The sequence below is a fragment of the Zalophus californianus genome, chromosome 9 (assembly GCF_009762305.2).
Source record: "Zalophus californianus isolate mZalCal1 chromosome 9, mZalCal1.pri.v2, whole genome shotgun sequence".
Taxonomy (NCBI): Eukaryota; Metazoa; Chordata; class Mammalia; order Carnivora; family Otariidae; genus Zalophus; species Zalophus californianus.
Window position 1 is genome coordinate 70,051,140 of NC_045603.1, and position 144,179 is coordinate 70,195,318.

General features: G+C 41.1%; 2 pseudogenes; one reads left to right on the plus strand and one right to left on the minus strand.

The window, feature by feature from the left end:
• Positions 1–13,786: 13,786 nt before the first annotated feature.
• Positions 13,787–100,110, minus strand: LOC113922312 (annotated as a pseudogene).
• Positions 100,111–106,295: 6,185 nt separating this feature from the next.
• On the plus strand, positions 106,296–108,797 carry LOC113922311 (annotated as a pseudogene).
• Positions 108,798–144,179: the final 35,382 nt, after the last annotated feature.

Here is a 144,179-nt window from a genome sequence, read left to right on the forward strand (position 1 = left end):
AGACATTGGCAGTGGCCAGTTGAAACAATGCTCTGAGAAATACATGTGCCATTTTTTGCCACTGCAGAACTGAACATAGGGCTCTCCTCAACCCACACAATCCTTGAATCCAGAATTCAAGGTAGCATCTTGACCCCACTGGGCAGAAGGAAACTTCTAGGCCCCATAGTCTCACTTCTTGGCCTATATATTCCCTGTTTATCTTTTAAGACCCAATCCAGACCCCAACTTCCTCTCAAGCACCCCCCTGACAATTCCAACCCCCACACATTATTCTCTCCTCAGAACCTTTATTACATGTACAGTATATGTGACATAAGTTAGCATTTTATTACATATTGTAATGTTTTCTAGCAAAAGCCTAACTTCAGTAAAACTACAAGGGCTTGTATTTCTTTCATTATACATCACAGGGTCTAATACCCTGTTAGTCACACAATATGTGCTTTGTAAATGCTTGATCTTGTGTTAAAAGTAAGGTCATGAATGCCAAGCTGTTGGCAAGCTGCTCTCAGAATTATCAAGATCATTTGTCTTCATATGGTCATTCATAGAGCAACCTACAGACAAGGAGCAATAAAAAGAAAACGTGGCTTTTCTTCTCAAAGGGGTTGATTTGGCAAAGTAATGATAAAGCAAAGTAATCTCAGTTTTAAGTTAGGCCCACATTTTCCAAATGACATCAAAGGCTCTTCTTTTTTCTCCAACTACTTCTGGTGTCACTGAGACCCATGGCCTGCTGATCACTTCCCTTGTGAAAGGCTGAATGTTCCCTGCTGTTATTGAGGGATGAAAACAAGACTTGCCTTAGGGATCGCGGAATCCAGATATTAGGGCTAAAGTTTATCTCTTCAACAGTGAGAGGGCAAGTCCTCCTCAGGCCTGGGATTTCATGGACAATGTGGGTAATAATGCTCATGCCATAGGGCTGCCTTACCCATGCTCCTGGGCAGTGATGGGCCCCTCGTTGGACTCCTAACACCATCAGGTAGGCACTCAATAAATGGGGAGTGCATTGCTGTTGTTGTTAAATTCTTGATTTATTTATCCCTCTCCGACTTCAGCATGATGTTTTTGAAATCCAGTTTGTTCCGTTGGTTCTCATCATTTTTTAGTCAGGAACTTTTCTTGTCCTTGCCATTCCCCACCCCCTATAAGTCCCTGTCCAGGTGATGTGGCATCCATCCTATCTGTTGTCCAAGACTAAAATAGTGGTAATGTAATTACCGTGATTGACCTTTTCCCAGTAAGCTGGTTCACACCTACCAGTGGCAACTCTCAGATAATGTAAAATTTTCACATTCTTATTTGTCCCTCTTTCTGGCAAACTGCTTTTGGGTCTCCTTGTACCTTCTAAAAACCACATCACTTTGGGGGGGAGAAAAAGAACTAAAAATCAAAACAGTGTTCATGAGCTGTTTGTTGCAATTCTGGGAAAAGATCAGACGGGATGTGGGCAGAGATTCAAATGAATGGATGAAATGAAGTAACGAGGCTCGGAAAGTATCTGTCACTATCAATTATCTACCTTCTTTCATGCTCTCCTCCCCACTCATTCTCCTTCCCCCATTACCATGGGCAATTGAGAAAATGAAATACGCAAATTAAGTGTTATCGAATTTGGAAAAGAAAAGAAGAGTTGTACTAAGGAGCTATATTATGACAAGGAGGGAAAATGTAGTGAAGGCATTATTTGCTCATTCTAGAATATCATCATTTCTTATCCAGAACTCTGTCAGGAAAGATAGTTTTCCTTGTGTCTGACTTTCGTATCAAACCGTGTGCCACTTAGGATGCAGGGACATTTACTTAAGGTCCAGTTCATGTCTAATTTTAAGAGCAAGAGCAACTTTTTCTGAAGCCAAATAAAGAACAGAACTTCAACCTAAAACAAATGAAAATTTCCTATCTTGACAATTAAGTCCAGTAGAATTTTAATTCTCATACTCTGTTCTACTTCCTAAGACTTGTGTGGTCCTTACATAATTTCCTGGATTGTCCTACTTTATCTCTTCTTGCTCTTTTTATTTACCTAATAATCTAAGGAATGCAATATTCTGAATTGCAATTAAATACAAGATATCCTCTGGATAAATGGGTTTTTTATTTTTTATTTTTATTTTTTTAAGATGTTATTTATTTATTTGAGAGAGAGAGATCAAGAGAGAGAGAGCACAAGCCGGGGGGGGGAGGGAGAAGCAGGCTCCCAGCTGAGCAGGGAGCCCAACTCAGTGCTCGATCCCAGGACCCTGGGATCATGACCTGAGCTGAAGGCAGATGCTTAACCAACTGAGCCACCCAGGCACCCCTGGATAAATGGGGTTTTTAAAAATTATATTAAATTTGGCCTTCTCCAACAAAGAAACACAATTGGTAAGTTGGAATTTACTTCATTTATACTTGCTTTATGATTTCTCCTTTCCCCTTTCACCATTCAGCTGCATTCAGCAAGAGTTAGTTGAGCATCTACTCTGTACCTCAACCTACATAAAGGAAAAGTAATACATAATTCCTAACGACAGGAGCAGATAGATAGTCTAGTTGGGATTTATTTAGTTCCTGATATGTGTGAAGTGCTACGCTAAGGCATGTTCACATTATATTAACAATTACATAACGTTACACAACAGAATACTAGGGTTTATGAAAAATGGGATTCAGTCCTATATTTGCTCAGTTCAGTCCTATCTATGCACGCACGCTCTCTCTCTCTTGCTCTCTTTCTCTCACCCATTTTTGAAGTAAGAGCTAAAGAGACTACAGTCAAGAACTTAAGTCACTTACAGATAAGGCAAAGCCAAGTGTGAGGAGGAGTAAAGAAAGAATGAGCATTGTAGTAGTTCAGAAGAGTGGCGGGATTCTTATTCCCATAGGCAGGCACATTTGCAATGTGACTTTGTAGCTCCTCACATCAAGGTGAGGTTCATTTCTCCATACTTTGAATCTAGACTTGGTCATGTGGCTTGCTTTTGCCATGTGACACAAACAGAAGCTTTGAAAAGTGCTTCTGCACTGGGGTTTGCCCTCTCCTTTCCTGTTCTTTGGAACCTTGAGACCACCATGTAAAGAAGCCCGGCCAGCCTACTGGAGGATGAGCGGCCATGGAGAGCAGAGATGTGCTGCTCAGCTGAAGACTCTCCCCCAATACCTTCGTGCCAACTGCCAGGCATGTGAATGAGACCATCCCACATCATCCAGGCCAGCTGAGCCACCAGCTGTCTACAGATATCAACAGAGCTAACCCAAACCCCAAAACCTCCCAGATGACCCACAAAAATCAGGAGAAATAATAAAGTTGGTTTTTTTAAGTCATTTAGTTCGGGGGTATTTTTTGTCTGTCTGTTTGTTTCACTAAGATTATGTGGCATGGATACTTTTTGACACCTTAGTATTTTTTTTTTTATTTGGGAATGATGCTACTTCTCTGCGGGGGGACCTGTCAATCGCATGACTCCCACTTTCCCACCATAAGGGTGCACATGGCATTTTATCACCAAAGTTTACAGGACTCAGTCTCTATTGCTTGCTCTATAGAGAATGTTGTAGCAGAACAGGACGACTCTCCACCAAGGATCTTTGTTACCCTCCCACAAGTTGTTTCTGGTAGACACTGCCAGGACTCCATTCCCAAGGACCCTGCTATCCTTGCCTGTTCATGTGACTAGTTCTCATTTATAGACTATGAAGGGCAATGTTGTGTGTCATCTCCATACCCAGTGGTTAAGAAGTAGGGGTGACTTCTGCACCCTTTCTTCCTGTGTGGATAAAGGAAATATTGACACCCAGGGAAACCTTGGATGTCACACATTGAAAATGGTAGATCCTCCATCAGCTTGGGTCCCTGTGGACCAGAGTACCACCTCCTCCCCCCTTCCACATGACCTTTACTTCCACCACCTCTTGGCCTTTATGAGAAACTACTATTGTGGTAAGCCATGGAGATTTCAAATGTTATCTAGGACAGCAACTGGCAGTACTCTAACTAATACAAGCCCAGGCAATACAAATTAAAATGTAAAAGTATTTTTATTAGCATTTTGAAGATTCTGAAACAATTGGGGAAAGCCTACTTGGTAGGGGCAAGAGTCATCCGATACTTCTCCCAATAATCCAGCTGTCAGGATGCCAAACACTGACCTTCTCACTCTCCCTGCCCCTACTCAGTTATCTCCTTACCAGCAGAAAATGACATCTTTCTCTCTCCTCAGCCAGAAGCTGCTTGATATGTTTGCTCTCCAAGATGAATTCAGTTCCGAGGTCAGTGTTGACTTATTAATGACATCATGGGGATATCTCAACACTTCTGCCTTCTTAGCACTTTCAAAGCTTTCAAAGGGACCCTGAGCCAGAAAGATGCAAGTTGGACAGATCCAAATAAAGACGCCAGTAATATGTCCTCTGAGAGAAAGAGCTTGGAAAGAAGATGGAGACCTATGGTTTCCATTAGTGTGTATAATCATACTTGAACAAGACTAAAATCTTTGAGATATAGTCTTCAAAAGTTCTAAATTTTCCACACCTGACTATATTAATGTGAGGTAATGTTTGTCCTCAGTTTTGTTTTGTTTTTGCCTATAGTCTTTCAATAATAATATATTACCATATATTAACTTGTGGCTTTGTGGGGTGTGTGTGTGTGTGTGTGTAAAGGCTCAAAATGAATAGATATACTTATCTAAAGACTTCTGAGTGTTGTCTAGGCACCTGGTCAGTAGCCCTCCCTGAGCCTGATCCTCAGGTCCTGGGCCCCACCACTTGCATTCTTTGGAGGATATCTGTTTGAGGTAAGGGAGTGGGACCTGGGTTAGCACAATCCCATTCAAACCATGGGTCAGCCATCAGCCATATATAAATCCAGAACCTCACTATGAGCTCTTCCCTCATTGAAAAATAGAGCTGTGATATTTTCCTGGCCTCCCCAAACAGAGACTGGAAGAGAAGACAGCAAAATGCAGAAGTGAAAACTCATACTGCTCTGGAAGTCAGGGCTCAGAGTCGGGGTGCTCCAGTGCCTCTCAATTCGTGTGGCCCTGTAGTCGTTGCCCTAAGCTTCTGTCCTCTAACCGACTTTTAGCTGGAGAAGGAGTCAAAGAGTAAATCTATTTCTCCCAGTTTCTTCAACTATAAAGCAACGAAAATAATACACCCCTGGCTGGTTTGTTGTGCCCACTGGATCTGAGGAGCTCAGTGCAGTGCCAGGAAATCTCCACAGTGAACCATCAGTACTGGAACAGTTGTAAATATTATGCTTTGCCGAAGTCAAGCAACATCTCCATGAAGTCTTAATGCAGAGGATGTCCACACTTCTGACAAGGATTTTCCCTGACTTACGTACTCCAATTTCATCTATTGACCCTCATACCCCAAGGTTTTGTGGGGTCTTTTAGAACTCAGCTGGGGGGGAGAGGGAACACAGCCCCATTCTCTTCCCTCCAGAGACTACCCTGAAAAGTACTCTCTTTGAAGCCCAAATTAACCAACTCAGTTACCCTTGGATCACTGGAATAACCACTTCATGATCATAATTATTCTCTTTCAAGTGTTTTTTACCTTTACAAAGTTCTTTGCAAATATCTTTCTCTTCAGAGTAATGTATATCTTTATATACAGAGATCTTTATCTTTATTATACATATCTTTATATATGTTTATATGTATAGATATCTTTATAGATATAGTTATCTTTATATCTATGTGTGTATATATATATAAAATTTCCATTTCTACAGTGTGGAAATGGTATTTGCAAAATTCTTTCTTGTAAGCTTGATATTTAGAGTTAAGACATTTTGGGGGAAGATTGCTAACGACATAAAAAAGTAAAGTGACTTACATTAACTATGTGTGATCACATGTTTGATTTTGTATAGATCTTAAGATACCAGGTTCTTAAAAGAGCCTAAGAAATATTATCCGATGATAACTTTGATGGTTTTGAGGCAAATTACACATTCTAAGAACAAGATATAAATTCTTGTCCCCTGCATGCCATAATGTCTCCTTTAAGCCACCTTGTCAAGACCCATTTACAACCTTCTTACTAGGTTCATAACTCTTTGTTCTTACTTAGAGATTTCCTACCCATTAGAGACCATAAATTAAAGCACACCAAGATAACCATTTGAGGACTAAGCTTTCATTATGAAAGCTTCTTGGATAATACCCAGTATCCTTGTTTCCAATTCCCAGGAAAACTTTTCTTTCTCCAAAACCTCAAAGCCCCAATTCACGTAAATGATCAATGCCCCGTACATCTTCTATTTGCTAACACAAATCTCCTTTGAAGAGATAAGATTACAAATCACATATACCTTTCCTCCTTCAATCTAAAAAGTTTCAGTTCTGTTTTAATATTATATAAGGTTTTAACACAAATCATCACCAAGCTGTGAAATCAATACCTTGAAAGAACCAAGATTTAGCCCTAAGGAATTTACTTTGAATTACAGTTACAGATTTCAAAAGGTAAACACCTTGGAAGACTACTGGAACATATATACCCCATTTTGTCTGACCATTTGATCTCTATCAGCAGTATGTGGAGAAGTGCCTAGAGGAAGGAAGAAGCAAGGAAGAGGGAGGAAGATGAAGATCATTGTCTAAGTTGTCAGGAAGTTGACTTGCTTCATCTTTCAGTAAGTGATGAGGCAAGCTCCTTTCCACTTCCCATTTCCCAGAGCTTCTCAGGAGAAATTTCTGCAAAACAAATTTCCCAACAGCAGAACAGTTGCTTCTGAATCTTCACATTTTGGAGAGGAAAATTTGAAACTCTTTTGTTCTGTAAGGAAAAAAATATGCTGTGGGAGTCTACAAGTCTATTTTTCCCCTCTGTGTATATGAAATATGATTCTCTCAGCCCAGATTGGAGATTTTAGCTGCTCTGATTCAACAATATAAAATGTAAAAAAACTAGCTGTATTATACTCTGGAGTTGAACAATCAAAATTCTGCCATTTTTGTGTTTTTGTCCACATACACAATCTAGCTTTAAATTACACTCACAGAGTAGAATTCAGTTAAACAAAATCTTCATTTGTCTGGGTTGTGATAACGATGTAATAAGCTCAATTTACATAAACCAGGAAAGAAAATGAATCTTGTAACTTAGTCATTCTATTACATGTAAATGTCACGTAAGTAGTTCAGCTGTTTTTCGCTTCTGTGCTTGTAACACAGCCCTTATAATTCTGCCTGGAGTACCTTAGTGACAGTGCATAAACATAGGGAAGATATTTACATTTCTTCGCAGAAAAGACTACATATTTGCTACACCACCGACTTCCATCTCTCCACCTCCCCAGATGAAAGGGGAGGAGAGGCCCTGAAAACCTGCTGATACTGGTTATTAGGGTGTGTAAAAAAGGATTTGTCAAGAGGTCACTGACTTTCTCTTTCCTACCTGCCAGACTAACTAAAGCAATGAATTCTTCTCCTTCGAATGCATTCTTTGGGCTGCATGGACTTTGAAGAGTCACTGAATATTAATATGTTTGGCTCTTTTTTCTGGCAAAGGAGGCTTTCTGAGCTCAACTCCAGAAGAAACCTTCTCTTCTTGCCTTCTGGCAGTCTGTAAATAGGTTAAATCAACTCGTACATTTTTTAAAAGTCAATGTTCAATTGATATACTGAGATTCTGATTTTCAGAGCCTCAGTGGAACATATACTGATTTTTCCATTTTAAAAAAAAGGTACTTTTGTTTTGCATTCTAAAAGAATTTTTTTTTAAATACAGTTCACATGTAACTTCGTTATGCTACTTTAGCTCTTGGCTACATTGCTTTAATGAGAAATAAAGTTTAAGAGCCTCACTGAAGCAGAGAGTTAATTTTTAAATAGGATGGAAAAGAGTACAGTAATCTGAGCATATACATAGATTCTGTATACATAAATAATTGTAAATAACATAAAACCAAGTATTCTTTCCATGACTAAAGAAGAGATATTCATGCAAAATCTTCAAAATTATTGACCCTTTTCCTTCCCCATGTATAGCCCAGCATCACATCTACTCCTTTCCTTCCAGTGCATATTTTCTCTGTTCCCTGGGTTATGGATGTCAATCTCTTCCCACAGAGGCAACTACATCTTCAACCTGATGAAGTATTAATAGAGCCTTGCCTCCAAGCTGGGCAGAGAATTCAGAGAGTGTGAGCCACAGTGGCTCAGGTTAGGTCATGATAGGCATCACTGGGGCTGGAACAGAAAATTCAGTGATAAAATATTGTTAGGTGCACAATTAACCATCCCCCCATGGACTTTTCAATCTAAAACCATTATAGCCCTTGGGCCAAAGGGGCCAGAGGTGATGCTTATCCCCTCTCCTCCCTGGGGAGAAAAAGACAAAAGAAACGACAACTCAAGGAGAAAGAGACGTAAGGCTCACTTTGCCCTTCTTGCCTACATTCTGAGAGGCTCTAAGAGCATTTTTCCACATTGGGAGGTGCTTTTTTGCCCTAAATCAGCTGCCCAATTTCATGAGTAGGCTTGAAATTCTTTGCCTACCCTCAATACCCCACCCCCATTTCATCTGGTTTCTCCTTTGCTTTCCCTAAGTCTCAATCTTGATGTCACTTTCTCTAAAAAGCCTTCCTGATTTTCCAAAGCTAGACTAGGTACCCCACCCAGGGCTCCCAAGGCCCTTCTCCCACTGTTTTTTCAGCTGTCTGCCTGGAGTATCCCTGACGACTGAGACCTGGGCTGGTATTGGGAGGAGAGAGCAGAGGAAGAGCACATGATATACAGTTGCTGAGTGAATAAGTCACAATTCTACCTCCCCATTTTCTCCACCCCCCCCCCCCGTTCTCTCATCATCTATTCCTTGTCTTTCCCAACTACCTTCATGATAGCAAAGATAAGAGAGTTGTAGAGAGGGGCGCCTGGGTGGCTCAGTCAGTTAAGCATCCGCTTCTGGCTCAGGTCATGATCTCAGAGTCCTGGGATGGAGCCCTGCATTGAGCTCCCTGCTCAGTGTGGCATCTGTTTCTCCTTCTCCCTTTGCCCCTCCCCTCTGTTCATGTGCTCTCTCTCTCTTAAATAAAGAAAATCTTTTTAAAAAGAGAGAGAGAAAGAGAGAATTGTACAGAAAAAACGCTATATTTGGCTTCAGGAGCCTTAGAAGTCCTACCTCATTTATTGTACTATCTGTGCTAACTTGGACTCAGTTTCCCCTTTAGTATCTTCCAGATTTCTTGTGAAGATAAAAACATAACACACTAAAAAACAGCTTGTAAACTTTAAATTGTCATTCAAATGTAAAATACTGTTTGAAGTCTTATTTTCCCATACCCACCATTTGACTAGAACAGCTGGTATGGTTGGATAAAAGTTATCTCTAAAATCTTTTATAGCTATAACATTCATCCTACTGAATGTATTGGTCAAAAACATAGGAACAGATGGAAGACAACATGAGTTGGTGCCACAAATATCTGGATATCTAAAATCCAATTCAGGAATCAAGAATATGGCTCACCTCCACTGGGCCCAAGGCCATGTTCCTTGGCCCTATACTGAAAGCCTTCTGGATGCTAAACCTGCCTGTTAGCCAGCCTTATCCCGTTATTTTTCCCCCCACATAAACACCTTGCCTTCTCTGGCCCATACTTACTGCTCCTGTGGCCCTCCACGTAGACTGCTCTTCCCCTTACCTTTATCAATATCATTAATCCCCAGTACACATATTCCTTTGTAATAAGCTTCTTCCACTAAGTCACACATGAAGTCCATTCATTGCGGAGAGTCTATTCATATAATCATTCAATCATTACATAAGCATTTACTGGCCTCTTACCATGTGCAAAGCACTGCTCTGGATGTGGTGAGGAATACCAAAATGAACGACACCTACTCCTTCCTCAGAGGAGCTTACACCCAAGCAGGGAAGACATAGACTAAATGAACTGTTATCTGATGTTGGAGGAAGAAAGAAGGACAAAAGCCCTCTAAAGAGGTTCAGTTAATGCATTATGGCAGCATGAGGGAAGGAGTGATAGTTTCTAATCAGGGCAACCAGGGAAGGCTTCACAGAGCACATTTATTTGAGCTAGGCCTCAAAGAAGAGAAGCAAACAGAGATTAAATTATTCTGGGAAAAGGGAAAATATGAGTAAAGGAACAGAGCCCATTTGGAGAACTATGAGTGGCCTGCATAGGGCAGGTTGAGGGATGTAATAGGACTTTAACCTGGAAAAGTTAAATTGAAGTCAAACAGAAGTATCTTATGGCCATGAGATATATATGTCGTTTTATTCAGATGGGATAAACATAGCCCTAAAGTAAGCTGAAGGGATAGTAAATGAGCATCCAATAAGTATATAGGGAGCAACCTTAGTTGGGATTGTGCCAGGGGCTGGAAATAGAGCAGGAAACACGGAAGAGGCTCTACCCTTAAGGAGGTTAACTGACTGATAAACAGGTAATTCCCAGACAGTGCAGAGGTGGAAATTCAGAGTGCTAGCCATTAGAGAGGTTAGTGGGACAGGAGAGGTATGGTCCACATACCCATGAGAGAGGAGTTGGTGTCTTGTTCACCCTCCGTCTCTAGTGATAGGAAAGGGTCTGGTTCATAGTAGATATATGGTAAATATGTTGACTGAATACGAAGTGAATATGAAGTTCCACCTAATCTCCACCATAAGAATAAATAGAGATAGCCTGTTGAGGTATTGCAAGAAGGTAGCCTATCTAAAACTTTCAGAAATATGGATGAGTGACTTTTTCATCCCAAGTTTCTTTAATTTTCAATTTATCCACACAAATTTACCCTTGTAGTTTGCTAAACTTCCACTGTTGCCAATGCGTCCTAGCACAGGACTTGATACAAAGTAGGTACTCAATAAAAATGTATAGATGAATGGTTGGGTAGGTGGATTAATGAATGGATAAATGAGTGGATAGATAAAGGACTGAGTGAACTATTCATATACAAGAAGCTAGATATATTGAAGAACCTTTACATAATGTTACCTCATTACACACATTTTTCTGGTCCATTGAGATGATGGGGAAAAGTCAACAAAATTTAAACACTATTTTAAAAAAAAGATATGTAAATGTTAATAATGTAGACTCTTTGTCCAATAATTACTGCTCTCATCAAGAGAAAAGAGCAAAAATGCAAATTCTATAACTAAAATACAGCCTAATATATCATAAAGGAAGAGGGTTAAATAATTCAAGCACCATTAGGGAAGAATACCCTGCTAAAAATTAACTACGGAAACCATGTGAGGAATTCTTTTCTTTAAATATATGCTTCTTTATTAAAAACATCACATATTCTCAAAGATATTAGTCTTATCCTCATGGCTCAACATTCAAATGCAAAACTTAACTGTTATCGATATAAAGCATCTGCTTTCCACATATGCCAATTTTTTTAGAAGTTCTTCAAATATCCTATTTTAATGGAAAGTGTCTAAAGTGTCAAATCTGAGCTTGCACATGTTCAGGACTTAGAAAGTCATGAATTTGCATGACATTCAATTAGACCTCTAAAAAGTCCTGATTTCAATGATAATAATTATATTCATAATAATATATGCCATGTATTGACCTCTACGATATTTTACTCTAAGCTACCCACACAACAAACATTAGTTCTAATATTCTTGATTTGTAGCGCAATCACAGTTGGCACGAAAAATACTTCCTCAGACCTTCCAAACTAACCATGGCCCGTATATACCAAAAATTACGGTGCAAATTGGGAGTAAACTGGAGAGCATTACAGACTGTTTCAAAGGTCTCCAAATCTGCATTTGCTTTCATCCAGGAAATTATAAAAATTTTAGGACCTTAACCTAAAAAAAATAATTAAGGATAAGTTCAAAGTTTTCCTAAAAGGAAAAGTTTTTCCAGAGTTTTTAGAGTAGCAAAATATCGAAAACAATTTTAAATGTCCAACTACATCCATGGGAAATTATGCTATGTAAAAAAGAGTTATGGGTGTTAATATCATAGTCATGGTTTACAGTTAAGTAGAAAAAGTATGTTCTAAAATTTTAGGTCAAATAGTCCAAATATGTGCATGCCTTTATGTGACACATGGACAAGGGGGACCTATAAGGACATACTCCAGGGTATTAACAGTGGCTCTTCTAGGTGGTAGGACTGTGAAGGACTCCTAGTTCTTCCTGTTCACTTACCTGCATTTTCCATAATGAGCAACTTTTTGTTTTTTTTTTTAAGATTTTATTTATTTATTTATTTGACAGAGAGAGACACAGCGGAGAGAGGGAACACAAGCAGGGGGGAGGGGGAGAGGGAGAAGCAGGCTTCCCACAGAGCAGGGAGCCCGATGCGGGGCTCGATCCCAGGACCCTGAGATCATGACCTGAGCCAAAGGCAGACGCTTAACGACTGAGTCACCCAGGCGCCCCAACACAATGATCAACTTTTATAACTTAAAAAAAGCTACTTTAATTTTTTTAAAGTATAGTTTTACTTTTAAGAAATTTTCTCACACCTCAAAAAGATTAGTCTACAGTTTAGGTCTGCTCTCAGAGGTGGTGGGATGCTTTAGCCATCTTGTCTTAAGAAAGACACCCCAGGGTTATCACCTCAACATTTTATATCCCTGCAAATTCATAATGTGAGCTATTTTAAAAGTTCAAAATATTCATATATCTTGAAAAATTACAATACGCCCTTTCCATTCTTTCCATTTTTTCTTGCTCCTCTCCCTCTTGTATTTGTAGCTGATTTGGTGAGATTGGGTTAACTGAACTCTGAAATCTACAATGCTCCAAAGCTTCACATACACACACACACACACACACACACACACACACACACACACATGATTTTTCCTATTCATTATTTAATAAAATCATTTCTAACTATAATTTTAACTCAATTTACAATATTTATCAGTCTCCAAATTGACATTTTGCCACCTAAAACAAAAGAAAATCTAAAACTTAAGTTGTACCTTTTTTTTAGGCTCCACTCAAGAAATAATGCACCAAACACTTTTGCATTCCTTTTTCCTGTATTTTTTTAAGTAAATAACAAAGACTTTACTTTTTTTTTACCAGCTTTACTTTTTTTTAAGATTTTACTTACTTATTTGACAGAGAGAGAGCATGAGCAGGGGTTCCCTGCTGAGGGGCAGGGGGAGGGCTTGATCCCAGGGTCCTGGGATCATGACCTGAGCCCAAGGCAGATGCTTAACCAACTGAGCCACCCAGGCACCCCCAGCTTTACTTTTTTAAACCTAAGCTTAACATTTAAACAATTGTCAAAAGTTACTAAGAAGCCAATATTCATGCACAACTAGAAAACATCCTCAATTTATATCAAATGAGAAACATATTACCATTAATGCATTAATATCTCTCAAAATTAAATACCAGAAAAAATTGAAATTATTTTTGGAGAAGATTCATCCTGACACTGTTAACTTCACAGCAGGTTGACTCTACTTGGCTCATGTTTCAAACACAATGGAAAAGCAGGTCCACACTGGTGTGAGCATACAAGAGTCAGGTCACTTTGGATAACATTTAATAAAAAAGCAAAGTGCATACAGAGATTTACAACAATTTTAAAAACAAAAAAAAAAATTAGCTCTATTATGGGGTCCCAACCATAAACTCAAAAGTCTATGATAAATAGGGCTTCGATGAGTTGTGTATAAATAATACTGCAGTTACAGTTATACTGAAAGTTCAATTATTTGAAATCTTCAAATAAATAAATAAATAAAATGTTCCTGCTAATCCTTAAATGGGCTGGATATAGTCAACATTTCTGTTACATACGCAGATTTAATCATTTGTTGTCCAATCATAGCAGCTGCTCCTTATCATTTATCACAAGGACTTTAACTGATGGTCTTCTTCAACTTCTACTCTTTCTGGACCATCCTCGACAATTCCCTTTCTAGTGATTTTTCTGCCATTAACAATTTTAGTTGTTAGTAGAAGGTGATATAGATTTGAAGTTACACATCTCACTACCACCAAAGGCCATGGAAGAAAATGAAATGAGTCCCCCTTGACCTGGTGAACCAAAGGAAGTAAATCGATTTCTGTATCAATGAAGAAAATCCTCCACCGAAAGATGTAAATCCACTGAAGGCAAAGAAAAACAACCCGTGCCTCAGCACCTGCTTCTGCAAGAACCCCTTTGATTGCCCCCCACCAAGAAGTCCTCCAATGGGTCTTTGAAGAAGCCGAATGAAAACGGGTCCCTTCCACTTCCACCAAAAAATGCCCTGAAGACGTGGTCTGGGTTGCGGAAGGTGAAGCCAAACTCAAAGGGACTGTCAAAATGACCCACCTCCACCTCCACCTCCATTTAATCCTTCTTTGACATATTTATCATAGATATCCCGTTTTTTGGCATCTGATTACACCTCATACGCCTCAGCTACTTGTCTGGGTTTTCTCTCCACTTCTCGTTTATTCTCAGGATGCCACTTCAGTGCCAGTTTCTGATATGCCTTTTTAACATGCTCCACTGAGGCATGTCGCTGCCCGCGTAGAACTTCAGAGTGATCCAGCTGATTTAACAGGCTGTGGACTGAGTCTGTGGACAGAGCCGTGGGGGGCAAGAGCTGCTGGGGGGCAGGGGCTGCAGGGGAGTTTGGGCGCAGGGGGAAGGAGGGGTGGAGAGAGGACTAGGAACCTCGAGTGGGGGGAGGGGCGGGCTCGGAGACGCGGCCGACTTGTCCCCCTCGGCTTCCGCACGGGGGCGCTGGCGGCGGTGGCGGCGGCTTCTCAGGCTCTCCATTCCCTCCCTTCTCCAACAAGCAGAAAAGTTGTAACTTTCTTATTCATCCCATTCCAAAGAAATAGATGCTTCTCCAATGAACCCACATATAGCTCCATTTATAGGAACAAACTTTTCAAGTAAAAACTTTTGTACACGTCTATTCCATCATCTTTTTTAGTTTGCTGGGTCATGTTTTCCAGAAAATGAAGAATATTGGAAGAAGTCCCAGAAAGACTGGGGCAGGGCCACTATACGTCATGAATTTTCACGTAGAATTCTACTTTCAAATAGTTTTATTTTCAGCTTTTTAGTTTGGAAAACGTTCTTTTCGGAGGGGTGTAACTAAGATCTCCAAACGACACCACAATGGGAGATGCATCTTTAATCTGTTTGCAGGTAGGACAATTAACCTCACTGTTAAAAAATATAAATATAGGGGCGCCTTTGTGGCTCAGTAGTTAAGCATCTGCCTTGGGCTCAGGTCATGATCCCAGGGTCCTGGGATCGAGCCCCACATTGGGCTCCCTGCTCAGCGGGGAAGCCTGGTTGTCCCTCTCCCACTCCCCCTGCTTGTGTTCCCTCTCTCACTCTGTCAAATAAATAAAATAAAATCTTTAAAAATATATATATATTATAAAATATATAAAATTATATAAAAGTCAGATCACTTACCTAAGGCTGGGATGAAAATTATACCCACACAAAATTTTACTCTGTAAATAATTGAAATAACAGAAGTGTGGGGGGAAAGGTCAGTATGAGTGTATAGGAATTTTTTGTAGCATAGTGGCCTCTGAGTCCTACAAAACTGGGTTCATAACTCTTAGTTGGCCATTTTCTAGCTGTGTCAACTTGGGCTAGGTACTTAACCCCTGAAAAGCCTCAACATCCTCATCAGTAAAAAGGGCTATAAATTAACCTACCCGGCAAGGCCCTCAGGAGGATTAAATGAGATAATCCATGTACAACACTTCACAGTGTGCCTGACACATAGGAAGCACTCTATAAACACATGTCATCATCATTTCTGAGACATGGCAATCTGTTCTATAGGCTGCTTGTTACGAATATGTACCCAATGGAGATCATAAGACACCAAAAAGATGGCAACTCCTATGAATTGCATAATGATTTTCAGTGGCAAATCAAGTGCTAATCTGCCCTCTATATACCAGAGTCTGACCTTGAAAGTGTTTTCCAGACTCTGGTGAAAGTCATAGGAGCTCAGGTCTGCAGTCACAAAAGGAATGTGGCTCTTAAAAGCTTACGACAGACCACAGATATGGGGCAGTTAACTTATCAAGAGGAAATGGGCTCTGGTTTTCTTTGCAGGCCTCAGATCCAGGAGCTGCAAAGTTGAGTCACCAGCTTGCTATCTGACCCCAGGCCAGCCACTTAACCTCTCCCTGACCCCATTTCCTTACTTAAAATCAACTCTCTGCTCATGTTCCGTTCAAGTCATTATCTCTACCCACAAAAATTGGTTGTGACTAAGGTGTCCCGAAGATTTTGAAAATTAATTATTCAGTGAGTTGGGTTTACAAAATAGAACGGTGAAAGGTTGGGAAATGAATAAGTCCAGCTCTGCTTTTTGGTGTTTTGGTATTATTTTAAGAGTTCTCTTCCTGGAACAAAATCAACCCAGACAATAAGCTTTGTCTGACACTGTGACCCTAGTTGCTGATGAAGTTTTCTTGTGTTGGTATTTCTGGGAGTGACAGAATGGAAGAGAACAGGAGCCCCTTTGTCAGAGGGTAGTCAAGAGGGAAATAAATTTTTGTTATTTAAAGAGAATTTAGGACAAGCGAGGCAGTGTCATTTGTTAAAGAACTAGACCAGCAGCTTGGATTATTGGGTTTTACATTCAGCCTCTGTCTCTCTACTTAACCTAGGACAATTTAAACAACTATGGATAACCATAGGAGTAGTGCCTGAACTAAGAAGCTCTCCCAACTACCAATTTACACAAAATAAATGTACATCCACACCCCTCAGTACTCACTGAGACAAATGTCTCACCTTCCTGGGGTCTACCGTGAACACCTTGAACACAAAAGTATATTGTGTCTGTTTTTTGTCCTCACTCACACAATGACTAGCTCCAGAAATATTGCGCACAAAAGAAGTGATGAGGAAGTGTCTAAAGTGTTACATCTAAAAGTAACTGAAGTTTACTCTCTTTGTCAGAGTTTTTTAAACATCAACCATCTTCCAAAAAAAAAAAAAATGTCTGAAATATTCTACACCTTTTCCTGCTTTCTTGCTGACTTGACGTCAGCCATATCACCATTAATTGACTTCCTGGCCTGCAATAATTTTTGGTTTCCTTACTTGCTAACAGAAGCAGCCCTTCCTGCTTCTAATTTAGTCCTTTTAAGCTACTGAGAAATCAAATTAACAAGGCGTATCAGTTCAAGTTAGGTTCAGCTATGAGTAACAGAAAACCGACTGTAGTAGCTTAAATGCAAGAGGCATATTTGTTTGTGTAAAGAAGCTAGAGGGAAGCAGGGCGCCTAGGTGGCTCAGTCCGGTAGGCATCTGACTCTTGATTTAGGCTCAGGTCATGATCTCAGGGTCATGAGACTGAGCCCCATCTCGGGCTCCACACTGAGTGTGGAGCCTGCTTAAGATTCTCTCTCCCTCTGCCCCCCCCTCCCCCACTTGCTCGCACTCTGTCAATCTCTCTCTCAAAAAAAAAAAAAAAAAAAGTGTAGATGTAAGCAATACGGGTAGGAGGACTCCAGACCACCTTCTGAGGCCTTCTGTCTTTACTCTGTTCTATGTGACTTGTCATAGTCTAGGAAAGCTTTTGGAGCTCTAACCATTACAGCTCCCTTGCAAGCAGCAGAAAGAAGGAAGGAAATAATAACAAAAAGGTACAACTCTCCTCTTTTTACTGAACTGTTCTGAAAGTCCTACCAACATTTGTATGACATTTTATGCACCAAAACTTAGCCACACTGACTCCACCTAGCTGAAAAGGAAGCACGATTCTCCAAACCAGTATATTACATATATATATTCAAAGGCTCTAAAGCCTGTTTACTTTATTATTTCCCTGTTCTCAAGATGTAAAGATTGCTAGAAATCTTGCCTTTTGATAGGCAGCAATTGTCCTGAATTATCAGGAATGGAGCATTACATGTAGGGTGTTATCACATGTGCCAGTGCTGGGTGACATTTGGAAAGCAGACAAGATCTCATCTTCTTTGTAAATTCTAAGGCCATGTTTTACAATCTCTTAAAATCCATGCCTTCCTTTAAAAACATAAAAATCATATGCCTTCTTTTATTGTTATTTGAAAAAATTAAATTAGATATTATGATTCAAACTTTGCAAACACTCACATACACCAGTGGAGATCCTGAATTCACACCCACCACACTACCACCACCTGCTTTGAGACTCACTGTTCCAAGGCAATGTCAAGCAAAGGATAGACACAAAGTGTTGGTAGATGGTCTCACAAGAGGCTTGGGATGAAGGCAGTCATGTCTCTGGATTCAGGTCTGATTATTTGGCCTGCTGATTTACTGGACACCAAATTGGAGAGGTTAACTGGAGATCTGATCCAAATTAACTGTAGTACTTTATGGACTAAAACAGAGACATGAAGGCTAATGAGACCACTAAGTAGATAATGCACTTCAACCAAATGCAAGGAGATGTCATATTTAATGGAGAAGAGGATTGTGAGAAAGCATATGTAGAGCTTCCGAGTACATGGAGATGGCTTCTTGCATTTTGAGGACCCAGTAACTCATTGAATGAGTGAATGAATGGGCATCGTACACTGGTAGGCACAGACCAGGAGATGAGGAGAGTGGGATGGTCAGATGAAAGGAACATCAAATAGTTTGGTGGTTTCCAACCGGTAAACAGAAGATCCCAGAGGGGGCCTAGTAACTATTGCAAATGTCTTCAACCCCTTATGTGCAATAAGCAATAAGCACATTTCTGTAGATTGAAAAAGAAAAGTACAATCACCTTGGTGATGGGGTGGTACAGTGTGTCAGAATATACCCTAGAGTCCACAAAGCTACTACAAGATTTCACGAAAGAAAATCTTCTCAATCTCCCAAATGCTCAGAATCTGGTAGGGAAAGGACAGCTTCAGGTTTCTAGCTCTGAGGAGCATCTCCTATGTATAATGCTTTCTGAAGATTTCCACCAAAGTAGCCCTTGAAGGCTGAGAGTTTACCAGAGCCTGAAAGGCTTCCTAGCACATCCCAAAGAAGTGCCCAGCATGAAGCTTGGAACTTCTTTGAAGTTGTCCTTTAAACATGCATGTAAATTGTATTCGATCCAATAGATAGTATTTGTTTTCATTTTATAATTTTCGCCAACATTAAAGCATGATTGCCATATTCTCCATCTTATACATAGCTCATTACACATAGCTCATTTTAAAAAACTGAAAATCTGACCTGCAAATAACCCAGGGGGTTACTGTGCTTAACCTTGCCTGAATGTTTTCATCTGCCACTTAGATAATTTTTAATGGGGTTAAAAAATACTCAGCCCTTGGGTATTTCTAAATTATATTCTGCCATCACATTTAGCTGGGTCTCCCCTCACTTTACCAGCTGAGGATGGAGAAAGGGAAGATTGTAAGCTGTCAGATGATAGTAATCACCCACAAAGGGAATGGAGAAACGGATTTTATGGAATAGCATTTCTGAAAGATCACTGACATGAAATCAGAACTATGTTTTTCAAACACAAGTAATGTAGGAACTTCTTTCAGATGAAAACTACCCATAATTTTAAGTGCAGACCTAACCATTATGACTTAAATGGCCTGTATCAGAAAGCCACCAAATGTAAATAATAATAGCATAAAACTTGGTAGTATTTCTGTGTATGTTCTTACCCAACTACATAACCAAAACAAATTTACATATTAAATAAAGGCAGAACCAACAAATTAATAGTTTTAATTTTTTTTAAGATTTTTATTTATTTATTTAACAGAGAGAGAGAGAGAGAGAGAGAGAGAGAGCACAAGTAGGCAGAGCGGCAGGCAGAGGGAGAGGGAGAAGCAGGCTCTCCGCCGAGCAGGGAGCCCAATGCGGGGCTCGATCCCAGGACCCTGGGATCATGACCTGAGCCGAAGGCAGGCGCCCCACAAATTAAGTTTTAATTTTATGTAACCTACAATGTTGTATAGAAAATAAATCTTTCAGTGTGAATAAGATTACATTTGATTTTTTTATGTAATAAAAACTTGAGCATAGAAGTTGCAGAATGTTAGTTATAAATTAGTCATCCAGATGACCAAGAATATGCTTAAAATTTTTTAATTATCATCAAGGTGAATGAAAAATATATTTTTTAAAGAATTCTGCATTCTTTTTTTGAAAAAGATTTTATTTATTTATTTGACAGACAGAGAGAGAGCACAAGCAGAGGGAGAAGAAGGAAGAGGGAGAGGGAGAAGCAGGCTCCCCACTGAGCAGGGAGCCCAATGTGGGGCTGGATCCCAGGACCCCAGGATCATAACCTGAGCCAAAGGCCGACGCTTACCCAACTGAGCCCCCCAGGCACCTGAATGGAAAATATTTTAATTATCGTAGAAAATACGCAGCCTTCTAAGAGTACATCCATACTCCTCCATGCCAAGTTTAGATGCATTCATTTAGCGGAAAGAATAAAGAAATATAAATATAATGAGAGTTCTTAGCATGCTGCATTGTTCTATCTGTTTCTGTGCCTGTCTCCAGCACTAAAGAGAGTGTTGCAAAAAGAAATGCACAGTCTGGCTCATTAGTATCTTCCTAAGTCCTAGTACAGTGCCTGACACATAGAAGGCCCTAAAAATATATTTATTGAGTGAATGAATACCTTTCCTAGAATTTCCTAGAATTCTACAGAAGGGTTTCAATCTAGCTGCTGATCAACAGAGTAAGGAAAAACTGCCCTAAAAGTCAGTGGAAGGTGTGCATTGATAAAACTTTGGATATCATTAATAGACTTCTCTCTCCCCGGGAGGATGGTCACAGCAGCTGGTGGGATGTAGAGGTCTGGGAAATGACGGGAGTTAATAGTGTTGCCAAAAGCTTTGGAGGAAATTGTGGTTCCTGAAGCCTGAGGCTAGAAACCTGTGGTTCCTGAAGCCTGAGGTGATGAGATTGGTTTATATTTTACTTTCTTAAAAAGCTCTTTCTGGAACCCAAGGAGATAAATAGGTATATCTGCTAAATAATTTTCAATTTATGTCAATGTTAAACTCAAAAGGGAGGTGGAACCAGTCATTTTAACCCATCTTTAGGGGCGCCTGGGTGGCTCAGTTGTTAAATCATCTGCCTTCGGCTCAAGTCATGATCCCAGGGTCCTGGGATCGAGCCCCGCATTGGGCTCCCTGTTCGGCAGGGAGCCTGCTTCTCCCTCTCCCACTCCCCCTGCCTGTGTTCCCTCTCTCGCTGTGTCTCTCTCTGTCAAATAAATGAATAAAATTTTTAAAAATACATAAATAAATCCATCCTTAAGTAGTAATAACATAATTGTGAAATATGATGATCACATGATACTAATTTCATTTTCCTGCCACTTGAAGAGAAGCTGAGAAAGGCATTCATTAACCAAGATAGCCAAATTTCTTTTCTTTCTTTCTTCTTTTTTTTGAGGGGGGGAGGAGGTGGGTTAAATTTCTTAAACATAAAAATAATCTTTTCTTTTCCTAGGTATGAATTATAAAAGAAAGTGAAATGATAAAAAAAAAATCTTCTTTTAAATGAGGCAGAAGATAAGTTTTGGTGTGCCCAAAAAAAAAAAAAAAAATCAGAATTCAATGTGTAATTTCCAATCTTTTCCCCCATTCCTAAGAAGATAAACAGAAATATTTTCTCTCTGCAAAGGCCTAACAACTGATAACACTACTTGTTTTACCCATCCTAAGGGACAGGTGTGACAAGAGAGAAGGATCATATGATCTGATAAGAATGGAGGAAATTACATAAAAACACTTTCTCTGTGTAATTGAAGATACAAAGGAAAATTTGTTTTAACTAGAAGCTTTCATATTGAGAGTTTATAACTTAAATATTACTTTCTCTTCATGTTTTCTTGTTCAAACTCCCTTTTTTAATCTTAAAATGTAACCTAATTTCAATGGTAGGTTTTTGAAGTGGAAATTCATAGCTCTAGAATGGAATCTATAAACATAATGTGTTTGTTTTTGGTTTTTTTAATTCAATTTAATTAACATATAGTGTATTATTAGTTTCAGAGGTAGAATTTAGTGATTCCTTAGTTGCATATAACACCCAGTGCTCATTACATCAAGTGCCCTCCTTAATGCCCATCACCTGGTTACCCCATCCCCCCACCCACCTCTCCTCCAGCAATCCTGAGTTTGTTTCCTGGAGTTCAGCATCTCTTATGGTTTGCCTCCCTCTCAATTTTTATCTTATTTTATTTTTCCTTCCCTTCCCCTATGTTCATCTGTTTTGTTTCTTAAATTTCACATATGAGTGAAATCATACGGTATTTGTCTTTCTCTGACTGACTTATTTCCCTTAGCATAATATATTCTAGTTCCATCCATGTCATTGCAAATGGCAAGATTTCATTCTTTTTGATGGCTGGATAATATTCCACTATAGATCACCTCTTCTTTATCCATTCATCTGTTGATGGATGTCTAGGCTCTTTCCATAGTTTGGCTATTGTGGACATTGCTGCTATAAACATTGCGGTGCATGTGCCCCTTCGAATCACTATGTTTTTATCCTTTGGACGAATACCTAGTAGTGCAATTGCTGGGTCAGTGGGTAGCTCTATTTTTCACTCTTTGAGGAACCTCCATACTGTTTTCCAGAGTGGCTGCACCAGCTTGCATTCCCACCAACAGTGTTAAGAGGGTTCCCCTTTCTCCGCATCCTCACCAACGTCTGTTGTTTCCTGAGTTGTTACTTTAAAACATTCTGACAGGTGTGAAGTGGTATCTCCATTTGTATCTCCCTGATGCCAAGTGATGTTGAGCATTTTTTCGTGTGTCTGTTGGCCATTTGTATGTCTTCTTTGGAGAAGTGTCTGTTCATGTCTTCTGCCCGTTTCTTGACCGGATTATTTGTTTTTTGGGTGTTGAGTCTGATAAGTTCTTTATAGATTTTGGATACTATAAACATAATGTTTTTGCCGGGTTGCTACTTGATCAATCAAAAGTTGTTTGGGGTCCTTACCACGTGACTAACATAACATGTTCTTATGTATATATTCCTTCATTCTGAAATTTTTACTTTTAATTTAACATTTTAATACAGTATTACTTGTAAGTTCCCTCACATCCTTGAAGGAATAGTGTGGTGGGTGGGTGGATGGATGATGGATGAAAGCATGCACAGATGGATGGGCAGACAGCTGGACAAATGGGTAAATGGATATACAGAGAAATAAAATGCTATTAGCACATGATCAGTAAAGATTGTAAGACAACATATAAAACAGCACAAAGTGTGCAATACAGATTCTGGTGCTGCAGAAATCAGGAGAGTTGATAACTGATGGGATTGATAGAAAAATGTTTTATGTCTTTTAGTCTCACACACGCCAAAAAACTCCAACACCACATGGAATCCCCAGATGTTTCTTCTTTCTGTTAAGGCCTCACTCACGACTGGGGGAAAATCACATGGTGTCTCTCCCCTTCCTCTCAGCAAAGTTTCCAACTTTTATAGCTTTCTTCTTGGTCTCTAGTCTTCTTCTTTCTCACTCTCAGAAGACTGCACTCCTACTTCCCACAGAAATGTGTAGAAATCAGATATGAATTTCCTCAGCCTCTGTGTTGTCAAATCCAATGAATACATTTTGGTCCTTGACTTGCTTGACCTCTCTGAGGCCTCTGACATGACCAAGGCTTGTCTCTTCGTGAAACACTCCTTTCTTGGCAACCATGAAGTTCCCCTTGCCTGAATTCTCTTACTTGTCTGGCTCTTCCTCCTCAGTTCCTTTCAGGGGTTCTTCTTCATCAGTTTAGAGTTGCTGTTTATACTAGTTAGCAATTGCAACAATAATGGTGCCTAACAAAAAGCCATTCCCAAATTCAGGTGTTTACAGTGACAAGCATGTATTTTCACCCTCTCAAGTCTGCAGCTGAACTGCCGTTCAGTCAAACTAGGGTGGGCTCTCTGCTTCAGACTGTGCGTCAGCTGGACTTGATTCTGAGTTGCAAGTCAGGCTCCACCTGGGGGCCAGTCTGCCTGTTTTTATTCTGGGGCCAGTCTGAAGGGACAGCGGCAACTGAGGGCATGTCTCTCTCACAAAAGATCACCAGAATATAAGAGGGAAGCTCAACGGCACATGTACATTTTTTTTTTAAGATTTTATTTATTTCTTTGACAGAGAGAGAGAGGGAGACACAGCGAGAGAGGGAACACAAGCAGGGGGAGAGGGAGAGGGAGAAGCAGACTCCCCACGGAGCAGGGAGCCCGATGTGGGGCTCGATCCCAGGACCCTGGGATCATGACCTGAGCTGAAGGCAGACACTTAACGACTAAGCCACCCAGGTGCCCCGGCACACGTACGTTTTAAATACTGTTCATATCATGTCCACTAACATTCCATTAGCCAAAGCAAGTCAAGGTATGGGTGTCTCATATATCCTCCATGAACCCACTGCAAGGATGTGGATATATAATGGAATTACGAGGAAGTAAGTAATTCAGAATAATCATTCAATTTTGTTTCCCAGGGTTCTTTCCTCATCCCCTTTCCCTCCTCATCTCTTCTTGGGTTCTTACCCTTTCTCATTACATGTTAACAATCCCCTCCCTAATCTATAGCTTCAATGCAGATTTTCTTGCCAATCTCCAGATCTATACAACCAGTTGCCAAATCTCTGGTTGGGCAAGGCCTCTGAAATGCAAGATAAAAGGAAAACTTCAGGAACTGCATGTCTTATCTTTCCATAGATAACCCAAATTGTGACTCCCGCCTAATTAATATTTAACGAGGGGTTATTATGTATCAAGCACTGTTCTAGGGGCAGGAGATAGAACGATGAAGAAGAAGAGGGAGAAAGAGGAGGAGGAGCATGGGGAGGAGGAAGAGAAGGGGGAGGAGAAGAAGAATGCTACCCTCATGTTGCTTACATTCCACCATGCTTGTTAAATAATTCTAAATTTTTAGGTATCAGTTAGGGTTGCATCACTGTATCACTACAAATAATATAGAAAACAGATTTATTATGGGGATTAGACCACATGTGACTGTGGGAATAGTCTCTGCAGGCCGATGGAGGAGTCTATACAGGCTGTTTTCTCTGTGACTAGGGTTGATCCAGTATAGCTAGTTATCTCAAGGTCAGCCAGACTGGCAATAGGGAAGGAAAGCTGAATCAGAAACCATGAGGATGGACTGGGACCTAGGTCTGCCTCACATCTCAACCTCGGTGCCTTAGGAGACCTACTGGCGCCCTTCCCCATGGAGCTGCACATTCACTTGGCTTAGCCCTCGGGGAAGCTGATGGAGGGAACCTGGTGAAAGGTGGGAGCCACAGACCTGGGAGCTACCCTGCACCAACTAGGTGAGCCAGCAGACCTGCAACTGCATGGGCGAGTTGCTACAGTGGCTCGTGCCCAGCACTGACCTGCAGAACTCAATATGGCTGCAATTTCATTTGAGCTTTCTTGCCTAGAATGTCTCCTGTGGCCAATACAAACCAAAAATCATCCAGGAAAGAGAATTCTGGGAAACATAGTTCCAGAGTAAATAAGGTGACACAGAATAAAGCCATTATAGTTTGTTAAAATATATATATTTTATATATATGTAATATATATACATATGTTACATAAATATAAGTATTTTATATATATGTATGTGTATATGTACATATATAATATGACTTCAGGGTGACCTGAGTGGTGCATAGAATTTATATAATCCTAGAGATGAGACGATTCACCCAAAAGGCAAAGATCAGTATAATGGTTTATCACAATAAATGGTGTGGCCAAGCTTCAGAGGCTTATCTTTTAGAAAAATGTGCTCGATAATACACTTACCTGCTTAGGGACTTTTTAACATTTGATGGAACCTGATCAAAAGATGCTAGTAAATCAATATACAAATCCCTAGTGTTAAATATGTTTAATTATTTGGAGGAAAGATATTACATAGAGACAAGAGGATGTGTTCTTTACATGTCCGAGAACTTCCGGCCACCCAGGAGCCATTTACTCTTCCAGCAGAGTAATTTATTGGGGGCCTAAAAAAGTAAATGCACCAACCCCATGACTAGCTTACTTGCGGGTAGTAATTTACTCTCCTGGAAGCATCTGGCTCATCACTTTTACTATAGTTTTCACACATATTCTGAAGAAGGTGTCAATCACTTGACTATCTGGGTACAATTGACATAATTTAGAACAGATGTCACATCTCACTAATGGAAAGAAGGCTCTGCTTGGAGAACTGCTGAAGGGGATGGGAAGCGCATGCAGCCGGCAGGCCCTGGAGCAGAGCCCGTGGGCACAGACACTCTAGGCAAAGGTTTAAAGTAGAAGCTGACCTACAGTATACACAAGACACCCACTTTCTTCACCCTTCTTCCCTTTGCTCGCCCTCTCTCATTGTCTACTCCTCACGCTCCCTGGATCTAAGGAAAGAAGCCAATAAACTAATTCACACTAAGGTGTAAAACCCTGATAAGACAGCTATGGGATATGAACAAGGTCAGAAACCAAGGAAAAACATCCAAGTGATGAGATTTGAGGGAATCTTGAGCCAATAAGGGAGGATGTAAACCTTCAGATTCCCTCAACTTAATCCCTCCACGCACTTAGAGCCTGCCTTATGCCCTAGCACGGTGGACTCACAGATGGTAAGAATGAGGACTGTTTTTATTCAGCTCTAGTGCTTTCCCCCAGACTCCAGATGTAGGGGAAACCTCAGCCCACCTTTTGTGCTTGTTTCTTATGAGCAATTTAGGTGCTCTAACTAATAACAGGCCAGCACTGGCCTTTCCTGTATGCTGCTTTTTCTACTGACTGAAACTCAGAAGCAGTATGCTCAAAATATCTTTCTCGATGTTTATTTCTCTCACTACTAAATTCTTTCTCCAAAACTCATAGGACAGATGTAGAGAAAGAGAGAGTCCTATCACAACAGGGAAATATGAATTTTCAAATAAGAGAGCAAAAGGAAATGAAATACAAAATAGCCTGAAAAGATTTCCTTTCTTGAGATTGGAGAGGCTTTCAAACCAATGCTTGAGTTTACACACTGTACAGCACTGTACTTTCAGCCCTCTAGATTCCTAAAGAAGTGTCCTTAATGGTCTAGCCTTGAATTGCCCTACCCTGTTGTCTGCCCTCCCCACTGTGCCAACCCTCCATATCCCCAGCCCATAAGCAGCTCAGATCCACGTTAATGCCAAGAAAGCCCTGCATGGGGTCCCAATTTCCTGGAGCCAAGGGCAAAAATAAAGCTATGAAATTGTTTGCAAGAGCTTAAAATAACTAGTCTGGCAAAGCTAAGCTCCACTTTGAGAGAGACAACAGAACAGCAGAAGAGAATTTTTAACCATCCCACTGCCCATAAATGACCTCCCTGCTCTGCTCAGCAGTACACTTCCTTCCTATGAGAACATCTCCCCTAAGGCAGGGACCATCATTCAGCTTTTTATTTTTCACCCACATAGCATCTTTGTAAACATCTACTGAATAGTAAAAGACCAGTAGCAATGAGAGAAAGGCTCTTAATGTAATTTAATATGACTTCAGAAACCACAACCAGGAGACAAATACATCAGTGGATGCATTTTTCTTTTAGAATGACCAAAATTTACTCATCATGAATCCTCTGTTGTAAGCATGTCCCAAAGGATTGCAAAACAAAAGCTAGATTCACCGGCTTCTTCCGTGCTAAACAAGACTCACCCTGTCCCTTGGGGCAGCCAGCAACCAAAAAGGGTTTGCACCCTGCCCCACGGGGCAAGCAACTGAGAGCAAAAAGGAGTCTAAAATAAGGAAGGCTGGGTGGAGGAGGTTCCAGCCCCACCTGCACCATCCAGGGCACTGAACCAAGTCCCTTGGATGGAGGTCCAACAATTGAGGGCAGGTTAATCAACACCAATCTTGGCGTTTCTCTGTAGCGGGCACAGAACCAACACGATGCACTGTCAGGCGCACAGACACATGCCTTCTTGCCAAACCCTCGGGCAAGCTGGATCCAGTCTCCATTATCTAATTTGATTCTGAGCCCCTGGCTACAATGGTGGATGAGGGCCAAGCCCTAGTAAATCCCCATGCACTGAATGGTTCCCAGGAACTCAGGTCAGCTCTGGCACCTCCACGGAGTCAATGCTTAGACTATGTACCCGCCCCTCTCCTCCACTCACAGATTTCAAGCTGGGCCCTGGAGACTTCCAAAGTGGAGGGAGCCAGGAATCAGACAGGATGTTCTTAAACAAATATGAGCCGAAGCTGGCATTAGCACCAGGTTAGGTTATCTGAGATGCCAGGAGCCCTAGCACATTCCTGAATACACTGACTCCCAGAATGATGACCAATGTTTCAAAGTTTTAGATCTCCCTCAAATGTCATATTAAAGACTAAACTTGCCCTAGATACATCTATATTCATCTATAGCCATCACCCAAGACATTATTTATGTTACTCTGGCTGCCTGATAAAGTCAGGGAGTTTAGAATCAATTTGGGGTCCATCTTCGTATCCTAGAATCTAGCATTGAGTCTGGCACACAATATATAAGCAACAAAACTTTATTGAAGTGAATTATTCTTGCTGGTAATGTGGTACATATCACAGATCACATACTCCTTTGTGTTAAACATATTTGTATACTATGTTGAATTTACTTATATACCATATTATAAGCTTGTAAAGGAATAGAGGCATCGTAGGTGACCAGTAAATTTATGTTCATCAAATAAATGAAGTTGGAGAAATCATGAATTTCTCAAAACCATGAAATTTTTAGAAAACAAATTTGGACTTAATATTTTGAAATATCTACCACCGAATTCTTTAACCACCATTGCTAAAAATGTTATGTATTGTGTTGAAGATTGTTGCAGAATGATATATATTGGCTTTAACCACATCTTCTAATCAATATTCTAATGCGCATAAAGGGGAAAGGAGAAACTCCCCAAAATGTCAAAGGCCTAAAGAGCAAAAAACGTATTGCCTAACATTTTCTATACCAGCAAGTCTACTTAATCAGCTCACTGTAATGGGAAAGATTTTCATAGTGTTGGTAGTCTCTGGGTATCAGCACGTGGTCTCTGGGCTTGTTACTCAGCAGTTTGGAGCTAGGGGCAGATATCCCAAAGCAACTTTCTTCTCTCAAACACACTAGACATTTAGCTGAGCCAAATGGTTCCCATGGATACTTCCCATATCAGGAATTGTGTGATGTCCATATGTTACTTGATTAATATACTTTTAGTGTTAATAAATTCAAATTGGTGAATATTAATAGAAAACAGGAAACTCCTAAGTAAAGGTGAAAATTTAATGCAAATCAATGTCCTACGCAATATAGATTATGATGCAGTTTATTAAATGAAACAGCATTTCTCAAAGGGGCTAGAAAAAAAGCGAGCTAGAAAAATGCCTGGATGGCATTTTAATATACACCATTCTAATTTTACCCAAGCTAAATAATTGTATGTTATTATAATGATACACACAATTACTAGGTAATAATAGGGTTGCATTCATATACTAAGCACTTTACAATCTACAAGTACAATGGTAATGCAGTAATGGTTACCATCAAGTTTGCAAAAAGTTTGCTGCCTCTGTTGTCACATGCTCACATGCCCTAGTACAACCGAATTTTCCAAAATCCTTACAAACGTCACAAAGGAGCGAGGTAACTCAAGAAAGGTGAAGGTGGTTTGCTGTTTGCAAACGGATCTTGGCTTATGAAAAAGAACATGAATTAAGGAGCGAGGTAATTTGAGAAAGGTGAAGGAGGTTTGCTGTTTGCAAAAGGATCTTGGCTTATGAAAAAGAACATGAATTAAGCAGTCAGACTAATCTGGATTTGAATTCTGGCTCTTATATACGAGCTGTATGACCTTGGGCAAGTGATTTCACTACTCTTTCCTAATCAGCAAGAGCGATGATAAAATACCCTTCCAAAAACTGATGCAAAATTATGCCGGAATAATGTATGTGAAAGCACCTTGCATCACACTTGGAAGATAGATAGTGCATGCTTATAAATATTTAGTTTTCTTCTTTATGTAGAGTGAATTCTTTGCTTAAAATTCACAGCTGATACTGGGGAGTATGGATAGCTTTACCCACTTGCCCCATTTCCCCCACATTCTCTGAGGTAGTCAGGCCCCATCACATTTCTACCCTCATCTTCCCCTTAGTCTTCAGGTAAAATGAAATTTTGGGTCTCAGATAACTGAAATTTTAATGAGCTGAATCAGGATACTTTCCTACAGACAGGGGAGGTTTTTTAGGGGGGAAGGGCATCCAGATTTTTGGTTCACCTTCGTATCCTAAAGCAGCATCAGATAGAGGAAGTGGTCTGTGAGGTCTTTCATCTAAAAAAATAAATAAATAAAATAAAACACAAGCTGAAAAATCTGGGTTCCCCTGTTCCAGAGATAGGGTGGTAACTAGTTCAGTGGAGACTACGGGGAAAATACTGTGTGTTAACCTAATGAGATAATTGTACAGGGTCCCTTCCATGTAGAGAACCCAGAGCCCTTTAATATCAAAAGCTCCACTTGTGCTGAGAATATATTTGCCCTAATTTAGAAGTTCTGGAACTCTCTCAGACCACTAAAAGGAGCAAAAACTTTAAAACTGAATGCTCCTCATATGGTTTCCCTTTAGGTTATATTTAGTTCAATAAAGGAAAAGTAATTTACCTGGAAGATTTATTATGCATTTCCAAAAGGTAGACATTTACTCTCTCCTCATCACCAGGATTAGGCACAATTATGTCATTAACCTTCCAAACATTCCTTTGGGATGGTGGTGAATTTCCTAATAACCATTATGGTCAAGCTGAGGTCAGAGGTAAACAAAAGGTTAAGTATCACAGACTCTAAGGTCATATAACTTCAGAGGCAAAAACCACGATTGGAATCTAGGTTCTCTGGCTAATTACCTCACTGCCGTCCAGACTGGTATGTCTCTTCTGATGCTTACGGAGACTTTTAGTTTCTGATGTTCACGGGTCATGAGGAAAGCGGGGAAAAAAAAAAAAAAAAAGGAAAAAAATGAGCAAATAACCAGGGACAGAAAGAGGCACTCCTCAGCCTGCTTCATCCTGGTTATTTATGGCCTGCCTATCAGGGACACAGCTTACACAGCTAGGGCTTTATAGAGAAAAATCTAGACCAGATGAGTGAGTGTATTCAACGTGGTCAACCAGTCTGGGACAGAACAGCATCAGCTAGTACAGAGACAAAACGGGGTTCTTGCAGCTGACCTTTTTCATGCTCTCTACCTAGGAAATAAACAGAAAATTCCTTCATATTACCCAGTTTGCAGCTCAGATCCTAAGTTTATGAAGTTAAAGTAAGTGGAATTTATCGAGATTCTACTGCATGCTATACACTATGTTGGACATTTTATAAACATTTTCTTATTTAATCTTTATTAGAACCTTTCAAATTCTACATTATGCTCCCATTAACCCACTGAGAGCACCAAGGCTTCGAGAGACCAAGTGAAGCAAGGTTTACACTTACCAAGCAAGGTTTAGGAGCTTCTGAAGTCTGTGATCTTTCTGTTGTGTTTTAATTTTCTTACAAAGAAATTCTCTGTAAGGTGAAGGCCAGATCAAACCATTCCTCTCTCTGTAGACCACTCATCAGCAACTTTTGACAAGTGTCTTCAGCTGGGATTTCTTTGAAGTAAAGTCAGTTCAATTTCAGGGATCAGTTTGCCTCCTCCTGTGTATGCCAAGGAAAGACTGTACATAGACACTGATCACAATACCTGTTTTATCAAAGGATCCCCCATAACCCAAACTATAAACTTCCATAAAAGGAAAATGGTGGGTTATATGGCTGCCTGAAATGGCCATAGATTCCATTGCCCCCTAGGACAGTAGTATTTAATGTTATACTTGCTAGAAACCTAAGAAAAGCATGAAAGGTAATCTTTAAAATAAACAGGACCATTGTCACATCCTTCTCTTCTTTTTTCCCTCTACTCCTGATTTAGGACTTGCCTCTTCTCTCTAGAATCTAGAATGGCTAGAGCAGGGCTTCTCAACCTCAGCATTGTTGACATTTGGGGGCTGGATAATATTTTGGTACAGTGAGTGGGGACCGCCCTGCCCACTGTGAAATGTTTAGCAACATCCCTGCCCTCTACTCATGTCGGTGCCAGTAAAAGCAACACCCTCCCCAGTCATGAAAATCAAAAATGTCTCCAGATGTTGCTGAATGTCCCCTAGAGGACAAAATTACCCCCTGATTAAGAATCACTGGTCTCAATTATGGACTTAGTTACCAAAAAGCTGTAGGAAGCTCTAAATAGAATGTTGTTATACTGCCCCGAGATCCTTTTCAGGACACAGCAATCCTTGCTCATCTTAAAAGGCTGATATTCTGGACTCGAAAGAAAAGTAGATGGCATTCTTCGGGTGTCATCTGCAGTGAAGGAGAATAAAGAAGTTCTGATCTTAGAGAATTTGGCAGGAAGCAGTCATCCATTTCCCAGGTAGTAGATGGACCCCCCAAAAAATTATAGGATGAATGGAGTCATTCTTCAAAATGTATACCTTCTCAACTGAATCTTCTTAAACTGGAATAAGTTATGGAAATGAGAAAAACACAATTTTCCACTTCTTCCCATAGTGTTATTTTTTCTTTGGTGCAAATAAATCAAAGACTAAAACTTAAAGATATTCAGATGGCCTAAACAAAGTTTCTTAAAAAAAAAAAAAGGAAAGAAATGTCTATTGTTAATATGTTGTTTGAGCCTTGCAAAATTATTTTAATTCTGTAATGTTTTTGCCTTTATTCCTTGGCCTTAGGAAACTTATAAAATGAGGGGAAAGTGGCACAACATAACAATAGAAACATTGATCTCCACCTTTTCCTATTTTAAATTTTTTGTAATCTGACTTGAGTCAGTTTTACCAAGGATTAATCACTGAAGTTCTTGTTTGGCTGTTAGATTTGTCTGTGAATAAACACTGGATTGTAGGTGAAATATAAGCAAATATCTCCAAGCATTGTAGTGCAGAACCAACGATGGGAGGGTTGGATTAGGAGAGGCTGGAGATAGAGCTATTTGAAGTAACAGGATACATGAATTATCTAAGTCATTCCATACTGTTAAATAGATATAGAATGTTCTAAACTCTTAGGATTCAGAGGAAAACAGTGTATATAGATAAAAAATATGCACATGCATAATGATTTAATCCTCACAACAACCCAAGAGGCAGACTGTCATTATCCCATTTTTCTGGTAAGAAACAGAGGCACAGAAAGGTTAACTAGCTCAAACTCATATAGTAAGAGGCAGAGGTGAGACCTGAACCCTGGCAGTTTGACTCCCAAGCTCACTCAACTAGAGTACACAACTCTTTAGGAGATTTAGAAGCAAGGATCTAGGAAGGAAATGGGATCATTTGTCCCAAAGAAGTGTAAAGTGATAGATCATTAAAATTATGTCCATACGGAAGGAAGACCTGGCAATAATTCTGTTAATTTTATCACCATACAGAGAAATTCCTTTGGAGTCGGGAAGAAAGGGGCCTGACCCATCCCCTTCTGCTATCTATACGCATCAGATTAGCCCTGTAATTGCCAAATGCCAAGCCCACTTGGAAGATTCAGCCATAATGTTTCTTTAAAGATAAACAGTTTTGTAAATAAGCAATCTTCCCACTCCCACTCCCACTGACGACTAAGAAGAAGCCCTGTGTGGGAGGCTGAGTAATTAGCTCAGATCTGGAGTAAGGGACTCCAAACTCATGAGGAGATTCTTCATGGTTACCTCAGATATACTGCTGGGAGTTCAACTGCCCTGCTGCTACTATTTCTCTTTTCTCTAGTCTTAGAGGCACACATGCTCCTCCTCGGTCTCTCCTACCTCCACCTGCCCTCTCAACATGGACTATCCAAGGCTCCATCCTCAGTCACCATCATGGATCCAACCATCTCTCAGAAAGCAATCCTACGTCTAAACCTCCAGCCTGACCCCTCTCCTGCCTGACTTTCAGAACCACATTCCTAACTTCCTACTGGACATTTCATTCATTTGTCCAAAACAGGACTCACATGCTTCCCCTCTCAAAAAAACAAAATAAGGAAAATCCTTATGTCAGTGACCATAGCTAATAGCCATTATGTCTGTCACCCAGTTCTCCCCACCACTCCTAGCACATTCTAACATTTACCTAATCCTGGTTTCAAGGTTTGTCACTTTTGTTCTCTTCTCTTCATTTTTATAACCTGCCTAGATTTCTTTAATGAGCTTCTAAAAGGTTACCCTGGCTCTAGATCACGCTGCCTAATACCATAGCCATGAGCCACATATAGCTATGGGGTACCCAAAATGTGCTTAGTCTGAAATAAGACGGGCTATAAGTATAAAGGCATGCTCCATTTGAAGCCTCGGTAGGAAAAAAAAAAAAATATATATATATATATATATATATATATACATATATATATAATATCTCATTAATAACCTGCATAGTGATTATGTGTTGAAATTATAATGGTTTTTATATATTGTGAAAATCTTGAATTATTCCATGTTTCAGCTTATATTTTTTAATGTGACTGAATAACAGCCTCCCAAAGATACCAACATCTGAATCTTCAGAACCTGTGAGTATGTGACCTTACAGGGCAAAAGGAACTTTGGAAATGTGATTAGGTTAAGGATCCTGAAATGGGAAGATTATCCAGATAAGCCCAGTGTAATCACAAGGGTCCCTATGAGAGGGAGACAGGGGAAGAGTTGACTGCAGAAGATATTACACTACTAGTTGGGAAGGAGGAGGTAGGGGCCATGGCCCAAAGAATGTAGGCTGTCTCTAAAAGCCAGAGTTGTCAAGGAAACAGATTCTCACCAGAACACTCCAGAAGGAAAACAGCCCAGCTAACACCATGATATTAGACTTCTGACTTCCAGACCTGTGGGAGAATAAATGTGTGTTGCTTTAGGCCACAACGTTTATGGTAATTTGTTGCAGTAACAGTAGAAAACTAATACATGTAGCTCAAAGGAAATTTAATTTATATGTGGCTCCCCTTTGCGGCTCACGTTATGTTTCTGTAGGAGAGCACTGCTCTAGAATCTTCTCCCTGTCTGTCAGTTCCCCAGCTGGAGTGATCTTATGCCATCACTCCTCTGCTCAAATGCTGTCAGTGGCAATGCAGGTGGATAAAATGAAGCCCAAATTCTTGTTTGGCTCTCAGACCTCCCTTCATCACTTCACATTTGCCAGTCTTTGCCATTGCATCAGCACCCCAACCCCCGCCAAATACATACACACATACACACACATACATATACATATAGACGACACACAATGTTACATTAGTTTCAGGTGCACAACAGTGATTCGACTTCTCTATATGTTATGTTACGTTCATGGCAAATGTAGCTACCATCTGTCACCACACAACACCATTACAATACTATTGACTATATTCCCTATGCTGTACCTTTTATCCCTATGACTTATTTTTTTAACTTTTTTTTCAAAGATTTTATTTATTTATTTGAGAGAGAGAGCAACATGAGAGGGGGGAGGGTCAGAGGGAGAAGCAGACTCCCCACCGAGCAGGGAGCCCGACGCAGGACTCGATCCAGGGACTCCAGGATCATGACCTGAGCCAAAGGCAGTCGCTTAACCAACTGAGCCACCCAGGCACCCATCCCTGTGACTTATTCATTCCATGTATGAAAGCCTCTATCTCCCCCTCCCCTTCACCTATTTTGCCCATCCCCCCACCTTCTCCCCTCTAGCAACCATCAGTTTGTTCTCTGTATTTATAGGTCTGATTCTGCTTTTTTAAACATCTAACCTTTCAACCAATTTGGTCTACCTCTATTGCCACAAATTTTCCTTATTTTCCTGTTTTTGCCCCCTTTTCCAAGATGCTCGCTCTACCCTAAAGGCATTTCATGTTCATTTTTGATCAACAAAATTCTGTCCATCCTTCAGAAATTAATTTAAATCCCAATTCTTCCATGTAGCCTTCCACAGCTCCCAGGAGGAGTGAATTTTGCTCCCCTCTGCATCTCTTACTGTGCGTTGTCACTTGTCCCACAGAATTACTGATATCTGACTGAGGGACAGTCCGGTGCTGGAGCACTTCATGAGGCAGGAGCCCCCCTTACCCATCCTGTTCTGCATTCACCAGTGATGCCCTTCCTGTGCCAGCAGCATCAGTGCAGAAGGTGTGGGGTGGGCTCTTGAGGGGAAACTCGAGGTTTTTGCTCCACTGCCATAGGATAGGAGCTGAGGACTGATTTCTGGGCACAGTGGGTCTATTTAGAGAGGGGGCTTCCAGGAAAAGACTGGACTGTCTTCGTGAGCTGGCAGAGTCTCAAGCTGGTAAGATTTGAGATTAATGCTTCATTGATCCAATCGCAACCATACTTATAAACTGGTGAAATCTGAAACATACTGGGGACAGAGATGGGCAAGAAAATTGTGATACCAAATAAAAGACTCCAGACAGAAAAGATGGGTTGCCCAAAGAGCTTGGATAGTATCTATGCCAACCTCCTCATTTCTGACAGAACCGCAACCAGAGGGCAGGTGTCAAGGCTCCTTATCCCTAATCCATTCAACTAGTTTACCTTGCCCAGTCATTTTTCTGTAGTGAGGTCTTTGAAGAGATTTTTTTTTAATTGACATGAGTAAAGTATTTTAATAAGCCTCAATTTTAAACTTCATTCATTTAAAAATAGGTATTGGAAAAAAAGTCCAGATGAGAACTGTTGTACAACTTCAACATTAAAGGTCCCTTGATTATATTCGTACGTGATGACAACTCTCTATACTCAGTTCCCTGAGTGACACCAGCTGCCCACTGTGAAAATTCTGAAACATTTCCCCAAAGAACAATGTGTTAAATTATGCTACTTTCACCGCCTTGTGAAGTCCTAGCCTCGTGCCTGTGACCTAAAACTTCTGCTTTCAGATGGATCCGATGAAATTGGACATAAACATAAGAAATGTGCCTTACATTCATAGAGTGATATACAGGCCATGTTATTTTGGTGGATCCACATAGTAACTTTGGAAGGTTGGTAAAACAGATATTTTTATCCCTATTTTATAGCTGAGGAAGTTCCTAAAGCTTGGATGTGATAGGAAATTCAAACTCATGTTCTCACACATGATCAGAAAGTGTATCTTAAAATTACAACTCACCCAGGGGGGTGCTTGGGTGGCACAGTTGTTAAGCGTCTGCCTTCGGCTCGGGTCATGATCCCAGGGTCCTGGGATCAAGCCCCACATCGGGCTCCCTGCTCTGTGGGGAGTCTGCTTCTCCCTCTCCCATGCCCCCTGCTTGTGTTCCCTCTCTCGCTGTCTTTCTCTCTGTCAAATAAATAAAATCTTAAAAAATAAAATAAAATAAAAAATAAAATAAATAAAATTACAACTCACGAACTGTTAGATTTATAAAGAAATCCCTGTTGGGACTGCATCAAAATAAGAAGCTTTTGCACAGCAAAGGAAACACTCAACAAAATGAAAAGGCAACCTACAGAATGGGAGAAGATATTTGCAAATGATATATCCGGCAAAGAACTAGTGTCCAAAATCTATAAGGAACTTATCAAACTCAACACCCCAAAAAACAAACAATCCAATTTAAAAAAGGGCAGATGATATGAGTAGACATTTCTCCAAAGAAGACATCCAGATGGCCAATGGACACATAAAAAGATGTTCAACATCACTCATTATCAGGGAAATGCAAATCAAAACTACAATGAGATAACACCTCACACCTGTCAGAATGGCTAAAATCAACAACACAGGAAACAACAAGTGTTGGTGAGGATGCAGAGAAAAAGGAACCCTCTTGCACTGTTGGTGGGAATGCAAGCTGGTGCAGCCACTGTGGAAAACAGTATGGAGATTCCTCAAGAAGTTAAAAATAGAAGTAGCAGATGATCCAACTATCTCAGTACTAGATATTTACCCAAGGAATACAAGAACACTAATTCAAAGGGATACATGCACTCCTATGTTTATAGCAGCATTATTTGCAATAACCAAGATATGGAAGCAGCCCAAGTATCTATCAATTGATGAATGGATAAAGAAGACATGGATTATTATTCATCCATAAAAAAGAATGAAATCTTGCCATTTGCAACAACATGGATGGAGCTGAGAATATAATACTAAGAGAAATAAGTCGGTCAGAGAAAGACAAATGGCATATGATTTCACTCATGTGTGGAATTTAAGAAACAAAACAAACAAGCAAAGAGAAAAAAATAAGAGAGAGACAAAGCAAGAAATGGACTCTTAACTATAGAGAACAAAGTGATGGTTACCAGAGGGGATGGGGGTGGGGGGTAGATGAAAGAGGTGATGGGGATTAAGGAGTTCACTTGTGATGAGCACAGGGTGATGTATGGAAGTGTTGGATTACTACATTGTACACCTAAAACTAATATAACACTGTATGTTAACTAACTGGGATTAAAATAAAACTAAAATATAAAACAAAGAGAAAAGAAATCAAGGGAAACTCTAGTTCAATTCCCTGGTTTTACTGGTAAAGGTAAGACTAGGAAGTGCTTGTTCCTTTTATCACTGAGCTTTTGGCCCTGCAGGTCCCACTTGATAAAAATACTCTGCCAGCTATCTTCCTACCCCTTTAGCCCAAATCCTCATACAGAGGCTTATTCTAATGCAGGAAGCTTTGACTGACCTCCCTAACTAATCTAGATTCCCCTATTCAATGCTCTACTCACACCACTGACTTCTCCATAGCACTTAACATGACAGTAATTTTACATTTATTCGTGGAATTCTTTAATTATACAAGATTGTATAATCAATTTTAATGTCTATCTTCCCCACTAGTTTATAAGATTCATGAAGGCCCCATTGTATCCCCAGCGTCTAAAAGAATGCTAAATTTGAATAACTATTTATACTAAGTAGATTCATTCATCTTGAACTTATGTCTCCTGACTCTAGTCAATTCTTTTTATCCATTGCATCATGGAAACCTGAGCTATTCCTTCTCTAGTTATATTCACAAATTGCTCAGAATCTTGATGATCCTGTTCCAAGTAGAGTTTCTTAAGAAAAAGTGAAAATTCCACACACAAACTTAAAAAAGTATCCCCTCTTCCAGCCTTAGGCCCCTATGCCTAATAGAACCTGCCTGTGGAGAGAATCTGATTCGTTAATCTTGTTATCCCAGATGTAGCCCAAGTATCTCAGGCTTCACTAAATGGTGAATATAGATAGATTCCTGCTAATATTGATAGCTAATTGTCTTCGACTTCAAAAGGTATGTAAACTTTTAGAAAGTCTTCCTTCAGCCACAAATATGCAAGGGAATCTTCAGGACAAATATACCTGGCCATTGCTCCCCACTCACGATCAGGTGACCCAGGAAAACACAACTTTAGCTCCCCAAAATCTAATCGAAGTCAACTCTGGGTCAGAGATTCTGCTTCTATGACATTGCTCCCTGAAAATTCTGTGGCAATGAAACTAGCATACCACGTGAGGGCTGAGTAAGAAGAGACTATTCTTTCTGTATCACCTTCATTTGGGGTCCATAGCAATGTGGCTTGATGGTGGTCTTCTCCTCCACAGGTTGACTCTTTGTCCCAGAGTACTTGGGTTGGAACAACAGTCAGCTGCCATACTTCTCCCCTCTAACCTCCAGGCCAAGGCTAAATCTGACTCTGTGAGCCAGCTTCCCTCTCCCACTTTGATGAGCCTCTCCAGAGGCCTTCTGGGGGCTCTAGATGTCCCAAATCCAAACTCCATATGTGTTGGTCTCATCCAACAGACATATTTTCATCAGTCTGGCCTATTGCACATTTTTTCCCAGTAGGTCTTTAGACCCTTTGTAAACCGAAGGGGGAAATATACCTGAGAGAAAGACTACCCCCTAACTCCATCCAGTCACCAGAAAGATCTGTATCCAGCTTCTACCCAACAAAATACCCTGTTTGAATAAGAATGGACAACTAGGTCTTCCAGGTATTACAGACACTTGAAAAGCTACCTAGAATATCAGGGAATATCACAAGATCTGCAATAAGAGAGACCTTTACCTACATCCCATCATTTACTGTCTAGGTTACCTCCGGCAAATTTTTTAACCTCTCTGGGCCTTGATTTCCTTGTCTATTAAATGGGGATCAAAATATCTATCTCAAATGTTAGGCCACTTTACATACTATATGTAACACATGTATACATACATGTAATATGTAAAGTGCCCTGGCACAGAGAAAGTAACACAGACATTATTGTCCTACCACCTCCCTCTCAAAGACATCGAGACTAGAATGAAGAGAGAGGATGGGGACCCCTTTACAGACACAAAATAGGAGGAAGGGTCAAGGGCCCAACCAGTGGCCATAGATTTACCCAGTACAAGAATTACTTCCTCTGAAGTATATTCCTGCCTCGCCATCAATTTGGCACCTATGTTTCTAGGATTGATTGATGCAGCTACTGCTATCAAACCCTTCTTGAGAGAATTGAGGCAGCAAAGAAGGGACCTTCCAGGTTCATCCAGGATGCCATTAGAAGTAAAGTAAAATCGAAGTTACCATAAAGTATAGGAGAAAAATATTAAAAGGAGCTATATTTTTAGAATTCTGGGTATTTTTAAATACCAATCTAATAGCTGCTCTTTACTTAGAGCCTACTACCTATCCCATGCTCTGCTAGGTGCTTTATACAATATTTCTATTCAACAAATATTTGTGGAGCATTTTCCATAATCTAGGCACTATCCTAAATGCTGAGAATATAATGATAAGCCAAAAGAAATGTGTTCTCCATTCTCATCGAGTCCTCCATGGAGTCTCATGGAGCCAGAAACCCGTCAAATAGTCATGCAAACAAGTGAATCATTACACACTGTGATAAGCACTATGGAGGAAAGTTATATAGCATGAATCGGGTGTACAAAAGTGTGTAAGAGACAGCTTCCCAGAAAAAGTGGAATTTGAACTGAAATCTAAAGGATGAGTAATAGTGAACTAGGGGACCGTGAGGGAGAGAAGTCTCTAGGCAGCAGAAATAGCAAGTGCAAAGGCCCTGGGGTGGGACAGAACATGTAACATTCAAGAAGTTAATTCCAGGATGGCTGGTTCACGGATAGAGAGGGAAGAATGAGGTCAAATGAGTCTGGAGAGACCCTGCAGAGCCTAGTGTACAGTATTGGAAACTTTAGGCTTTGTCCTAAAAGTGACAAGGAGTGATTGAATCAGTGTTTCAGGATTTTTCTGAAGTATCATCATACTGCAAACATATCTACATAATATGTAGTATAGAACTCAAATCCACCAGACCACTAAATATTTTGTGCATCTGATTCATAATCCAATAGCCCTCGTGAGCTACTAGCTGCCAGATAGGCCTAAACCTTTTCATGCACAATTGGTGGTGCAGACTTTTAGAATCAAACAGGTATGATATTCTCTGTGCTATGCCACTCAACACATGGGTTCAGTAGAAATGGAAAACTTATTCATGATGCTGAGGCAGATCACTGCTTCTCGTATACATTATTATAAAAGTAAGACATTTGAGGTAAAAGCTGAATTTTTGGCTTCAAAGGTTCTCAAGACAGCTACATCTGCACCACTCAACATAAGCAATCTGGAAGTTCTCATGGTGAGAATTAAGCATTTCTCACTCTGCATAAACTGTGAAATGTATTTGAAAATAGAGTTTTCTATTAAAATTAGCATTTTTTTCCTACTTGGCCAACAACTGCCATCTTTTTACAAAGTCCCATTATTTATAGAAGGAAGATTATTGAGAGAGGCTGGTGCTCTCTCATGGCTCTGAGCTGTCCCAGGCTTAGGAAAGCACATCACGCGAGAACGCGTTCCACTGGCTCTCAGCCCAGCACTGAGGTGGTGTGAGATCAGAACCCAGTTCATCAGAAGACTACTTGAAGGCAATGCTTAGGAAGGTCGAAATTTAAGCAAAGTCAAGTTTCCAGATGCAAGAAATGTCACAATGAGTCCATAATTTCTAAATGCTTTTCATCTCCCACCCCCCCTACCAGAGAATTGCAAACATTTTCAGTGTTTCCAAGCCCATTTAACATTTAGCAGGATCTCTCTCTTTCCCTTAAACTCATTTTATTTCTCTTAAGTTCACTTCATGAGTAGCATGCCACTTTTTCAATTAAAGTGAGTTTAATTTAAAAGTTTTCCATTTTAAGAATTTTCAGATATCCTAAAGGTAAGCACACATACCCTTGGTTTTTTGCCAAAGTGTAGTTAAATAATCACTGCTCTCTATCTTGGTTAGACTAAGGACCCTAGACCATATACACAAAATTTAAAAGAGATGGAGGAGAAAAAAAAAATCTGTGTTGAATATTCAGGGTCAACTGTTTTCAAGATCATGAATATTTGAGCTCTTATGAAAAATACATGTCATTGTTCAGTTAATTCTTAACTTCTGAACTGGCAACTCATCCATGTCCTTTATTTTTTCCTGTCCACCTTTTAGCTATTATGATGACTATTACTGTTACTCTCAGAATATTGTTCAGGGAAAGGAAAGAAACAAGATGGAAACAAATCTCTATGGTATCTTGTTAGCATCTCTGTGACAGGTTAGTCAGCTAGACACAGAAACCCTCCAAACCAATGAGATTTCTGCTTAATCTGAGGATGGTCTGTTTTCATGCTCTCCCTGTCTATTGTTAACATGTCTACTCAAGACCTTGACTTGCATCTCTTTGGGATTTAGAGAACACAATGGCACAAGAAATTCTAACTGCTGAATTCCCAGCACGCTCAACTGTACAGCACAATTCAACAAAGAAAGTTGGGTGGTGTCATGGAAAGAGCACTGAGTCTGAATCAGGAAAGTTGGGTCTGTGACGCTGCCTCTGCTAGAAACTTGATCTTGATCTTTCACAACTGAAGATTCAGAGCACATTCCTCCACCTTTCACAACTGTCCCAAGTAGCATGAGACATTTTGTCATCCTCAGTACTTCTCAAGCACCATTCCCATCTCTATCATTGGGTCTATAGTAATAGCTTGTAAACATATAAATGTCTCTTTATTCACCTCCAGTCTTTCTTCATCCAACACCTTTAGTTTCCTTGGGAGCAGAAATAAATCATGTGTTTTTATCTTCTCAGTGACTCGAATAGTGCTTACACAGAAAAAAGGCTTTTGACAAATGTTTGCTGCCTAAATGGGTGCCCATGAATTCTCACCTCTGTTTTACCTAATAAAAACTCCTTTTTTCCTCTCCATCACTCAACACCCCTTCTGAACTTCTCCTATAGATTGTGTTCTGGTTGTTACTGGATAAGTTTTAGGCTGTCTTAAACTAGAAGGAAATTTAGCAAACTAGAAGAAAATTTAGCACTAACTTTGAGATATTAAATTCCTCTTCATCATGTAACACAGATGGGTTCTTAAATGAATTTGATTGTAATTCTCTCACTCCCCAGCAGAAAGAGTGTAGCAAACAGCCACAACGTTTCTTACCCCACATGTTCTTCTAGAAACTTGCCACCCCCTATCAAAAAATAGAATCTATGTTCTCCCCCCACTGAAGGTGACTTTGTAACTACTTTGAATAGCAGAGTACAGGTGAAGTAATGCTATGTATTTCCAAGTTAGTTTATAAAAGAAAATACAACTTGGCTCTCTCCTCTAACATTTGCTCTTAGAATGTAGCCACCATTCTGTGAGGAAGCCCAAACCATATGAGTAAGGCCATGCAGGGAGAGAAAAGCCCCCCACCCTCAGTCCCAGCTAAGCTCCCAGCCAACAGTGCCTATTTGCCAGGCATATGAGTCACCTTGGAAATAGATCTTTCTGCCTTCAGTCAAGCTACACTAGCTGACACTGCATGGAGCAGAGACAGGCTCCACCCAAATTATAGATTCATGAACAAAATGAAGGATTGTTGTTGTTTTAAGCCACTAGGTTTGTTACATAATAAAAGGTTACTTGAACAATAGAGCTATGGTGAGAGCTAACCAAGATGGCTAACTTTGCTTTCGAATTGATTCAAAAGGAAACTCCTGCATTCAAACACTTCACATCTTTAAAATGTTTGTGACGATAAAAAATTTTTAAAATTTTATATAAAAATAAATAAATGGGCACCTGGGTGGCTCAGCCTTTGGCTCAGGTCATGATACCAGGGTCCTGGGATTGAGCCCCGCATCGGGCTCCCTGCTCAGCGGAGAGTCTGCTTCTCCCTCTCCCTCTGCCTGCCACTCACCCTGCTTGTGCTCTCTCTCTCTCTCTGTCAAATAAATAAATAAATAAATAAATAAATAAATAAATAAATAAATAAATAAATAAATAAAAATAAACCAACCTGAATCCAAATTCACTTCTGAATGGAGCCTTCGGCATGCAAAACCTTTTTCAGTCTTATTTCCTGCTATTTGGGGTCCTAAAATAGTAAACTTTTCCAATTTTACGAGTCTCCGTATTTTTTAACTCTATTTTTATTTATATTTATAAACAAGTCCCGAGTTCACCTCTAATTTTCTAATACTTTTTGACCACAGCCAGTAATAAGCAATATGCACTACCTACCATTCTGTATTTCAGCCACTTCCCAAGGGGGTAGACACTGCACAGGCACTTGGTCTGTTTTCCAAGCTATTGCAGATAATGGTTTTACCAAATGCTTTGCACATGATGCGTCACTACTTTTCCAGCCTCTGATATCTATTTCCTTGATGTCCAACTCACGCCAACTTCCACCCAACTGCTAAGCCAATATCGCCTCTTTTAGGCTTTGTTAAGACAGAACATCACTTTGAGTAGCAGTATATATATTATGATCACACACATATACAAATAAGTCTTAGCAGCTTAACCAGTGGTGTGTTAGTAAAATGACTTTCTTAAAAAAAGCCCTTGTTTGTAGCATTTGCCAGCTTCTGTATTGTAAATTCTCCAGGTATAATAACTCAAGCTATCAACTTGATGTCGACTAGCTTATAAAATTCCTTAAGGCTTAACCTCAGCTCTTGCCAGCCAGTACAAGCCAGAGGCAGCACACGAATGTATAAAATCCAGTCAACAGTGGGAGTTTCTTCACAGGGACTCAGGATGACGAAGGCTCTACCATGTTCAACACATGGTTGCCAAGGTCATCTTAATAACAGCAACCAGACAGCAGAAAGGGAGGAAGGAGAGTAGAAGATCCCAAGGGAAAATTCTGTGGGTCCAGCCGGGCAGTGATGTAAATACTTCTAGTCACATTCCATTGGCCAAAATTCAGTTCATGGTCACACCTAACCTCAAGGGAGCCAGGAAAATGTTTAGCTGTGTGTCCTGGTGGAAAAGAAAAGGTTAGGTTTGGCAAACACCTAACCAGTCTCTGCCACATTCCCCCAGACCCAAGCTCCAGCCAATAAGTAGTATCATTAATATCAATGGTCACTCGACAATTCAGTTTCATTAGCCACAGAGAAGGCAATCATGGGGGCACCTGGGTGGCTCAGTCGTTAAGTGTCTGCCTTCGGCTCAGGTCCTAATCCCAGGGTCCTGGGATTGAGCCCTGCATTGGGCTCCCTGCAGTGTGGGAAGCCCGCTTCTCCCTCTCCCACTCCCCCTGCTTGTGTTCCCTCTCTCTCTCTGTCTCTCTCTCTCTCTGTCAAATAAATAAATAAAAATCTTAAAAAAAAAAAAGAAGGCAATCATGGTCGCCTTGGTATCAAGTATAACCTAATGGTGTCAGGAATTATGCAAGAATTGTCATTGCAAACGCTAAGCAAATATACCTCTGGTTGGCACTAGAGGGAGAGGTATGCAATATACACCCATGTGGCCAGTGTTCTACCAGATTCATGGTAGAGGTCACCTGTCCAAGTTATAGTAACAGAACCACTAGCCTTCATATCTGCTTGTGCAACCTTGGACACCCAGGATGACGAGAGAAACATTGACCTTGGAATGCAGGGGAGTCCAACTCTTTAAAAGGAGATGGGGTTCGAGTGGTCTGAGACTCCCATCCCAGCTTTGTCACCATCAGCTCTCTCTGATTCAAGTTCTTTACAGAAAAATAGAATACTTACACCTAATTCACCGAATAATGATAATTAATTTAAATAATTATTACAAAATGCTGGCACATAATAGGGACTCAGTAAATGTTATTTCCTCCTCCCCGTCCTAACAGGGCAACTCAGCCATGTCTATCAGGCAAAATTAGTTGCTGGTGCTCTTTTTAGCACCTATACCTCTTGACATGATCTACCCCATGTTCTAAAGTTTCTCTCTCTTCACTTTCCCCAAGAAAATCTCAGTGGCCTTTCTGTCTGGATTATGCATGGCTCTCTACTAACCTGGCTGATGTGTTTAGTAATTCTTGAACATTTTGGAGACATTGTTGTAGCCAAAATAATTGAAGGGAGAAAGTCAGAGATGCTAAATATTTCACTATACCCAGGAAATTCCATACAACGAAAAATTACCCTGCCATAAGGTCAAGAGTACCTCCCACCATAAGGAATTCTTGAATAGCAGAAATTTCAGGATCCCTTATGATGGAGACACAGAGAAAGGACTTTTCTGAGACACCATATGATGACCACTGTTCTGCCCCTATATAGTCTTTGACTAGCCCTCTCCCTGAAGTATTTCTGTGAGAGAATGAGCCTTATACTTCCAACATCCCCCATGTAACTGGATCGTGTCCCCCACCCCCCATCTCTACTCCCAGAGAATTCTGCCCACTCTTTCGGTACATCTGACCTCATGGTCTAACTACATACAATAAACTCTGTGGGAATCATCCCATGGGTTAAGGCCATTTCTTTCCACTTAAAACGGTGATGATTGACCTGGGAAGCAATAATTAAGTCTGAGTATAGATAAACAATAGGCAAACTTGCACAACCAAATTTTTCATTACAACCCGGTCAAAGTTAAAACTAATGACAAGTTGTGTCAAAAATAATGACACACAAAACCCCCTCGTTCAAGTGTGTTTAGTTCAAAGACAATCACTTCTGAGCATAAAACAGTCCTCCTATTCATTTGGATGTCATGAAATGATAAAGTTTATGCTGCCTAATTTGGAAAACTGTTAGCTGATGCATATTTATATTTCTGTTTAAAAACTAGAGTGTTAAATCTTTTCCCCTAAAGAGATGTTGAGTTGATCAAAGATACAGGATTGTCCTAATTCTTTCCAAATGTAGAACATCTTTAAAAAGTTATAGCAGGAAACGTGTCTATGATTAAATAAATTAAAACTCTTATGATGCTTGCAATTTAAGATTTTTATCTTTTTTGATGGGACTAATCTCAAAGCGTTTTATTACTGGGTCAAGTCCCTTTTTCCATAGCCTGGGTTCTGTGTCCAGGACCCAGCAGGTCACAGGTTTGCCTCTCAAAAGATATAATTTATGGAATCAAACTCCTCCAATGCTGAGCTAAAAAGCACAGAAGATTCTCAAGGGCGGCAGTCTGCCTTAAATCCTGTGTCTTCCCAGGCACTGGGCATCTGGCCCTCTGGCTCCAGACCAAAGAAGTTGCTTCAGAACTAGCTGGTTCATCCCTGGGGTCATTTAACCTTCACTCCTCAGGCAGAGCTTGTTTAAGCGTTTTGCTCTTCAGATCCAGTTTTTGGCCCCCTCGTTCTTGAGGGGCCCTCTAAACCTCTTGTTTCTTGTCTTATGACCCACAAAGGACCTCTCTGGTTAGAATGAAAGAAGCAGATGAAGCTGCACCTAAGCGCTTTTCCATGAGCCTGAAATCTCTACTGACATCGCCTCTGCCCTTCAGCCAGGACACTTTGAATCAGCCAGAACTGATCTGATTTCCACATTTCATGTGATTACCTGAACACAGTGCATCAGGAGCCCTAGACAAGATGCACATGGTAGTTATAAACTGAACCTCCTTGTTCCTTAAGATTAAACGACATATGCTAATTCTGTATCCCAAGGCCTGAGGCATCAAATTTCTCCCAATGCAGACTTCCCCCAAGTTGGAAGGGAACTGTCATTAAAAAATGTCATTAAAGATATTCTATTTCCAAGCAGGGCCCAGCAGCCCTTAAGTCAGACACAACTGCTTTCCTGCTGCCTGAAGACCTGTTCCTTGGAACCTTAGACAGCACCCCAAGGGGCAGGGACGTCCCTGGTTGTGTTGTCCCCGGGTCCTTGCTGAACACAAATCCCCACCCTGATCCTCCCAGTAAGTGCCTGCATCAGCCTCTCGGTGCCAGTGACTTGATGGTCCTCACCATGACCTCCCAACCATCTATGAGGTCCACGTGATTTCCTCCATTTGACACTTAAGAAAACTGTGGTGTGGCCTCCATAAGTGACCAAGGGGGGAAGGAAGAGGAGAGCGGAGATAAGATGGAACCAGAGTGTCTGGCCCCAAGATTGAAGCCCCTACAGCCCCCCTGCAGCTGGCTTCTCTCAATGCCTCTCTTTCTGGCTGCAGCAAAGAGCACCCACTGTGCCTGAATTCTTGTTTACTGAGTGGTGCTGGTGGGTTGACTGCAAGAAGCTAGCAAGCATTAACTTGCAACCAAGGTAGGTCTCATCAGCTTTGTATATGAGTTCTTTAATCACACAAATCTAAATAGGACACTAGTGTGGGTATTTATTGTAATTCAGCCTCCAGGACGCAAATGGAGAGCATGTTGCTGCTGGTTCTTAGGTCAATTAGTGCATCCTGCAGGAGCCATATCCTGCTTTGTAATATTTCGCCGACACATACGCCCTTAAATTCTAGGCATTGAACTATAACACATTACATTCCCAGGTCCACACAATCAAAGGGAACCACCCCACGTTCCATCAAAAATGGTTCAGTTAGGCCCTCAATTGTTTAGGTAGTTGAGGGCAAACCGAAGCTGCTTGTCCAAATTACCCAGTTGCATGCGATTTTCTGTGCTCTGTAAACAAGCCCTATCAACCGAAGTCACTCTTTTGAGTACTTTATATACTTTCATACACTTTATATACTTCCATACACATTATCTTTGCAGGCTTATGTAAATTTTCAGATCTTATGGGCTCAGTGATTTCCATGGATATTCACAGTCCTCATTGAAATGGTTCTTTCACAAGCCACAATTTCAGCAATTGTAAGACACATTGCTAACGACAGGAGTGGACCTACCTGAAAACTTGTCATTTCACTCTTCCGCCTGAGATACTAATGACATACACAACCAGCAGCCCCTGCATCAAGTGTAAGTCCAAGATGGGCAGAAAGAGGCTCCTCCAGCAGCAGAAGGAGGAGACCCTCATTGTTATTTAAGTGGCCTTTGTCATTCACTTCATTTCTCTTGCCCCCAAGTTGCAATTTCTTCCTTTCCCTGCAACCAAATCCTTTTGAAAAGGTTATTCTCTGGGACATTGACACCATTTACATCCATCGGAGGGGAGAACTATAATAAGCTAAAAGTGAATGGGTCTGTTCTTCCCTTCTATGTGAAAGTAACAATGGGATGTGTTAAATATTATTCTCTGGCTCTTTTTACTGTAATGTTCTCCTGCATCTAATCACTTCCCTTCTGCTGTCTGCAGCTGAAGAGACAGCTGGAAGTCAGCTGCATCACGTCTAGTGTGGTCTTTTTTTTTTTTTTTTTTACATGTTTCGCTGTTAATTGTGTGACATTGTCCCTTATTCAGTTTTGTGAATGGACTGCGCTGTATGCTGGAGCTCGGCAGACAGCTCAGCGAAGTCCACCATTGCTTCTGTAGACCAGCAAGCTTGTCCTGTCATGGCCCGCGGTCAAAGGTAGAGAAAACCGGGTCGCAGAGAGTTAGGGCAGTAGGGAGGCTGAGAGGATATCCCGGTGCTGAAGATCCTACTGCGGCCCTGCTGTCCCGAAGCATCGGAGCGCTCTCCAAAACCAGTGTCCAGGTTCATTCTCATTAATGGTTTTGGTCACCCACATCATTCTTTTTATTGCTGGAGAAAAAAAAAAATCTCCATTTTTATGATTTTATAACCCTGTCATTAGAAATGTTTGAAACAGCATTCCACCCTCAGGTTGCATTGTGTGGTTATGAACTTCATTTGATCACCGCGCCATCAATTTGACGTTAACTGCTGCAATTTACAATTGCTCCAGCTTTCTGTCTACTATTGTACCTTCTGCATGTGGAAGCAGGAAGGGGGGCGTCGGGGAGACCTCTGCTGCCCAGGGGAGGTTTAAAAGAATGTGATGTCTTGTCAAAACCTGAAGGGGCAATGAAGGTGGGGAGGGGACATCTCTAAAGACAGCGAACCCGAAGCCCATTAATGAATAATGCCTTGATCCTGCTGTGAGCATGGGTGACCCGGCACGTCCTGCAAGGCCGGGAGTGAATAATTCCCGGTGCGAGTCACAGGCCTCCTGGTAGGCCACAGCATTGCTTTGTCTTACAAATATGTTCTCCCACAGAATCAGACTTGACAGGCGGGTTTCGCTCAAGAAATGTTGAAACAAAAGCCTTGTGTGATGGAAAGAGCACCTTGTGATTTTGGCACAAGGCTCCCGGTGCTGAGGTTCCCGGGGAGCGCTTGGCTGGCTAACACATCGGCAAGCATCAAAGCAAAGGTAATCAAAAATGGAACAGGTCAGAAGACGCCGAGGCCTTGTTCGTGTCTAATGAAAGTGTGATGAAGTCAGACAAGAATCCATTTTCACCACACACACAAATTGAAGTCACATTCATTGTCTAACTTGGACCCATAAAATGAAGAAAGTATAACGCAGCTGGGAATCCCAGATGACTTCTTGACTTTGGCTGCAATTTAATTTAAAATAGAAAAAACAAAAAAAAAATTTCTCTTTGAATGAAGAATCAGAAAGTCATCGAGACTGGTTGGTTGAATTTACTCTTTCTGGTGGCCTGAAAGTAGATTACAGAGCATTTTTTGAAGGCCAAGGCAATTGGTTGGTTCTCTCACGTATTGAAAAAAGGAGGGAATCAGTGTCAGACCAAAGAAAAAGATAGTTCAAGTTCTCGACCCCTCTGTCTCCTTGTTTGGGGACCAGGCAGCCACGAAGAGGTGAAAGGAGTGGGAAGAAGTGAGAGCCGACCTCAAGGATGAACATTTCACAGACTTACCTCATTCATAATGTTCCCCTTTCTGCTGGTCTGAGGAAATGTGGTGTCACAGAAAACTGGAAAAGTACAGAGAGATTGCCCCCAGTTGCATTCTGATACGCCCTTCCTATAGATCAATATTTCTGTAACTTAGCTGATTTGTAAGTACACGACTGCGCACATATCAGATTTGAACAAAGTTTACTTAGTGCTGAATTAATGCTTAACCATAACTAAATTGCTTATTGGTATGTATCATAAACTGCAAACTAAGCTAATCCAGCCTTAAAACACAGACTCCTCACGCAGCACTCCCATGACTGGGAGCAGAGACTCAGATCCAGGCCCATCTCGTGAGACAGGGTCCTAAAAATCCTAAGATGAGGTAACCCATGCTTGGTAAAAACAGTCACCCCTCTCAGCCTCCCCAAATAGGCTCCAGTGTGGAAGCGACTGGAATTATCCACAGGCTCTTTCCCACTATTCAGTGTGTAAGAGTTAGTATTGGCCCACATCCTTGCAAACCTTTGGCATTGCCGGTCTTTTTCATTTTGATGTGTAGTGGTCTCTCACTGTGATTTTAATTTGTATTTCCCTGGTAAGTAGGGCAACCACAAAATGTATCATCTAAACCAAAAGCGAAGGGGTGTTTTTAAAATTTTAGCAAGTAAAGCAAAGTAAACTGGGATTGTTACTAGCAAAAAGGGACATAGGGTCCCCCTACTACCAACTAGCAAGGTTCAGTACCATATGTTTATTGGCCATTTGGGTGTCCTCTTTGAGAATTTTTCTATGGGGTTATCTGTCTTTTTCTTATGGATAATAGGAGTTCTTAATCTAGTCTTCATGCACTGTAATGAATATACGTATATATTCGTTTTTATATTTTCACATATATTTTATATTATTTAATTAATTTACCTTTATCTTAATAAAATTCCATTCATCTGTTTTATATATTGGAGTTTGGTATAATACATTACTAACATGCTTAAAACTCAGTGCTCTAGCATGTAACAGTTAAAATGGACTTTCCTTTGCTTTTATCTGCATCACACAATAAATCTATCAGTCCGTGGTGTGACACACTAAGTTTTTACTCAGAGTCCATTTTTCCTCATTGAGTCTTTCTCATAAACAAGGTTATACTTTATTTTTAACTATGAGATATTTTTATTGAAATTGAAATTTTTTCTATTGAAATTATAGAAGATAACAATGGACATTCTTGAACATTGGCCATACTTGCCTGCTTTGTTATGCTTTCCTTTGTTTGGAAATAAAACATTAGGAGTACAGTTGAAAATTCCAACATGTCACTCCCCAATCCCATTCCATTAATTCTCCTCCAGAGAAAACCTCTATAAGGTACTCTATGTTTTTCATTTTCATGCACCTTTAGTAATGTTACAAATTTTATAAGTATCTATAGATTTATGTAGTGATATTTTACAATATATGTAACATATATATTATGTTTTATATCTATGATAACCACTCTGCACTTTTTTTTTGCTCAACATTTTTTTTGAGATTTATCCATATTAATACACATGGTTCTAATTAATTCATTTTAAACTGGTAGGTTAGAAGTCTCTGTTGTACGACTGTATCACAAGCGAGGCACCTCCTCTATTAAAAACAATTCAACAGTACATGAGACTCCTTGCTCACAAGTGTAAAGCCCCTCAAACGGATGTATCTTGAAGTAGGAGAGCTACTTCATAGAGCATACTCAGGTGAAACATTACAAGATATTGCCAAAGTACTCTCCAGAATGTTTTCCCTAATACTGCGTGTTCTTCTCCTTGTGTGAGTGTTGCAAATGGCCCACATCCACCACAGCACTTGGTGTTGTTCATTTTTACTAACCTGACAGGCGTGAAATTGTATCACACTTTTAATTCGCATTTTGCAAATTACAATTTAGTTTGAGCATCTTTTCATATGTTTTATTCTCCATTTTAACTTCCTCTTATTAGAATTATTTATTTTGCAAGTTTTCTTTTGGGTTGTTTGTCTCTTTGTATTAATTTGTAAGATTAATAACCTTTTTGTTTGTTTTATGCACGACAACTATCCCCTTCCACCCTGTGGCTTGTCTGTGAACTCTAATAGTGCCTTCTGTTGAACATTTTTTTTATTTTAATGTAGTCAAATATATCAATCTATTCCTTCATGTCTTGTGCTTGTGATATCTCTATCAATTCCTTCCCTAAACTTTCATATTTTATTTTATATATTTATATTATATATTTATTTTTTATTTTCATCTAAAATCTTCTATTTTTTTCACTTTATATTTAGACCTTGAGTATACCTGGAATGATTTTTGTAGTTTGAGATAAGGATTCACTTTTTTTACACGTGGCTGATTCTCCCAGCAATATGTATTGGTTATTCTCGCCATTCTTCTATTTGATGTGAAATGTAACCCCTGTCACATATACACATGGGTCTGCTTCTGGGCTGTTTGTTTTTTTTGATTGGTCAAATTGTTCAATTTTACAGCGTGTAATAGGCCTTGACATAGGATAGGACAAGTCCTCCATGTTGTTAATCTTCAATTTCCTTATTTTTCACAATTTGCTGTTTAATATTAATTTTAGGATAGAGCACCACAAAATGTCCTTACATCATTTCATTAGAATTACACTGAGTATATGGATTAAGAGAATTCCTGTCTTTACAATATTGAATTGCCTTACTCATGTTCATTATCTGTCTCTCCATTTATTCAGTTTTCTTTTGTGTCCTTCAATGTTTTATAATTTTCTCCATGAAGATTCTACACATTCTTTGCTATATTTGTTTCCATCTACCTTCTATTTTTAGGTCTTATTATAAAAGGGATATTTCAATTTATTCATTTTCTATTTGTTACAGAATGCTATTGATATTTTTATGTTGATCTTATAGCCAACAACCAATGTTGCTAAACTCTTTTATTATTTGTAAGATTTACTTGTAAATTCCTTTTGCTTTCCTAGGTAGTAAATCCCATCACCTGCAAATAAGGATAGTTTGATCTCTTCCTTTTTAATCATTTTTCTTTGACCTATCCTATCTCATTGTCTAGAATCTCTAGTACAAAGTTGAAAAGAAATGTTGACTAAGGACACCCTTGGATTCTTCCTGACTTTAATAAGAATGCTTCTAAGGTCTCATTATTGAATATGATATTTATTACAGAAGATTAGTAGGTACAATTTATTAGGGAAAGGAACTTTCCTATTCCTATTTTATAATAATTCAAATCAAGAATTATCAAATTAGATACTTTCCCTACATCTTTTGAGATGTTTTTATTTTCTTATTTAATCTACTAGTTTATGTGCCTTATATTTTTGGCTGATAAATGATTTTTATATTCCTGGCCATAGCCTTGGTTTAATTTTTACTGATGGAATCAGCTTATTTAAGGGTTTTTTTCTTCAGTTGGAAATTCTGTGCATAAGTAAAAGAGATCTAAAACTTTTTTTATGCTGCTCTTGTTAGCATCAAACTTCTACTAGAATCATAAGTGAGCTAAATGGATTTACTGTTTTTTTTCAATTCCCTGAAACTATTTATATAATATAAAAATTATTTGTTCTTGGGGCTCCTAGTGGCTCAGTTGGTTGAGCATCCAACTCTTGATTTTTGCTCAGGTCGTGAACTTGGGGTTGTGAGATTTGCCCCATGTCAGGCTCCACACTCGAGGCAGAGTGTGCTTCTCCCTCTCCCTCTGCTCCTACCCCAGCTCTCTCTCTCTCTCAAATAAATAAATAAATAAAATCTTTTTAAAAAATTATCTATTCTTGAACATTTTGTCAAAAATTGTCAGTAAAATCATCTGGGCCGGGGCACCTGGGTGGCTCAGTCATTAAGCATCGGCCTTCGGCTCAGGTCATGATCCCAGGGTCCTGGGATTGAGCCCTGCATCAGGCTCCCTGCTCCAAGGGAAGCCTGCTTCTCTCTCTCCCACTCCACCTGCTTGTGTTCCCTCTCTCGCCGTGTCTGTCTCTGTCAAATAAATAAATAAAATCTTTAAAAAAAAAAACCAGAACAAGATGGCGGAGGAGTAGGAGACCTGGATTTCTGGTCTCAGAAATACAGCTGGATAGGGATCAAACCATTCTGAACACCTATGAACTCAACAGGAGATAGAAGAAAAGAATAGCAACAACTCTCTGAACAGAAAAGCGACCACTTTCTGGAAGGTAGGACCTGCGGAGAAGTGAATCCGAGGCGATATTCAGGAGGATAGACGGCAGGGGAGGGGGCCTCCGTCGGCCGCTTCTGGCAAGTGATAGAGCCGTGGAGCACAAAATCAGAACTTTTAGAAGCCGGCTCTGCTGAGGGACGTCGCTCCAGTGGCTAAGCGGGGGGTGGAACCCTCGCGGGACAGTGTGGTCTCAGGACCCTCGGGGTCACAGAAAGACTGGGGGTGCCTGAGTGCAGCAGAGCTCCCAGGTATCAGAGCAGGGAAGCCAGCTGCAGAGACGGAGCCGAGGCGTGGGCTCTCAGGATGGGGTTGCCATAAACTGTGATCCGCAGCCCAGTCGGGCCACTGCTCCTCCAGCAGGGACCCAACAAGCAGCAGAGCCGGGGAGACCCCTTCCTCCCCCAGGAGGAGTGGCGTGGGAGCACACCACAGGGATCTGCTGGGTTTGGAGACTCCACATGGGGTCGGGTGCCAGAGATAGAAACACTCGGTCACAGGCCGGGTGAGCATGGAGTGCAGCCGGAGACCGGGGAGACGGGAGTGACTGACTCCTTTTCTCTGGGGGTGCACTGAGGAGTGGGGCCCCGAGTTCTCGGCTTCTCCCGGGGGAGATTGGGAGGCCGCCATTTTCACTCTCGTCCTCCAATGCTGTACGGAAAGCTTACAGGGAACAAAAGCTCCCGAGAGCAAACCCAAGCAGATTAATTAGCCGGGACCCGGCAAGGGGGGGCAATTCCACCTCCGGCAAAGACATCTGGGAACCACAGCAACAGGCCCCTCCCCCAGAACATCAGCAAAAACAGCCCTCCAAGACCAAGTTTACTGATCAATGAGAATGGCAGAACTCCAGCACTAGGGGAATACTGCACATAGAATTCATGGCCTTTTTTGTTGTTGTTGTTATGTTAATCACCATACATTACATAATTAGTTTTTGATGTAGTGTTCCATGATTCATTGTTTGTGCATAACACCCAGTGCTCCACACAGAACGTGCCCTCTTTAATACCCATCACCAGGCTAACCCATGCCCCCACCCCCTCCCCTCTAGAACCCTCAGTTTGTTCTTCAGAGTCCATCATCTCTCATGGTTCATCTCCTCCTCATGATTCATTAGTCTTTCAAAGTTAATTTTTTTTAACTGTTTTTTTTTTATTTTTCTTTTTCCCATTTTCAACCAACATCTTATCAATCCCTTTTTTTAAAAAAACATTTTTATTTTTCATTCTTAGAGTCACATAATATCCCTTCATAGTAGTTACCCTTATTTCTGGCATATATATATATATAAGTTGTTCTCTCTTTAAAATTTTGAGATACAGTTTCTTCTAACTAATCAAAATATACCCTAAATCTCTAGTGTGTGGCTTTGTTCTAGTCTTCTGCCTGATCACATTCTCTCCCCTTTTTTTTTTCTTTCTTTCCTTTTTTTTAATCCTCTTCTTTCTTTCTTCAAACACCTTCTTATCAATTCCTTTTTCAAAATTTTTTATAATTTTCATCTTTACAGTCATATTGAATCCCTTCATGGTATCAAACCTTATTTTGTACATATATAAATCTTTCTTTCTTTTAAAAATTTTAGGAGGCACTTTCTTCTAAGAGACCAAAATACACCCAAAATCTAGTGTGGGGCACTGATCCATGCACCAGCCTGCTCATATTTGATCATATTCTGTTTATTTTGTTTTGTTCTGTTTTTGTTTGTTTTTATCTTTTTCTTTCCTTTTTTTTTTTTTTCTCTTTCTTTTTTCTTTCTTTCCCTTTCTTTTCCCCTGGTTTCAGGTCTTTTCTGATTTGTATAGAGTATATTTGCTGGGGACGTTGTTAACCTGTTAGCATTTTGTTCTCTCATTCATCTATTCTCCTCTGGACAAAATGACAAGACGAAAAAAATCACCTCAGCAAAAAGAACAAGAGGTAGTACAGTCTGCCAGCGACCTACTCAATATGGCCATTAGTACGATGTCAGACCTAGAGTTCAGAATCGTGATTTTAAAAATACTAGCTGGGCTTCAAAAAGCATGGAAGTTATTAGAGTAACCCTTTCTGGAGAAATAAAAGAACTAAAATCTAACCAAGTCGAAATCAAAAAGGCTATTAATGAGGTGCAATCAAAAATGGAGGCACTAACTGCTAGGATAAATGAGGCAGAAGAGAGAATCAGCGATATAGAAGACCAAATGATGGAAAATAAAGAAGCTGAGAAAAAGAGAGATAAACAACCACTGGATCACGAGGACAGAATTCAAGAGATAAGCAATACGATAAGACGAAACAACATTAGAATAATTGGGATCCCAGAAGAAGAAGAAAGAGAGAGAGGGGCAGAAGGTATATTGGAGCAAATTATAGCAGAGAACTTCCCTAATGTGGGGAAGGAAATAGTCATCAAAGTCCAGGAGGCACAGAGAACCCCTCTCAAAATCAATAAAAATAGGTCAACACCCCGACATCTAATAGTAAAACTTACGAGTCACAGAAACAAAGAGAAAATCTTGAAAGCAGCTCGAGAGAAGAGATATGTAACCTACAATGGTAGAAACATTAGATTGGCAACAGACCTATCCACAGAGACCTGGCAGGACAGAAAGGACTGGCATGATATCTTCAGAGCACTAAACGAGAAAAATATGCAGCCAAGAATACTATATCCTCCTAGGCTGTCATTTAAATAGAAGGAAAGATAAAAGTCTTCCAGGACAAACAAAAACTGAAGGAATTTGCAAACACGAAACCAGCCCTACAAGAAATATTGAAAGGGCTCCTCTAAGCAAAGAGAGTCTAAAAGCAGCACGGAACAAAAGGAACACAGACAATATACAGTAAGAGTCACCTTACAGGCAATACAATGGCACTAAATTCATATCTTTCAAGAGTTACCCTGAATGTAAATGGGCTCAATGCCCCAATCAAAAGACACAGGCTATCAGATTGGAATAAAAAACAAGACCCATCGATATGCTATCTACAAGAGACTCATTTTAGAACCAAAGACACCCCCACATTGAAAGTGAGGGGGTGGAAAACCATTTACCATGCTAATGGTCACCTAAAGAAAGCTGGGGTGGCAATCCTTATATCAGACAAATTAGATTTTAAACCAAAGACTGTAATAAGAGATGAGGGAGGACACTATATCCTACTTAAAGGGTCTATCCAACAAGAAGATCTAACCATTGTAAATATCTATGCCCCTAACATGGGAGCAGCCAATTATATAAGGCAATTAATAACAAAAGCAAAGAAACACATTGACAACAATACAATAATACTGGGGGACTTTAACACCCCCTTCACTGAAATGGACGGATCATCTAAGCAAAAGATCAACAAGGAAATAAAGACTTTAAATGACACACTGGACCAAATGGACTTCACAGACATATTCAGAACATTCCATCCCAAAGCAACGGAATACACATTCTTCTCTAGTGCCCATGGAACATTCTCCAGAATAGATCACATCCTAGGTCACAAATCAAGTCTCAACTGGTACCAAAAGATTGGGATTATTCCCTGCCTATTTTCAGACCACAATGTTTTGAAACTAGAACTCAATCACAAGAGGAAAGTTGGAAAGAACTCAAATACATTGAGGCTAAAGAGCATCCTACTAAAGAATGAATGGGCCAACCAGGAAATTAAAGAAGAATTTTAAAAAATTCAACCAGTGAAAATGAAAACACAACTGTTCCAAATCATTGGGATGCAGCAAAGGCAGTCCTGAGAGGAAAGTATATAGCAATACAAGCCTTTCTCAAGAAACAAGAAAGGTCTCAAACACAACCTAACCCTACACCTAAAGGAGCTACAGAAAAAAACAGCAAATAAAGCCTAAACCCAGCAGGAGAAGAAAAATACTAAATATCAGAGCAGAAATCAATGAAATAGAAACCAAAATAACAGTAGAACAGATTAACAAAACTAGGAGCTGTTTCTCTGAAAGAATTAACAAGATTGATAAACCCCTGGCCAGACTTATCAAAAAGAAAAGAGAAATGACCCAAATCAACAAAATCATGAATGAAAGAGGAGAGATCATAACCAACACCAAAGAAATACAAACAATTATAAGAACATATTATGAGCAACTCTATGCCAGCAAATTAGATAACCTGGAAGAAATGGATGCATTCCTAGAGATGTATCAACTACCAAAATTGAACCAGGAAGAAATAGAAAACCTGAACAGACCTAGAACCAATAAGGAAATTGAAGCAGTCATCAAAAATCTCCCAACAAACAAAAGCCCAGGGCCAGATGGCTTCCCAGGGGAATTCTATCAGACATTTAAAGAAGAATTAATACCTATTCTCCTGAAACTGTTCCAAAAAATAGAAATGGAAGGAAAACTTCCAAACTCATTTTAGGAGGCCACCATTACCTTGATCCCAAAACCAGACAAAGACCCCACCAAAAAGGAAAATTACAGACTAATATCCTTGATGAACATGGATGCAAAAATTCTCACCAAAATACTAACCAATAGGATCCAAGAGTATATTAAAAGGATTATTCACCATGACCAAGTGGGATTTATTCCTGGGCTGCAAGGCTGGTTCAACATCCGCAAATCAATCAGCATGATACAATATATTAACAAAAGAAAGAACAAGAATCATATGATCCTCTCAATAGATGCAGAAAAAGCATTTGACAAAGTACAGCATCCTTTCTTGATCAAAACTCTTCAGAGTATAGGGATAGAGGGTACATATCTCAATATCATAAAAGCCATCTATGAAAAACCTACAGTGAATATCATTCTCAATGGGGAAAAACTGAGAGCTTTCCCCCTAAGGTCAGGAACGCGGCAGGGATGTCCACTATCACCACTGCTATTCAACATAGTATTAGAAGTCCTAGCCACAGCAATCAGACAACAAAAAGAAATCAAAGGCATCCAAATCGGCAAAGAGGAAGTCAAACTCTCACTCTTTGCAGATGATATGATACTGTATGTGGAAAACCCAAAAGACTCCACCCCAAAACTGCTAGAACTCATACAGGAATTCAGTAAAGTGGCAGGATATCAAATCAATGCACAGAAATCAGTGGCATTCCTATATACCAACAACAAGACAGAAGAGAGAGAAATTAAGGAGTCAATCCCATTTACAATTGCACCTAAAACCATAAGATACCTAGGAATAAATCTAACCAAAGAGGCAAAGGATCTGTACTCAGAAAACTATAAAATACTCATGAAAGAAATTGAAGAAGAGGGCGCCTGGGTGGCTCAGTTGGTTAGGCGACTGCCTTCGGCTCAGGTCATGATCCTGGAGTCCCGGGATCGAGTCCCACATCGGGCTTCCTGCTCAGCAGGGAGTCTGCTTCTCCCTCTGACCCTCTTCCCTCTCGTGCTTTCTATCTCTCGTTCTCTCTCTCTCTCAAATAAATAAATAAAATCTTTAAAAAAAATTTAAAAAAAAGAAATTGAAGAAGACACAAAGAAATGGAAAAACGTTCCATACTCATGGATTGGGAGAACAAATATTGTGAAGATGCCAATGCTACCTAGAGCAATCTACACATTCAATGCAATCCCCATCAAAATACCAACCACTTTTTTCAAAGAAATGGAACAAATAATCCTAAAATTAGTATGGAACCAGAAAAGGCACCAAATAGCCAGAGGAATGTTGAAAAAGAAAAGCAAAGCTGGCGGCATCACAATTCCAGACTTCCAGCTCTATGACAAAGCTGTCATCATCAAGACAGTATGGTACGGGCACAAAAACAGACACATAGATCAATGGAACAGAATAGAGAGCCTAGAAATGGACCCTCAACTCTATGGTCAACTCATCTTTGACAAAGCAGGAAAGAATGTCCAATGGAAAAAAGACAGTCTCTTCAACAAATGGTGTTGGGAAAATTGGACAGCCACATGCAGAAGAATGAAACTGGACCATTTCCTTACACCACACACAAAAATAGACTCCAAATGGTTGAAAGACCTAAATGTGAGACAAGAATCCATCAAAATCCTAAAGGAGAACACAGGCAGCAACCTCTTCGACCTCAGCCACAGCAACTTCTTCCTAGAAATGTCACCAAGGACAAGGGAAGCCAGGGCAAAAATGAACTATTGGGATTTCATCAAGATAAAAAACTTCTGCACAGCAAAAGAAACAGTCCACAAAACCAAAAGACAACCGACAGAATGGGAGAAAATATTTGCAAATGACATATCAGATAAAGGGCTAGTATCCAAAATCTATAAAGAACTTATTAAACTCAACACCCAAAGAACAAATAATCTGATCAAGAAATGGGCAGAAGACGTGAACAGACATTTTTCCAAAGAAGACATCCAAATGGCCAACAGACACATGAAAAAGTGCTCAACATCGCTCGGCATCAGGGAAATCCAAATCAAAACCTCAATGAGATACCACCTCACACCCGTCAGAATGGCAAAAATTAAAAGTCAGGAAACAACAGATGTTGGCAGGGATGCGGAGAAAGGGGAACCCTCCTACACTGTTGGTGGGAATGCAAGCTGGTGCAACCACTCTGGAAAACAGTATGGAGGTTCCTCAAAAAGTTGAAAATAGAGCTACCATACGATCCAGCAATTGCACTACTGGGTATTTACCCCAAGGATACAAATGTAGGGATCCGAAGGGGTACGTGCACCCCAAGGTTTATAGCAGCAATGTCCACAATAGCCAAACTGTGGAAAGAGCCAAGATGTCCATCAACAGATGAATGGATAAAGAAGAGGTGGTATATATACACAATGGAATATCATGCAGCCATCAAAAGGAATGAGAGCTTGCCATTTGTAATGACGTGGATGGAACTGGAGGGTGTTATGCTGAGTGAAATAAGTCAATCAGAGAAAGATATGTATCATATGACCTCACTGATATGAGGAATTCTTAATCTCAGGAAACAAACGGAGGGTTGCTGTAGTGGGGGGGTTGGGAGGGATGGGGTGGCTGGGTGATAGACATTGGGGAGGGTATGTGCTATGGTGAACGCTGTGAATTGTGCAAGACTGTTGAATCACAGAACTGTACCTCTGAAACAAATAATGCAATATATGTTAAGAAGAAAAAAAAAAAAAGAAGATAGCAGGAGGGGAAGAATGAAAGGGGGTAAATCAGAGGGGGAAATGAACGATGAGAGACGATGGACTCTGAAAAACAAACTGAGCGTTCTAGAGGGGAGGGGGTTGGGGGGATGGGTTAGCCTGGTGATGTGTATTAAAGAGGGCACATTCTGCGTGGAGCACTGGGTGTTATGCACAAACAATGATTCATGGAACACTGCATCAAAAGCTAATGATGTAATGTATGGTGATTAACATAACAATAACAAATTTTTAAGGAAAAAAATCATCTGGGCCTGTTTACTTGTGAGAAGAGAAGACTTTTGATTTGGCATTAAATATCTGTAGTAATTGATTTTTTTAAAAGATTTTATTTATTTTTGACAAAGACAGTGAGATCACAAGTAGGCAGACAGGCAGGCAGAGGGAGAGGGAGAAGTAGGCTCCCCACCAAGCACGGAGCCTGATGGGGGGCTTGATACCAAGATGCTGGGATCATGACCTGAGCCGAAGGCAGACGCGTAACTGACTGAGCCACCCAGGCATCCCTGTAGTAATTGATATTTAATCAGGTTTTCTATTTCCTTTTATCAATTTCAATAACATATTTTTTTAAAAATACTAATTGCGAAAAAAATACTAATTGCATCTAAATTTTCAAAATTATTAACACAAACATGTTCATGGTATTTCCTTTTTTTGTTTTTAAATCATGATAACTGTAGTTATGTTCCTTTTTGTTCCTAATAGCACAATGATTAAAAGCACAGACTACTTGAAATCAAAGCCTGGCCCTACCATTTATTAGTTTTGCCTTGAAAAAACTACTTAATTTACCTGCATTTCATTTTTAAACAATATTCTGCCTCATTTTAAATCAAGATCAACAGCTCCTGCTCTCTTGTCTTCTGGCATCTGTTGTCACTGACATCAAAGCAGGTGCAAGTCTGAAGGCCACTCTTTCGTCAGAATCTTTTCTCATTCGTAGCTCTTAAGATTTTATTCCTTATCCTTGTGTTATGGGCTGAGAATTATGTATGCCCCTCAAAATTCATGTATGGAAGCCCAGCACTTAGTACCTCAAAGCGTGACTGTGTTTGGAGATAAGGCCTTTAGCAAGGTGATTAAGTTGAAATGAGGCATTAGGGTGGGCCCTCAGCGAACCTGATTTCTACCCTTATGAGGAGATTAGGACACAGACCAGCACAGAGCAAAGATCATGTGAAGGCACAGTGAGGAGTTAGCCATTTGCAAGCCAAGAAGAGACATCTGAGAAGGAACCAACCCTGCCAGAACTTTGCTCTTGGACTTACAGCCTCCAAAATGGTGAGAAATTTAATTTTTCTTATTTAAGCCATCCAGTCTTGGTACTTTGTCATGGCAGCCCTAGCAAACTAATATGCCTCTACAGTTCCACCATCATGTGTCTACTTCAGAATTTATTTTTATTCATTCTGGAGCACAATTTTAATCCAAAGGCTCTATTCTTCAATAATGGTATATTTTTAAATTACCATCTTTTGAAATACTGGTTCTCCACCATTACCTCTATTTTATTCTTCTTGTACTCCTTCAAAATAAAGATATTTGAAACCTTTTAATCTATTCTCCATTTTCCTTAATGGTTTCCTTTATTCCTTAAGTTTTTTTCATTTTTACCAGAACTTGTTTCATAATTCCTTGCCACTTTTAATGAAAATCATTCTTTCATTTATGTCTTTGTGCATTCTATGTTAATGTCTTATTCAGGCTGCTTCATCGAGTAAAGTTCACGTTCAGTTCATTGCTTTCATAACTGTATTACTGAGCTTATGATTTCTTTATTTGTTTTGGAAATTTGGTGTGTAGGCTCTTTTTCAGTGAATGGATATCTCCTCGCACCCTCTTCATTGTTACATATCCAGTAAAGAGAGTGTGCAGCAAAGTTTCACTACATTTAAATTCATAAAACCAATTTATACACATAGCATACATTCTTAACAGTTTACATATTAGAATTCTGTCTAAGTTTTATGCCTGAAAGAAGTATCTTATTGCAAAAAAGAAACCACTGTAGTCCAGGCTAGGATCTCCAGCCCCAGGGAATACAACTTTCCTTAGAGATTTCCCTCTTAGAATGCTATTGTTAGTGTTTTAGGCATGGTTCAGCCAGAGAGAAGCTCAAGGTTTCTACCACCTGGGCTCGCTATCTCCTGAGAGGGGACATGGCAACTTTGTGCTGAGGAGGTTCTATACAAAACGAAATCCAACAGAGGCAGCTGGAGATTTCTGTAGGGCCACTCTCATGTCCTTTCACATTCATGAGCATAGCACTCACTCACTTTCGAGTCTGTCTTTAGGATTATGCTTTCTTGTCTTATTCCTATTTATACTTATTTTACCTTGAATTATCTTTCAGCTTTTCCTATTCTGCCTGAACCTAGACCAGCAAAGGGCATGCTCACAGCTGACATATATTCCAACCTACTGGGGATTTGCGACCTAAACCCCATCGCAGCAGACAGGGTCCATTTGCCCCTACTGTGTACTCCACTCTTCTCTTTTTAAAAGCTAAGTAGCAATTATGAAATACTTGAACACTGGGGGTTTAGAATTAAATGTTCTATTTTTCTTCCCAGCTACCTAGCAAAAGTCTTATTCTAAGCAAACACACTTGCCTTAGAAACTGAACCAAAAGTCACCCCATAATTCCTTGCCTGCTTGGAAATATAGCAGCGCACCTGAGGAGCACTTGGTCCAGATCTTTCCCCAGTCCTAGAGAAAAGATCTGGAGTCTGCCATGATGCAGGGTTCTGGCAGGGCCATTGCAGTGAAATGACCACAGGCAGATTCTGGGGCTCCCTGCCACTTGGTTCCTCACTCTCAGATCAAGGAATTGCTCCGAGATTCTAGTCCTTTTCAGATGTCCTCAGTTATTCATCCCATGAACATAACTAAATACATTATCTTCACAGAAGTATTCTGTTTTTCATTAACATTATCCCACAACACTCTCCATTCCCTAATCTCTCTCTGGCCTCCAACAAGCTTCTTTTCCCAGAAAGTATCCATGAGGTATACACAAATCTGTAACCATACTGCCAGGAACTTCCCGCATTCCTGCAAAACATGGAAGGCCTCCTACAGTTCCCCAGAGCCTGCTCCAGTTCCTCTGACCTCCTACCACATGGAAAACCACAAGACACAGTGCAGAACAACACCTGCCACCTCAAGCAAGCATAAAAGTGGTATAGGACATGGCCAGAGACATGGTCTCTGAAAAGCAAGGGAGAAAAAACTACTCTCCAAACCCCAAACTGTTCATTATCCCAGACCTATAAACAGGGGTGGTGGTGTCTACCCATCTGTGATTGTTGGGAGAATTAGTGAAATAATATAAGTGCTTGGCAATGGGACTAAAGCAGAGAAGGTGCTCAAAAAGTGGTATTATTCTTATTCCTCCCACAGTCGGGTCCTTTGTCATCTAGTAGAATGGGAGACTGGCCAATCCTTAGAGCAGAGCTTCCTGTCTCTGGTGGAGAGAACATGTAGCCAACCTGTATGAAATACTTCCTATCTGCCAGTCACTCTCATAAGGACTTTGCATAAGTGGTTATTATCTGCCACCTTACAGATGATGTCTCAGGGACATTGAGTGGTTCATCCAGTTGCCCAAAGCCACCCAGCTAGAAACTGCAGAGATTGGTCAAGGTTAAGAAAATGGGATGCTTATGTCAAAGTAAATAAAACTATGTGCAGAAGATTACCAAAAGTACAAATATGTAAGCGACTGAGGTTCATTTGGAGATAGAAAGGAATTAGGTGTGAGGAGTAGCCCAGATGGTACGAAATAGAAGAGTTAGATATTTGGGTCAAAAATCAAGCATTGTAGGAACAGGCAGCTGAGAATGTAAACACAGGAATACACATAGGTACAATCTGATAAGAGCATAAATAATGGACCAAGAGTTCAGTTGTGAGTCATTCTGGGCTAAATTTGCTGTAACTGTAAGACAAGGGATGATCTTTAGCATATTTAGACTGAGAAAAGTGCAAGTTTTGCAGACCAATTAAAATTTTTACAAAATAGGGGCGCCTGGGTGGCTCAGTCGGTTAAGCTTCTGCCTTCAGCTCAGGTCATGATCCTGGGGTCCTGGGATCGAGCCCTGCATCGGGCTCCCTGCTCAGAGGAGAACCTGCTTCTCCCTCTGCCTGCCGCTCTGCCTATCTGTGCTCTCTATCTCTCTGTCTACTAAATAAATAAAAATAAAAAAAAAATTTTTTTACAACATAATCAATTTTGGAAAACTTATGAGATGACTCATGAATATTTATGAAGGAGCTCAAGAAGTTGCATTCCTGAACTTTAAAAGTTACATCACAGCTTTTAATTTTTTCCTAAAATGCAGATAAACTACTCATATTATTTAATGTGCTTTTTTCTCTGTACAATCTGAATGCTGATCTCAGTCCCCTCTTTTCCCACTATCTAGTTAAATCCCTAGCAAGCTGAGTAACATACCCGGAACCAGCTCTAGCACAGCAGAGTAGACTCAGGGGGACTGGACTGATACTGGCCCCTGCCAGGTGATATGGGCAGTCACTTTACTGCCTGCGATGGGGAGATGCTCATCTCAGGAAGGAGCATGGTGTCCAAAGCACCAGGCAACAGACAACAGTATGGTTTCATAGAGCTGTCAGTATCAGGAAGTCTCATCAGGGAGGCCCAACCTGAAGGTGCCGCAAGAGGAGACAGAGCAGAGCTACAGGGGATCCAGAGGGGGTGGTGGGTCACACTTGGCAATCAAGGCAGGCACTGAGCATAAGAAAGGTCAGTCTTCACACAGTAGAAGAGTGTTATATCTAATGTGTGACTGCATTCACATCTCAGCAAGGGGCTCAGTGATCTTGGGCAACTTATCCATTCAACCTCTTTGAACCTCAGTTTATCTACTTATAAATGGGAATATTATCTACTTTACAAAGTGTCTATAAAAATTCAGTAGGATGCTATATGTAAAGCACTTAGCACTCTTCCTGGTACATTATAAGTAACTAATATATGTTAGCCGTCATCTTTATTATTGTTGTTGTTGCTGTTGTTATTAATCAGGGCACTGTCACCTGTCTGTGATTAGTGAAAGGCCCCCCGCCCTGGAAGGTAAACTAGCAAAACCAGGAGAGAACTCATCTTTAGAGGGACCAGGGCTCTAAGTGACTTTGATCAGGAGTCAGCAAATGGGAATAAGAAGGTCTGGAAATACAGTTTTCAGAGCTGGGACACAGACTCTAAGCTAGACACAAAGCCAGACCAGTAGGAACGGGGACTTGATACCAAGCCTCAGAGTCTGGGATAGACCTTCTTCATGCCTCTGCCTAGGGGCAGTTTTCGTCATAGAGACCAGCAAGAGGGGAAAAACTGGTGGGGCTGGAGGACAGCCAGAGGAGACAGTGAGGGATAGAGATCGAAGCAGCTGGAACTCGGGGGAATCCTGAGCAAGACACATACGCTCCCCGAGCTGTTTTCCTTCTTCTGCACAATGCACTCACTGTGCAACTGGATTCAATTATCCACAGTTGATAGAACGATGGATGTTCAGTATGTCTTTCCTCTGGGGACATGTATCACAGGATTTCAGATCAAGTTTTACAATAATGAAGTAACCATGAAAATGTGGGTGTCCCAGATCTCGGCTTTCCAAAAAATGTTATGTCTTCCAGACCTGGTACATTCATGAATGGACATCAGAAGTTCATTTTAAAGTGCATATTTACTTGATTCTGGGCCCACAGGAAAGACTGCAATTAACTTAAAGTGAAAAGTTTTGAGGAGTTCCAAGGACATAGCATTTCTCTTAAAAAGGCCTGCGTCTTTAACAGAGTAGGCTTATAAACAGCCCCAGGCAAATGCTGAGTGCTCCAGAATCACAAGACTTTCGTTATGAAGTGTCAGCCTGCTTGGGTCAAGTCCTCAAGACAGACATAATTATCTCTAGCATGATGCTATTTCATACCAATACCATATATAGCTTTGGGTTTAGGCTCAGGAAAGAGCACACAGTGGTTTGGGGCCCAAGAAGAGTGTGTGATTACAAAAACCACTCCCTTACACCTTTTATTTTTATTTTTATTTATTTATTTTTTTTTTTTACAATTCCCCAGAACAAATATATAATGGTTTTCTGGCTGTCTAGCAAGAAACCTGGTGCCCCCTAAGCTATCCTGGCAGAGCCTCTGAAAAGTTTTAAGATGAGATGAAGTTAAGGAAAAACCGATCTGGGTAATTAAAAGACACAAACAAAAGATCACTTACCAAAATGACTTGAAACCCTTTAGTAAGATCATTGTAAACTCTGCTTTGGGGAAAACAAAACAATAAAATATTATAGCAAGTAGACACATCATTGCATTAAATATAATCTCAGAGCTATGGACTTTCCCATTTCTGCTTCTATCATTTGCTATAATCTTCATTATTTTCAGTTTGACAAAAACCCTGAGAAGTCAGTCTTCAAAACAATGATCCTTGTTACAGTGTAGAGACAGTGACACAATGCAACAAATTAAAATGGGACTCACTACAAAATCTAAAGAGAACCCCCTCTTTCTTGTACACCATGTACACACACACACGAACACACACACACACAATCACAATCTTTCACCTTTCTCCACTGAGCTGAGTGTATTGGCTTGGCTAACAAGGGCAAGCTCTTGAGCAGGAAGGAAGGGCGTGCTTTGGTGGGACAGAGGAAAAAGCTATCATGTGGCCAGAGAGAACAGCAAGGAGGCCTCACTCACGTACTCTATCAGCAAGGGGAAGGAATACACAGAAGCCTCTCATTCCTACCCACTGTGAGGTCCCCTCATAGTCCATGGGCCAGGAAAAAAACAAATTTTGAATTGAACATTGCCCAGGGTCACCATGCTTCAATTTACCATTGGGTCGACTAAGGCCAACCCCAAATTTAGTAGGGTGAGGCCAAGGTGTATCTGACTTATGACTAATATGAAGAGAAGTTTTCCCAAATTGTAAAGATCCTCAGTGAAACCAGATAGGAAAATCACCAGTAATAGAAATACAGAACTTGGTTTGGAAGTTTGCCAGGGTACAGGAAAGCCAATATTTTCTGAGATTCACTATGAGCCATAGACTATGCTGGTCCCTTTACATGGCTATGTTATTTGATGGCTACATTATTCAGTGGTTATGTTATTTAACTCTGAAAGAGGGAACAGATCCCTGAATCCTATTAGAAAAAAAAATTTTTTTAAAGTACAGACTTCCTCAAGGATAGGCTAACACCACGTCTTGCTCAGGAAATTCCAACCCAGTGACATTTTGACAGTCAAATCATATGCCAAAATTCCCTACACGTGGGTTATACGTTTTCTCCATCTTTCTTTTTGTTGGGTCAGAACTAGGCACTGGAAGTCAGGACATGCTCAAGATCAAGGAAGTCCTACTACCATCAAACTGAAGAACCAGACTTCCTAGATGAAATTATAATAATACCTTCCATTTGCATTACACACTTTAGTCATTCACTAAACGTTTATTGAGCAGATAGAAAAAGGAGAGACATTCCCCCACCCCTCATAGAGCTAACAGCTTGACGTGGAATGTCACATCAATGCCTGCTATAGAAGCAACCACAGGGCCTTGCAATAGAGGAAGGAGAGGCTGATGGGAAAGAAAACAGGGGGGTTGCTCAACTCAGTTTCCCAAGGTTCAGCTTCCCAGAACCCTCTGGCACCAGGTGTCATTGTCAGTTTTAGGGATGAGGAAACCAAGAATCAGAAAGGCTAAGTGACTTGCCCAAATCAAACATATATATTCAGAAGTGGAATCTTGATTACATTACACCATACAGCATCTAGGTATGAAATTTCTTATCCCTGATGCAATAATTTATTGAATTTATTCCTGGAAAGCTCTGATGCAGTTTTCAAAGGTCCCTAACTTAATCTCGGGGACAGTTTCAGAACTTGAGGGGTTTGATTCAATATTTTTAAGTCTCTATTTTTGTCTTACATTTTAACCCCACCAAATGATGAGCCTGGTTCAAATTCCCTTGCAGACTACTGGGTATTTATCCCAAAGATACAAATGTAGTGATCTGAAGGGGCACATGCACCCCCATGTTTATAGCAGCAATGTCTATAATGGCCAAACTATGGAAAGAGCCCAGATGTCCATTGATAGATGAATGGGTAAAGAAGATGTGGTATATATATACAATGGAATATTATGCAGCCAACAAAAAAAATGAAATCTTGCCATTTGCAACGATGACGACGGAACTAGAGGGTATTATGCTAAGCGAAATAAGTCAATCAGAAAAAGACAATTATCATATGATCTCACTGATACGTGAAATTTGAGAAACAAGACAGGATCCTAGGAGGAGAGGGAAAAATGAAACAAGACAAAACCAGAGTGGGAGACAAACCATAAGAGACTCTTAATCTCCGGAAACAAACTGAGGGTTGCTGGAGTGGAATGGGGTGGAAGGGATGGGGTGGCTGGGTGATAGACATTGGGGAGGGTATGTGCTATGGTGAGCACTGTGAATTGTGTAAGACTGATGAATCACAGACCTGGACCATGAAACAAATAATACATTATATGTTTAAAAAAAAATTTTTTTTAAAGCTTTTTATCTCAACGAAGTGCAAAAAAAAAAAAAAATTCCCATGCAGAAACCACCGGGGATTCCACTTCTTTATGTAGAGGATCTTTACTATTAATACAAACTAGAGTTGACCTTAGCCTTCACAAAAGTTAATTTAACATCAGGGGAAATTTTGAATAATCATATTTGCAAATGCCTCAACAGCATATAATTTTCTCTATAAAAGGTAGTCTTTCATCCACTCCTTCATTTAAGAAACATTTTATTGAGGGTCTACAACATAAGCCAGGCAATAAAATGTAACCAAACAATTTAAGTGCCTTTAGAGCAGAAAACAACACAGCTGGGTTGAGATTAGATACTAAGTGGTCATTTAGGCTCCTTCACCAGTGAAGTGACTTATCTCAATGTAACAGCAACACTACAATGGCATTCAAATCCCTGTTTTGGCAAAATAATAAATACTACATGTCATGGAATTTAGGTCATTGGTATGTAATTAGAACTGTAGTCTATATCTACAAATGTCACAGGGATTTGGTTTCTAGTGCTGTGTGGCACTGGGCCAATCACTTGACCTCTCTGTGCCTTAGTTTACTCATCATAAAGACTAGAGTTGACATAGATCATCTCTAAGATTTCTCCAGCCATAAATACTAATTCTGTTGACGAGGGCAGCTTTGGAGTTGTGAATTTTTATTTTAAGGGTTGTCTTTGTCTGATCAGGCATCTATAGCAAAATACCATAGCCTCGGTGGCTTATAAACAACAGAAATGTATTTCTCACAGTTCTGGATCCTGGGAAGTCCGGGACCCAGGCACAGAGTCGTTGTCTGGTGAGGCCCTTCTTCCTGGTTCATAGACCGACTTCTTTTCACTGTAACCTGACTCGAGGGAAGGGGTGAGGGGGCCCTGAGGCGTCTTTTATAAGAGCACCAATCCCATTCAGGAAGGTTCCACTGTCATGACCTAATCACCTCCCAGAGGCCCCATCTCCAAATATCATCATATGAATTCCGGGGGAAGGCAAACTTTCAGTCCATAGCAGGCACGTTTTTTTTTTGTTAGAACTAATACACACATTATCACCTCAATCCATTTCCATAAAAAAATATATTTTTATTCTCTTTAGGGAATAATCTCTTAAACTTGGCTTTTGTTACACCGTTATGAAATCCGGAAAGCAAGCGCTTATGATTGTGTATAACAGAGGATCGGCAGCGGCAGTAACCATACCCATCAAGCAAATAACTATTTTGCTGTTTCCATGAAACCAGGTAGCCGCCGTATAGATTTACCTGTACTAAGTCTTCATGGAGTGCAAACTACTCCGTTCTTCAATCTAGAGAACTTCAAAAACTATTTTACAATATCCCAGCCCTTGGACCACACTATAAGCCTATTTCTCTCTCTGCTTGTAAGCATGTGAGTGAAATCTAATTCTAGATCATCATTTTCCAGAGTAGTCCCACAATTATTACTGTTGCAGGGTTGCGGCTCGCGGCTCCACAAGGCCTTTGTCAAGCTTGTATGATGGTGCTGGTAAAGCTACTGCTGATGATTAATATTCATCGGCTGCCCACAATACGTCTACGAAACCATATGTGCCGTGCAGGCCTTCCTGCTTCATGGACTCAGAGACAATATGTTTCACAGAGTGGGACAGTCAACTATGAATGTGCTCACTGATCCCATTCAAAGCTTAGTTTGAAGCGCTGGCCCCAGACTGGGCTTTCTGCACCCAGGATATAGCTCACAGATGTGGGCTTTCCATTTTTTTTACTTAGTTGACAACAGCTTAAAAGCTGGCATATGCAACATTTAAAACTGGATTTAAGGGGCGGCTGGGTGGCTCAGTGGTTAAGCGTCTGCCTTCAGCTCAGGTCATGATCCCAGGGTCCTAGGATCGAGCCCCGCATCGGGCTCCCTGCTCCACATGAAGGCTGCTTCTCCCTCTCCCACTCCCCCTGCTTGTGTTCCCTCTCTCGCTGTGTCTCTCATTGCCAGATAAATAAGTAAAATCTTTAAAAAAATAAAAAAAGAACCTGGATTTTTTTTTTTGCTTCACTTGATTTGGAAGATCTGACACCAAGGCCCCCATGGTAACAGTAGGCTGGGACTGGCTAGCCTCTCAGGTGGGCTTCCCCAGCTCCCCTCTTCGTTAATTTATAATATATTTCTGATGGACCTTACGTTTTCAACCCTTGTTTAAGCCTATTTTTAAATAACCTATTACAAAGAAATATGGACATTCTGGCCTAAGTTAACTCAGTGGGGCTTTTCCTTCCTAAGTGCTGGGCACGTGCAGAAATGTCAGTGAGACCAAATTGAACTGAATGCATAGGAGGCAAACTGAATACCTGGGTTTAGCATTTTGTGACCTATGGGAATGTTGGAAACAACCAATTTCATTCAAGGGATAATGTAACCGTGGGGATGGACTCCTTTGTTACACTGGTATAGGGTAGCAGTGTCCTATTGCCCCGTCTCCCTAACCCTAACACGCTGTGCACTAAAGAGTTTGCATATCACACCCAGGACAGAACACTCTGGTTAAACTAATGGCCTCCCCAAAACATCCAAAGCTCTTCAATCAACACCAGGATCAGAGCCACATGACTGGCAATAAGGCCAAGAGGTTTGGGATTGTGTGTATCATCTGCTCCCTACAGTGAGTAGCACCTGCCATTATATGAGACACCTAGGAAGTATTTTAAGTACTGTCCCCTCAGCTACTGGGGTGACCAACTTGATCCCCAAGTTCTACAGGCCTGTTGCTCCCACAGCCTGATGTGAGTGAGCACATGCACACATGCCCGCACACATCTGGCTCATTCACACATGCTGAGGTTGCAAACTTGCAAAAGTGAAACAACGGGGACACAGAAAAGAGGCCATAGAGATGCTCTGTTCGTGGCTTTCAAGCCAAGAAGTTTTGAGAAAAGGATGCTATACTTATTACATACTGTCTAAGTAAGAAATTCAAGTCTAGGTAAAAAATCTCTATATTTGCAAGTGACACTGAATTAAGACATAACATCTCTCTGGGCCTCTATTTCCGTAAAAAGACAGGATCAGTGGTTTTCAAATATTTCATTGGAAAAATGACAGAACCTTCTTCCCTAAAGAAGTCCTGCTTAGAACCCCAACGTATAAAACAAAACCTGACTTGTGCTTTTTGAGAGGGACTGAGCTGCCTTTCTGGCTCCCTTCCCCCAAAATATGTACGCTGGGGAAACTTTGAAACCCACTGCACTAAAGGATCTCAAAAGCTCCTTCCAGCCCTAAGCTTCTATGAATCCATAAGCTAAACTTGGTTATGTCTACTTGTAGCCCATAGAATATAGAATAGGATAGGATTAAACAGTAACACCTTTCAGCTGGTTTAGTCAAGTAATTGGCAGGAGGCTTCTGACAGCTTATTAGCTTTCCGGCTTTTGCCAATGGAGGGCATGTTTCAGCCCGGTTACCCTTGTGCCAGAAGCAGTGGATCACAAACCTCCCCCCACAAGAACCTGGGGAGAAGGAGGAGCTCAGAGAACAGGAGCCTCAGGGGGGCCAAGACAAAAGATGTACTGAGAGAGCAGAGCCCAGGATGGGCCACACAAGGAGACAATATGCCATCCCCAGCGTTACTTTGTCAAGACATTTCTGCCTTTATCCACACCACTCACATGTCTACCTATTTTCTAATGTGAGGGGAGTTATAGCATATACTTGATGTTCATTAAATTTCAATCTGAATTTCCCGCTTCTGAAGTCTGGATAGAGATGCCATGCTGTCACTTTCACAGGAAAACCTAAAAATTAGCCATCTGTTTACTCAACCCTATGAAGAAGCAAAGGTGGGCTGAGCATACCACATTAACATAAAGATTCTAATTAATTTTTTCTACAAATGTAGAAATTACTCTTGGAATATCACTAAACGCTCCCTTCCTTTGACAGTCGCTTGGACCTGAAAACAATGAATGGATGAATGTACTCAAAGAACACATTTGAGTAGAGAATTTTAAATGTGAAACCATCTTCATGTCAAAAGTGGATTCTGCATAAAATATTCATTTCACATTCTTAAATGTATTATAAATGCAAATGGATTATTTTTAAGTAATTGTATTCCTGATATTCCTTTTTATACTCAGATACACTTGTTTTTTGAGATGCCACTTAATCATTTGAAAACTAAAATGTGAATTTCTAAAGGTAAAAGTGTTCAGGTATAATATTTGCAATCATTTAAAATATGCTTTGTTTGAGCTTTAAAAATGAGAAAAATGTAAATTGTACTGTATCTTGCAGTAGGTTAATAACCAAAACAATTTAACTGCAAATATTGTAATTAAAGGAACAACAGATTATCCCCTTTAGAAATCACCCTGTCTTCACATTGTTGCTTTGCTTATCTCCTTAATAAGACTTCCTACTCATTCACTCTGGAAAATGCTGCACTTCAAAAGAATAACAAATAGAGGATATCATTAATGATTAAGAGAAAATAGGGAAATTTTGAAGATGCGCCTTGGCTTTGAAGTATAATTACGAAGACTTTACAAAGTAACAACGGCAGTTTTATGAAGACTATCAGGCAGTTAATTCTCACTCTTTCACCTTAATTCAAGCCCTTCTTTTACTGCCTCTAAAAATTTCGTGATAATGCTTTTCCAAAATTTGCCCTAAGATACGTTCCTGTGCTACGATTTTCAAGATTATGGATTTGTCGAAAAACCCCCAGGCACAGACCTTACAAACTGTGAGCCAGGTCAGCCGTCTCAAGGCAGGATGCCAGGTCTCCCCCTGGGCCGCTGGCTCTGTTCTTCTAGCCTCAACCGCCAGGAACAGTATTAAACTTCTGGCTAATGGTACTTGCTACTAAGTGAAACTTGCAAACTCGTGAAAATAACATTACTGGCCTATTATCCAGAAATAGTCATTCCACCTTCTCCAGTTCACCTGGATGGGGAGCAGCACGTGTCCAGCCTCCATGGTGAGCAGTCAAGGGCAATTTCAGGGAACAGGTAGGTTAATGGCCCTTGGTTGAAGTTAATGTTGTGAATTCCTTCCAGCTGGTCATTTATCCTCAGGAAATGTCCTGATTCTCTTGTCATTATTTTCTAAATCTTGCAAGATAATCTCTCTTAGAATCTTTGAGCTGTCAATACGTGGAGGTCTTTATGCAGTTACTTGGGAAACGGTGCCAAAATTTTTCAGATCTAGGAAAATCTGTTTTCTCCTCCAGGCTTGCAGGCACCAAGAAAGATTCATGGCAGATCTCACGGGTTATATTCTGTAACTCAAAAAAAAAAAAAAATTCATGACCAGCCTAATGATTATTTGTTTCTGCATTTCTTTTGTTTTCAGATGCCACCTATATATTCCTAGCTTTTTCAAGAACTTCTTACAATATGCAAGCTCTTCCTAAGGTGATTCCTAAGGTGACTGATCATATAGACCTTACTCTTAACAATTTGCATAGCTTTCCTCATTCAGGACACATGTTGTGGTGAGATCCTCCTTCTCACGGGAAAACGGTAGAGAAGTCTATGAATTTGTACCACTTCTAATGACAGACTTACAAGAAACCATTTGAGGGGAATTCATGAGCCTCAAAAAAGATTAAGGAAACTTTAATAAAGAACAAGTAAAGACGTCCCCATGATGCCTAAAAACAAGTCAGACGTTGTTTTATGTCAGAAATGTGACAGATGGTACTTTGTAATTTTTTAAATATTTACTATAAACAGCATTAAGAGATTTTACTTCTTTCTTCTCTGAAGCACTTTGAGTTTTTGGTAAATGTCACTAGTACCAAACCAGATCCTCTTACTAGTGTGACTTAGGTGCTGTAGGGTTAGGGTTTAAGAATACAGAGATGGACTCCTAGGAAACCAAAGATGGTTTAGAAAACGATTGATCACCATAAGATCATCCCTAGAGTCCATTCCATGAAGCACCTCCTCACTACTAGTCTCTGCTCAGACCTCACTAACTTATTCTCACTGGATTAGAACTGCCTTTTGTGCTACAATTCTATCCTTCCCAGATCTAGAAAATAAACTGTGGTCTTGTTTCATATAAACCCCTAAATTTTTATTCTATGTACATGTATGCTATTTGCTTCATTCGCTAAATGCTTTATCATCATGGTTCTTCCCTTTGCCTCAAAGGGAAGCAGCAGACAGTCTCCCTAACTCTCCCCTAAACCCATGCAAGGAAGAACAGCTTTCCCCGAGAAGCCAGGCAGCCTACAGGATTCCCAGGAAAAAGATCTTCTTTCCAAAAAGTCCTCAGAAGAACCCAAACGTGAAGCCCAGTGACATGCCCTTTCTCATCAAATGCTACCCTGGTGAGAACTCCTAAGCTTGGAGGTCTAGTCTTTTTGCATAACAGAACTGGCTAGAAGGAGAGGAAGTCCAGGAAAAAGCTGGCAATGAATGGTCAGGAATCTTCCTTGAGACCCAGAATAAACCCAGTGCCAAATAGCTATTTTGGTCTTGGGCCAGCTCTGCTACAGAACATGCTGGGGCTGACTGTAGCATGGGGGTGAGGACTGTTCCGTTCACTGAGTGCATTTTGGGAGACACTGTAACCGAGAGGTAAAGTGTCAAAATGCCTTCCTAAAATAGATGGTGCTCCTGCCAAGGATAAATGCTACAAAACCCAGGCTGCAGAACTGGGGCTCTAGACAGTTGTTGGAAGCATCTGCTTGCGTCTCAAGGAGGAATATCAATCCTGCAGGGTGCGAATGTTCTGGTGAGTCAACCTATGACACACAAGTTAATTATAGTTATCACAGATTATTGCATATTAGCACGGCAGCAAACCTGTTAGCCTGGTCTTTAGCTCTTCTATTAACAGGGAAAGAAGTCCCCTTGCGTTTTATGGTTATACGAGCACACTGAAGCTTGCCAAAAGAGTTTAAAGGGAAAAAAAAAAAAGCCAATGCATAAAGCTGGTTGATTTTTGATAGCTGCTGTCTAAAGCTTCGATAAAGCCTGCACTAATAAGAAAAGATTATGTTCAAAGTTGTGATTTGGAAACCCAGAGAGAAGACATGTCCTACAGTTTAAAAGAATCACTGGACACCTTTCATCCAAGTATCACACAACCTCAATCAGAGCTTGAGATGGTGAAAATCTAAATTCATTATCAAGATTGCCATGACGATTTTAAAATGAGAGAAACCATACATTACATTAGAGCCCTAAAATAGAAACACGTTCAAATCAAGTTGCTGCCCCGATAGTGACACAAAGGGACACTTAGTAAAGTCAAGGATCACGTTCATTAGAGAGAAAAAAATCATGAATTGTCAAATTACTATGTTGTATACCTGAAGCTAGTATAATATTGAACATCAACTCCACTTCAATAATAAAAGTTTTTAAGAAATAATCATGGTTGGAAGGGGGCATAGGAGGCAGCTAGTGCAGCCTCTGTCCTGCCCCCCTCACCTCTGACCTTACTTTGCAAATGAGGAAGCCAAGGCACGAAGAGGCAAGGGCATTTGCCCACCATCACACAGCTACTTGGCGCCAAAGCAAGAACAGAGTGCAGGCCAGCAGATTCCCGGTTTGCTGCCCTTCCAACCTGCAGTGTGTGATGAGATGCCACCTATATATTCCTAGCTTTTTCAAGAACTTCTTACAAATATGCAAGCTCTTCCTAAATTTCTGATCCACAAAAGCCACAAATGATAATAAAAGTGTTTACTTAAAAAAAAAACTATTTTGTAAAATATGATACAAACCCAGCTTTAATCCTTTTTGACAATAAACCCATTAACGGTTTTAATGCATGTAATATGGATAGCTCATTATTATATGTGATTAGCCTGGATAGAAAAGAAAATGGAACACTGATGCCAAAATAATTTTTCATACCAAAATCCAAGATTAAAGTGAAGCTAAAAGCCTCTCTTTGACTATGTAAAATCCCAGATTCAAGTTTGAGAAGATAATAGCATTTCAAAAAGTCTGACCGGTTGGCAGGTGTCAAAATCACACTAGTAGGGACATGAAAATTTGGGGTTGGTGGATAGTGAATGAGCCCTCATTTTTATCCCAAACCCAATTTAGCTCAACCCCAGTCACAAGGGATGAAGCCATACCCCACTAATCCCAGCCCAAATCAACCCAAAGAATGAAGGAAATGGGGCCAGGTCATCCCCCAACATGTAATTGCATCCAAGCCACAGAATAGCCCAAGGAGAACAGGTCCAAAAGGGAAAGTACTAGATTTGCCAGGAATGAGGCAAGGCTCAGATTTTAACCAAAATTGAAAAGCAAACAACATGGAGTCGTAATAGTAGTGTTCTGCCATCATTGCCGTCACATGAAGATGTATAACTAGACCAGTGTTCTTGTTGTAGAGCCAAAGTTGATTCAACGAGAGCTAGCAGAAAGGACCACCCTTGGCAAAACAGTGAGGTTGGCTTTGGTTCACCACCATGTCCCATTCTGAGGGGCCCCTTTCCTTCCCCGGGGGAATCACAGTCCCTGGGAGTCTCCACCTTCCTCTCCATCCCAGTTTTCCAGAGTCCTTGCTAAGACCTTGCCCTGCCAGCCTGCTGCAGTCTTGGCACCAGACAGGCCTTCTCCCGCCTTCTCCCGCCTTCTTTCTCCCGCCTTCTCCCACCATCAGAGGTTAGCTTCTCTGCATCCTGCTTTCAGAAATCCCACACCCATGGAAAGATGATGACAGACAAAGCCATTCTGGCTTGTTAATGATTGAAGGTGATTTAATGCTGGATTGACAGCATTCTAAAGATAGAAAAAAATGTGACATGCCCAGGTACTTGCCAATAACTGTCAACTCTCATCAAACAGCAGAGGGGAGGAAAAGAACAGCAGGTCTGTAAGCAAGAGTCCCAAAGGGCAAGAAGAGAAGGTCACAGGCGTCAGGAACCAGCCCAGAAGAAAGAGAGCTATGGTGGGGGAGGGAGGTTGACTATTTTGAGCTATAGTGTATCTAAGTGTGTCTAAGGCCCTTGCTCAGACTCTGGCTTTTTTCATCAGGGAAGCAGAGAGAGTCAGGATTCAGAATCAGACCTCATAAGTGTGAATCGGGTTCTACCATTGACCAGTTGAGTGACTATGGCCAAGTCGCTTAAGCTCCCTGAACCCCAACTTTCTCATCTCGTATCACTGGATGATTTTGAGGATCCCATGAGCTAACGAATCTAAGTGCTCTGCCTAGTGCTTTGCAGAGAGCGGGCACTCAACAGAGTTCAATCATTACTATTACACTTGTTATATTAACCATCATTGTCATCACAACAAGCCTGTGCAGTTTCCATTTCATTGTGCTTCCTCTGCCATCAGGGGCAGCAGCCTCACACCACCACTGAGGGAAATCTCTAGCTCCAAGGAGTGCAGACTCTGCCATGACATGGAGCTAAGTCTGATTGCCCACTCTGCCACTCACTGGCCGTGTGACCTGAACAAGTCGCTTAATCTCCCTGAGCTTCCTCAGCTGCCCCATCTCAAAGTAGGAGTCATAACATCTATCTCCTGGGTTTCCTGCCAAGATCGAATACAGCAGAGCACATAAAATGTTTAACACAGAGCTGACACATGGGAAACGCTCCTAAATAATAGCTCATGTTCATCATCATCGTCATCATCATCACTATTCCGTCAGAGGCATGTGTGCTGCAAACGACTTATCAATCTGCCCCAGTTCCAGGCATGACCCAAGACCTTCTTCCATCCAGTCCCAGCCCCACTGCCACCCCACAGAGTGGCTTTGCCTAGCCCTCACCCTTTGAAGTCAGTCTCTCCACCCATTACTTTATTTCCTTCATTGCAATTGTCATGATCTGTGATTAACTTGGGGGTTTGGGTTTACTTGTTTATTTCCTTTTTCTCCTTACTACTCCTCACTACTCTGTGAGAGAGGAGGGGTCGTGATCTGTCTTGTTCATTGTAGAGCAGAGTCTGGCTAAAAGAAGATACTTGTAAAATATCTGAGGAATAAAAAAGAAAAATGAAGAGAAGATGTTGATGAAGGGACTATTTCCAGCTTCCTTAAGTTATGTGACGAGACTGTATGACCCACAGAGGCAGAAACTGTTTCTATCTCCCTAACTCCTCGTCATATACCCATACCCAGAAGGGTAAGCTCATGTTACCATTCGTTATATGAATACAAGTACGAGTTCTACTCGTAGGCCCAGCCTTGCTAGAGCCTGTGGCCCCAAAGGACTTGTTCTGAGGGTAATTGAAGGGTATCAGTGGGAAGTTGTCCAAGCCAGTCATCAAGCAGCTACTCCACACCTATGAGGCTATGGTTCTCAAACACCAGTGCATAGGCATCACCTGGGGAGACTGTTAAAATTCATATTCTTGGTTCTCACTTCAGCCAATACTAGGTTAGTAAAAATGGGTGGGGCCTAAGAATCTGCACTTACTTAAATGTTTCCAGATGTTTCTGACATAGTACGTGAGAAAATTTTGGTTAAAGTATCCACCTCGAGACACAATGTTTAAGACCTCACCTCTTCCCATAAGGTGAGCTGAGACAATCTAGTTGAGGAAATAAGACAGTAAGCCCTGAGAGAGTAATGCAAGACAGTTTAAGGATTCAGATGAGTATAGGAACTCATAAGCACTTTAGGAGTGCAAAGAATGGAGAAGACTGGTGGGCTCTGGGGCGATAGTTCACCTTTTTATAGGAAGAGCAGAAAAGGCCATTCCCTTCTTGGTACCAGAAAACCACAACTAAAGAAGTCTCCCCTTCATATCAAGCCATTTGCCTGAGCAGTGAGTTACCAGTACTGTTAATTTCCTCAACATCTTGGGGGGAAAAAATGTGTCCTGATACCAGAAGTCTGACCTCTTTCCATGGCATGACCCACCCACTAGGCTCTGCTGAAAGAAGTTGCTGGAGAAATGAGTTGATTTCCAAAGTTGTTTTGTTCTATGACTTCGTTTTTAAAGAGTGTTTTTGGTACAGCAAAACAACTTCAAAAATCTCATTTCTTTTTTTCTTAGTTTCTTTTCAAGAGCTGGAGGGACATAGGAGAAGTGGAATCTGGATGAGTGTTTAAGAATTACATAAAGAAAAGATGACAGATTTGAGGGAGAGAAGTTAACAAGTTCTTACTTCATTAGACGAAAAACTGAATTCAATTAGTACTTATTTCATTTCTGCAGAAGGTAGGACATGACTCTATGCAACGAAATACTGAAGAGGAGGGTTTTATTTCATAAATTAAATAAGTTCAAGCTAATTAGCAATCACATTCACTTCCTTCCAAAACTGGATCATACTATGGCACAAAATATCTAACAATGTTCTATTTCACAATTGGAAAGTCCCTTGTTAGCTGCAAAGATTATGTTACCACCCTACCTCAACACTTAGGAGAAAAATCATTTTAAAAATCATATTCAGAAATTTCTCTCTGTGTCTAACCATTTTACTTCATTTTGCACACTTACTTAAAATCTGACCCATGACCAGGATGAGGGTGGTCTTTCTTCTCTGTCATCTTCTAGTAGATTATCCTAAAGATATTTAATCTGTGTAAGAGAAAGGAAATAGACAATGTTGAAAGTTTTCCTGGTCAATGTGAAGTGTTGGCAAAATTCCACTCTCTGTTCTGCAGGATTCTAAAAAGATGAGCTCATGTATTTAGTGTAGGCTTTAACTCTCACTTCTGTCCCCTAAGGGATTCTTCCATTCATGGAGTGCCTTCTGAAATCAGGACAGAAGATGAGTTTGGGCAACAATACCTAAGAATGTATGAGGGTGAAAGTGGGTGGTGTTGAATAATCAGCTTACTGGGATATGGGGAGGGAGTAATTCTCAGGATTGTACTAAAGCTGGTTAAGTCTGGTTTGAGGGTATATTAATTTAAAACAGGTCAGTTTAGACCACTTTGTGCAATTGCCCTATAATCTATAAATAATGTCAATCTCATTGCTGGATACTTAAAACGTAGAGGGGAAGCCAAGTGGATTTGCTGCTTTCTGTGATTCCAATCAACAAGGAAGGGCTGATTAGCGGTATGGAAGTGACTGGAACCTTGGAAGAGAATAACAGTGTTTCTTGAAATTGAATAAAAACAAATGAAGAAGGAATATGTATATGTATATTCTCATAGACTACATAGGATGTTTAAAAATCAGAAAAAAAAGTTTATGGAAGACAGAAACTATAAAAAGAAACATCTCAAGAAACTCTAAAAATGACAATCCCTGCTAAAAAACTTGGAGTGATCTTGGTGAGAAAAAAAAAAAGAGCTGAATTAACTATTGTGGTTGCACAGACTGCTCTCAGAGAAACTCCAATTTTAGAAGAACTTGAATGTGAACAGTCCCACTGACCCCACAGGCCAGTCCATGCTTGCCCTGCCAGAAGGCCCCCTCCATATCCCACACCCCCACGACACAATTAAGAGCCATCACTTATTGAGCATTTACTATGTGTCAGAAAAGATACCAGCCCCCTCTTGACACATCATTTCATCTGCACCACAACTCTGCAAAGCAGTATTACTGTCTCTAGTCTGAAGGTGAGACAACAGAGGTTCAGAAAGATTAAGTAAATTGAGGGGCGCCTGGGTGGCTCAGTCGTTAAGCGTCAAGCATCTGCCTTCGGCTCAGGTCATGATCCCAGGGTCCTGGGATCGAGCCCTGCATGGGGCTCCCTGCTCAGCGGAAAGCCTGCTTCTCCCTCTCCCACTCCTCCTGCTTGTGTTCTCTCTTTCGCTGTGTCTCTCTCTGTCAAATAAACAAATAAATAAAATCTTATTTAAAAAAAGGAAAGATTAAGTAAATTGTCCTAAATCACACAGCTAATGAGCAGCAGGGTTGGGATTCCTACAAATGGGGTTTCGTGATGCTGTAAACAACCTGTGAGGAAAGTATAATGGGAAGAAGGGAAGATGACATAATGTTAGCAGGTAATAATTAGAGTGCTGAGAATAGAGACTTACTGTGCCCTTGCGCCACATGTTTCATCTCTACGTATCTCATCCACATGTATTTTTCTGCATATATTACTTCACTTAATGCTCCCAACCCTAAGCTCTTATTACCCCATTTTACGCAGGAGGAAACAGATTCGGTAACCAATCCAGGGCTGAGCAGGTAGGATTTTCAGTCCATGCTCTTACGCAGTAGGTCATAAGGTTATAATTCTTTGCAAAAAGAGGCAGCCCTGGCAAATCCTCCTTACCTTCACTTAGTCATTCAACAAAGATGTGCTAACCCTCTGCTGGGGGCCTAGTGCTTTTCTAGGCACTGAAGATATAGCAGCAAGCAAAACGAACACAAGCAAATAAAAGTCTTGCTCTTGTGGGAGAGCCAGATTTTTTAAAAAAGCAATATAAAATATATGTTATGTTAGATAGAGCTAAATAGTACTAAGGAGAAAAAGCAGAGAAGAAAAAGAAGGAGGGAAGAGAGAGAAAGAATACATAGGAGAAAAAATTTTAGATACAGTATCTATAAAAGACTTCACTGAGAGTTTTAAGTGAAGATCTGAAGGAAACAAGGGCATGAGCCATGTGGCTATCTGGATAAAGAGAATTTGGGGCATAGGTATAGCGTGTGCAAAGGTCCTGAGGCAGTAGGCTGTCTGGTGAATTCAAGGAAGCAGTGTGGCTGGAACGGAGTGAGAGAGGAAAATGGTAGGAGAGGAGGCCAGAGAGCAGCTAGACATAGAAGTTACAGGGAACCAGATCATATCATAATGGATAGGACATTGGCTTTTACTCTGAGTGAGCTGGGAAGCCATCGTAGGATTGTAGGTAGGGAAATGACACAATGATTACTTTGGCTGCTGTGTGGAAAATAGACTAAAACAGAGCAAGGGTGAAAGCAAGGAGACCAGTTAGGAGGCTATTACAAATATTTGATAAGAGATAATGGAGGCTCATCCAAGGTGGTAGGATGGTGGCATCTGGAATGGCTCATCTAGGAGGCAAGGAGTGATTAGATTCTGGATATATTTTAAAGGCAGAACCAATAGGATTTGTGGATATTGGGGGGAAAAAAGATAAACCTATGACTCCAACTAAAAGAAAAGAATTGCCATTATAGAGATAGGGAAGACCATGCGGGTAGCAGGGGGAAGGAATGTATATCAGGTACTCAGTTTGATCTTGTTCACCTTGTAATGCCTATTTGATATCCAAGTGGAGATGCTAAGCAGACAACTAGAATTTGAAGTACAAATCAGAACTTCTGGGGAGCGTTTGGGCTTAAAAACATAAATTTGGAAATCATCAACATAAAAATGTTACTTGAAGCCATGAGACCAGCTAAGATCGGGTAGGGAGCAGTAGAAAAGAGAAGAGGATCCAGGACTGACTCTGGGGCATTCCGATATTTAGAGGGGAGAGATGAGGAAAAACCAGTGAAGAAGTCACTGTGGAGAAAAGTTGGTAAGAGGAACCTAGAAGAGCGAGTGTCCTGAAACCTAAGTGAAAAAATATTTCAAGAAAGAGACACCACCTGCTATGTTAAATGCCTCTAATAGGACCAAGGAGAGGAAGGGTGATCATTGATTGCAGGGCTGAGCCACGTGGGTGACACTGGTGACCCTAACAAAGGCAGCACTGGTGGAGCAGGGAGGGGCAAGCCTGGTCAGAACCCTGGAGCTCTCAAGTACGGACAACACATCCAAAGATATTTCCTATGAAAAGAAATTGAAAAATGGAACAGTGACTAAAGAGGGAAATGGGCCCTATGGAGGGCTGTGCTTAAGATGAAGGAAATAACATCTGTATTCTGCTAGAAATGATCCAATGGAAGGCATTATTTGGTGAGAAAGAAGAGAGCAGGGAGAATTCCTGCAGCAATGTCCTTGAGTAGGCAAGAGCAATGAGATCCAGGACCCAGGTGGACCCCAAAGCCCAGCAGAAGAGGAGGCCCGGTGTGTGAACACAGTAGAGGTGGGAGGGCGGGTGTGCTGGGAAGAACGTGTAGAAGCGCTCTTCTGGTGGCTTCCATTGCCTCAGTGAAGAGGAAAGTGAGGTCATCAGCTGAAACTCAGTGAGGGAGGAGGTGTTAACCTTTTGAAGAGAAGGAAGAAGAAATGAAAGAATTATCTAAGGTGATAGAGAATTTGATAAGAACATACAGTATAATTGATGGGTAGGATTATGGCCAAGTTACAGTTGGTGCTCATGAATTTGAGGTAATAACAGGCAGCACGATTAAGTGGTTTCCCTTGGCCAAGTGAGTAGCAAAGCTACAGCCATGGAGGAAAAATCATTAGTTGGATTTAGCCAGCGTTAGAGTTTAGCCAGGAGAGTACAATAAAGAAAGAGAGAGTCATGGGAGTTGAGTTTTTATGCAAAAGAGTGATAATAATGATTGGCCATGGAAATAAAACTAGATAAAGACAGAAACTTGATCCTAGGGATGCTGGAAAGGAACCATTGAAATGCGATAGATGGGATGGATGGAAACAGGGCTTTCATGTACACTTGCCAAGTTTGTGCCCAGCTCAAAGGAGTGAGTGGGGACTGAAATCTACCCTGTGTCCCGGGTCATGAGCCCTGGCGTGGGGCTTCATCACACAGAGAGGACAACTCTTTCTCATTCATCCACCCAGAAGGGCTGCCTTTGGTGTTTGACCAGTGGAGACACTAGATTGAAGGTCCTAGTGGAGTCAGGGTGCCACAGGAAGTGGGCTATAAAGATGAAAATGGTGCTCAGGGAAGTGAATGTTTGAAATTAAGACTCTGGCAAAGTTTACATTAAGGATAAGAGCAAGGTCTCCCAGACTATGACTGACGATGAGAGGGAGGTGCCAAGATAGAATAGCAGACAAGATAATTGGAGGAGAAGAAGCTGAGAATCCTCTACATGTACTTTTAAGTTGCCAACAATTAAGAAAGAAAGAATGATGAGGGAATGGCAGTGATCCAAAGCTAACATCTTCAAGAAATCAGGCTGAGTGATCCTAGTTGTGCTAACTGCCTGCAACAAGGCAGTGGGGGCTACTGGGTGAATCAAGTTGATGACATGAGATTCATAGCTGAGTGATTTTAGTGACAAGAGAGAGTGTGTGGTCTAGAGGTGGAAATGAGGAGCTAAAGAATTCACCTACCTCACTTCCAGGTCCAACGGTGAAAGAAAGGGAGAGAAAGCAGCAATTTCTTGAGAGGGCTGCAGGGGACGCAGTATCTTATGGACATCAAGGAGGTGAAGAAAAAATTCAGAGAAGCCTTGAGGATATGGGGGATTATGCTGACAATTGACCTTAGACCTTAAGTTCTAAGAGGCCAGTGAAATCCTTTAAGGAGAAGAGGATGAGTCATAGGGAATTAGAGTCTAGGGATGAAGATCCCCCAGGCAGTCCTAGGCTTCATGGATGAGTGACATGATGGGAGTAGTCCTGGTGGTCCCAGAGTGGCAAAGGAGGTAAAAGATATATGTGTTGGAGGTGGTTATAAGAACCTAATGAATTCTACAGTACTCTCTTGACTTCTACTGATAAAGACCTCCAAGCCAGCAGGGGGCCTCCTATTCTTTTGACCAGCTAACCCAGAGCTGTATAGTAGAGTTTTCTGTGATGCTGGAAATGTTCTGTATCTGCACTGTTCAATATGGTAGCCACTAGCCAGATGTACCACATTGGAGAGCACAGATCTAACCCCATCCATATCCCCGACCTTTTGACCATTCTCTTCACCACCAAGAGGAAACTACTTATTTGGCCACCAAAGAAAACACTCCTTCTGAAATTAGAAAGCATAGAGTGAACCCCAGAAAACAGACTAGAAGCCCAAGGGAGTGAGCACCTATTCCCTCCGAATAACTTGAAGTCTACAGTACCAGAGAAATTATTAGAGGTGATAATTATAAATGCACACACAGTATCATAAAGCTTCAGCTTAAATAATTCTAGAATATTATTACAGAGGTGATTTCTGACCCCCTCCTAAAGGATGTTCACCAGAAGCCAGCACTGGCTCACTAAGATACCGCCACGGTAACCTGTCTAGGGACCATTTTCCAATCACTCAGGAAACATTATCTGCTGCTGCTGACAGCACACTTTCTCCCCAAGCATGCATGCCTGGCTCAGAAACAGCCTGGGGTCCCAGGGAGTCAAAAGAGAGGAAGGGCGACCTGCACCCGGGAGCTAGCAGAAGAGTAACTAGCCTATGAACTAAGTACCTCCAGACTCAGCAAGCAGAAAAAGAAAGCGAAGCACATCAAAATAGATTAAGAATCACTGCATCCATGGGACACCAGAGAGAAGGAGAAAATAAAACCAGTTATTTCCCATGCTTCATTGAAAGAGAGGATAACATCGCGTTTTCCCTCCTTTCCCAGTTGGTTTGATCACCGCTTCAGTGGTAGCCACTGCAACACTTGTCTCTAGGATGCTTACCGTCCTGTGTGCTGGACCCAAGCAGTGCTCTTTAACAAATACAGATATTAAAGACAGAGAACAAGGGATCCAATTTTGAGATGTCCTACCAATAAGCTACGCAAGGAAGAAAAAAAAAGCAAAGGGTATTCTTTTCTAATCCTTTAAGAAAACACATCTTTTTTTCCCTCGTCTCTAGGGAACCACGGCCATCTGAGGATGGCGTGTGTGTTGTATCACCTGTCTTTCTCTCAAACGTGACATCTCCCTTTGAAAAGCCCCGGCGACGGCTGCTGGTCGAGGTTAACACAGGCGTCGCCACCACTGACCCCCAGGCAGACGCGGCTTAATGAGTCAATAAGGGTTAACCTTCAGGAGCTGTTAAGTCCCAGAGAGGGGAAGCCAAGAAACATCTGTCTCCTCTGCTTGACAACGGTGTCATGTATGGAACATGTTTTCCTGGCTCGAGGAGTTAGCCATGCAGCTAATAAGCTGAATTCCAGTGAAAGGGAACTCGGTGGGCTGCTGATAGAAAGCACTCTCTTTCTGTCACTCAGTCATGGTGTTATGCCCTCGACCAGAAAAAAAAACAAGTATTCTAGACAAGGCTCCAATTAAAATTTTCAGTTACAAATGAGTAGTGTTTTGCGGGCAGTTCCTTTGTGAAATTTTCTCTCAGCATAATTAAAATCACAGCTACCATTTACTGAGAACTGTGGACTAGGAACCATAATAAGCACTTTAGATGCCCTTTCTGCTAGAATCCTAAAAACGCCTTATGTTCTTGACAACACTTAAATGAAGAACAAACTGAGATTCCATGTAAGATTTCATCAGTGACCCTAACCAAGCTGATAAATGGTGGAGCCAGGGCAGTCTGGCCCCAGAAGCCCTTAATCATTATGATGCAATTGGATAAATGATGTCCAAGGTGAAGGCAACAATCAGCCACCAGACGCTAAATAGCAGGGAAGGCCTGAGTCCTGAATGTTCTGTGATGTAATCTAATACAAATTATCCTGGATAGTCTTGAATTTCTGCATATCTAATTTAAAAACTCGGCTCTTGCAGAATCAGATTAGTCTTCCCTCTCCCCCATACCCAAATTAATGATATTATTTGTATTTGTCACTAGGCTAATCTAGTGCTCTACAGGAAGTCATAATTGCTCTCAGTTGCTACTTCAAACAAGTCTCTGGGCTCATTTCAAAATCATTGCCAATTAATCCTTTAAAAGTCTTCAGAAATGAGAAAGGCTCCAGAAGATCCAAGATAGGAAAATATGGTAACAGTGATAATGAAATTTCAGTCTATGTGGTATCTAGTGGATGTGATGGAGAGATGAAATAACATCAAATAACTGACATTTATTAAATGCTTACCATTTGTTTGGCACTGTGATTAACCTTCTACATGGTTTGTCTTATTTATCCCTCACTTCAAGTCTAGTAGGGAAATATCTCTCCTGTTTACAGTTGATGAAACTGATGTTCAGAGAGGTTCCACAACTTTCCCCAGTGTCAGTCTGCTAATGGGTGAAGAGCTTCAAACTTGGCCAGCGACTCAAGTCTCTGACTTGTAGGAATAGTCAGCTGGTCCAACCCAAAAGCCAGAGAGTATTGATTATTATTGTAGTCGGAGGCTGGAGCGTGCTCTTTTTCCCTTTTCTGAGATAAACTCGTGCTTATCAGAATTACAGATGGCACAAATACCTCTAATTGGTGAATTCAAAATCACATCAGAGAAGAGGTGAGCTGAAGTTCTTTAAAATAAATTCATGTGAATTGTTGCATGTAGGTTCACAAAACAAAATGCATAACTATGGGGTGGAAGAAACCTGGGTGGATAATGGCTCATTTGAAAATTTTCCTTCAGAAGCTAAAATAGTCTTAGATTAGTAGATGTGGAGTCTCATGCTACATGTAGTGAGTTGCAACTTCATCTTTGTGCTACATTTTAAAAAGAAGATTCAAGCCTGAGATTCTTCCCAAGAAAAGCAATCAGAATGGCTGAAAATGGGGAAATCATGCCATTTATATTGAATGATGGGAATCTGGAACAAATGAGTCTGAAAAGAAAAAGACTTAGGAAGATAATATATGTCATCGTATACATAAAATAGAGATTTGACTTTTTACAAAACCAGAATAAGAACCACCAGCTGGAAATTGTTTGGATAGATTTATCATGCTGTCTGATGAGACAGTAGTAAAGTCTCTGTAGCCCAATGAGTGACTGAATGAACAAATGAAGAAAATGTTAGAGCAGAAGCTAAATGACTATCTCTCCACATAATATCCAAAAAATCCTGAATTTGGATGAAAGGTTACAATTTCTGGGAGTCCATAGTCCTCATGCTAGAAGGCTGTCCTGTTGCTAAGCCTCGCTAACTCCAAGGATGTGGACTCTGAGAACCCCACACTCATGCCAGCATTCTTCCCTAGAGCATCTCTTCCTGGGCCAGAGGTCTTAGTCCCTCACAGGCCCAGAATATCAGGAGAAGACCGTATCTTATCATTCCTTTTCCTTTCACAGCACCCAGCCTAGTGCTGCACCAACCCCCAGCTGAGGGACAGGCTGGGGACTGACCAAAAGCCTTGCTTAGCAAGGTAGGGAAGTCACAAAGAGGTGGAAGCTAGGAAGTTCCTGCAGATGCAGGGGACACACTCCAATAACAGACTGAATAACGATGCCCCTGGTTACCCCCACCCCACCTAGGAGGACCTTGGCATTGGAAAGAAACCACAGAGCAGCAGAGTAGATGTCCCACATCCTAAGCTAGTGTTCCAAATACACTACAAATGGTAACTCATCTAATTCTCCTATCAACTCTGGAGGATCTTACAGGCTTTCTATGGGCTAGGAAACTGAAGCCAAGGGACCTACAAAGTGGTAGAGCCAGGGTTAGAAGCTAGGCAGCCCAGGGCGCCTGGGTGGCTCAGTTGGTTAAGCGACTGCCTTCAGCTCATGTCACGATCCCGGAGTCCTGGGATCGAGTCCTGCATCGGGCTCCCTGCTCAGCGGGGAGTCTGCTTCTCCCTCTGACCCTCCCCCCTCTCATGTGCTCTCTCTCTCTCATTCTCTCTCTCAAATAAATAAAATCTTTAAAAAAAAAAAAAAAGAAACTAGGCAGCCCAACCCAAACAAAGGTTGGGCTCCTAACCAAGCTCCGTATTGCTCACTGAGTTGTGAATTTGTGCTTCTGCCCCTTCTTGTTCAGGTGAAACTCCCTATAGGCACCTTCTGACATTGAACACATTCTATGTGATCAATAAATAGTTATTGAATTCAATCCATACTTTCAATCATCTGGAATCTGTTGACAGTGACCAGGATATTCAGGCCTAGAGATGTCCAGATACTTCCTTATGCTGCAGCTTAATCCCTGGCATAAAATTTGCTTGTTCTTCACATTCTGCTTTGTCTTTGTGGTTTTTATTTTATAGGCATGTTATTGTTATTTAGCTTGGGACACACAGTCATTTATTTGGGCTTAAGCAAACCAAAGATAAATGTTGAGACCTAAGGTTCTAGCCCCCTCACTTTCTGAAAACACACACACACACACACACACACACACACACACACACACACACACAAACCCCAAAACAAAACACCTTAATCTAAGCTTGTCAGCTAATAATTCAGTAAAGAAAGTGACTCCTTTTACCCAAGGCTTTCCTTGAGACAAGGCTTAACCCTCAAAAGGGTGTACTGTTTGTGAGTTTAGTTGAAAGCCCCCAAATTAAGAAAATCTCGGTTTTCAAAAGTTCAGAGTTGAAAAGTCCTGAGAACTCATTCAGGAAGATCTGGGAGAGAAGGACCCACGCCCGCGCCATCATCCAGCTGTGGCAGGGCCTGAGATTTGGCACAGCAGTTACAACAGCCTCAGTACTGCAGCCAGCGGATGTCCTGGGGGAGCAGAAATGGACTTCACGGGAATCCACAGGCCCTGGCCTTCACTTGCAGTCTAGCCGGCTCACAGTTGCAACAAGGCAAATTCCACCAGCTGAATGACCCCCAGCAGCTGTGGTAGCCTGAAGGCTCCATCCTGTGCAACTCATCAGGCAGCTGGCCAGTTCTGGGCCAACTGCCTTCTTGTGATGAATCATCCCTGGCCCTCAAAAAGGAGGCATGTCGATATGTACAAGGTCTTTATTTTTTTTTTTTTAAGATTTTTTTATTTATTTGACAGAGAGAGACACAGTGAGAGAGGGAACACAAGCAGGGGGAGTGGGAGAGGGAGAAGCAGGCTTCCCACTGAGCAGGGAGCCCGATGAGGGGCTCGATTCCAGGACCCTGGAATCATGACCTGAGCCGAAGGCAGACGCTTAACGACTGAGCCACCCAGGCACCCCTGTACAAGGTCTTTAGACTGTACGCATCCCTTAACACGGTTCTCCCGCTTCAGCCTCACCCAGAATGCCCACCATCAGGCAGGCACTGCTCTGGGCACTGAGAATTCATCAGTGGGCAAACCAAACAAAAACCCTGATCTCATAGTAGTTACACTTTTAATCCTAAAGAAAATAATCAGAAATATACCCCAAAACTTGGCATAGAGAATTATTACAATAGTGAAATACTGGAAACAATCTAAATAAACAACAATGGTAGACTGGTTAAATAAGTTCTAGTACATCCATTTGAAGTCACACAAATGACTGCTTAAAGAACATATTACACTAATGATTTAGTCAAATATTTTCAATACATTAAATGAGAAAAAGAGAGATTACAGAGCAAAGAGTAAGGTATAACTCCAAAGTTGTGAAGGAAAAAAAAATTCATATACATATGAAAATAATCTAAAACGATATATACCAAAATATTAACCACAGTTATCTCTGATAGTGGGATTAGTGATGACTTTATATTCTTTGTTGTAGTCTACAAAATTCTCCTTTGGCCAAATTTCTACAATAAATACATGTCTCAGTCAGTGTTCAACTAGGAAACGAGCCCACACCAGGTAGTTTGACGTTAGGAATTTAATATAGGAACTAGCTATAAAGGCTTTGTGAAAAATGAAAGGTACTTAGGAAACAGTGAGCCCAGCAATTAGCAGCATCACGAAGTGGGAGGGGAAGGAGAGGAGGTGGTGTCACCAAAGCCAGCTGCCAGAGCCACTCATTGGGATCTGTGGCTTCTAGCAGAGAAGACATGGCTTCCTCTGAAACACCACTTGAAGCAAAGAGAGAGGAAAGAAGATATCCTGGTTCTTCGGCACTGTACTTACACCCTTGGATTAAGACTGAACCTCTCACCCAACCTCTGAAACCCAAGAAACCTCACTCCGTTTTCACCTTTCTTCTTTATTTTAATCTGTCCCTTTCTAGTGGTTACTTTCCCTAACATGAAAAATTCCTTCAAATGTTCTCAGTTTACAAGAAAAAGGGAAGAAAAAAAAACAATCACCTAGAATCCCACAACCCCTCTACTATTCTATGGACTTTCTCTTCCTGTGACAATCAAGGTTCTAGAAAAGCTCATTTTCCATTTTGCTTTTGTTTTTTGCATACTACCTCTACCTTCACACCTCCCGTTAATTTCTCAATACTCTGCCACCTGACTTCCACCCAGAGCAGCCACTGAAATTGCTGTCATTTCTTTTTTCTTGAGATACATTTGACATATAACATTACATTGGTTTCAGGTATGCCAACATAATGATTCAATATGTGTATATATTGTGAAATGATCACCACAGTAAGTCTACTTAACATTTGTTCCCATAAGTAGTTACAATTTTTTTTCTTGTGATGAGAACTTTTAAGATCTATTCTCTTAGGGATTTTCAAATATGCAACAGAATATTACTAACTGTAGTCACCATGCAGTTCATTATATCCCATGACTTATTTATTTTATGACTGGAATTTTGTACCTTTTCACCTTCTTCACCCATTCCCCTGCCCCGCACCCTCCTACCTCTGGCAACTACCAATCTGTTCTCTGCATCTATGAGCTTGGTTTTATTGTTTTGTTTTCTCTTGATTTTCAGAATCTACACATAAATGAGATTATACAGTATCTATCTGTCTTTTTCTGTCTGACTTTTCACTCAGCATAATGCCCTCAAGGTCCATCCATGCTGTCACAAATGGCAAGATTTCCTTCTTTTTTATGGGTGAATCATATTCCATTGTGTGTATACACCGTATTTTCTTTATCCATTCACCCATTGATGGATGCTTAGGTCTCTCCCATGTCTTGGCTATTGTAAGTTGCTCTCATCTTTTTGGGGTCAAATCTAGTAGATACCTTTTGGTCCTTAATTTATTTGTCCTTTCTCATCCATATAACATATGTCAGCCTTCCTTTCTGCATGAAACCATCCATTTATTGCCTTCGCAGCTCTAACTCCACTCCCTGCTTATTTCTTCCTGTCTCTCTGCATGCCTCGCTCTCCTCCAGCTCACAGTTCTAGTATGGGGGTCTCCCCACGATCCTGTCCTTGGTTCTATCTCTTCCCACACCACATACTTTTCCTTACTAATTTCATCCATCCTCATGACTTCTGTTCTAATCTATATATGAACAATTCCCAAGTCTATCTCTTCACCCTATGGATCTCACCTCCAAGATTCACGACTGTACCTTCCACTGCCTTTTAGCATAAAAAGCACCGCACACTCCATAAATTAAAATCTCTTCGTCTTTCCTCCAAACTTGCTCCTGTATTACCTAGGGCTCTACTTTCCATCAGGCTAAACCAAATGCTGGAAATCATTCTTGATTCCTCCTTTTCTGTCAGTCATCATCCAGTCTAGCCTGCTTAACTTTTTAACACGTCACATATGCATCGCACCGCCATTACCCTAAACCTAGCTGTCAGCATCTCCTTTCCACTCTCTCTCTCTCCACCGTCGCCCCCCTCTGACCCGTTACCCATCTGTGCCATGGTGATCATTATAAAAAGTAAGCCTGGCTAAGACTCTTAGTGGCTTTCTTTTGTAAACAGCATAAAGGCTTTTTGTTAGATTGCGGAAGCTGTCCCTATCTGTCCTACCCTAGCTCTCTGTGCCTGTGATCTTACCTCCCTTTCTCCACCACCTTCACCCTTTGGTGCTTCTCTCAATCCCTGGTGAACTATTTAACAGGCTCTTTGTCACAGCTGTCTAGACTGCCCACCCCACCTTGTCAAGTACACAACAGTTACAACATCAGGTTCTGGAGTGAGAACACCTGGATTTGGCACCGCTCCACCACTTATGAGCTGGGTTACTTTGGGGGACTTGTTTAATTACCCTGTGCCTCAGTTTCCTTATCTGCAAAAGAGAAGCTATAAGAACAATACCTTTGTCATAGGGTTATTTATAATATATATACAACACACTTACAATAGCTCCTACCAATACTCTAGACATGGTGGTAGTTGCTGTGATCAATATTTTTCACTGATTATCTTTTCTTAATATTTATTCGTTTTTATTTGAGAGAGAGAGTGCATGCACATGAGCAGGTCGGGAGAAGTAGAGAGAGGGAGAGAAGCAGATATCACACTGAGCTCAGAGCCTGACATAGGGCTCAATCCTAGGACCCTGAGATCCCAAAATCAAGAGTCGGAAGCTTAACTAACTGCACCACCCAGGCGCCGCACCTTATTATCTTTTATTTGCCACAGCCTCTAGAAAGATTTTCCTGATCCCTTGCTCTAGGCTCAAGGCTATCCAACTAACCCACACGTTCCTCTATCATAGCATGTCTCATACTCTACTGTTTGTTTGTCTGTCTCCCCCACAAAACTCAGAGTCCTGTGTGGGTAGGCACTCTTTCTTACAAGTCTTAGTGTCCGCAGCACTAGTCCAGCACTGGACAAATAGGTGGTGCCGAGTAAATGTAGGATTAACAGATGAATGAATGATATAATGGCACATCATTAAATTTTGTTCGCAGACTTATAGTGCAAGAAACACCTTCACACATTTCTCTCGTTTGTTCCTCACCTCAACCCTATACAGGTGGCAAGGCAGGCATGATTCCTACCCTCATTTTAAAATTAAGACATTCAAGGGGCGCCTGGGTGGCTCAGTTGTTAAACGTCTGCCTTCGGCTCAGGTCATGATCCTGGAGTCCTGGAATCGAGCCCTGCATCGGGCTCCCTGCTCCGCGGGAAGCCTGCTTCTCCCTCTCCCTCTCCCACTCCCCCTGCTTGTGTTCCCTCTCTCACTGTGTCTCTCTCTGTCAAATAAAAAATTTAAAAAATTAAGTTAAGACATTCAAGTTCAACTATATGAAGTAACTTTCTCAAGGTTACAAAGCTAATAAAGAAGCCCAACCTGAGAACTAGGTCTTCTGACTTCAAATGCCACGCCTTCTTCTCACTGCTGGAGAATTATGAGGTGAAAGAGTTTGGGCCTGGGATGAGCAGAGCTGTGGATGGCATGGTATCAGCCAATGTGCACGTATCAAAGAGAATGTCCCCGGAGAATGGAAAAGGCTAGATCTTAGAAATGTCTGATCCTACTCACTGCTGCATCATTAAGAGTTGTTTTCAGATGCTAATAAAAGGACTGAATACAATGGCTTTAATAAACCAAGGATATGTCCTTCATCTAAAAGAAGTTCATCTTCCAGAAGTACAGCCCATGGTGGTAGGGAGGCTACCTGGTCATTAAGAATCAGACTCTCTTCATTTTGTGGTCCACTGTCTTACTCTAAGATGGTCCCCAGATTCCTGTCCCTGGTGTACATGCCCAGAATAATCCCCTCCCTGTAGTGTGGGCAGTACCTTGAATATGATGGATCTCACCGTTGCAATTAGGGTACATTCTATGATAAAGGTGAAGAGGTTTTACAGATGCAATTAAAGTCCCAAATCAGTTGGCTTTGACTTAGTCCAAAAGGCAAGTCAGCTATTCAAATTCCAACATCTACATGGTGAAAGAAAGGAAGAAAGGCAAAACAGGGATCTCCTCCTACTCAGTTACCTCCCACTCTTAAGTAGCCTTCTCAGGAGCCCTACGTGAAACTCCACTTAGATGTCCAGGCAAGACACGTGTAGCTATGCCTCCTGCCAAGAAGGCTGGGAAATGTACTTATTTCATGAGGCACTTTGCCACCCCCGATAATACAAGGAAGGAACATTGGCCACCAGGCAGGCCACTCAGAAGTGAGACTCAGAGAGACTGAAGCCCTGAGATGTTAGTGACTTGCTTGCCCACATCTTCAAGCCCTGTCTTGGCCGGGACTACAATGTCTTGACCCTGACTTGGTGTGCCAGGACTCCCGGGAGCAGGAGTTCTGTGGGAGGCCAGAGGCTTTGACCAATGCCCTGTGTCCAACTCTCCACCTACCCCACCAGCATCCTTTCCAATTGCCGTGCTTTGTCTTCCTCTCCTATGACCTCAAGCACGAGTGCTGATCACAGGAGCTCTGCCAACAAAGACTAGGAAATTGGGTGCTAAAAAAGTCTGAAGGGGAAATCAGTCATGCTCAGCAGGAGCCAAGAGCCATTTAACCTGGCAGAGGCATTAGAGATACAGCTAGAAATGATGCGATGATAGGGAAATTGGGGGTAAAAGGGTAGATCTGGGAGTTGTTCACATATAGAAACATGAACAATGTCTGGGGTGCAGTAAATGCTAATTGCTTAATCGTTCTATGGGGTGAAACATTTTGCAAATGGAAGTAGGATATCATTGTTCTATCTATGCAATTACAGAATATCATTTCCCTCACCTCTAATGAGAATGCCAGGTGAGTTTCCACAAGATTTGTTACATTTCCTGGTTGTTGGTGATCTTGTAACACCAGATCTTCCTTTAACTCTGGGCATTTCCTTCAGAAGGTAAATGCTTTCAATATAACAAAATCTGTTCCAGTATGTATGATACAATAAAGTGATGCCATGGTTGCATGAATCTGGAGAGGTATGCTGCAATTTTCAAAAATTAAATGGCCCAATCATCTCCCCATGACCTGTCTTCATAAAAATTATTATGTTTACAAGTGCCCATATCACTTGCTAGGCACCAGAAATAAGAGGAATTGCAAAGACTAGTAAAGCCAATATTTTGTAATAACCATATGACTAGCTCCCTACAACATGACCTCCCATCCCCCCCCTCCACAAAAGCAAAAACTAAGAGAAGGGCAGCCAGTGGGTGTTTATGAATGCAGATCCTGGAGTCAGAGAGCCTGGGTGTGACCTCAGGCCCAGAGCTTAGTAACCTAGCTCAGCGACTTGGTTCATTATTTAACCTCTCCAAGACTTAGTGTCTTTATCTGTAAAATGAGGGTAATAATAGTACCTGCCTCATAAGGGTATTGTGAGAATTAAATAAGAATACATTTTAGGCCCTCAGCACAGTGCCTGGCTTAACAAATGTCAGCTATTATCATTCAGAGTTGCCTCAACTCTCTGTTTTGCTGTGTCTCTGAAGTACTAACCTATAATTCCAATCTGCTTACTTCCTTCCACCTAACTCCACAGGCCACAGCAATATCCAACAACCCACACATTTCTGGAACCAGAAGACATCTCATAAATTGTGTATCCAGCTGGATACACAACCAAGGCTGTAACCACTGGGCACCAGTAGTATTGAAAAAGCATACCCCATCAAGAATCACTGACCTACTCTACTTTTCCTTTTCTAGAGGAGGAAACTGAGGCCCAGAAAAGTAAAGAATCTTCTAGAGTCACAATACCATTTTCAGGATCTGCTTATTGGCAGACCTGACTCAGACCTGAGACTGGGAGCCAAATGTCTTGACTCTGATTGCACAATTTTGGCACTACCTCAGGTACCTTGTGGAATTCAACAAGTATTTCCTGAGAAACCGCAGTTAGGGTCATGAAGGAGAACAAGATGGTGACCTTGCCAAGAATGGCATCGAAACCTAATCAGGGAAACAGGCATTGGCGGTGTTAAGAATTCTAATTAGAGAAGTGCCAACAAAGTGCTAAGAAGTTTTAAGTCCTGCATCTAACGCACGACACTTTCATGAGGAAGGTAGAATTCCTGCTAGACTTTGAAGGCTAGGGAGTGAAGGGAGACATTCTTGGTAGAATAAACCATCTGAGCAAAGACTCAGAGGTTTAAAGAGAAAAAGAGCTTACAATCCTCTTGAACAGATGAGGAGATAGAGCCGAAGCGTCTGGGTGCAGGAAATGCCAATTGTCCAAACTATCTTACGAAGCTGCAGAAAGGAGAAAGACTTCCTCTATTCTCTTCCCCAAGTATCCACAGAGCATCTGCTTTCTGCCTGCCCCTCATTCTGAAAGTTGGGTTGCCAGGCAGTGTAGCACTGAAAACAATTCACATAGGATTCCACTCTGAACACATTCAGGAGGACGAAGAGGCTCATTTCTCATTGCTTGGAAAAGTAGAAACAAACAGAAATACAGCCAGCCCCTCTATTCAAAAGCTAAGGAGAGTATGCTGTAGGTGATTATGACTTACCATCATTATATTTGATCCTACTTGAAAAAAAGTAGGAACTCCAATATTTTTAGGTCTCTGTTGAGGTTTCTATTTTTAGATCTCTGGTCTACTCACTCTGGAGTTCCAGTGAGTAGTTCCATCACAATGTAAAGCTATCGAAATAATAGAAATAACACAGTTCCAATATCTTTACAACCCTTTTAAGATGTTAAGAGTAGGTTGAGAATAGATAAATCCCCCCATCTTGTGCTGGTTGGCTATTGCTGTGTAACAACCTACCCTAAAACCTGATGACATGAAACACTTACTTTACTATGCTCACGGACTCTGGTAGATTGGGAATTTGGACAGGGCACAGCATAGAGGGTGTATTTTTGCTCCTTGAGGAGACCCAGAGGCCAGAGGCTGGAATCATCTGGAGGCATCTTCACTCACTGGTGGTTGATGCTTACGGTCAGCTGCTACCTCAGCTGAGCTGTCCACTGGTACCCCTAACATGGCCTCTCCATAGGGGCTAATAGGGGCTTTCTCCCAGCCTTGGGGCTGGGTCCCAAGCATGAGTGCCCCAAGACAGCAAGACAGCAGTGCATGGCATTGTGTGATCCAGTCTCAGAAGTCATATTCACTCTTACCACACTCTTTCGGTGTGTCACATTGTGGCCCAGGTCCAAGGGGAAAAAACATAGATCCCACCTCTCAATGGGAGGAGCGCCAAGATCACACTGTAAGAAGAGCACATGGGATGGGAGTTATTGTTGCAGCCCTCTTTAGAACATACAACCTGCCACACAACCCAAAGAATATCCTACATCTGCCTTCCTACCTGCCTGAAACTTGCACCATAAAAGGAGTATTCTGTGGTGATCAAGTGTTTCCTCAGCAAGAGTTATTTATTTCAAAAAAATAACATTCAAATAGCACTTTTCAGTTTGCAGCTCCCCTTCATGGTATTCACAGTAACCCCACAGGATGGGAATTATTCTCACACCACTCTACAGAGGAGAGAACTGAAGTTCAGAGAAGTCATATTAGCTCAGCAGAGATACCTGAGAGGTTATGGGCAGACTCAGAATTTGAACTCAGAACCTTGGACTCTAAAGTCTATATATTTTCACACTTCCTTTCAAGTAAGTGAAAATGTGTTTATCCAAAAGATGATAAATACACACATAGCAATCAATAAAAACCAAATGAATGAACAAATCAATGAACAGTAGACCCTAAAATTATTTTAACAGAACCACCAGTCGTTTATCAGAGAACTAAGGAAATGGGACATTAACAAGGTGAGTTTTGATGAAGCAGGAAAATCTCTTTGGAGGTTAAGTCCCAAAAAATGCCACAGTAGAAAACTCTGGAAGCCAATGCTGATTCTCAAATGGGGGAGGGACTCAGTCAGTGCCAACGATAAAATTGTGAGTGCTTCCAAACTGCACAAAAAAGCTTGTGAGGGAAGGAGGTTTCATTTCTATTCTTTTCAGTAACAACTTGAACATGCCATAGACAATTTAAATAATCCCCAGTTGGGTTACAGGTAAATTCTTCTGGGGTAACTAGATACCTTTGGAACACTGAGAGAGCTGGTCTTCATGTTTAATTCTTTGGACAACGTTTTTCTTCAACCACAGACTGCTAGAGTATTGCTTGCCTAATCTAGAATTTGAAACAACTTCTCATCTCTTCCTGACATCCCTCCCCAATATTATGCTAGGAGACATTGCGTTAAACTTTTGAAGAAGACCATCTTGTGGTATTTTAGAATTAACTAAATCTTTCTTGGAAATTAATTCTCTGAATATCAGTTCTACTTCAATGAACTGCACAATGAGAAGTGAGCAAATGACTTAAGATCTCAGTGTTACCTTTAAAAGGTATTCAGGGACTAATAAATGAGGAAATAAACTCTCAATTCCTCAAATGTTTTCAGAATTGGCCAAGTAGGCAAAAAACTAAAAATCTTCAAGTACTCTTAGACATAAGTGAACACAGAAGACGACAATAATAACCTTCAGATTTCCAGACTACAACTATTTTGCCCTAAAACATTTTATGTCAGTATCCTTCCCATGAAAAGTTCATTAAAGGAGTTGAACATCGGTCATTTATATCATTTCAGTATTTATAAATCTGTCCCAGATAGGTAATGGAGCACAGAGACCAATTCATATTTTCACATAATTCAATATGCTTCTTTTTATTTCTCTGCTGAATAGAAAAAATAGTAACTCTCAGGACTGTAATCTCCTTTTTAAAATGGGCCATTAATGATTTACAAGGGTGGTTTGTTTTCTTTTTCCAAAGGAAGGGAAATAAAACTTTGCATGAGTTCTCTTCTAGACTGGCTTTTCAGAGCACGAATATGAAAAGTTATAAAAATATTGTGAATAAGTAAAACCAAGTCCAACTTCTCCCCTTGGCACCCTGGGCCCTTTATAAACTTCTCTCTATTTGCTTTTCCCATCACGTCTTTCCCCAGCATCCCCTAGCCTCTCTACTCTTAAGCTCAAGAGAACCCTTCTCCAAACCTTTCTAAACCCATATCTGAGTCATGCTCCTCTGCTTCTCAATCTATGGCACCCCTCGTCCTCTGCCAAGGTCCAGATCAAATACTGCCCTTGGCTGAAGCATCCTCTCCTCCACCCAGGGATCTGTAATCGCTCTGATCTCATCTTACCATATAAAAACAATACAGCTTCTACTTCATTCTTGTTGAGTTTTTTTTTTTTTTTTAAGATTTTTTTATTTATTTGACAGAGACACACACAGAGAGAGAGGGAACACAAGCAAGGGGAGTGGGAGAGGGAGAAGCAAGCTTCCAGCTGAGCAGGGAGCCGGATGTGGGGCTCGATCCCAGGACCCTGAGACCATGACCCGAGCCGAAGGCAGATGCTTAATGACTGAGCCACCCAGGCGCCCCTGGTTGAGTTTTAAGTGGTGGCTCTTAACATATCTGCGGCTCCAGATAGATTGCAAATTGCAAACTCCCTGACGAAGGAGCCATATATTATTTCATCGTTACATTTCTGCACAATGCCTTAAAGTAGGCTCTTGATTTTGTTAATGTATATAATAGCCCATATTTATTGAACACATGCTATGTATCAGTCTTGGTTAAGCATTTTAAGGTATCATTTCAATTAGCTTTCACAAGGACCCTGGATATAAGTACTATCATTTATCGTTCCCACTTTACAAAGGAGGAAGTAAGATCATATCATTTAAGTACCTTTCCCAATGTCACACAGTTAGTGGAACTAGGATTTGAATCGGAGTCATCAGAGTCCGTAGCTTAAACTCCTATATAAACTTCCATTTGATAGTTTCTAAATCAATTTAAATGAAATTCAAAAAAACACATAGATTTTATTTATTCACTGAAAATGAGGCTTTAAAATGGGCAGAAGGAAAAGCTCCATTTTCTTATGTATTATCTTTGCTGGCTACAGACAACTGGGATTTGACCTTTCATAAGCCAACACCTAAATTTTCTTAAAAGAAGATTTTTAAAAATCCATTAATCAAAGTAAATCCATCTTCCCTTAATATCATGACACCACCCTGAGTATAAGCAGAGCACACTATTAATCATTTCACTCAGATACACAATTATGGAATGTAGAAGAAGAAACACTCGTTTTTTCTAAATTTCTTATATCCACTAAATGATAAAGAAGAGAATAAATAGGTCAACATAAGCTGTGACTACAAATCACTGAGTTAAATATCTAAGAAGCTGATTGGTATATTTTTAAAATACTTTATTACTCGGATTGGTCAAATCAGTTGAATCGCTTCCTGTATGCTAGCAATCACTGTGTTAATGCTTTGTCCATGTACCTATTGGTTGTGTAACAACACATCCTAGAACAATAAGAGATAAACTAATTGAGAAACATTCAACCCAAATTTTTTCTTGTCCCTTCAGCACATTCTCCACATTGTTGCTGGAGCAATCTTTCTAAAATGCAACCTTGAATGAAAAGAAGTGGACCTCATGTTTATAGCAGCCTTATTCATAATTGCCAAAACTTGGAAGCAACCAAAATATCCTTTAGGAGGTGAATGGATAAGTAAACTGTGATACATCCAGACAATGGGATGTTATTCAGTGCTAAACAGAAATGAGCTATCAAGCCATGAAAAAGAACAAAAAACAAAAACAAAAACCCAGAGGAATTTTAAGTGCATATTACTAAGTGAAGAAGCCAGACTCAAAAGATTATATGTTATATGATTCCATAGATATGATGTTTTGGAAAAGGCAAACTTAGAAGAACAGGAAACAGATCAGTGGTTGCCTGGGATGGGAGGAGAGTTGACTCCAAGGGAGCAGCCTGAGGGATCCTTGTAGGGTGCTGGAACTATTCTACATTTGTCTGTGATGGTTGGTATATGACTGTGTGCATTTGCCAAAACCCATAGAACTGTACAACAAGAAGAGCAAATTTTACAGTATGTAAGTTTTTACAAATAAAAATTTTAAACAATTGATTTTATAAATCCATCCATGTCTCACCAGCACCGACAGGAAAGGCTCTACTTGCTCTTTTTTAAGATTTATTTACTTATTTTAGAGAAAGAGCACACAGGTGGGGGGAGCTGAGGGCGGGGCAGGGGGCAGGGAGAGGGGCAGAAGGAGAGAGAGAATCCCAAGCAGACTCCTCGCTGAACACAGAGCCCGCCATAGGGCTGGATCCCACAACCCCTGAGATCATGACCTGAGCAGAAATCAAGAGTGGAACACTCAACCAACTGATCCACCCAGGCCCAGGCCCCAAGGCTCTGTTTGCTTTAAGCCAGCACTCTAGGCCCCTCCTGGCATGGCCTTTCCCTCCTGTCTGGTTTCTCCTCCTTCCCCTCCTTCAGAGTAGCCAAATCACGTGTGGTCTCCAAATGACCTCACTGCATCTCACCTTCCTGCTAGTGTGTGGCCCCCCAGAAATGCCCCCACCCCCTGCCTCCTCAGACTTTTCCATCCCTGTGCCACAGAATAAATACCTGAGGCTCCAATCAGGCCAAATCCCTTGCAGTTCTGCAAAATATGCAGGGCTATCTCAAGGTTCTCTGCCTTTCTGTTTGCTCTGCCTGGAATATTCTCTTTCCCTTCACCCTCTTTCCTATCAGTCTGATAAATAGTCACATATCTATTAAAATTCTCTTCTAACATTACCACCTTTATGGAATTTTCCTGAAGCTTCCCCAAAACTCCAGGTATAGACCTTCTATCAGGGCATTAAACACATCTCAGGCATTTGTTTCTATATCTACTGTGAGCAGAGACCATTCTTACTCACTTTGTATCGCTATTACCTAGAATATTTCTGGCATATAATAGGTATTTGATGAATGAATGAATGAATGAATGAATGAATGAATGAATGAATAAAAAAACAAGTGAACCGATTAATGAGCGTATAAATCTTATCTGGAATGCCCTGTTATTCCATTTAGGAAACTCTAAATTATCCTTCACAAGAATGCTCAGCATCACCCCACTTCTGAGCAACCCGATCCAAAAACATGCTCTGTGCTTTTTTGATATTTATAAACTAGTGTGAATATCATCTTTTTACTGTACACACTTATGTAAGTAGGTAATTACACTAGACTGTGAGTTCTTCCAGGGCCTCCCTAAACCATAGATCCCCAGCATCCAGGAGACAATGCCTGACTTGAGTAGTTACTCAATAAATCTGAGCTTTACAGATGAGTAGAATCCATGCTTTCCTCACTCTCCTCTGAATCGTGGGCCAGATGCAGGGATGCCTGTAATAGGAAGTGTGTGAGAAGAAGTTCTTTGCATAAGAAAAAGACACTAATAACCCAAGAGTAATAAATATGGGGAATTAGAAATGACCTTGAACCACTCTTTCCCCTAGGAAAACAATCCCTGAAAGAAAGCAAGAGAGAAATGAGCAATAGTTAGGAGAAGCAAAACTGCTTATACCAAAAGAATGCTTGGAAGATAGAGCGCGAAGTGAGGGGACACACATTAGCTCTTCCCAAAGGTCAGAATTTGTTTCAGGTCTGTTGCTCAGCACCATCCCTCCCACAGCACGTCTGCAAGGCACATGGCTTCACCTCAGCCAATGTCTTCAGTGTCCCGGGAATGATTTAGAACCTGCAAGGGGGAAATGATTCCACTAATGAAGGAGTCCCAGTTCAACCTGGCCGTGGACCATTCTGAGTCCAAGCTCAGTAACACATGCTCTTCCAATCACTGAGAGAGGGAGTTTCTAAGAATTTGACCAAAACAAATATTTATGTTACAGAGGAGGAATTTGTGAATATTGAATTTTTCCAAAAGTCCCCTGCTGGAGGAGCACCCCCAATTACTCGCTGAGATCATTGACTGAATACTGATTTTTTTCTCTCTCTCTTTCTCTCAGAAGATAGCACTGCCTTTTGCCCTCTTGCAGCTGATTAGTTCATCGCCCAACAGGTACTACAACATTACAAGATTAACAAGATGGCTCACTCCACCATGTAATCCCAGTCTGCACTCTCCCTGAATATAAGAGCCAATACTCCTGCTACTCATCATAAAATTTCCAGGAGTCATACTATTTTCGAACACCATAATTTTTATCAATCCTTTGACTTTTCCTGGGTATGTGTGTCTGTGTCTATGTTGATTCTTTCATTTCATCAAATTAGTCTTGAACCTGATAAGCAGTAACACATTGCAAATCTAAAATGTGTTAAGTTCACATGCAGGGCCAGGCTTGGGTGAGGCAAGAGAGATGCCAAGGTTTGCAAAATGTAAAGAGACACTCACTCTCAGAGAACCCACACAAAGCCTTTTCACTGCCAGTCCTCCTTACCGGAGGCCCTGCAAAGGTAAGCCACATACCAAGGTACTGTGTGGGAAACTTCACACACATCCTCTCAAAAAAATGCTAAGTGTTCCCTTTTCACATAACTGCCTACTTCTCAAACTCGGGTTCTAGCTCAGATGACTCCTCCTCAGAAAGAACTTTCCTGAACACCTTCTCTAAAGTGAGCATTCCTGTTGTAATCTGTCAGAGCATTCTCTTCTATTTCTTCTCTGCATTTATCAAAATGTAGAATTACATCTTGTTTACTGTCAATTTCTCATTAGAATCATCTCAGGTCAATTAGAAGAGAAGCTCTCATGTTCTTGTTCGCTATTATAGCCCCATTGCCAAACACATACTGGACACACGATAAAATATTTGTTGAATGAATAAAATTTAATGAATAGCTTTTGGAATGTTTCAATTTCAGTTGTGACCTCACTTGCCCTGTGACTTTGGATAAGTTGCTTAATTTCTCTATGGCTCATTTTTTTCACCTTAAAACGGGTTTATTCATTGATCCAATCATTCACCTTGCAAGGCATGTGATATAAAGCAAAGAATAAATGAACGAATAAATTCATGTCCATTTTCCCACTTGGAAACCAAGAAGTTACATGCTGTTCAAGTACATGTGGCCAGTTTGCTGTTTATCTATGACTGTATAAGAAATCATCCTAAAACTTAGTTCCTATGAATCAGAAATTTGGGAAGGGCTCTGCTGTGCAGCATTGGCTTGCGACTTCTCATCCAGTTAGAAGGTGGCTGGAGCAGGAGCAGTGGAAGGTCTAAAGAAATGGAGGATTGACTAGTCATCTCTTATATTATATATGTGTAGATGATGATATATTAGATAGATAGATGGAGAGAAAGAGACATAGAAGATAGATAGGTAGATACACAGATAGAGATACCATAGAGATAGAGCATTGCTCTGGGCTCCTTTCTGCAATCTCTACAGGTAGGCCAGTTGGGTTTCCTCAGAGCCTTAGGACAGACAGACGGCCTAACTGCCAGCATGGGGTTCCATTGCAAGTAGTCCAGCAAACAGGACAGAAGTTGCATTTACTCCTTATCATTTAGCCTTGGAAATTAATGGCAGCATCCCTCTGCCCTATCCTACTGGTTGAAACAGTTTCCAAAGCCCACCCAGACTGAAGCCCACCCTCCGGCCTTCCCTGAAATGCCTGGCAAGAACTTTACAGACGGGGATCCCCAGGTGTTTCATTTGGTTTTTTCTGTGTTTAATTTGACGAATGCCATCATAGGAAGTGGCATCCTTGGCTTAGCTTATGTTATGGCTCATACCGGCATCCTTGGATTTAGTTTTCTGTTGTTGATAGTTGCTCTCCTGGCTTCTTACTCAGTTCACCTCCTGCTTAGTATGTGCATTCAGACAGCTTGCTTGGTCTTCATATACATTGGTTCTATATGGTTCTTCATATACATTGACGCACCTGTCTTCCATTGAACTCCTTCAGTCATTGTAAAATCTCTATGGAACTCTGACATCTTATGAAGATCTTGGACTCTTTGCATTTGGATTACCCGGAAAGGTGGCAGTAGCAGGCACCATCCTAATTCAGAATATTGGAGGTCTTGGTATCTCGATAGACAAACACTACTACTAATCATTTGTGTTGGCATTGTGTTCCTTCTTGCACTTCTTCCTAAAATAGGTAATGATTAAAAACTGGTCCATTCCTTGTCCTCTGCCATTAAATTATGTAGAGCAATACTTCCAGATTTCAAATGCTACAGATGATTGTAAACCAGAGCTCTTTCATTTCTCCAAAGAGAGTGTTTATGCCATACCTACCAGGGCTTTTTCATTTCTCTGCCATACCTCAGTATTGCCAATATACTGTGAACTTCAAAGCCCTTCAAAGAAAAGAAGGCAAAATGTAACCCACACAGCAACTGCTTTAAGTTTTCTCATTTATTTTACATCTGCACTCTTTAGGTACCTCACTTTTTATGACAAAGTGGCGTCAGAATTACTGCAAGGTTAGAGCATATACTTGCCCCGTGATGTTGTTGTCATGACTGTGAACTTATGCATACTATTTACTGTGCTTTTGACAGTCCCTCTAATCCACTTCCCTGTAAGGAAAGCTTTAATGATGATGTTTTTCTCCAACCTTTCCATTCTCATGGATTCGCCATTCTCTGAGCACTCTAGCAGTCAATATTATCATTGTTTTACTTGCATTATATGTTCCTAACATTAAGAATGTATTTGGTATAGTTGGTTCTGGTACATCAACGTGTTTGATTTTTGTATTCCCAGGACTATTTTATCTTAAACTTAGCAAAGAGGATTTTCTCTCATGGAAAAAGCTTGGGGCTTTTGTTTTGCTCATCTTTGGAATTTTGGTTGGGAATTTTAGTTTAGCACTAATCATTTTTAATTGTATTAATAAATGAAAGAAATATGAAAAAAAAAAGCCCACCCAGTTTCAAGAAGAAGGAACATAGACGAATCTTTTGACAGGAGGAGCATCAAAATACTTGCAAACACATATTTAAACCATTGCAGCTTACTTTCTGACACAAATTATACAAGCAGAATATATTTCCCCTTTCCCAAGACCCCTATAGTTTCATGACATTAAAGTACCAGACGTGAGGTTCAGATGTGATCATCTAAATCAGATCCAAGAGTGGATGGCATTCCTTGGGTACGGTTCCTTGGGTACGGTTTCTCTGTGTCGGAAGCCTTACGGAATAGAGCGGTAAGTTGTTTGGCCCACAGGCCTCGCAAACAATGATGGGACAGGCATAGGGTAACCATTGTGGGTACTCCCATCTATGAAGGGGGAAATTAGGAGTACATGAAAGTCTCTGGTCCATGGTGATCCTGAAGTCCAGAGGGGCACATGTTGCCAGTTTCTTGCTTAAGGCCCAGTCCTACTTCCAGAGAATGATTCTCTGTGGTTCTTGGGCCTTGGCCCCTTGCTCTCAGTTTACCCCCTAAGTCATTTTTACTCTTTCAAAAAAATTAGCCCACATTAGCTCAAAGGAACGAAGGCCTCCTTCAATTTGTCTTTGTCCTTTTTAGTTCAAGCTGATACGATCCCTTTAAAATTTTTGTGGGATTTTTGTATATTAATGTATAATCCACTCCATTAAGCAGAAGCTATAGAAATCTCTCTAAGGAAAGCCTTCTCTACCTTGGGCTTCTGTGAGGTTGCTATAGGAAAATTCCAATAAGATTCCTAAAAGTTCTATTGTTTAACAGAGAGGGTCTGTGAGATGTGCCCTTAAAATCCTTGAAAGATGTTTTGTCTGAGTGAAAGGATCTATGAGGCCCCACCTGACATCTTTCTGAGGTCTTAATAAAGGATATTACAGGACCATCATGGATTTGGCCTTTGCCCCTGAAATTATTACTTAATTTGAGAGTTTTTTGCCATCTGGCTAGACTAGAAACAGTTTTATTTTCAAGCATAGGGAGTTGTGGCATCTTAATATGTCCTCCAAATCTCTAAAGAAAACTGAACAGTTGCATTTTTGGCTTGCCTCTCTATTTATCTGAGTACACCAATCTAAAAGACTTTTCAACATTTTTTCAACATTCTGCCTGCAAATTTTCTTAGCCAGGGTCCATCAGTTCATGTGGCACATTTTCTCTTTTCCACATGACTATAGGTGACAATTGCGCTAAACTTCCCATTGCCACCTAACAAAGGTCTTCTTTCCTCCCGTTTTCATAGTTTTGCTCGCAACAGATTCCTTGAGGCCCATCAAGCTTCTGCTAACAATTTCTGCAAGTCTCTTATAGCATCTGCCCGCGGCCCAGACCCAAAGCTAATGCCACACATTTTAAGGTTTTGTTAGAGCAGAAACTCACTACACGGTTTTAAAAACCTGCTCCACGAATCTACTGATGTGCAACAAATCTCCCAATACTTAATGTCTGAAAACAACAAACATTTTATCATCACTTACGGTTTTTTGTGGGTCAAGAGCCTGGAAAGTGCTTCCCCGGGGAATCCTGCCTTGGGGTCTCTCGTGTGGCTGCCGTCAAATAGTGGCTGGAGCTGGAGCAGTGGAGGGGTTGCAGCAAATCAGGAGGGTGAGGGGGGTCAGTGGCCAGGCGTCTCTCTCCTTCCTCATATAGTCCCAGTGTTTCTCCATGAAGTCTCTTTACAGGAGCTAGCTCGTTGGGCTCCCTCACAGATGATGCCTGGGGCTCCAGCCTGAGTATTCTGGCAAGCAAGGCAGGATCTGCATCACCTTCTCTGTCTTCCCTTCAGAAGTCCTACAGCATCACTTCCACCACATTCTGTTGGGCAAAATCATCAAAAATCCTGCTCAGTTTCAAAAGATAGAGCATCAGCCCCAGCTCTTGATAGGAGGAATATTTTTTTTAAAAACTGCAGGTGTATTTTCAAGCTGTCACCTCTATTAAGTATAAAGTTGCAACTGAATCACTTGTTTTCTATTACATTAAAGGAAATAGGTAGGTAGATTCATTCACTCATTCCATTATTCATTTATTCCTGCTCCCTAATCCTCTCTATATATCCTGTTGGTGGATTGATCACATTGTCTTCAATGACCTGCTTTTATATCTGTCTCTCCCCTTACACTGTTATATCCCTGTGGGTAGATGTTTTATTCATCTTTGTACTCCATTATTTAGTGCAAAATCCGACTCATATAAGATGCTCAAATATATATGCTGACTAAATATTTGGATGAATAAAGTAATAAATTGCAGTTTTACCTTGTTTACAAATATCGAAATGCAATATTTCCTATTAAGCAATGAATCATCAAAAACTGTTCCTGTTTCCTATTGCAGAAAATTCTGTTCCTAGTAAGAAAAGTCAATGGCACCATTCATGATTATTGGCTTTATTTTACAAGTGTGCATTTTTAACATGATTTTTGTGCCACTTTCGATATAGTCATTACCTACACATAGATGGCAGAGAGGGTACACCTTGCCTCAGAATCCAAACAACTGAGACAGATATCAGAAATACTCCCGGGAGCAGGTTAACTGAATCCCAGCACAGCACTGGCTGCCCAACATGGGGAAAATGGGCAAGGCCACAGACTGTTGAAACAGCAGCGGCAGGAGCAGAAGAAGCTATCATGGCAGAGGTATGGGCCTGGTGGGGAGAGTCACAGAGCTCTGCTATAATTCTGAGTATACATCCATCTCAAGGAGACTGAGCTAAGGAAGCCTCAGGGCTTAATAAATCTTTAAGCACAAAAATCAGATGAATAAGAAGCCAAGGTGGGTGGGGAAAGATATATATAGCTCCAAGACTCTTGACTGTTAGGAATAAGACAATATAGCAGAATATCAGGCTATTTCAGAAGAAAATTCAGGGGATGGAGGAAATGAGGAGGAAAGACACACTAATTATGCATGTTTGGGGCCTGTGTGGGGGAAAGGGATGTCAAGGAGGGACAAAAACAAGAAAGGAAATAGAAGAGGGCACTTAACATGATGAGCACCGGGTAATGAATGGAAGCGTTGAATCACTATATCATACACCTGAAACTAATATTACACCATAAGTTCACTATACTGGAATTAAAATAAAATAAATAACTAAAAGACCAAGATAAAGATTTTAGCCGAAGAAGATGATGGAGGCAGGCAGATTCCCTCTCCGAACCTCCACACCCTCACCTAAATTCCAAGTTCCTCCCGTGATGAGGATTGGTTCTGGAAGCTTCCATATGGTCATCATCACTGAATGGGAAAGATCTGGCTACCAGTCACTGCAGCTCTAGAGCTTAAAGGCAAATAGGGGTGTTTTATTGTTGTTGTTGTTTTTAACTCTGTTATATAATGATCTATTAAAGCAGGTGGATCCATTTGGCTAGTCACTCATGTAACTGTTTGGCTCCGTCTATCAGCTCATCTCTTTGCCCCTGAAGGATGGTATGAAACAACTGTTGAGGAACAACACTTACCGCAGAAGACATTCTTCCCACACTCCTCTTGCTAGCAAACAATAGGGACCTTGTGTTTTTCCCCATGGGTTGTGTAAGTTTGGGATTGGTTGGGTGAGCCCCAGTAGGTTCATGGAGAAGGGTACTGAGAAGCTGAGAAAGAGCTAGAAGTGGTGGAGAGATAAACAACTGTAAAATTAACGTGCAATTTTTTCACGAAAAATTCTTGTTTGTTGAGAATTGTCATTTGTTCCTCACCCTTAAAAAATCCACTTATTTTTCCCTATTCAAAAGTTATATGGAGAATTATCAAAATTATCAAAATAAATGGATTGCATTTATAACATTCTTTGGGAAAAACTGAACCTTATCTCAAAACACATCAAATGTTGATACCATGAAAACTAATTCTGTTTGCCATGAACGTGATTGAGGTGAGGTTAGCAGAGCTCTCCACGGTACTCTGAGTTGGAGAAGTTACACAGGGCAGAGTCACTGGAGGACATCGTAATGACCTTAGCACTCACATCATTTGATTTCAGTCTCTGATCAAAATGGTGCCTTAATCAAGTTTCCTATTTTTTCCACCCTGTTACACAATGGTCCATTAAGGCAGGTGGATCAATTTGACCAGCCACCCATGCAACTATCTGAAAACAAAATTTACAGTTAATTTGCAGAAGTTGGCATCATGTAGATACAATGCCTGAGAGCCAGTTTGGAATTTACTGTACAACACCATTTCCCATACTATAAATCTTTTCCAGTGAACAAAGAAGAAAAAATATCAGGTCTTTAATTGCATTTAAATGAGAACCCTTTTTATTTCCTTATACACACTTCAATCAAAGAACCTAAAGGCACTAATGCCAAGTGAGTTATTTTATGCTTGCATATGCAAGCAACTCAGTTTTTTCCTACATTTTGGAACGAGAACTTTGAAACACTTCTAAGCTTCACCATATATTTAGTCGAGATGTGCCAGACAACCGCAGAGATGGAGTTATTTTCTTGGCCAACACAGGATGGATGGCATGTGATTCACCATACCTTTTACTGTAGCAACAAGCTGCAGGGACTAAAACAAGGTGGGAATACTAAATTTATGAGAAAATGATGCTAGAGCTCAGCATATCCGGAATTTGATAATTATGAGTTGGAAAGCAATCAAGTTCTAGTATTTTGAACCATAAAAGCAATATAAGTTTAAAAGTAGGATTTTAGGAGCGCCTAGGTGGCTCAGTCATTATGTGTCTGCCTTTGACTCAGGTCATGATCCCAGGGTCATGCGATCGAGCCCCACATCGGGCTCCCTGCTCCGCAGGAGGCCTGCTTCTCCCTCTCCCACTCCCCTGCTTGTGTTCCTCTCTCACTGTGTTTCTCTCTGTCGAATAAATAAATAAAATCTTTTAAAAAATAATAAAATAAAAGTAGGCTTTTAAATTTTATGTCTCAGTAAGTTTCCCACCAAGAATAATACTTAGACAATGAATGTACATATATACCATTCAAAATAAAAAGGGTTAGATTTCAAAATAACCATGAGATATTTTTTCATCAAAATCAAAAAAAGAATGGCAATAATAAGCTGAAGAGGTACTCATATATTTCTGGCAGCATGGCATATTGGCAAAACCATTTTTGAAGGTATTAAGTATTGTGATCCATTAAAGTATTTGTACTGTTTGGCCCAAATTTTACAATTTGAATAATTAATCATAAGAAATAATGTTTAAATATATGGAAGAAGATGCTTTCAACAATATTATTTATAGTAATGAGAATTGGAAACTATTTAAATGTCCCAAAATTAAGGGAAAATTACATAATTTGGGACACAGCCAGCAATGTGGAAATGGTTAAGTAAACTGTTCTACTGTTTGGGCAATAAAAGCAAAGGCATATTTTTCCTCTTTGGTAAGCTCCAAACTTGCTATAAGGTGGTTATGACATAGTTACATCTTTTAAATAATTTTTTAAAGTCCTACAGATCTCACCAATGCACTGGAGTGTCATGAGAGTTTCAACAGTGAGGGAAATTTACAAATAACTAAAGAGTAACCCCACCCATACCTCTTGACACTTCGATTTCTTTAGCAGTCAATGTGTTTCTCAATATGAGGGCAGCCATTTGAACAGAATTCAGTAAAATAGCTCTCGTACAGTTTGTCAAATAATTATACTTACTGCATGCTTGCCACCATATCAGGCATGAGGAAGAGAGAAGGATGAAATGTCCCAGCCCTTCAATGGCTGCTGACAAATAATCACAGAAAAGGAACAAGCCCTGAGAACGAGCATGCCCCTGGGGTACTGTGGGTGCACAAGGCGGCTGGATGAGGCAAAAGGGGATGAACAGTCTCTCTCTGTGTGGTTTCCCCAAAGGCATTACTTCTGAGCTGACACTGGAAGGACAAGCACCGTTTCCTCAGGCAAGCAAGCTGAGAAAGGACATTCCAGACAGCAACCACCAAGCAAAGACAGAAGAGCAAGAAAACCACAGCAGATTCAAGGAGTTGCAACTACTTTGACAGTTGGAGGGGGCATGAGGACGTGAGGTTGGGATGTCAGGAAGAAATCACGTCATAAAGAACCTTGCGTATGGTGTCGTTGCAAAGAGCTTGGGCTTCAGCTAGGGACTCAGATAGTTTGGGTCTTTCAAATCTTTCTATTTTAATTACAATTATAAGAAAACTCAAACAATAAGGTTTGATGCATAAAACTGTGATGCATATTATACTTTCAAATTTGGTTTTTTCAATGAGAACGATGGAGTTTTGATAAAGTGTAAATATAAATACAAACACAAAAATATAAGTACAAAATTTGAAGCTGGGGTTTGTGGATAATAGTTGCAATCAGATAGCAGCCTCAGCACCCAAATTATTTCTGTATTTTATTTTGATTGTGTAGAATCAAAAAAAAATCCCAATTCAAAAAGCTAAGAAGGTTCACATTGTAGCAAGGTTTGGGATTTGGTTTGATTTGGGGTGCCCCAATTTTTCATATGCAATCTCAGCCTGCTCCTGAGATAAATGGAAGCTGAAAGCATCATATAAATTTTGTTTCAAATTTGAGTCACTAATGTATTGACAAGTAAGTCCTATACGTATCACAAATACAGATCTAAAGATTACATTCTGCTTACTTGCAATGGGAGATTAAAGGGGCTTATGTTATAATTTCCCTTTTAAGCTATCCCTTTTAAACTGTGTGTGTATGTGTGTGTGTGTGTGTGTGGTGTGTGCGGTGTGTATGGTGTGTGTGTGGTGTGTATGTGTGTGGGGTGTGTATGTGTGGGGAGGGTGTGTGTGTGTGTGTGTGTTCAGATGGCATAGTCTAGAGGAGAATGACTTCCATCACCTTCATCTCTCTGACTTGACACCACTGAAAGTGAGCAACAGCCTTTCAAGTAGATTTGCTCTTCGAGCAGGTAGAGGAGCGGGAGAAGGGGTAGGGGAGGAGAGGAGAGGAGGGCGGGAGGAGAGGGACTCTTCCTTACAGTGGAATGTCAGTTAATAAAAGTGAAGGGCAGAGGGAAGGGGGAAAATCATCATTTTTGTAACCATCATAGTAGAGACTAATTTAAACAAAAATCATCAATGGATGCTTAATTTATATGAGAAAATTTGGTACGGTGCCAGATCAGTATTTGTTCTCAAAGTGTCTTCCCAGGGAATGCTTACTAATTGCAAGAGAAACATAGTAACTTTGCAGTCAGTGAAGAAACTGGACAATATCATGACCAGATGACCAAAATTAATGTCAAATGCCTCTGGATGGGATGCCCTGAGAAAGACACAGCATCCATTTTTAGTATTCATGCAGGAATTGTCCAACTGAATCTAATCAAGACAAAGTATCATAAAACTCACATTGAGAAACACTTTATAAAACTAATGGCCTATAATCCTTTAAAAAATGCCAATGTCATAAAAGACAAAGAAAAGCCAAGGAACAATTCCAAATTAACAAACTAAAGAAACATGACCCAAGAAAATGCAATACACGGTCCTGTACTGTGTCCTGTACTGGAGAAAAAAAGATTCTGTAAAAGACATTATTGAGACAGTTGATTAATATGGCAAATGGAATATAGATTAGATAACGTATTATGATTCCATAAGAGAATATCCTTGATCCTAAGAATTACACACTGAAGTATTAAGGAGTAAGAGAGCAGGGTATAAAAACCAATTCTCAAATGACTCCAAAAAAACGACCACAGGTGGGTGTGTGTGCATGTGTGTGTGTGTGTGCACGCTCGTGTGTGCTGAAAGTTAACAGGTACAGACAAAAATTGATAAACCAAACACTATTATAATTATAGAACCCAATTATGATTATTATATTACTTATATAGAACCCTATTACTAAATTATTTATATATTATTATTTATATAGAACCCGATTACTAAAAGAAATTGAAGAGCTAAAGGTGTTTTTTAAGATTTTATTCATTTATTTGTCAGAGAGACAGAGAGAGAGCACAAGCAGGGGGAGCGGCAGGAGAGGAGAAGCAGGCTCCCTGCTGAGCAGGGGCCCCAATGCGGGGCTCGATTCCAGGATCCTGGGATCATGACCTGAGCTGAAGACAAATGCTTAACTGACTGAGCCACCCAGGGGTCCCAAGCTAAAAGAGTTTAAAGTGGTTTTCTGTAAGGACCAGAACTGGGAAGGGAAGGAGTAAGGAAAGGATTTAGTGCCTTTCCGTACCATTTGGCTTTTTAACCATTTAACAAAAACTGAAAATTTAAAGAAAATGACAATGACTGCTCTAAGTATTGAGACCAGAGGGACTACAAGCCAGAGAAAGATGTGACCGGCCTGTGTTTTAGGAATAAACCCCTGGGGGCGTCTGGAGAGTGGATCAGGAGCTGAGAGAGAACAAAAGCTTTCACGACTATTCTTTACCTTTGTGTTGTACTTTGTAGTATTCTTTCACTCCATGATCTAATCTGAATTCTCACAATTTAAAAAGGCAATAATTAAACATCAGGTTTCAGAGGAAATGAGCATGCGAGTGAGAGGCATCGCGCAAACCCGACCCCCACTTAAAATCCACAATAAAAACAGCAACAGTCTGCAGCTGCCAGGAAGCTCCAGGGCACTTCGTGTTTCGTGGGAGGATCGGCAGCGATCTACATTTTAAATGGATCTGTTCTGTCTTCTTCCCCCAAGTCTCTTGAGACTTTATTCTTATTAGAAAATCTTCCTGCAGTACCCAAATGCCGGTCGTTGTCCCATCTCTGTCTTTCAGCTACCATATTCCAATGCCCCGCCTCCCCACTCTCACCCCGAAAAGGAACAAATGGTTGGTTAATCATGGCTTTGGACAGAGTTGTTCTCTATTCCCCCAGGATCTTTTTTAATCCTTTCCAATTTACCACCCTGTCCACAGAAAAAGAAGCAGTTTCCCCAATCCAGGATGTTCCTCCCGCTCAGGCTACATCAGCTCCACCCACCCACCCACCCTCCTCCCCAGGAAGAAAGCAAAGTCCCGGTTATGATCTTGAACCTTCCGTCTGGCCTTGGGCTAGCGCTTTACCTGCGTGGTTTTAGCTAGGTTTCCTACAGTCCTGTGGAGTAGGTATTACTGTTCTCTGCACTTAGCCACGCAGAAAATAAAGCTAAGAAGGATATGGTAGCTCGCTAAGGGCACACGGCTGCAAAGCTAGGGTTCAAAGGCAGGGTGTGTAACTCCAAAAGTTTATGCTTATGCATTGTGGTAAAGGCGGCATTATTCCTGGGTGTCTTCCAGGCCACATGTCCTTCATTCCTTTAGCTTTCACTTAAGGTTGAGTAGAGAAGAGAGTCTTTGTGAAGCAATAGAATACACCTGGTTTAAACAGGCTTTGCTTCTTGTTAAACCGGAGAGGGGTAATGGAGTTGTCTTATCTTAGCAGTTGCTTAAATGTACAGATTCAATTCCTGGGTTTTAACTAGTGTATAAAGACAGGCCTATTCCTGAAATGCTACGATATGAAGCATCTGAGTCAGATTATACCAGAGCATGTGCTGGGCTATTTTTAGAACAAGGCTGTATATAGGACATAGTTTTCTGGTTATGTCACAATCTTGCAGGTGTGCTTTCTATTCACATTTTGGACAAAAATAGATGCATACATGGGTGATAAAAAGATAAATGCAACTCAGTTCCTGCCCTTGAAGAGTTCCAAGCCTGGTTACAGGGACAGAGAAAGTAGAAATCAAGCAAAAGAATGTAAAAAAAAAAAAGTGAGAGAGGTAGAGGAGCAGAGATAGTAGCAAATGAAGACCCCTGAACAGCCTGCGTCATTTGTGCAACGAACTCAATTAGGTGCCAGGCACTGGGAAGACCAAGATGCCCAAATAGACACAGTCCCTGCTCTCAGCACAGGTCCACCCCCCCGGGAGGCAAGCGGACCGGGTCAGACTGCCGCACCAGAGCAGAGCTACACACTGAGAGAGGTGCTCCGAAGGAAGGCAGTGACTGCATCGGAGCGGATAAGCTTCCCTAACTCGGAAGCCTTCCTCTGAGGGGGTGATTCTGGAGCTGAGTGGTGAGGAAAGAGTTAAGAGGAGGCCTTACCTTAAGGAGAGGAAGGGGGCGGAGAGCATTACAGAGGAGGCAATCACAGGCCAAGGGCCTGTTTTAAGAGAAATCAGAGCCTTTCCAACACATTGGAAAAACCCATTGACAAGTGCAGCGAGCAAGAGGGAGGAGGTACCAGTGATGGGGGAAGCAGGAAAATGAATCAAGGGAAACCTTACTAGGATGGAGTCGCAAGGTGAGGCAGTGCACTTCTCCTGCCCTACCACTGGTGGTCAACTGCAAAGCCAACAGGAAAAGACAGGACCGTGGATTGGACGTTACTACCAGAGCAGGAGGAAGAAAGGCTTTGCTCCCAGCTTGGCAACAGCCCAGCCAATGAGAGACAGTCACAACCCAGCCAATGAAAAGCCACTATACTTCCAGCTCCCAGTTTACTCCAATGGGCTTTTCGTTTATAACGGCTTTCCCAGCATCCCCCTTTCCTCTGGAAAAGAGCATTACCTTCCCTCCTTCGGCAGAGTTGTCTGTATCCGAGGTTGTACTCGGCAATTCCCGAGTAAACCTGTTGTTGCTGGTAGAACAACCGGCAGTTTTATTTTTAAGGCTAACAAAGCCTACGAGGGCCAGCCGCTGCAGGACCTGACCAACGTAAGGCTATGGGTGGGGAGCTGTAATGGTCTATAAGACGCTTCACGTCTCCATTTACCACTTGGGTACCCTACCACTTAGGCAGCTGCCTTTCGGTAGCCAAGTACTGTCAGAGCACTGTAAATATCAGACGCCTCACGGAAGCTTAGTCTCTTCAATAAATACAAATCAACATTTTTGGTTCAGATAAATGTTTTTAAAATCTTTTTCAGTTGTGTGAAATTTTTTAACAAAAAAAGTTTTCAGACCTTCCCCCCCACTAAAAGTTGGTACTACTTTCACTAAATACTAAGAAAATATAAATAGCTAGTATGCTTTCAGTCCGGATTTTTTTTTTTTAAAGATTTTATTCATTTATTTGACAGCACAAGTAGGCAGAGAGGCGCAGAGGGAGAAGCAGGCTCTCCGCTAAGCAGGGAGCCCGATGCAGGGCTCGATCCCAGGACCCTGGGATTGTGACCTGAGCTGAAGGCAGCTGCTTAACCGACTGAGCCACCCAGGTGCCCCTCAGTCCGGATTTTAAATGAATTTTAACAAAGTTCATCATAGTAGCATCCATGTGTGTTTGAAAAATGATCATGTATGTGTGTGCCAGGTATGTGCTTTCTTTCATGTACAGGCAAAGTTTGTGACCTATGGATTTAGGGACCACTTGTAAAAACTGGCCCAGGGCTTGGAAACCACCAGTCTAGAGAAACTCTAAGGTCCCTTCAGCTCTGAAATTCTGCTTCTTTCATAATTCTCAATAAGAATGGTCTTAATCCGGGGCACCTGGGTGGCTCAGTCGTTAAGCGTCTGCCTTCGGCTCAGATCATGATCCCAGGGTCCTAGGATTGAGCCCTGCATCGGGGCTCCCTGCTCCACGGGAAGCCTGCTTCTCCCTCTCCTACTACCCCTGCTTGTGTTCCCTCTCTCACTGTGTCTTTCTCTGTCAAATAAATAAAATCTTCAAAAAAAAAAAAAAGAATGGTCTTAATCCTTCTATATAATGAAGCAAACAGCAAAAATAACTTCTCTTTTGGCTAACACTGCATCTAAAATCTTTCAGAACACAAAGCCAATTGGGAAAGTCTGCTTACACTGACCATGACTTAGTGAGATTCTAAACATGTGTGCTCTGCAGCTGATTAACAATTCTCTTTAATGTGTTTTTTAAGCTTCCTGAACCTCTTAACCTCAGCTGTTTGGAACCTTGATGTCATCAGCCTTGATCTGTGTTCACATTTTCTCTGTGGGCTTTGCTTTCAGAAGGAGCCCTTTTCACGAAATGGCCCAAACAGCTCCAAGGCTGGCATCCTCCAGCATTGCCATTCCAGAGAAAAACCAGCTTCATATTTCCAATAGTTTCTATAAAAAAATCCCTGCGTCAAGTCTCTCTGACCTGGATTATGTTCCCAAACCAATTACGGTGACCAAGAAGATGGAATTGACCAATTGTCCAAACCAAGTGCCTCCACCCATGCACTTGAGAGTGGGGGCGGGTGGCGACCAAAAGAACCAATAGTCCAAAACATTGCCTTTTATGTCCTTCTGGACTTTTTTTTTTTTTTTACTGCAAAGGAGAGAAACCCAATTTATCCAGTTTTAGCAAAAAAAAAAATCTTAATTGGCTCATATAACTTTAAACCCTCCAATGTAGTTTGGCCTGTGGCACAGCTAGATTCAGGGATTCGGTTAATGGAATTCTCAATCTCTCTCTCTCCTTTTTGCTGTAATTTTGCCTTCATTATCAGGCATGCTTTCTCCACGTGGAAGTCTATATACTGGTTCAGCAACCCCTGATGTACATGATCTTAGCTCCTGAACTTTCCAAAGGAGCATGATCCTCTCTTCCCCTCCATATTAGACTTTGAGGAAAGGCCCAGAATAGTGCAGCTAGGGACATATGTCCGCCCAATGACAAGTCACCTTGACCAGCAGGGCATGAGCTACTCTGCCTGGAAAACTTAGAGCTCTTGTATTAGTAATCTGAGTAAACACTTAGGCAGCACTTATAACCACCAGGCACTATGTTCACATATGTTAAATCACTCAATTGAAACCATAACAGAAGCTAGGTGCTCTAAATATCACCATTTGACAAATGAAAAATTGAGGCACAGAGAGGCTATCACTTTCCCAAGATTACCACAGGAAGTGTTGATGCTCTGGGATTCAGAGCAGGCATCTCATTCCAGAATCAGTGGACTCCTAAAGCACACTCTAAACAAAAAGGTAAATAATTTCAGCCAATGACAAGTACAATGAAGAAAACCAAAGAGGTGGTGTAAACATGCCTTGTTGTGTGGAGGCTCCATTTGATGGGAAGTCAGGGAAGGTCTTTCTGAGGAGGTGACACTGGAGTTGAAACTGCAAGGATGAGGTGTGTGGGAACAGTGTTCAGGCAGGTGGAACAGAATGTACAAAGGTCTGGAGGTGGGAGTGAGTTTCATATATTCAAGAAACAGCAGAACAGTCAGACTGAAGAATGAACAAGGGGTGTGGTGTGATGGGCACCAAATCAGAGAGTCAGTCAGGGGCCAGGGCATGTAGAGCCTCAAAGGCCATGGGACACAGTGTAGGTTTTACTATAAGTGGATAGGAAGTCACTGAAGCCCCTGGAGGGAGCTAATTCAGTCATTTCATAATCACCGAGCATGGGCCATAGGGGTAAGAATAGGAGCAGGGGGTAAGAGTCTCTGGGGTGTCCTAGGGGGACAAATGGGCAGAATCTTCTCTCCAGCACTTATAAACGAATCCTATGTAAGTGCATGAAAGTCCTTTGTAGAGTTAATACGTTTTGAAAAAGCGTTTTAATAACGCTGCTTCCAATAGCTAGAGTTTCTTGACCTGTTAACTGGTGCTAATTTTAATGTTGACTGACACAGATCTGGTCTTCATGTTTATGGAAAATGGGTTGTGTTGACATGACTGCCTTGCCCCCCTTTTAAGGAACTGTCCTCACTGGTGGTGGTGGCCTTTGTGGCCTCTACTGATTCTCTTAGGTCTCCCTCATTTGAGAGCCTCCCTTGTTCCAGCCTTCTCCTTTCTACAAATAGAGCAGTCTTCTGTGTTGTTTGATAGAATTCTCTGAATCTGCTTCATCTGAGAAACCTCTTTCTTGCTAAAGTGTTAATGGATTCTTTTTCCTAGTTAACCTATTTATATTGGAATAGCACAATTAAGAGAAACTGCTTTAAGCCTGGATGAGTGCTCTAATGCTAACAACTTCAAGAATTATGGAAGGGTAAGGGGTGGTGGGTGGGGTCGTCATTGGACCCCCTTCAAATAGTGGTCACACTGCATGGCTGCTATCTATATCCAGAAGGATGGTGGCTCACCCGTTAACCTGGTTCCAGGAGCAGCTAGAGAAATTTTAGCTCTTATTGGGATCCATCGACCCTTGTAGTCCAAGTCCCCTCCTTGAGCTGCTCTGTGTGTGTGTGTTTGTGCGTGCACATGCATTTAAATTCACAAACAATAAAATTGACTTTTTTGGTGTCTATTCTATGAGTTCTAACACTTGTACAGATCTGTGTAATCAACACCACAATCAGAATGCAGAATAGCTCCATCACTCAATCAATCCTCTCCCCTCGCTCTAACCTCTGGCAAATAATGATCCATTCTCTATTATATGTGTACATATTTGGAGAATGTCATATAAGTGGAATCATACAATATGTAACTTTTTAAAGATTTTATTGATTTGACAGAGAGACACAGAGAGGGAACACAAGCAGGGGAGTGGGAGTGGGAGAGGGAGAAGCAGGCTCCCCGCGGAGCAGGGAGCCTGATGCGGGGCTCAATCCCAGGACCCTGGGATCATGACCTGAGCCGAAGGCAGATACTTCACAACTGAGCCACCCAGGCGCCCCAATATGTAACTTTTTGAGACTGGTTTCTATTCTGCATAATTCCTTTGAGATTCATCCACACTGTGGCCTGTACCAGTAGTTCTTTTTTATTGCTAAGTAGTATTCCATTGGAGATTTATCCATTCACTCATTTGAAGGGCATTTGGATTGTCTCCCATTTTTGGTGATTATGATTAGAGGTGCACACAGCTCTGTGCAAATGTAGGTTTTCATTTATCTTGGTAAATACCTAAGAGTGGGATGGCCGGCTCCGATGATACACGTATTAAATAGGATAAAAATAATGGTCAGAAATTGTCAAACCATTTTCTTTTACTCCAGAATAAGTGATGCTATAGAAATGGCTCTCCTGGTGCCCCTGAACTCATTCCTCTAAAGGCAAAGTGAAAGAGTAATCTTTCTTCAAAGAAGCAGACAGTGATCATTTGTCTTACTCAGGGCTTATTCCTATTCACTGCTGTGAGAATTCACCCCAGGGAAAAGCAAGCACTTGGAGTGTTTCTACACAAAAATGAGCTGACTTTGTGTTGAGCCATGAGTGGGTGTTGCTTAGAGCTTAGGTGGGGGCACTGTCTGGGTCTACAGAATCAAGCGGAAACCAAAGTGAACTGTGCGGGAGGAACTAGAGACCCATATGCTTTCTGCCTAAGCCCAAAGATTCTGCGGCATAACACTTGGTGCATATTAAGCAAGCAGCAGAAATCGGACCTGAATCCTTGTCCACCACACAGTATCATGAAAATGGAAGCAGATAAAATGACCGTACTGTAGCATTTCTGCTGTTGGTTGCCTCTCCTTCTGATTGGTGTGAGTGCCCAAAACAATTCCTGCAAGCCTGCATTGCTGGGGATTCAGATTAGCCAGCATCCAACCAACCCTCTAATGGAATCCATCCGCAATTGCACACAGCAAGGGGTTAAGCAAATCTTAGGAAAAGCTTTTTACTAATCACAGAAAAAGCCACACTTTACTTAAATGTTAGCACGTCCCACTGTGTTAAACCCACTGAAATGAATCAGAGATAGTTGTATCGAGACTATATACACATTTCGGAGGTAGTTTTTGTTAAATTTTTTAAATTTATTTTTCTGATTTAAATTCTATGATACCACAACTTTAAATCACTCAGTACAATTGTAAAATAGAAAAATTGATGTATGTGTAAAGAACATAATGGATCAAGGATCCTATCAGACAAACCTACAATTATAAGAATTATGGTGAATGATAGGTAGCAATTGAAGAACCTCAAAAGGCTTTCTGGCTTGTCTTGGATGACCACCCAAAAGTTTCATTGCTCAAGCAAACATTCTGTCTCTGGAGCCTGGAAAAACTGGACTGGAACTCTTATGAGAACATCTATTTCTTCCTTTTGGTTTGATGACCAGTATTCCCAGAACAGCTTCTCTCGGGGTATTTCGCATTTCTGCGCTATAGCCCCTCCCAGAAATCAGAAGTTTAGAGCTCCTACAACTGTTAAAAACCAATCATAAAATGGCCACTCACATGGTTGAGTGCAATCTTGCTAGTCCCTTTTCTCTCTCCCAAAATGTCTAGACACGGCCAACTTCCCTGAAGTTTCTCCCCATTCCTCCCAGGTGGCTTTCCCGCCTTTCTCTTTTCTAAAAAGGAACCAGGGCAAGGTGTTCATTCTTTCCCTTTTCTCTCCCTCCCCCCCCCACCCAGGTTTTTCACTGTTTTTCTGGAATGCCAACAGTAGGTGGGGGTTTGTAGTCACCCTCATTTGGCATGCTCTCTGCTTCCCCTGAAGGCCAGTGTCCGAGCAGCCTATATTCGAGCATCACTCCTGTAATATTTAACCCTCACTGGCTTATTATTCGATTTAGATTTGTCCATGTCTTTTTCCTCTAATAGACCAACCTCATCATGGACCTGGGCATGTTCATTCAGTTTCTGCATGGCCCTGACTATCTAGCAGCATCTTACAAACAAGCAGACTCTCAAGAAATATTTATTGAATGATTAAATTCACTCATTCAACAAATACTTAGCACCTACTATGTGCCAGGTACTCTTCTAGGCACAGAGGAGACCAGCGGCACACCATGAAAATAGGACTGCTGCCTCAGGGAGCTTACAGTCTGGTGAAAGAGAAAGTCTGGGCTCTCATGACTTGCATATGTTAGACATTAAAAGAATTATTTTGTCCCAACACAGAATATTCAGCCTCGGGTGCTATTTCAGTCATATAGATCTAATTGAGGAGTGGCAACCCATATAGATGTTTTCTATTTACCATGTATGCATCATTCTGACAAAAGCAGTACTAACATTGCAGCATCCTATCCAAGAACACACACAGCTCTACCTGAATACTTTTGTAGATTGCATTCTATCTTTAGGTCTCTGTGACTTCTTAAATATCCAAAATTAGTGTAGATTACTCATTGAAATTTTGAAATGGTAATTTTTAGTCACTAAGTGGGAATGAAAAATGAAAATGATTGCTTCAAGATCCTGTAAGATGTGCTATAATTACATACCAGGTTTTAATCATGGTCAAGTCTGTCACATACATTCCAACATTCTGTTGAAATTAATTGAATTAAAATATTTGTGGGTCTTTTTCCCTCTTTTCTTATCTTTACATTTATAATTCAAAAGAATGAAAGGAGCCTGATTGCTAACTAAAGAGAGTTCACTAGGTTGCCTTTTTTGTTGTTACTAAAACTCCATCGCCCACAAATTACAGTTACTTGTCACCTGTCTCTACCTTCAGTAACATTACTGGTGATCAAGTTGCACTAAGGGATGCTATTTTTTATGTAATGCCATAGGGCATATGCATAGAAATTTTTCACATCTGACATTATGCAACAGAAAGACATTAGGACTAATTCCAAATGAATCTTTTTGTTTAACCAATTCTTAAAGAACTCATCTTTTAAACATACCAGCTGCCTTGTATAGTTGACCCATTATAATTCTTAGAGGTCACTGTGTGTCCCATTTACCACATAAATAGTGTGATGGTCTAGAGCAGTTTAGTTTCTTACTTTCCTTATATGCCTTCTTTCTGGTGTAAAAGCATTAAGGAATTTTGACATAATGATAAGCTGCTATTTAAAGTCCTCACTTAGGAGATCGGAATGTCAGGGCATTCAGAAGAAATGTACAAGCTATGCATTCATGCTACGTTAGAGCCAACAGCACTGAGCACTTTTTAAAAGCAGGGAACAATTCACGTTTAAAATGTTTCTCACCTTGATCACCTTGACTATAGAGGCAATTATCAGAAAAATTTGATACTCTTTAAGATGCTTATACAGTCTTATAGGAAGCAAAATACCCTGGTGATAACTAAAAACATTTCATTGCTGTCCAGAAGTTTTGCTTTTGTAATGCCAAACATCTGGATTTTAAGAAATATTTGGATAATTGAGCTTTTAAAGTGGTTTTTTTTAATGTGAATTTGTGCTTGCTATCCTGTGGTCATAGCTTCATAGTCAACATCAGAACATGACTATGTTGTAGTTTTATAATACCAGAACACAATCTCCAAGTCTATCTGGGAGAGATTCCTTTCCCAGGTAGAATCCTGATTTCTGAAGAAATTGCATCCAGTTGGATAAGGGATGTTTATAAGAATAATACATGGATGAGTGATCTTTATCCAATTAAGCTGATATTTTACAGGAGGAACCTCGCAAAGCCAGGGTTACACATCAAGATGGAATTGAAGGAAGCTTAGTTGAAAGTCAAGGAACTGGAGAGTGAGCAAGGGGGTTATAAAGATTCACAAGATCTATGTGTCACCTAAAACAGCGAAACTATCTCCTGTATGGCTGTTGGGACACGTAGTTAATGATTGGCATGTACACTGAAATTTCCGCTAAAGGAAATCACTGTAAAAATTGATGAAACATATTAATCTCCTTGGAATTCTTGTTTGGAAGTAAAGCTGTATTGATCTAAAGATATATTAAACAAATGGAATCAAATAGAATTGTGGAGAAATTGGGGGCACCTGGGTGGCATAGTCAAACTTCCAACCTTGGTTTCAGCTCAGATCATGATCTGAGGATTGTGAGATCAAGCCCTGCATTGGGCAGGCTCTGTGCTCAGCGTTGAGTCTGCTTAAAACTGTCTCTCCTCTCCCTCTGCCCCTCCCCACCATGCTTGCTCACTCTCCACATGCTCGCTCGCTCTCGCTCTCTCTCTCCCCCCCCAATAAATCTTTAAAAAACAAGGAACGTGAGGGGCGCCTGGGTGGCTCAGTCGGTTAAGCGACTGCCTTCAGCTCAAGTCATGATCCTAGAGTCCCGGGATCGGGTCCCACGTCAGGCTCCCTGCTCAGCAGGGAGTCTGCTTCTCCCTCTGACCCTTCCCCCTCTCATGTGCTCTCTCTCTCATTCTCTCTCTCTCTCTCTCATTCTCGCTCTCTCAAATAAATAAAATCTTTTTTAAAATGAAGAAATTAGAAGATATAGAACTATATGAGAAGATATTTGGCATTACATTTCTTTTGAAACAAAACAGATGATGAGGCTAGGAGAACTTTTCCCCATTTGTTTTGTATCCTTCCTTAGTTCTCTGGAGAGTTTTGTATACATCTTATATACTGAGTTAAGTGTTTGTTTTTTCTTTAAAATTCCCAAAATGAAACAGCCAAGACTCTAGCATTGTGATTTATGAGCTGCCTGGTAGAGAAAGATAAAACATCTCCATTCTGCATGCTAAATGCCTCCAGGTACTTTTTTCCTCAGTTCTATCTAGATCAAAAAGTAATACAAATTTTAAAAAGCCTCTAAAAGTTCCTATTCCAGTTATTGATTTAACACATATTTGGTAATACTATATGCAAAACATGTTGCTATGTACAGAAAGGATCCGAAAAAGGAAAGGGGGATAATACTTGCAGAAGAGATACAATGTCCCAGACACAGTGCCACACATCTCCTGTCTGCAGGGCTATTTGAAGACGTGGCTACTACCTTCAGCAAGCTTATGGTCTAGTAAAAAGGTTGTGATGAGTATGCTACCCATATTCCAAGGTAGAATGTAAGCAGTGCCACAAGATAAGCACAAACCCAGGTGCATATGAGAGCAGGAAGGAAATGATCACTTTCAACTGGGAAGGTCAAGAAATCGCACTCATTGAAAAATGGCTAGGATTTCAACAAGAGGAGAGGGTATTAGTGGGTAGAAGTTGGGGAATTGAAAACATTGAAAGAAGAGTTAATACTTATTCTTCTCAAATTTTTCCATAAAAATAGAAGAGAAAGGAAAACTTTCTAGATATGTCTGCTGAGGCAAGGGAAACAAAAGCAAAAATCAACTGTTGGGACTACATCAAAATAAAATCTTCTGCACGGTAAAGGAAATAACAAAATTAAAAGACAACCCACTGAATGGGAGAAGATATTTAAAAATGACATATCTGATAAAGGGTTTAGTATCCAAAATATAGAAAGAACTTCTATAACTCAATATCTCCCCCCAAAAAAAATCCCAATTTAGAAATGGGCAGAAGACATGAACATTTATCCAAAGACATCCAGATGGCCAACAGGACACATGAAAACATGCTCAACATCACTCATCATCAGGAAAATGCAAATCAAAACTACAGTGAGATATCACCTCACACTGTCAGAGTGGCTAAATGAAAAACAAGAAACAACAGGTGTTGGTGAGGATGTGGAGAAAAAGGAACCCTCATGTACTATTGGTAGGAATGCAAACTGGTGCAGCACTGTGGGAAACAGCATGGAGGTTCCTCAAAAAACTAAAAATAGAACTGACCTGTGATCCAGTAATCACACTACTAGGTTATTTACCCAAAGAATACAAAAACACTAATTCAAAAGGATATATTGACCCCTGTGTTTATTGTAGCATTATTTACAATAGTCAAATTATGGAAAGCAGCCCAAGTGTCCGTCTGTTGATAAATGGATAAATGAAATGTGGTATAGGGGTGCCTCGGTGGCTCAGTCCAATTAGCATCTGACTCTTGATCTCAGCTCAGGCTTCAGTCTCACGGTCATGAGTTCAATCCCTGTGTTGGGCTCCATGCTGGGTGTAGAGCTTACTTTTGCCTGGTGGATCAGTTGGTTGGGCGAGTGCCTTCAGCTCAGGTCATGATCCTGGAGTCCCGGGATCGAGTGCCGCATCAGGTCCCGGCTCGGCGGGGAATCTGCTTCTCCCTCTGACCCTCTCCCCTCTCATGCTGTTTCTCTCTCTCTCAAATAAATAAATAAAATCTTAAAAAAAAAGAAAAGATGTGAGATACACAAAGGAATATTATTCTGCCATTAAAAGTGAAATCTTGTCATTTACAATGACATGGATTGAAGCTAAAGAATATTATATGAAATAAGTTTGTCAGAGAAAAACAAATACCATATGACTTCACTCATGTAGAGTTTAAGAAAACAATGAGCAAAGGAGGGAAAAAAAAAAGACAAACGAAGAAACAGACTTTTATAGAGGGGAGTTGGGGGGGATGGGTGAAATGGGTGAAGGCGATTAAGAGGACACTGACCATGATGAGCACTGAGTACTGTACAGAATTGTTGAATTACTATATTGTACACCTGAAACTAATAGAAACACTACATTACACTGGAATTAAAATTAAAAACTTAAAACATTTTTTTTAAAGTTTGGGGGATCAGTGTCCCTGGGTGGCGCAGTCGGTTAAGTATTAGATTCTTGTTTTCGGCTCAGGTCATGATCTCAGGGTCGTGAGAACGAGCCCCACGTTGGGCTCCATGCTGGGCGTGGAGCCTGCTTAAGATTCTCTCTTTCCCTCTCCCTCTGCTTCTCCCCCCTTAAAAAAAAAAGTCGGGGGATCTAGAGGTCCGGCATATGTAGATAGATGATGCAAAGTGCAGGGTAGGAAAGAAGTGGAACATGTTTGAGCAAAAAGCACAGTTTTAGCCGGTGTACGGGGTACATCCAATGCCTCCCAAACACACCAAACCAAAAGAATTACTTGTGTGTATGTGTGTATACCTATGGGGAAAAGGGGAAAGATTCCTTGGCCCCACCTAGACTTACTGATTCTGAATCTCCAGAATACACTTTTGGCAGACACTTTTCTTTTTTAAATAAGCACTCCAAGTGATGGTTGACATCAGGTACATTTGGGAAAGTCTGGCATGTGAGCTGTAGAATTGAAAAGGAAAGCCTTGTCTTTGGATTTTATTCAGGAGGCAATCCATTGGCAAGTAAGAATTTTCACCTCTCTGGTCAATAAATATTTCTAAATTTTCTTTGGCTGTATCCCTTTGACTCTTGAGTCACATTCTTTTAAGATATTTGGGAACTCAAGCCTATCAGGTAAATGCAGCACCAGGCCCCCACATGCCCGTACTGAGCAGCTGAGAGACTGAAGTGTAGGTCCCCCAGCCCGAACTGCAAGGCGGCTGCCGCATTCCAAGCTCTCACTGCACTGAATTGGGCTATGTGCTCAGTGGTATGTTTAAATAGTCCTCTGAAGGCACCTTAAAAACAGTTTTATATTGCTCATGCCTTCCTCTGGGTTGGCCCACTAGCAGGGACGTGGATCGAGTAGACGGGGAATGCCGTTCTGGCTTGCTCCGTCTTTCTCGAATGTTTAAGTAGTGAACACTCATGAGCTATTGGGGAATGGAGGGACAAAACGGGTCCGATCGTGTTTTATTTTATTAATGAATGCCCTCGTGTCTGTGTCCTGACATGGCTACCATGCTTTTTATCAAAGTGTTTTTATTCTCGTTAGCAAAGGACCATAGGGCAAGGTGGTGGTGGGGAATGCCCAAGGACAGGACCTTCTCTTTTCGTTTTGTCTTGTTATTGTCTTCTATTTTATCCTTCCTGACCCACATGCTTTTTTTCTAAACTCCTCTCTCCTTGGCTCTACCTTCGAGAACCAGCATCTCCATGCCCCTCTTCAATCCCATGCTGCTTCCCATTGTTTCACCAGCTGAACTCATCTCACACCGCCAGAGCCGGGACCGGACCTCTTACTTACTCCCATCTGCTCTGCTTCTCACTGTTGCCCCACCAATCCCACCAGCCCGTTGCTAGCTTCTCTTTGCATGACTCCTTTTTCCTTCCTTTTGCGCCTTTTTGTGTTCAACTGTCCAGTCTCACTCCTTTTGTGTCCGTGTTTCCTTCAGTATCTCTGCTTCTTCCCTTCCTGCTCTTCCACTCTCCTCCATCGGCTTTAAACTGCAATACCATCACTAAATTCTGGGTAGAGGTAAGATTGGAGTGGGTAGGAACAGAGAGTAAGAAGGGAAGTGGTTAAAGAGCACAGGTCCTGGGGCTCTGCTGCCTGGCTCCAAACCCAGACTGTGTGATTTTTGACAAGCTGGTGCCTCTCCCAGCCTCGTCCTCCTAATTAAAATGGATCTGCAAGCAGGATGTAGGACTGCTGTGAGGATTGACTGTATTCATATGTATCAAGCACCTAAGACAGGGCCTGGCACATAAATATCATAGGTGTCCACTGTCATTTGTTTCTTTGTTCCCAACCTGTAACTTTGCCTTTTTCCATCACATTGAATATGTCTCTCTGGACATCTACCAGGTTTAAAAGTTAGCATATTATTTGTTTAAAAATTGATATGTTTTTAAAATATTCAATTCAGATGGAAAAACCTTAATGTTGATTTTTACAGTATTTGTGTGTCTCTGTACTAGAGTGTACAGAAAAGACTGTGCAGTCTTTGGTCCTTTACATGGCTGCTCAAATAGCTGATCTATTTTTGTGGATCACAGGCTGATGCTTGGATTAAGTCAAGGGATTTCTCCTTGTTAATGTACACTGAGAAATGACGGGCTGTTCTTTATCTTTTTCTTATTTGTTTCTAACCATATTCATTGACCTACACCTTGACAGTTTGTGTAATGCTCATGGACTACAAATTAAAATTACAGAAAATAAGAAGGAACAGAAAGAAGAGACCAGAAAGGAAACATTTGCAGATTGCTAAAAGATAAGTGCCAGCGGCTTATTTTAAAAGATGAAATGGATCACCTGTTGGGTAAGATCCATCTTCTAGAACAAAAGGCCTGAAAAGTGTACCGCAGATTCACCTGGAGCTTCTGTCCTCAGAGTTTCCGACAAGTGCAGAGTTTGACACCAATGCCCAGGTGATGCTGATGCTGTGGTCCTGCCTTTGAGAAACACTGCTATAGACCTTTCTACCCATTTCTGTCCTTCATAACACTTTACTCTTTGCCTTTTATTCATTAAAAAATATTTCCCGGGCACCTGGGTGGTTCAGTTGGTTAAGCATCTGCCTTCGGCTCACGTCATGATCCCAGCATCCTAGGATCCAATTCCCTGCTCAGTAGGGAGTCTGCTTCTCCCTCTGCCCCTTCCATGCATGTACATGCACTCTCTCATGCACGTGCAAAAAATACTTTTAAAAAATAAAAAAGATAATATTGCCCTTCATTCTTTCCTGCTCTAAAAAATTTAGATTTTCGCTGGAGTTACTGCCACTAACTGGAGTTAATTTCTTTCTTCTTATCCCTATTTGTAAAGTTGTCTTCTGTCACATACAGTGAACACACCCCTGCCCCTTGCTCCCCCATCTCCACTCATCCTGCTGCTCTCACCTGCACACCCTGACCCTCGCTCCTCACTTGCACATCCTGCCTGAGTGCCCAGTACGCACTGGAATAGGGACTGGCCCCTGGGCCAGAGTATGGAAAAGAGGAGTCTTGGGGTTGGGGTAAAGCAACAGCGACATTACCATGAGCATTTCCCAGGAGTGTGCCGAGCCAGGGAGGAGAGAGGAAAACAATGGCATCAGGTGCTCAGCTGCTAGGTGACAGACATGAGCTGTGTCAAGCTGAGTAGCACATGAAGACTGTAGTAGACAGCTGTCACTTTTGCTTTCCTAGCAGCCTTCCCTCTTTTTCTGGTACAGTATCTGACTTTTCCTTTAAGGAGTCCTTTCCCGTGGGACTCATAACTTGGGGTCCCCACTATCATCCTTATTCCATCTCAAGAATATAATCTCAGTGGGAGCAAATAACTGTAGTTTGTCCATTCAGCCTAGCGTCCAGAACTGTCTGGATCACAGTAGGTATATATTTACTGAACAGATTTAGGAGTTATTCAACAAGCATATGAACGAATGCTCAGGTTGCAGTGGAATTTTGCTGCAGTGCCTACAGTAGACAGAATAGACTGCTGAGTGCTGGAGCCTGGATATTACAGGATCAAAAATAAGAAATCAGCCCTCTGCCCATAAAATTAATTAATCAAGCCCTAGCTGCAGGGTTTGTGGATGATGCATAACCAGTCCCATAATTTAAACCTGACCAATTTAAGTTCCTCAGGGACAGCGCCTGTTTATTTCAGTGTAGCTGTCTTTCCTATGCTCCTAGAAGGTGTCTGTTTTTTAATGAATGGCATGTACGAATGAACATGCAAGGGTTTTACTCAGAAGTTCAGACTGATGATGACAACACTTGAACTGAATCCCGTTCCAAGTTTCTCTTTCCCATTTTCTAGCCTGAAACTCCTTGGTTCATATACTTTGTCAGAGAAAGAGACACTGCCTTAGAATATTTCCTTTGGAGTTTAGAGAGATTAAATAAACAATATAATATCATATTTCTCTCTCTAGCTGAGGCAGTTGCTAATGTATTACATTGTATTCCTCTTTAGCCCTGGCCTCACCTGACCTACCCCCTCACGGCCATCTCTCCTCTCTCTGCCATGTTGAAAGTATCCAACTCTCCTCAAAAAACCTTGCTCTCCACCAGGGAATAGCGAAGTTCGGAAACTGCATATCTGGAATTCATTCTTAAAAGTGACTCATGGGGGCGCCTGAGTGGCTCAGTCCAGTTAAGCATCTGCCTTCAGCTCAGGTCATGATCCCAGACTCCTGGGATCAAGCCCTGTTGGGCTCCCTGCTCAGCGGGGAGTCTGCTTCTCCCTCTGCCCCCACCCCTGGTTGTGTTCTCTTTCTCTCTCTCTCAAATAAAAGCTTTTTTAAAAAATGACTCAGAGGGACATCTGGGTGGCTCAGTCAGTTAAGCATCTGCCTTCAGCTTGGGTCATGATCCCAGGGTCCTGAGATCAAGTCCCGCATCGGGCTCCTTGCTCAGTGGGGAGCCTGCTTCTCCCTCTCCCCTCTGCCCCTCCCCCTGCTCTCTCTCTTTCTCTGTCTCTGACAAAATTTTTTTTTGAAAAAATGACTCAGATACTATCTAAATGTGCTGATTTTCTAAAGGTTAAGATAGGTAATTGAACAGAGGTTTCATTTCCTCTCCTGGAATTAGCATATTTTTTTACACTTCATAGCCACACATTTGTCTGTCTTCCTTTTTTTTTTTCTATAGCATTGGTGTCAAAATATTCATTCAGTTGTCACAGAAATGCACCAGTACACATCTGAGATGACTTTCTCTTTTAAACAGTTTATCCAGGAAGTAATACATGGAATTATATCTGAAGCACATATTATTTGCATGTTTCTTATTGAAGTACTATCAGTTTTTACTAAAATTACATGTTTTATGTATGCGTGCGTGTGCGCGCACACACACACACACACACACACACACACACACGAACTTGTGATTCTGTTGGAAGACTTACATACTACCCAGAAGCATGAAAATATTAAGCAGCCATCCCTGGTGCAGGCTCCACTCACATAGTATCTCTTTTCATTAAAACAGAACTTTTTTCAGCAGTAAGAGCATGGCAAGACCTGAAGGAGGTTCCAGCCTTTTGGCACAGGAGTGCAGACACAGCTTTACTGTTTAACACTGAAATGCTATTTATTAGATAAACATTACATTGAAATAGCCAAAGAACACACAAGCCCATTACAAGAGTGGATTTTTTTTTTTTTTGCCACCACTTATTTCTTTTTATGTTATCTCCTTAAAGAAGGACTTTCATACCAGAGCAACCTTGGGGAAAATGAGACCACAAAAAAGGGCATTCATGGTGGTGATTTTCTAGACCCTCCATTCTATTATTTTGGGTATTTCCTTTGAACATGGGCTCTCTTTCCCACAGCTATGCCTGGCCTCCTGGTTTGCAATGACGTTATGTCTGTGTTGGTGACTTCCCAAACTGCCACTAGAAAAATTAGTGCCACAAATTTAATATAGCTAAGTTTTCTAGCATTGGTTTTTTCCACTCTGATTCAAGGACTCTTGACTGCAAATGTTGTCTTGATATGGACATTCATTTTTTTTTTATGTTTCATGGGAACTGATGAGAAAAGAAAGGTAAAGATAAAATCCATATGCCAGATATATCACCAGTATTTCACCCATTTCCTCCCAACTCTATCAATAAATATTTATCAGGAATCTTCTGTTCCAAAGAGAGCAAACAAAATTCCCCAGGGCTACCGAGATAACTAAGAACCAGTGTAATTTTCAAAAATTTACAATCTAGTAGAAATACAAAGGAAAAACTACCCCACACTTCTAGGTGTGTACCAAAAGTAAAAATACAAAAAAAAAAAAAAAAAAAAAATTTTTTTTTTTTTTAGAAGAGCTTGCCTCTGGGAGGAGAATGAAGCGGTAAATTAAAGAAGCTTTAAGAAAGGAAAATGATTTGAGCTGGTCTTAGAAGAATGGTTGGAAGTTCAAAAGGCTGAAATTGGAGAAAAGAGAGGAGAAGGCATCTGCAGACAGGCAAATGAGGGACATGTTTGAAGAACAGTGAAGAGCTCGTGTGTGGCCGTGACCCCAGTGGGCGGTGCACGCTGGGGTTTGCCACAGCAACGCCACCCACGCGCCGCCGCCATGCCCACCTACTTCCTTCCCTCTGCGTGGCTCCCCAGCTCGTGCCAGTATCCCGGTTTGCGAGGGGAGGATCAATTTCAATTGTAATTGACCAAGAGATAGTACGTTGAACCTAATGCTAATCTAAAGGGTTAGAAGACAAATGTACAGGGCGCCTGGGTGGCTCAGTTGTTTAAGCGGCTGCCTTCGGCTCAGGTCATGATCTCAGGGTCCTGGGATCGAGCCCCGCATCGGGTTCCCTGCTCAGCAGGAAGCCTGCTTCTCCCTCTGACCCTCCCCCTGCTTGTGTTCCCTCTCTCGCTCTCTCTCTCTCTCTCTCTCTGTCAATTAAATAAATAAATAAAACCTTTAAAAAAAAAAAAAAAAAAGAAGACAAATGTACAGTTCTAAATATGAATAAATACTTACGGGCCCGAATACTGCCATAAGCCATGGAACCAACTGAAGCCCAGTAAGTATTTTCTGAAATAATGAATAAATGAGGGGAAGAATAAGAAAATGGATAAAAGTTTTGCAGATTGACCAAAAATCTGACAGTTTACTAATAATTTTCCCAATCTATCTGGAAATGGTATTTTTTTTTCAAATTTGCCATATTTTTAAGAGGGGTGCATTGAAAACATGGTCTATCTATTCACAGATTGTTCATATTCAAATATCTAACCATTTCCTTGGGCATCTATGTCTCTTGCTTCCACAGTTCCAGATGGGGAGAAATTCTTGGAGCGGCGCCACGTTTGATTTCAGAGTTGTTGAAAATCCTAGTATGCTTTTTTTTTTTTTTTAACTTTCTCTTCAGACCTCCAGTTTTCAAACTGAAATGCTATGACGGTATTTATGTGTATAATTTTCTAACATGACCAAGCAAGATAGAAAATGTAAGACTGAGAAGATCAATTGCTGCTGAAAAGGCAACCCCATCACAATTTATTTCAAAAGTCCAGGACTAATGAAAAAAGTTAAATCTATTTGTTTTTAAGGAAAAGCTTTCTTCAGCTCAGCGGTTAAGAGATGATTAATTGCAGTGATTTTTCTTGTATGTTCCATGGATTTTGCTGGACTGCCTTCACTGAATTCAAGTGGCAGTTGGGGCTGAATGGTTTTATATCTGCTGGTATCACATGTCTTGCTTCAAATGTAATTACAAGTTTCTAGAAGCTGAATATAAAGAACTCATTTAGAACGGCTGTTCAGGTTGTTTACCATAGACCATACATACAGTTCTTCAGAACTGTAAACTCATTCAGTTACTAATAGGCCTTTTTAAAGAAATGAATAAACCTCTTGAAACAGGGAGGTTTTACTTTAACCAGTACCCTCGATGTTAAATTTTGCCATTAGACCAAAGTCCAAAACTGGGGTTTGATTTTGTGCCATTACAGTGTAAGTCGTTCATCAGTCTTTGTGTTCGCATTGACCTGTTTCTCCGGCACTCACTAAACAGCTTCAGCATCTGAAAACCAAAAAAGGAAGTGCCTCTATCTGCTAAGGGAAAATGACAGTTGTCAACCTGGAGCTGTGAGTCGTAGAGAGGAGCAGCTCATGGTTCATTCCATAGTTTTAAAGCAACAATAACCCCAGGAAAATTCTAATTAACAAACTGGTGCCGTTGATGCATTTTGAGTTTGGTCTGTGTTGTCATTTTGTGCTTTCATTTCTATAGTCGATATTTTGTCCCTTGCTTTTCAGCTTTTTAACCAACAACAACAAAAGTAAATTTTCTTATTTTCTGCCGTTTCAGGAGTTGAAAAATCCTAGGACACTAATAAGTGGGAAAAGTGACCTGTCACATAGTTGAGTACCTCATTTTCCATGAGGCAGGAATAATATTACCTAAATTTTTTTTAAAGATTTTATTTATTTGACAGAGACAGCGAGAGAGGGAACACAAGCAGGGGGAATGGGAGAGGGAGAAGCAGGCTTCCCGCGGAGCAGGAAGCCTGATACGGGGCTTGATCCCAGCACCCTGGGATCATGACCTGAGCCAAAGGCAGACACTAAACGACTGAGCCACCCAGGCACCCCTAATATTACCTAAATTAAACACCATTGGAACTTTCATGAAATTTTATTCACTTTTAATAAGATCTTTTTTGAAACATTAGCAAGTTGGTCTGTCCTTTTTCAGTCAGCTTCATTTTTCTTCCCGGGAATAAAATGGATTATCCTGAGTCTTTCTTTCATCTGGTAGAACTCAGATTGCTGGGAACAAATTATGGAAGTCATCTATCTTTAAATACAATATTTCCATAGGAAATTGTAAGACCAGCTATCCTGACTGGTAAATGATTGACAAGATTGAGTTCCGTTACACGATAAATAGAATTTCTGCCATTTCTAATATTCTACTGTATGTGTGTCCATATGTATATGTAGTCCTCACCGTAATGGGCAAAAAAGATTCAACTAATAATATCCCTGAATTGGGATGCCTCGGTGGCTCAGTCGTTAAGCGTCTGCCTTCGGCTCAGGTCATGATCCCAGGGTCCTGGGATCGAGCCCCGCATCGGGCTCCCTGCTCAGCGGGAAGCCTGCTTCTCCCTCTCCCACTCCCCCTGCTTGTGTTCCCTTTCTCGCTGTCTCTCTCTCTGTCAAATAAAAAAAATTTTAAATAATAATAATAATATCCCTGAATTACTGCTGCCCAGGGGTGTTAAATGGGGTGCACAAGAGATGTCACAGCACCATATTGCATCCAGTGAGGAAACCTATTTTCAATTCCAACTCCAAGCAAAGAGGATCTTTCCCCACCAGAGAAGGTGAGATACTCCACTCCTAGTACCACAGTATACAGAATGCTGATTCCAGAAGGACAGCATGTCAATCCAGGGCTACACAAATGCAGAGCGCACACTCAAAGGCCCAAGGGTGAGGGTGCTGCAATTAGCGTGCCGTCACTCTCACTAATAAAGCAGGCAGCCGGCGTTTGCAGGGCATACGGGTGAGAAGCCAGCAGATACCACAGCATCCCACGCCTTGCACAAGTGGCTTTGGGGGCACCAGAACTATTCCCTTTACCAAAGGTTATTCAGGGAAAGAAATGAGGGACTGCCTTCAAGGAGCATACATTCGAGAAGGGATCAGGGGAGAGAAAATAAACACTTGGACAAGGAAATGACGTCAGGTGTTCCCAGAGGTCTGAAACAGGGTGCTGGAGGTTGACTGTGAGGGATGGGAGCCCTGGTTATAGTCGAGATTGCTGGGGACGGCCTCTATGATGAGCTATTTGAACTGAACCTGGAAGCAGAAAATTCCAAGCAGAAAGTATAGAGCACAGAGTTCCTGGGGCAGGGGAGGGCTTTGTCTTCGTTTGCTAGGCTACTGTAACAGACACCACAGATCGAGTGACTTAAACAATAGACATTTATCTTCTCACAGTTCTGGAGGCCAAATGTCCAAGATCAAGGTGACATGTTGGCAAGATTGTTTTTTCGGAGGCATCTGTCCTTGGCTGGTGGATGGTCCTCGTCTGCTTGTGTGTTTACATGATCTTTCTTCTGTGTGTGTGTGTCTGTGTCCTAATCTCTTCTGATGAAGACACCATCATATTGGGCTTGTGCCCACCCATATGACCTCATTTTAACTGAACTACCTCTTTGTCTTCAAGTAGTCCCCCTCTGGGGTACTGGGGTTTAGGGTGTAAATATAAATTTGGGGCTTGCTCTTTGGGCCATTACAAGCTTGGGGTGTTCAAGGGGCAGAAAGAGCAGTAGAATGGCTACAGGATGGGAAGCAAAACAGAATAGAGGGAAGGAGTAGAGGGAGAGGTGAGGACTTCAGATTTTATTTGGTGTGTGATTCCAGCGCCCGGCACAACCATAAGCCAAGCCCTTTCCCTGACTCCACTTTATTTGGCATATCTTATTCCCAATAATTTTTTTGAATGGCTTATGTATTATTCCAACTTAGTGCATGGTTTTATATGTTTGCCTGTGTTATTTATTTAGAAACCACTGACACAGGGGTGCATGGGTGGCACAGTCAGTTAAGTGTCCAACTCTTGGTTTTGGCTCAGGTCATGATCTCAGGGTCATGAGATCGAGCCCCACGTCGGCTCTGCACTCAGCATGGAGTCTGCTTGAGATTCTCTCCCTTTCCCTCTGCCCCTCCCGCCTCATGCTTGCTCTCTCTCAAATAAATTAATTAATTAAAAAAAAAAATCATTGGGGCACCTGGGTGGCTCAGTTGTTAAGCGTCTGCCTTCAGCTCGGGTCATGATCCGGGGGACCTGGGATCGAGCCCCGCATCGGGGTCCCTGCTCAGCAGGAAGCCTGCTTCTCCCTCTCCCACTCTCTCTGCTTGTGTTCCCTCTCTCATTCTCTCTCTGTCAAAAAATAAATAAAATCTTATTTAAAAAAAGGAAATCATTGGCACATAATGATAAAATATTTTTTACATCATAGGGTGATGAGGCTTTAACTAGATGCATGTAGACACTTAGCAATGTCTAAAATATAGTAAGTACTCCAAAATGACAGCTACTTATATAATTATCATCATCATCATTATTGAGAAGCAAGTCCTAGATCCCAGTCAGGAGCAATGTTCCTCTTAACTACCCCAAAAGAAGGAAACTTCTCCAAAAATAGCCTGCTCCAGGCACTTCCTCACCTAACCACACAGCAGCCTCAGAAAAAAAAAAAAAAACGCAATACACACACCATCTTTTGAATGTTGTGAGGAGACAGACTTGCTCTGTTGATGGGGACCCCACTCAGCTGGGACTGTGGAGGCCTGGGCTGGAGGAGGAAAAAGCACACCTCCTGCTCTCCCAGACCCACCACTGCCAGCCCCCACAGCAGAGCCTCTCTCTGTTCCCTGCCTTCGAGGGCAGTCCTTTCTGCACAATCCTCTCTGTTAGCACCTGTGTGTGATCCCTACATAACAGTAAAAATAAATAGAAGAGAGCAAGAGAGAGAGGTTTTTGGATTTTTTTTTCGTCCCCTAATTGTTGGAAACAAAAACCCTCAGAAAACTCCAGAAAGGCTTTGGCTTGTGTGAATAGCTATATTTTGTTCCACAGTGAGTGAGTAAGGGTAAGAAGCCTTTACTGAGACTAGTGAAGGCAGCCAGAAAGAAGTTGTTGAGACACTCATTTGGGCTCCTGGGAAAACTAAGTGAGAGATCCAGAATCTTCCCAGCATATCCCCCAGAGATTTTCACCAGAAGGTGAAGATCCCACAACTACCTTCTCTCACACTCCTTTACCTACTCCACTGTCACTCACCTCCCTGTCCCCACCCTGCTGGAACCCTCATCACAGACCGTGGGAGTCACCACCTATGGCGTAGAAACAGTCCTCACAATTCCCAAACATATGAGGAGAAGGGGAAAAGAAGAGGTTGAGAAGACAGAAGGGGTTTGTCCCTTAATATCCTATTAGGAACCCAAAACATTTTCCTAACAAGATATTGTCATTCATGGGCTTTGCGTCAAGTGGTCCCATTGGTGCTTTTAAATGGTGGTATCTGGAAGAGCAAAGCCCCTCTGTTTTGGGTCACAGGAGCTCTGATGGCTAGACTGGGAACATGACCTCCTATGTGGCATTGTTTCTGTTGGAAAGTACAGTATGAATTCAATAGCAATTCAATGCATTGTTATCCTGACCACATGTGGTAGTCAGAATAATGACCCCCTCTCTCCAAAAAAAGATCTCCATGCCCTATCCCTGGAATCTGTGAATATGTTACCTGGCAAAAGGGACTTTGCAGATGGGATTAAAGTTAAGGATCTTGAGATGGAGAGATAACCTGGATTAGTCAAACCCAATTTAATCACGAGAATCCTGAAAAGCAGAGAAGCTTTTCCAGTTAAAGCTAATCAGTGGGAGATAGGACTGTAGAAGAATGTTCAGAGAGATAGAACATTGCTGCCTTTGAAGATGAAGGAAGGGGGGCCCTGCAAGCTGCAAAAGTTGAGGGAATTGGCTTCCCCAGAGCAACCAGGAAGGAAAGCAGCTCTATCGACACCTTGGTTTTAGCCCAGTGAAACTCATGTTAGACTCCTAACCCACAGAACCATAAAAAATAATGTCTTTTAAGCCATTAAATTTGTCATGATTTGTTAGGATGGCAACATGAAATTAATACATCACTAATGTAATATGTGTATGAGGAGCTTTGGAAATTTGGGGAAACATTTTCTATAGTAGAAATATTGACTACGTATTTTGGCTACATAATATTCCATCTTGTCACAATTCTGTTTAAATTCTTTAAAAATTGGGGCACCTGGCTGGCTCAGAAGAGCATGAGTTCCAGCCCCATATTGGGTGTGGAGATTACTTTAAAATCTTTTTTAAAAAATTATTTTGCAGTTGACTGCATTCACTTATAATTATAGTAATTATAGATCATATATGTATACATTTATATATTCTAATGCAGCTATATTATATTCACTTCTAAAGGTATACCTATACTTTTCCATCTCCTTGTCTCTTTAGTTACCACTCAAGACCTTCCCATTTAGAAGTTGTAGGTGTATCATCACGACCTATGGTCAGTCATGCATTGGCCAGCAGGTGTCAGGATAGAAAAGGTCAAAAGATTTATAGACTACCTCAATGCAAGCACACATAATGTAACACACACACACACGCGCGCGCGCGCGCGCACGCCAATGTAGTTCCATCTAACTTATCAACAAGGCTCTCTCTGGGAGATATAGTTCAATCTTCCATCAAAATAGGAATCCATGAATCCACTGAACTCTCTCTCTCTCACAGGGCAATCCAGCCTTTACCTAAATATTCCCAGTGATTGGGAGTACTCTGTAACATCAAACAGCTTATTCATGTTAGAGCAACTCTTATGAATAGAAGATAAAACCTACTAAACCCAATTCTGCCCCTTCTAATTTCTACCCACTTGTCTAGTTGGCCCTCAGAAGGAATACACAATAGGGGTGCCTGGGTGGCTCAGTCAGTTAAGTATCTGATTCTCGGTCTTGTCTCAGATCTTAATCTCACAGTCATGAGTTCAAGCCCAGCTTTCGGCTCCACAATAGGCGTGGAACCTACTTAAGAAAAAAAAAATACACAATAACCCTATCCCTCTTCTCCATAAAAGGAATTTTCTTTCTTCTCTTCAAATAATTGAAGACAGCACCCATAACCTTGAAATGCCTGAATCTCATAAAGGAATGTTAGGATTTTGAGATCATGAATGAATCATAGTTAAGTAAGAGAGATGTCAAGCAATTCACTTTTAACTCTCTTGGGGTATGATTTTCTTATATCTAAATTTCAAAGTCCTGGAGATACTTAAAAACATCCCAAGAAAGTAGGAATTAAAATTTTCTTCCTCATGGAGTCAGACCAGGAACTATGCAAGGAAGTATCCTAGAGGCTAAAGGTGGGTTTGAGAAGAATGGGCAAGACTAATTTTATGGTGCTCTGTTTCCACCTCTCATTCACCTAACCTTGGTTACAGTCCTAATAAAATACACTAACCTTGTCTCAATCGTTACCACCTGGGTATTCAAATAAAGGAACATGAAGCCCTTTTGGTGGTTGAAGGACAGAATTACCTTCCTAGTAGCAGTAATTAGCAAGAGAGCTTTAAGGTAGGGATTGTGGGGCACCTGCGTGGCTCGGTTAAGCGTCTGCCTTTGGCTTAGGTCATGATCCAGGGGGCCTAGGATCCAGCCTTGCATTGCATCAGGGGCTCCCTGCTCAGCAGGGAGTCTGCTTCTCCCTCTGCCCCTCCCCCTGCTCGTGCTCCCTCTCCCTCTCTCTCCCCCCCCCAAATAAATAAATAAAATCTTTTAAAAAATTATGGTAGAGATTGCAAAAAATGTCATCATTAATGCCAACACCAATCAATTAGTATTCGCTCCCTGGAACACCGTTGAGAAAAATTCTGTGGCCACCTCCAGATTTAGCAGAAAAGAATGCTTTGATCAATTACCACTATAGATCATGAAAATGACAGAGGGAGTAGCAACATAGATGAATGATGAATACCATCCTTACCCTAAAGGAGGTTACTTATCAAAGAGCAAGGATTACAACCTTAGAGGATCTGAATTTTCTTTGAGAAAATTTTTGTTAAGGAAGAAAATGTACTAAGGAAGCTATCCCCATATAATTTCACACCATAATTT